The sequence below is a fragment of the Martes martes genome, assembly GCF_963455335.1.
Source record: "Martes martes genome assembly, chromosome: 3".
In the NCBI taxonomy this organism is placed as follows: Eukaryota; Metazoa; Chordata; class Mammalia; order Carnivora; family Mustelidae; genus Martes; species Martes martes.
Genome location: NC_137890.1, coordinates 137,549,091 through 137,674,385, shown reverse-complemented (window position 1 = coordinate 137,674,385; position 125,295 = coordinate 137,549,091). Strand labels below are relative to the sequence as shown.

At 37.5% G+C, this 125,295-nt stretch overlaps 2 protein-coding genes across 6 annotated transcripts; one reads left to right on the top strand and one right to left on the bottom strand.

Annotated features, from left to right (window-relative positions):
• Positions 1-19,089: 19,089 nt before the first annotated feature.
• Positions 19,090-74,931, bottom strand: IFIH1 (interferon induced with helicase C domain 1). 2 transcript variants are annotated; one of them, XM_080798154.1, is made up of 17 exons: positions 73,604-74,931; positions 66,042-66,210; positions 64,378-64,500; positions 61,498-61,644; positions 48,453-48,557; positions 42,898-43,118; positions 35,800-36,010; positions 34,549-34,766; positions 33,248-33,364; positions 31,002-31,125; positions 29,920-30,198; positions 29,292-29,551; positions 26,598-26,747; positions 23,567-23,728; positions 20,296-20,486; positions 19,688-19,781; positions 19,090-19,589 (listed from the first exon to the last, which is right to left on the bottom strand). In XM_080798154.1, exons 1-17 carry the CDS (start codon positions 74,054-74,056, stop codon positions 19,410-19,412), a joined length of 3,204 nt encoding a protein of 1,067 aa, XP_080654280.1. In that variant the 5' UTR covers positions 74,057-74,931; the 3' UTR covers positions 19,090-19,409. The 2 variants fall into 2 exon arrangements, with proteins under 2 accessions (XP_080654280.1, XP_080654281.1); XM_080798155.1 differs by lacking the exon at positions 64,378-64,500.
• On the top strand, positions 74,034-124,865 carry GCA (grancalcin). 4 transcript variants are annotated; one of them, XM_080798158.1, is made up of 9 exons: positions 74,730-74,834; positions 75,141-75,225; positions 100,390-100,554; positions 107,510-107,579; positions 112,893-112,936; positions 113,225-113,372; positions 115,659-115,772; positions 121,485-121,543; positions 122,362-124,865. In XM_080798158.1, the coding sequence occupies exons 3-9, from the start codon at positions 100,411-100,413 to the stop codon at positions 122,386-122,388; spliced, it is 606 nt and encodes a 201-aa protein (XP_080654284.1). In that variant the 5' UTR covers positions 74,730-74,834; positions 75,141-75,225; positions 100,390-100,410; the 3' UTR covers positions 122,389-124,865. The 4 variants fall into 4 exon arrangements, with proteins under 4 accessions (XP_080654285.1, XP_080654283.1, XP_080654284.1 ...); XM_080798159.1 differs by lacking the exons at positions 74,730-74,834; positions 75,141-75,225 and adding an exon at positions 74,034-74,129; XM_080798157.1 differs by lacking the exon at positions 75,141-75,225 and having other exon boundaries at positions 74,717-74,834.
• The last annotated feature ends 430 nt before the right edge of the window (positions 124,866-125,295 follow it).

Here is a 125,295-nt window from a genome sequence, read left to right as displayed (position 1 = left end):
ACATTCTAAATGTTTTACACAAGAGTTGAAGAAATTTCCAGTTCAAGACGGTAGACTGAACATATACATCAATTTATTTGCCTCTGAAACCCTGTTAGACTTATAATAAAGGCAGGAAAGGATAAGACATGCAACAATGGAGGAAATGGAGTGTGTCATCAGCAGATGAAGCAGGAAAGAAATAGTGATGGCCTGGAACACACCTAGAAAGGAACTTCCATGAAACAGTTCCAGAACTGAGATAGCATTCACTACTGATGGCAGGAGAGAGAAATGAGGTTGCAATGAAGGGAAATAATTAGTTGGACATCCATACATAGACTCCTTTACTTGTGGATGCAGAACAATTCTTCAGCTGAGCATTTATTCCAGGCAAAAAAAAATAGGAGATTTCATTTTAAGTCATATTAAACTCTTACTGGAGGGTACCGCAGGTGGCTAGCTGGAAGTCAGTGCAACAGAATCAATTCAGTCCTCCAGCTTATCGGCTTCCCGACCTCTTACCCTCAAACAAACCCGGCCTGCATAGTAGGGTCTCTCCATTCTTACCTCATTCTTATATCTGCCACAAAAACCAAGAAGTAGTAAACAGGAATAATATCTTAAAGAAGAAGAAGAAGGAGGAGGAGGAAGAGAAGGAGGAGGAGGAGGAGGAGGAGGAGGAGGAAGAGGAGGAAGAGAAGAAGAAGAATCAAAACCCTAAAACATGAAAGAAAAAGTGAAAACATTAAGAAGAATAAAAAGGGGGGAAAAAGTCAAGGAAAATAGAAAAAGTGACCATGGAGATAGTTCTGAGAACAGAAGATAACCTTTAAAGAAGATTGAATTCGGGGTGCCTGGGTGGCTCAGTGGGTTAAAGCCTCTGCCTTCGGGCTCTGGTCCTGGTCTCAGGCTCCTGGGCTTGAGCCCCGCATCATCAGGCCGCATCATCGGGCTCTCTGCTCAGCGGGGAGCCTGCTTCCCTCTCTCTCTCTGCCTGCCTCTCTGCATACTTGTGATCTGTGTCTGTCAAATAAGTAAACAAAATCTTAAAAAAAAGAAGAAGAAGAAGAAGAAGAAGAAGAAGATTGAATTCAGCAATTGCTCTTTTGGCTACATATCCAAAGGTAATGAACACAGGATATCAAAGAGATATCCGTGCCGCCCCCTGCCCCCGTGTTCATTGCAGCCTTATTCACAATAGCCAAGATATGGAAACAATCTAAGTGTTCATCCACGGACTAATGGTTAAGGAATTGTGACATATATGTACAGCGGAATATTATTCAACAATAAGAAAGAAAGAATCTTGCCATGTGCAAAAACATGGACCTGGAGGGGATTATGCTAAGTGAGACAAGCCATATAGAGAAGGACAGACACTGCATGTTATCACTTATATGTGGAAGCTAAAAGGAAAAAAAAAGAGGGAAAAAAGTCAAATTCCTAGAAACAGAGTAGAAAAGCAGTTGCTGGAGGAAATAGGGAGAGTTTCGTAAAGAATATAAACTTTCAGCTATAAGCTAAATAAGTTCTGAGGATCTATGTAAATCATAATGACTATAGTTGGTCACACTGTGTTGTATAATTGAAATTTGCTTAGAATAGAACTTAAATGTTCTCAAACACACACAAAAAGATAAATATATGAGGTGATGGATGTATTAATTAACTAGATAGGAGGAATCCTTCTACAATGTCTATGTATATCAAATTACCACTTTGTACACTTTGATAGTCTCACAATTTAACTTGTCAATTATGCCTCAATAAAGCTGAAATGAAAAACAAAAAAATTTAAAAAGCTTGAATTCATATCCTCGGTGAGATTCAACTGGATTCCAGTTTGTGAAAAAGTAGCATTCAAATAAACTCTTACATAATAAAAAATATGATCACCAAGTTAGAAAAAAACTCATTATAAGTTTTGGGAAATAAAATTGAGGAAATCTCTCTGAACAGAAATATTGAGGAAATCTCTCTGAACAGAAATACAAGATGAATAATATGATGAAGAGGATAAGAGACATAGAATATAAACCCAGCCAGTTCAGTATCCAATTAGTAGGAGTTTGAGGAAAAAGGTCAAAGAAAGCAGAGGAATAAGGGTTATACGGAATAAATACAAGAGAATTTCCCAATGCTGAAGAAGAAAACATGTCTTTAGGGCCCACAAAATGCCCAGCACAAAACATGAGAAAAGACTCACACCTAGACACATAATTGTGAAATTCCAGAATATTAATTTCAGAGAGAAAAGTCTGAATTCTTCCAGGGAGAAAAACAAGTCTTCTACAAAAGAAGCAAGAATTAGGCTGACAGCAAACATCTCCCAGCTAGATGCTGCAAAATGAAAGAGCACTGTTTTCAGAGTTCTGAAAGAAAATGTTCATCAATCTGGAATCTACTTAGGGAAGAAATGAGTCAAACATGAGGATAAAATAAATATATTTTCAGATGAGTGGGGACTCAGAAAGTTTACAGTCCAAATATTCTTTCTTAGAAAGAAGCTTGAGGGTATATTTCAGCAAAATGAGGGACTGAAGTATTACAATTACCATGCAGAGGAGAACGAAGCTGAACCAAGAAATGGAGAATCGGGTCTTTGGAAACCAGATGCTAATAGTGTATGAGCTCCTGTCTCTTGCCATTTCTTAAGTCAGATCTATTCTTTTGAGTAACTATTTTCTTTTTCTAAGTTGGAGTTGTTTTTCATGCCACTTATAAACAAGAGTCCCAATAGTCACATAACAGATGGAGGTGGTTGATGGAATGTAAAAGTAGAATCTTAAGAACATTCTCTACTGATCCACATAAAAAGTACTATAGGACTCACACAGGATGAAACGTAATCCTACCCAACTACTTAGCTCAAAAGCAGTACCTACATATTCACAATAACTTGAATGTTTTGGGTTTTAAATTTTTATAATTCACTATGGACAAATCATGAAAGCTTTTTTGTAGTGAGAAATTATTGATCAAAATTATTTATTATTGAACAGAATTGAATTTACATACACTAGAAGTTAGAAAGTGGAAGAGGGTGAAGAAACACAAAGAGAAGGGCAGGGAAACTTCCACCCTCATCTCACAAAGCAAGCAGTTGAGAGATCTCATCTTGGATGACCAGAATAAGAATTGTAGTACACATAACAGGTTTTGCCGTGTACCTCCAAATAGTATTGAGGACACATTGCAGGAGAGGAATATTTACAGTAGTAGAAATGTAGAGCCATATGATTTTTCATATAATTTCAGAAGTTTAAGAAATACGTCTGCGAATTCATAGGATCGATACTAGCAGGTCTACTCCACTAAATAGTCTGATATAGTGGGTGACATCTGTTCTCAGTATCTTCCCCCCCTTTTTTGGAACATTTGTTCCCTGGCATAATAGAAAAAAAATGGGTAAAGGGCAAAAATAGTTTATTCAGGCACATCTACAGATGATAAAAATGTAAAACAAATATTATTAGAAATTTATAAAGTAGGGGCTGCTGGTGACTCAATCGGTTAAGACTCCGACTTTTTTTTTTTTTTTAAGGCTTTTGGTGTCTTTATTTTCTTTGTTTTCCGATTTTTTTCTTTTTCTTTTTTCTTTTTTTATTCCTTTTCTTTTCGATATGTAAGGACTCCAACTCCTGATTTTGGCTTGGGTCATGATTTGGGGGTCCTGGGACTGAGCCCCATTCAGGCTCCATGCTCGGTGTGGAAGTCTGCTTGTCCCTCTCCCTCTGCTCCTCCTCACTCTCTCACATAAGTAAATAAACAAATAAAATCTTAAAAAAAAAGAAATTTATAAAGTAATATAAAATGTTACTAAACATCAAAGAAATGCAAAATAAAATACAAAAATGGGATATTTTTCATTTATTGGATTGGCAAGGATTTAAAAATGGCAGCACGGCCTCTCCCAATGGTCTGATAGTAGAAGAAATTTCATAAACTTTCTGGAGTGGAGTTGAGGAGTAAATATCAAAAATATGCATTCCCTTTGGGATAGTGATTCTATTTCTGGTAATGTACTTTAAAGAGGACATTAGATAAGTGTATGAAGTTGCAAATACAAGACTATTGCTGAAATTCAGTTTACAATATTGAGAACCTGAAAACGATCTAAAAACCTGTCCAAAGGGAATTAGACAAAGCCATATGGAACATATCAAGATGAATGATGTAGGTCTACATCTATTGACATGGAAAGCATCGACAATCCATTGTTTAATATATATGGTATAATCTCATTTTCATGAAGAAGAGGCAGGAAGAGTTTATGTAGGTTTATACATAATAGAAATTCTGGAAATACATGCTTCAGAACATTGGGTTCCCCAGTGGGGTGTGGTGAGCATAGTCTTTCCTGGAAACAGAAAAGGAGAGCATTATCTATAACATATTTACAAACAGTAATAAAAGCCACTAAAATCGGTCTGCTTTTTATTGCCACTGTGTCCAGTAATTCTAAACAATTTTAGTGATAAAATATTCCTTCATCCTGAAGCAGACCGCTGCACTTCCAGTATACCCCATACTTGGTATGCCATTCCATCACGAGACTGTGAGAGACCTGAGCTAAAATCAAGAGTAGGAGGTTTAACCTACTGAGTGCCCAGGCACCCCAGATTTTACAAACAGTGAAAGAACTGGAAGAGGATACAGCACTCTCAGTAACACACCTCATGTCACATCATTCAGGAATTTACCTACTGCTATCATGAGTAAGACCAGGTCTCTTAGGTTTTCAAGAGATAAATCCTATGTTATCATGAAAAAATCACTGGCTTTGACCTTGATCTATAAAGTCTTAAACCTACACATAAATTTTTTTTATGTGTCTAGTAGATGGTATCAGGAAGGATGATAGCAGTGATTTATGGATGAAAAAATAGGAAAGACATTACCAACAAGGACTGAAGTTCCCATTCAACTGTTTTCTTCTCAATGAGCGTGAATCACTCATTCAGAATTGACTCCCCTCAATCTCCAGGTGTTTTTTAGTTTACCTGTCTTTTTTCCCATAGATTTTTCTACTTTCCGACATCCTATAGCCTGGATATATGTGTGTATTATTTCTACTATTTATCCCTCTTTCACTCTCATATAGCTCCATTTTGGTTTATTTCACTAATTTATCTTAAGGATATAGGAGCCATTCTTCAGATAAAATAGTGCTTAATAATATTGCTGTCTGAATGAATGAATGAATGAATGGTAGATACAGATGATATGGAGCTCACCTACTGCTCACAGTGGGTCCAGGCTAGATAATGCTCAAGGAGAACACCTCCAGGTGTGACCAGTAAAGGGTCAAGCTCATTATTGCTAAACAATCAGATATTAACCATTGTTATCTAACAATGGTCATTTAATCCTTGTGCTACTGCTTAAGTGTGCCTTTCAGTTTTGGTCATTATAACATGGAGAATTAGTAATAGGAGACTTTACTGCAGCAATTCAGTCATTTTTTCCCGAGAACTGAGGAAAGATTACTGGCTCTTTATGAGAAGTATCTGTTTTATGGATTAGTAAAGTGGAAATTAGTACAATTCCATGTCTACTTCTTTTTGACATTCTAGTTAGTGAAATTTCAAAGAACATGTAATCTAATCAGCATTGTGTTCCACTCATAATTTTTCCAGTAACTTGTAGTTTAAAACACACACACACACACACACACACACCCATGCCAGAATTGTTGGCCTATTTTTTGACAAGTGATTTGCCATGCTCTTGGTGAATGGCTTGCCATCACAAAATTTGAATGGCAAAGCTAAACTGATGTAGGCAAGGAGTTGTACGGGTGCCTGTGGGCTCTGAAAAGCCTGCAGGGCTGTCTGGACCCTCAGATGTCTCCTCATCCAGGTTCACACTGATGAACCATCACAGACGGGGGAGCTGTAAAGAAGGACGAAGGGAGCAATGGGCAAGAGAAAGGAAGAGCACAAGAGAGTGGATTCTGTGGAAACCACAAAAGCTACTCAGGCATTAATTTATTGTCCCACAACATGAGGCCACAAAAACTGGTTACAGTGAGGCATGAGCTCAAACGCACAATTTCTCTCCTGATGAATACCAAAGGCTAAAGAAACTTCTGTGATACTGAGATAGGCCCTTTTATTCTTTGGTAACCTCATTCTTACTGTCGCAGGAAAAAGAAGCAACATTCCCTTCACCCATGTAAACCACCATCTCCTAATGGAAGGCAAAAGAAAAGCCCCTTTGCTGAATGCGGGGGGGTCATGCTTGAGTGCAAGGAGGCTTGACTGCAAGTAGGCTTGCTCTAGTTTTGCTTTTTAATTAACTAAGAGAAATAGCTGATGTGTATTATTATATACTCTCAAATGTATTTTCAGGGCCTGAAATACTACTTATACCAGAATCTTCTTACCACTGTGATCCACACAATTTGTCCTTCACTAAATGTGATGTCCCTTCTTTGAAAAACCCCTAGTCATTGACCTCTCGGTGCTGTGTATTGAGTATCACCATAGTGTCAAAACTAATATTTCACTGAAACACAGAAACTTCCATGGCTTTAGTATTTCTAACATAGATATATCTTAGTTATAGACACAATAAAAATACTCAAGAGAAAAACATATTTTCTAGGATACTTTAGGAGAATACCCATCTGTTCTATAATTCTTTCTACCACCCCTCTGAATTTTACCAAGACCAAAGAGGCAACATGATTTTTGAAGAAAAGAAATATTGCATACCTTTTGTAAGATTTTACCCAACCTTCTAACTTGAATGTACAGTAAAGTTTTTCTGGAAACAGTTTTTCTGGAACACAAAGCACTTTAATCATTATATTGCTACAGTCTGTGTAACAATTAAATAGTAGAATATTTCATTTATCAAACAAGTCACAAAAAAATTCATTAAGAGACCAAATGAGATGGAGAATCAATGTCTCCTAACTTTCAATTCACATCTAAGAACTTACGACCCCATCTTATTTATGGGACTTACAATGTAAGGGAAATAATGGGAATGACGGCTTCCTTCTTCCACATTCGTGGGATATAATGGTCTTACCTATAACAATAATCAACTCATTATGACTTTGTAAGGTCTAGAACAGAGCCATCAGCCATGCTGTACAGAATGATTTGTCATTAAACTAATGAATGAATAAGCATGTGTGTGTGTGAAAGACAGAGATGGGAAGTCATCGAAGAAGGCTGAAGCAGAAATAGTAAAAACCAACATCCCCCAGGAGAATAATCTTAGATACTTGAGAATCAAAGATCTGAAGGTGGCAGACAAGCCCAAATTTTAAGACGAGGGGGGATCTAGACTTTTCTCTTCAACAGGATTGATTTTCCCTTTCTTACGTTTCAACCCGAGGTTTAATCCCATTTTTTACCATACCTTTTACTCAGTTGTCAGTTTTCTCTCTGTGTAAGATGTGATATGGGAAAAGAAAAATAATGAGACTGAACAGACATGAAAGAGAGGGTCAGAGAGAGCTCTGGCCTTGTTCACACGTGGGGTGGTAGATTTATAACACACAGAAATGAACCACTGACTCCTGCTTTTCCCTCTTCTCCCTTCAAACGCTGTCTATAATTTTGCTTTTGTAGAAGAGAGGCTACGTTATATTCTTTCTTAATGGAAACAGGTCTTAAGGTGGAGAGATGCAAGCAGGATTTAGTTTGTGGATGGGATTGGGGGTAGAGAGAGGTTGCTCACAAGAGATAACAGCTGCAGGGAGGGGAAGAAGGCAGGATGGGGTGGATGGAGACGCTGACCTGTGGAACTATTGCAAGGGAAGCCCAGTCTACTCGGGAGTTGAGATGGCCCTTGAGAGTTGTTCCAAATGGAGTAAAGGGGAACAGGCTTGTGTTTCCTCATCAGTCTGTGATTTGGCTTCAGGCCACTGCCAAGAGGACATAATCCTCGGGAAGGCAGCTCCCATAGCTTAGGGTAATACCTAGGGAGGGAGGCAGCCATATTCCCAAGCCCAGGGGGATGAGTACCCTGGCCCTGAAGAGGGGATCTGGGCAGAGAACCATGTGTTTATTATGTATTTATTATGTATTCTCACAAGTAATTGTTTTCGTCAGATAGAAAGATAGGCATGGCTGCAGAGATAAGAAGACATTGGAGAATTAAGAGAAAATAAGAGAATTCAAATTTAGGTAGTAACTTGCAAGAAGAAATTGGAATTTCATGTTTAAATGGCATTTTCTTTACATCTGTCTTAAAAAATAATTAGAATTGCTCTATTCACTACGGTGCCTACTAACCACGTGTCTATTGAGCACTTGAAAACATGGCAAGTCCAAATTGAGATGTGCTAAAAGCATAAGATACACACCAAATTTTGGAGGCTTGATAGGAAAAAAGATATGAAATAATGAAATATCTTATCAACAATTTTTATGTTGGTAACATGTCAATGTAATATTTTAACTGTATTGGGTTAAGATATGTTGTTAAAATTAATTTCATCTGTTTCTTTTCAACTTTCTTAACATAACTATTGGCAAACTTTAAATTAGTTATGTGTTTCGCCTATCTTGTCATTGCACAGAGCTGGTCTAGACTAATCTTCAAGTCTGACAAAGGGGTCATTATCTCAGGCCACAGCCTAAGACAGAGTATTATTGGAAAGGGCCATAGAATGATGACTGCAGAAACCTCCCCATTCTCAGAAACTCACTTCCCTGGCCTTTCTAGAACGGCCAATGCCAAAGCACCTTCTTTAGTTCTTGAGAGGCCAAGATAACACCTGAGTCTATAACCAGGTCGTCCCCATTGGTAGAGTGAGAATCGATATAGGAAGCAGCCATCCTTCTTGAGAACCAGAGCCTCTGGGAAGTAAAAAGTGCTTGCTTTACTCACAAAGGGGAGATTCTGACTCATTTTAAACCCTTTCTTCAGGACAAGGGAATTGTATCCACCACAACTCAGTGATTAATGTGGGTGGATTAGAAAACAGCTGGAGCCCCGGAAGCCAGATCTTGGGCGCAGTAAAATAGTCCCTCCATTTGCCGGGAATATGACCCGCATGCGGCACTAGATGACGATCAAGCAGAAGCATGAGTCATAATGAAAGCAAAATGAAGGTAACATAAAGAAATTACTTGTAATTTGTTTCTTTCACCAACTGTGCTGTACTTTTGTATTTGTTCTGTTTATTGCCATCAGTTCCATACCAGCCACGATTTCTTCAGCTCGTGATTTTATTTCAACATCATCCAGCTTCGCTCATTGCTTCCACTCTCACTGCCAGTAACCAAGGCCAGATGTTCATCACCTCAGACTCAATGGCTCCAGCTTCCTCCCAGTTTTTCTCTCTTTAATATGATTTAGCATGGTAGCCCTTTGTAGATCGTCTCTTCTACAACATATTGCTCTACTGTTCAAAAATCTTGAATGACTTCATATTGGTTACCCAGTCAAGCCCAGAGTTACTTTGGTATTCCAATAGATGTGCAAAACATGTTCATTTTGCTTCTTCCTTCTTCTTTATTACCTTCACTTAAAATGAGATTCCTACTCTTCTTCCCTTTGAAATTATTTTGACAGCTGCCTGGGTGGCTCAGTTGGTAAACCTCTGCCTTTGGCTCAGGTCATAATCCTGGAGTCCTGGAATGGAGCCCTGCATGGGGCTCCCTGCTCACCTGAGAGCCTACTTCTTTCTCTCCCTCTGCCACTCCCCTGCTTGTTCTCTCCCTCTCTCTGTCAACTAAATAAATAACATCTTTTTAAAAATGGAGTTATTATGAAATATGAACATCAAATATATATAAGGCTTTATTCAAATTCCTTACTCACTCTAATTTAGAATTTTTTCTCCATTGATCCCTGACTTTTCTGAATTCTGTAATACCTGTAATTTGTATACCACATGATTATTGTATGCTCATATCTTTTTTTCTGATTACTTTGTGTCTATAATCATTGAACTCTCAACCAATTGGTTAGCTCCCCAAGATCACAGATTACATCTTATACTTCAAATCAGAAAAATAAATTAGTATTTACTGAATATTTTCTTTGTATCAGTCACTGTAAAATGTGTTTAACATTTGTTATCTGGAATTCTCTGTAGCCACTTTTCCTTGTGTGTGTGCTTTCCCTTTATTGTTTCCATGTTGCCCTGCCAGATTGCCCTGATGCCAAATACTCCAACCCAAGTAGGGAAGTAGCAGATTTACTGGTGCTTTGGGACAATGATGGTGGAATTTCCACTGGTAATTTCTACTTGGGCTGTAGCCTCCTGCCTTGCTCCTGGAATTCCCTCTCACTTTAAAATTTTCTTCCTTTCTCTCTAGCTCCTTCTGACTGATCTTGTTTTATGCAAAAACAGTTTAGCTGTTTCTTTGATTCATTTACAAATGGAGCTATAAGGAGGTCTCATTTTCAAAAATAACCACACACATTAGGGGGCTTCTAAAACAAAGATTGGTATCTTTCTCTGAGAGGTATTCTGAGAGTGTTAAGTCATTACAAAAATCTATTATACAGACATTTTCTCATTTAATCCTCTCAATAATCCATTACATAGTCTTTCATAAAAGATAGGAATTTGTGGTTCAGCTATTGGCATAATAAAACTGATTGTTTGGATTTAGGAAATGAAAGTATCTAGTTATGAAATATATTCTGTCTTGTTTCTAAGTTGTTTGGTTAGAGAATTGGTCAGATGCATTTGAGTCATTTCCTGTGTGACATACGATGTTTATACATAAGAGTAGCTTGATACTTGAAGATTATAACTTCTTGCAAACTAATTCTCATATTTCTTTAGATAGGATTCCATGAGTGAGTCCAGTCGGTGGAGAGACCACAGAGTAATTTGAACAGGTAAAACTTAATATAAATAATTATTAACTATAATGGGATTCGAGTAACAGAAGATAAACTAATAAATAAAAATAACTCTAAAGAATACAGAAATAGGGGCTCCTGGGTGGCTTAGATGGTTAAATATCTGCCTTCTGCTCAGGTCATGATTCTGGGGTCCTGGGATCAAGTCCTACATTGGGCTCCTTGCTCAGCAGGGGGTCTGCCTCTCCCTCTCCCTCTGCCTGCCACTCCCCCTGCTTGTGGTTCCCTCTCTGTCAAATAAATAAATCAAATCTTTAAAAAAAAAATAGCAGAGATATGAAGCAGCCACTTCCCTTGTGCCTGAGATAGACAACCCAAGGCTGAGATTCAGAAGTTATTAGAAAGAGCAGCCATAAGATATTGAAAGTTAAGAATTGCCAAGGTGCCACTGGAACTTGCTGGAAGTCTGATTTCTAGAGCTTGCTGGAAATGTGCCATCTGGGTCCCAGGGAAGGCTGTTCATGGGAGACATGAACACATGGAGACACTGTACACAAAGTCGAGGAGATGCAGTGGCTGGCCACTGAGTACGGCTGGCTGCCATACAAGGCCCTGGGGCTGGAGAGAGCTCCATGTGCCACCGGAACTGGATGCTGGAAAAGTCACCCACACTTGCAGAAGCTTGCCACGCACGCACACCAGAACCAGGAAGCAAAACCTTTCTTTCTGCATTGTTTCTCCAGCGTGCTCTACAGGCAAAGTTTAATGTCAAATGGCAAAGCAAAAATACTCCAAGGGTCCAGATGCATGTTTAGGGATCAGGTAAAAAAGTTGAATTTGGAGATGGCAGATAATAAATTGATAATAAAAAAATTACATTCACAAAAAATTCCCCACTTTCTAATGTATACTTCTAAGGCAGAAAACACCATTTGTGGTTCAGGCATTTATAAAGCCTAGGATAAATGAACAGAGCGAGGAAAAGAAATGAGCAAGTAAGATCATGTTGATTTACATTATACAAGGAAGAGTCTGAGGAAAGAGTAGGGGAAATTAAAAAAAAAAAAGAATACAGGAAGACTTCAAGAAAATAATTTTGAGATTTGAAGAGATGTTGATACTGGGTTTCTTCCAAATACAACCCTGTGTTGGGAGAAGTCACAAACAGGAACAGCTTTATTTGGGGAACCATAACATTTTAAAGCTTTTCGAGTCCTTCAGACTTTTAAACCTCCTGATTGTTTTTCTTTAACATATCGAAGGTGAAATACAGCAAAACTTGGTCTAATATCCTGCACGTAAGTGTTTACTAAATCTTTGGTGCTATATTTATTGTTTCTTAACCAGCCAGTCCTGATACTGCACGGTAAACCTCTTGCTTAGTTTCTAATTAGTCATCAAAGCATGTTGGAAATCCTGACTGCTTTCCTTAAGTTCTCATGTCCATCCTCAAATCTAAAGCCCGACTCAGCTGATAGTCTAGTGGCTGACGTTGGTAGAAAAACCTCACCAGCCTTCTACTTCTGTGCCTTTCCACTCCATCTTTTATTCATATTTATTTTTCCTGCTTCAACAGCAGCAGAAACATCTATCCTTCTGTCTAATCTTCATCCTTTCCTTTCCTCTTGATTTCATGCTCCTCCTTCTTCCTATGCCTTTTGTGGCAACAGTTATGCCCTCCTCTCTCTCTTTGAGTTTTGAATTTCTCCCTGTTTCTTGGCTCTTGCTCCTCAGTCTGTAAACAGGCTTAAAACTTTGGACTCCCTCTCAAAATTTTCTCATTTTTTTCTGTCTCTTTTTCACAGTACTCACTTAAAGATCTTCTATACTTACTGCATCCATTTCTTCACCTCCTCAAACTCACTCTTTGTTGAAGACTGTCTGCCAGGCCTGCTTGGTAGATGCTTCCCTTAGCTTAATCACATAGTGTAGTCAAACTGAGCACTCATTATAAAGCATATTTTAAACCTTTTTAAAAAGTACCCTAATCTCTGGATATGGTCAGTGAAGATGGGCATGATACCAACTATCCATCCGTCCATCTGTCCCAAACCAAACAATGATTTTCTAAGGATTCTTTTTCCTCAGATGGTTCCTCAGAGGATGACTGCTGGGCCAGTGCTAAGGCAAAGGTCTAGGAGAACGTTGGAAAAATAAGATTGAGTCTCAAGACATCTTTTGACCATCCATCTTGGATGTGACCAGAATACAGACATTCCACACTATCTCCCACCTCTGGCTCCACTTAGAAAAGTCTTAACCTCTCCTCATGACTGTTACAGCAGAAGTTGGCATCCCTTTTTTTCTTTTACAAAGATTTTATTTATTTATTTGTCAGAGAGAGAGAGAGAGAGAGAGTACAAGCAGTAGGAGCAGGAGGCAGAGGGAGAAGCAGCCTCCCTGCTGAGCAAGGAGCCCAATATGGGGCTCAACCCCAGGATCTTAGGATCATGATCTGAGCCAAAGGCAGACACTTAACCTACTGAGCCTCCCAGGCATCCTAGAAGCTGGAATTCCTTTTTCATTAGTTTATTTCTATCTCACACCCTTATAGTGGAGCTGAACCTTATTGAGACTAGTTAACTATTTTAAAATTTATTTGAGTAAATAAAGCTTAGTAATATTTTAAATCAGATGGCATGTTTATCTGTAAGATATCTCAAACTTATTATACACTTCAAATAAAAAGTGTTTTATTCTAAACAGAGTTAAAATTACTTTTCCTTTTCTAACCATATTTGATGATAAAATTCTCTTTTGTGGATTATCAGGTATTCTCCTTTTTCTTATCTCTAGGTATTATCCATCCTCAACTCTCCCACCCCTGAGATGAGAAAACTCTAAAAAGCACTTTGAAAAATCTCCTGGACATGACACCATCCAATGCAATCTTTTGTCTTCCATCTCTCTGGGGAGTAATTCTCTCCTTCCCTTCCCAGCCTCCCATACTGATATTTGTGAACATGGCTAACCCTGCAAGTGAATCCTAAAAGCAAGACCTTATTTTACTCATTACTGAGTAAAAGATCTTCACTATTAGGTAAAAAATCTCATGGGCAAGATCCTTATTTTACTCAATATAGTCTAAAATATAGTACCTTATAATTAGTAGGACTTAAAAATATTTATGAATAGAAAAATAATTGATCATTTATTAGATGAATGACTATCCCTCAGGTAAATTTGTTTTTCCTTCTTTATTTTTATTCTTTGCCTCTGTGCTATAGTGTGACTATCTCCTTAATCTCTTTGCTTCTATTTCATTTGGCTTCTATTTATTACTTTTTTACCTTCATTGTATCTTCTTTTTCCTCTCCTGCATGGAACACAACATTTTACATGAAATGACATGTTTTAGTTTGTTTCTTGCAGTTATTTGAGTTTTGCATTTTATCCCAAAATAAATGAGTGATAAAAATAAAACGCTGAACTAAGTTGCCTATTAAAAACTTTAGGGCCTAACTGATCTTTCTCCTGAGGTTAGTAGCTTTCAATAGGAAAAATCATATAGTCTAATTAAACCATATAGTTTAATTTTATATACACACACACACACACACACACACACACACACCATATAGTCTAATTAAACACAAGAAACATCATTCTTAGAGAAAGATTTGGGATATGCTTGTCAAATGAGATAAATCCTTGAAAGTTGCAATTTTGAACCCAACAGGTTGTCACAATTATTAGAATAAATTGTGTACAGTTATGAAATTATAAACCTGTGTAAAATGCTAAGAAAAAATATAAATTTAACAGTGGAAACATTGGTGTGGTACTGAATTGATATTGATCTCAGGTGGACAACCCTGTCCAAAATAACATAACACTGTATCAGTTGTTTTGGTCATGTTAGTACTATACAAATCCTTTCAGCTTGATGAATTATGATCATTTTATGGCCTGTTAAGGGATTCAAAATGAAAGAACTAACCATCCAGCAGTCCACCCATCCTATGTGTTTACAATAAAATGCAAACACATTAATAAGAGACAGCAGAAGACAGGGTTTGAAGGAAATATTTAAGTTGAAAAAAATGCTCATCTTTGGTTCAGTATTATTTTATATACATGACCAAATTAAACACCTACATTTCTTTTGTAAGTGTCAACATCAAAGCCATTTATGAAGTCAATATGTAAAAAAGATAATATACTTAGTCAAATATATTCAAATTAAATAGTGCCCCAAATATATTCTAACAACTGCATGGTTAAATATTACTTCCTATAAGCCTGTTTCTCTTCCCAAGACCCCACGCAGGATTTGGCCTTTAATTTGGATTTAAAATTTATGAACTAATAGGGCTCACAGCCAATTTCTTCTTCAAATGAGATGCTATGGGATGATTAATTTCATGTGAAGAGGAATTTGGTAATACTCCATGCGGAAAATATCTAAAAATTACCAAAAAAATGTCTGCAATGCTTTCCATCTGTATTTCCTATTTTCTAACCTATGACCTGAGTAAAAATTTTTACGATTTAGAAACAAATAAAAGACAATCACCATTTGTGTGAGACAAAAATTACTCTTGACATCCTACAACCCAATCTCTCTCCCTCTCTGTATATCTCTCTCACTCTTTTTCATGCAATTGTTGACCAGGTCAGTATAAAAACATTGTCACATTATTCTTTAAGGTAAAGACAGAATCTAAAATTATATCTACATAATAAACCTAGTTAAGTCCCATAGCCACTTAGTAAATACATGTTGATCTTTTTATTTACATTGATACCTATTTTTCTGCCCTGCCCATAGTTCTGGACATTAAATCTTCCTTCTATTGACACAGAATAGCATATTCATAGCCATCTTGAGTCATTACAGCCATCATTTCTTGGGATAAGCCCTCTAGGCTAAATGTATGTATCCTATTTAATATCAAACATAGGTCTAAAGTTGACTATTTTTATGCTATGCTTACAGCTGCTCTATTACAACTGCTGCTGCTTTTCTGGCCTAAACATTAATTCCTACTAATTGCCAAATGGTAGGTATGTTCCATGCAATATCCAAATTCTTATGGCAGTCCCTCAAGGCTGATATTAATTCCCTATAGTCTCAGAGAGATTAAGTGACTTGCCCAAGTCACAAAGCTACCAAGGACCCAAACTGTCTCAGTCCAGGCTCTCCCCATAAAAGCAAAGATGAAAAATTGTATATCTACTATGACAAATAAAGGAGAAATTCACAAACTGGAAGAGACTGAAGAAGTTTATAGTGATCTCAAATTAACTTCATAACTCTTCGAAGGAAATAATTTTCTTGTCTTTTTCTTTATTGCTTTGACTAATGTAATCATTTATCAGGTTTTGGAAATAAGCACTTTGTTATGCTCAGGGTGAGTGAAGTTACTTCCCCTGCATGTTCTCTCCATTCTAATTCTAAAAATGTGAACTGTGCTGGAATCTGGGAAGTGCCATACGGGTTTCATCTTTGAGGAACATAAAGGATGTCTGCTGGAAAGAAGGCAAAGAAGGGCTTCCAACCACGTGTAAAGATACACTGTTGAGAAAGGATCAGGTGCCCAGAAAAAGACTGTGGCAACATCATTGGGCAGGAAACATCAATAATACAGAGTTAATAGGGCACCTGGGTGGCTCAGTGGGTTAAGCCTCTGACTTCGGCTCGGGTCATGATCCCAGGGTACAGGGATCAGGCCTTGCATGCGCCTCTCTGCTCAGCGAGGAGCCCGTTTCCCTCTCTCTCTCTGCCTGCCTCTCTGCCTACTTGTGATATCCGTCAAATAAATCAAATCTTGAAAAAAAATACAGAGATACTATATAATATACAAAACAAATACCAATAAGCACTTTACTCGGGTTGAACCTTGCTATTATTTTCTCACTCTTTATCGTTCTTACCCATCAGCACGTAAGTGTGTTCTAGTTTTTCCCATCTGAAAAGAAACAATGATGGGAAACTTTCAATCCTCTTTGGCTTTATCTTCAACTGAGTTGAAAACACCATGAGAAGTCTTCTTTTCCCTCAGGTCTGATATATTAATTTACAGATGGAAAAATATTCACCTCTCTTACAATGTTTTATGCTTTCAACATCTGCTTCTGACATGCACTCACAGTCTTTTGGAAAACCACTTCTTACTCATTTAGATACTGCCTCAAAGCTTTACATGCAAGATGTCTGTATAACCTGTAAATTATTGTGTTTTAAGTTCATATGGCCTGCCATGACCTCAAACTCTTGGTATAAAACCTTTACAATCTCCCATCCCCAAGGTTGGCCAATGGTCTACTGGCCTGGAAATGTCTGTTGTTCTAAAATTTCCTGACACTTCCAGGCTTTTCAAACCTGCCTTGAAATGCATGACTCCAACCCTCATACCTGTCCTGGGAGACCCCCACAATGCTCTTTAGCAGATACGAGTTACCTTCGAATGTGTGATGTTCTTGACAGGTATTTAACCCATGGCTGATATTACCAGAAGTCATTAGACAAGGCCTTCAAATGAAAGCAGTCAGGGAGCCAGAAGCATGGACGAGGGTGATGCTGAAGTTGGAAGGGACTTTTGACACCACTTAATCCAACTGCTCATTTTCCAGGAGAAGAAACACAGGACCTGTGTGAGTTGAGTTGCCCAAAGTGTGCCAACCAACTGAAGGTTTTGTAGGGACTAAAACTAGACCTTACAACTCCAAGCTGATGTCAATATTTCATGAGCATATTCTGTAAATTATCCCCAAATATTAGAAGTATTAAATTGTTCAGTGACGCTCAATAAAAAATGCTGCAATTATTACCTGTACCACAGTTTGAGTTTTCAGGTATCATCACATGTTAAGTTTTATATTATTTGAAACATGTATTTTAAAACTTTGAGGTAGAAATAACACTTCTTTATTTAAAAAAAAATTACTGGAAAACACAGATGAAAAAACCTGATATTTGTTGACACCTCAAAAACAGTCTACATATGTTACAGTAGTACATTTAGCTATTTTATGCATTTGGTTTTCTGCATAGTTTCCAAAATGTTCTAGAAGACAGCAATACTTTAAATGGAGTCAGCTGGAGTTTTTAGAATTATTTTAAGAAAACCACAATCTTCTTTTGTCCTCTTGCATTCCCAAGAGCTCTGATTGGTTGATATTCATCTTTGCTTGGTTCTTATCAACAAAAGCTAATGTTAGACTGAATTTAACGAATCCATCAAAACCACAGAAAAATTTTCCTTTCACTCCCTCCAACATTTTGTTTCTCTTTAGGCGTAGGAGGTAACACTTTCCATGCGGCAGACCATCCGAATAAGTGTGGGTTAAAATGGTCAGTTGTGGCTCTGTGTCAATCATGGGGGTCTTCATGCTAAAAGAGGCCGCTTGTCTACTGGGAGAATGTTCTGAAGGCTGGGCCCTGTATCCCTCTCCAAATGGCCATAATTATTTGGGAAAAACTGAAAATATCACAGCATAGAGAGCTTACCCTTCTACCTGGGGTTGGGGACAAGTGGAGGTAGATGTTTTATCTTTATTCTCTAATAATATCTGCTCCTTGCTAAATCTTGGGTGAGCACTAGACATCTCCACTAACACAGGCAATCTTCCTCAAGCATAGTGTTATGTTCATGGAAAGAAAGCTGAAAAATAAACTTTAAGCTACCTGATGCTGCTGCTTCATAATACCTCCCCTTTTATGGTTCTTCACATTTTTCAAAGTGCTTTCGTATGTACACATATATCACTTACTCACAAAAGCTGGACAAGTGGTGTGTGAGGCAGAATGCTAAGATGGCCTCCAAGATTTCTGCCAGTTGATGTATATGCCCTCAAAATCCCCTCACTTTGAGTGTGGGCAGGACCTATAAATATGAGATAGTCACTCCTGTGATTACAGTTAAGATTTTATCTTAGCACACAGAAGAGAGGTTGTCCTGCCGACTTTGAAGAAGCAAGTAGTTGTGCTAGAAAAGGCCCTGTGAGCAGACCATATGGTAAGGGCAGCCCTAGTTGCTCAGTTATCCCCAATGGAGAGCTAAGAAGAAAACAGGAATCTTCATCTTCAGCTATAAGGAAATGACAGCCAACAGCCTGAGAGAGCTTGGAAGTGATTCTTCACCCAGTGTCCAGATGAAAACATTACATGCCCCACAACTTGATTTCAGCCTTCTGAGATCCTGTGCAAAAGACCCTGTCCAGGCCTCTGATCTACAGAACATGTGCAACAATAAAGGGCTGTTGTTTTAAGCCACTAAGTTTGTGGTAATTTGTTGTGTAGCAATAGAAAACTAATAAAAGCCAAGGTAAATAATAATATAACCATTTCACCAATAAAGACACTGGTTCAGAAAGATGAACTGATTTGGTTAATTTTATTTTGAATACCAATGACAGGACTGACAGCGATACTTTGGATCTTCATTTATGCTCCAGCATTCTTTCCACATACCATAATGCTCCACACTAATGAGTATTAGTGGTGGGTATTCTTTACCTTGCCCATCAACAAGATAGATACTTGAAAGTACATTATATTGTCTTTCTCTACACAGCTCAATGCAGAGTAAAGCAATGATTTTATTAATACTCATATCAGTTCTGGAGTAGTAAAATATTAATCAGTATCATATTAAATGTTAAGTTGATAATATTTTTAAAGGTTCTCAAATCAAACGTCAATCTTCATCACTAAACAAACAATATTGTGTATAGTCAAGATCAGGAAATGTGATAGGTAATTCTACCCACTTTTTGTACTGTTTCTTTGGCATATTATTTTTGAAAACCACTACAAAATTCTTTATTTTGAGACAAGGCAAATCTAAGCCTTTGTGCACCATCATCGTCCCCCAAGCCTGAAAAACAAAAGACAGTGAGAGGAAAAATTAAATGCACATTCAATTAAGAATTCCTTTAGGCCAAAATAAAAATAAATCCACAGCAATTTACTCACTTGGCCACATTTTTTGCAGATAATCTCGCCATTTGTTTGATAGTCTACAAATTTCTTTTGTAAGGCTTTGTTTCCTCTCACAGTGTAGAGTTCTCTAAAATTATCAAGAAGTTAAAAAAAAAACAAAACTCTGAGAATTCACAATGGACAAATATGCAGCCTATGGGTGCATGCTGTTGGACCTGAAGGTCATCCACAGGCATGCGTATCCCACGTTTTATTCCTTCTCTTCTTCTGCCCCTGCAGATCATCAGCATATGCCCCCTTTCACACACCCCTCTCAAGGGTCATGTTGCCTTTGGTGTCTTCTTCCAAGCTGGTCGATTATGCTAATGAAATTTAAGTTGTCCAAAATTGTGAGAACACATATGAGTATACGCCAAACTAATGTGCCTTGGATCAAAATGGCTTTGGGTCTTACACGTCTCCCTCCCCGCCCCAGTGCAATATTTGAAAAAAATGACTTTTTAAATAGGGATATAATGTGGGGGCTAATGGAGGGGAAGTTCTGAAAAATAATGAGTCTCATTTGTCCTATTTTTGAAGGACATTCACAATATAACCTACTTCACCTCTTACAGAGAAACCTGGCGTCTTCCTGGACTTACTTGAATACTGGTGTCATGTTGACGTGGTGCATTTTCTCTATGACGTGGATATCTTCTCCAGAGCAGGCTAGCTCGCCACAATTCTTGCAGAGGAAGTTTATTAAAGATGGGTTTTCCTTGTAGCACTTTGCAATACTTCTCTTGATTTTCATTTTCTTTTCCATTATACTTTGCATCTGTAATTCCAAAATCTGCATTGAGAAAAAAAAAAAGTGTTTCTTTTTTTTCACAGTTTGACTGAAGTAATTCTCCTGGAATTCAGAGATCTTAGATAGTTATGAAAATGTAGACTTGGCCATAGTCTAGAAATAAAAATAATGAGGTGATTTCCCCCAAAGAATTTCGCATATAATCCTTCCCTGCGATCAAGGAAATGTGGAACCCTCAAGTGTTCTGAAAACCACCTCTTCCATTTTAGACAAGTTCTATAATGAGAAAGTCCTTTCTTTGAAGAACAAACACTGCTATTACATTACCAATAGTCTTCTCTTACCTGTGATAAGCCTCCCAGTTTCTTTAAGCTTTTTTCACATATTATAATTTCTAGACCCTTCGCTATCTTAGTTAATCTCTTCTTTACACATTTGTGGCAGAAACTACTAGTTTCCCACCCAGTGTCCATTCTTCCTGGGAACAGAACTATAATTGCATCCTGGGTGGAAATATGCTAGCTAAATGACTACATTTCCAAGCCAGTAATCAACGAGACATAAGATGTTGAACAGATTTTCCAGAAAGGCTCCTTAAGTATCAGATAGCTGTCATTTCACTTTTTACCTTTTCCATCTTCTTCCTTCTTCCTGACTAAAATGAGCATATGACAGTTGAAATTCAAAAAACTATCTTTGACCTGGATGATGGAAACCAAATACTAAAAGGGCAGAGAAGAGAGAAAGAGAAGAGTCTTGCCTTCCTCATGACATCATGGAGCTATCATATGGATCTAAATAGTCCACATTTTTTTATGAGAATATGTCCTTAAACCCCTGTATTCAAGGCTGTGTGGTTAGTGGCACAATTTATTTCATAGCAGAAACAACATACAGACAGAAAACTTGAGATAGATACTGGCCAGTTCTCACACGTATACAAATTCACAGTAGGAAAATCTGGTTCTTAAGTAATTTACCTCCAAACTGAACCTCTCTCAAATTGTGGAGGAAGCCATTGTTTTCCTGAAGACTGAGAGGGAAGTTTTAGTAAACATAAACTATTAGTGGTGATGAACAAAGCTGAATGGTCCATGTCTGGCTCTCACCTCGTTTTAGGCTTTGATTCAAGATAGCCATATTTAGTACAAAAAAGAGAACTAAACCTTGTGAGCAACCCATGGGTCATATGATAATTTAATCAGACAAGTACAAAGACTAATGTCCTGTAAATGATAGCAATGTAAAAGATTGAAGTATTCTGTTTCCTAAAAGTTTAATTAGGTTGTTCTTGTAAGATATTTATAATTCGGTGGGCTGATAAAAGATGATTTGACATAGTACCACATACATGGAGGGCAATCAAGGAACACCTATAGGTTTGACAGGAAAGATAAAAATAAATCTAAGGTTAATATATGGGTACGCAACCAGGACACCAGGAACTAAAGGATTAGCTCCAAAATAGTAAAGAATATGAAAAATCAGAGGGGCAAAAAAATATTACAAAACTTAAGAAATATATAGGAGGCACAGAGGCAGTCAGTCAAAGTCTAAATAAAATGTAATGACATGGGAAAATTTGCTGAGTCATTGTTAGGGAAAATGCTTCAAGTCTTTACATTATTTCTAAAAGTCTGGTTTAGAGGCTTTTGGTTAGGTACAAATTCTGTAAATGACATTATCTTCTGTGTCAGTGCTCACCATTTATTAGCAGCAGCCTGAAAACTGTGTTGAGAATGATTCTTAACTCAGAAGAAGGATGTGCTGGGACCTAGTAGCAAAGTCTGCTGCAGCAATGTCTGCCTAGGGAGCCACACAGATTAGTAGTGGAATGTGCCCCTGCATCATTGCTGTCCCTGCTCTCAGTCTGTCAGCCTGGAGTTGCTTTTGGAGGGCAGGTCTCTGAGCCAAAGGAAACCTAAGAAGGTAGGTGATTTGGGGCCCCCAGTGAGATGTAGGCATAATCTGGAAAATTTTGACCCATAAACTCTGGAGATGGCCTAGAGTATATCCAAAACACCTGGTCTCAAAAGATCAATCTCTGAAAATATCCACTTGATTAACTTTCCAGCGACATTATTTGGCCACAGATGTTTGATTTGACATTACCAACTGTTTGGTTTGCCTTATATTTAAAGGGGTTTTAAAATATAAGTTTGTGTAGAAACCTGGCCAGGAAACCTTGGAGTTGGTTATAGCAATGCACACCAATTTAAAAGCATCCCTTTCGTGAAACTCTATTTAGGGTAGAGCCAATTCCAATGTTAAGAAACTAACATTCACACCCATATGCAAGGGTGTGAATTTTCTTCTAAATGGATTGTTTGCTATTATAGTAGTTACAGTCTTTAATTCAGTGGTATGGGGGATTTCCTGAAATATTGTAGAAATGCATTCTTCCCTCACTACATTCCTCTTGCAGCTCAAATGACTCTACATTAGTAAAGTGAGATGCAGCTGATGACATATTATGTATTTTCTTATCATTCAGATCTAGCCTCAATGTCTCTCCTTCTAAGAGACTTTCCCCAAATACCCACTCTATAGAGTATTTATCAAATAACTTGTTTCATATTGTCTTATTCTAATTCTGTAGCATTTATTCTTATGTGATGCATTTCCTGCTTCATTTTTGTTTCTTGTTTCTCCTCCTCAAATCTCATTATGTGTACTGTAGACTATAAGCCTCATGCAGCAAGGGTCTATATGTGTTATTTGTTACCATGTTCTCTCTCTAGAACATTGCCTGGCACACAGTAGGCACTTCATAAATATTTCTGGAATGAAAAACTTGTGCCTGTACAAACAGATTGAGTCAAACCAAAATTAACAGGTTGCCTTCAATGAGTGAGATGTACTAGTCTTTCTGATCAAGGGCAGACTAAATTTATATCATCAAAGTTTATGGTTGGTTTCACTGGAACAGCAGCCTGACAATTTCTGCCCATCATAGATCTTGATTTTTTGTATGTGAATCTGGACTAAGCACAGCTCGTCCCAACTGGAACTAAAATTCAGCATAATTTCTGTCTTGAGACTTAGCCACAAAGCTATCAATGGCAACAACGTGCAGCCACTTTAAAGTAAAAAATAAATTCAGAGAGGGCCAATAACAATACCTTACGAGCATACTCCTCTGGGTTCATATTTTGAACATGGTCTATAGCTTTATACATCATTTTCTCTCGGAAATCATTAACTATCTCACGTTCAATAACTCCTGAGTTACTGTGGGCAACCAGGACGTAGGTACTCTCATCAGCTCTGGCTCGACCACGGGCCTGAGAACATAAAGAAATCAAGTAAATGAAGGGTTATGCTTTTCTGTGAACGCTCTCATTTTTGGCCTGGAATGGTATTCATTGCCCCATGTCCCAGTCTGCAAGTAATTTCTCTATTCTCAGTAAAGTTAGTTATTATCCATTTTTTGTAAATCGTTTCTTTGAAATTCAAAATGCACTTTAATGAACAATGTTCTAGAACAATGATGGTTAGGTTACTACACCAACCCTCAAGACCTTCAATTATACAAGACCATCCTGACCACCCTTTTTGTTCCCGGGAACCTTCTTTCAATGTGGGCACCAGCATCATTGACTTGCAATAGGGACACACTCCTCCGGCCTGGTAGGAGGGATGGATATCTCTGACCTTGACACCATGGCTGTTGAGAATACAGTTCTGCTCCTGGTATCTACGCTGAATTTTGAGCACCTTTCCCCATGAAAACATGATCATCATAGTGATAAATTTCTATAGTCCCCTTTAGAAATTGATATTTAGGAACATTTTGAGTAACAGAAAATATTGTGGCTTGGCCCAGGAACCTAACTACCAACTATAATATTATCTGTATGAAAATGCATTCAGTGTAATAAACTGCTAACAAACTAACTCTTGAAATACAATTATTTCCTAATATGGTGGTTATCTGGTTATCTTAGTCTTCTATGACTTGTCTTCCATGCCAAAGTACAATTTAATGTATTTTAAAAAGAGACTTTAGGATAAAGGACCTCAACATGAGGCAGGAATCTATCAAAATGCTAGAGGAGAACACAGGCAGTAACCTCTTCGACACTGGCCACGGCAACTTCTTTCAAGACATGTCTCCAAAGGCAAAGGAAACAAAAGTGAAAATGAACTTTTGGGACTTCATCAAGATAAAAAGCTTCTCCACAGCAAAGGAAACAGTCAACAAAAGAAAGAGGGAACCCAGAGAATGGGAGAAGATATTCGCAAATGACACTACAGACAAAGGGCTGATATCCAAGATCTATAAGGAACTCCTCAAACTCAGCACCCAAAAAAACAGATAATCAAGTCAAAAAATGGGCAGAAGACATGAACAGACACTTCTCTAAAGAAGACATAAAAATGGCTAACAGACACATGAAAAAATGTTCATCATCATTAGCCATCAGGGAGATTCAAATCAAAACCACATTGAGATACCACCTTACACCAATTAGAATGGCCAAAATTAACAAGACAAGAAACAACAAGTGTTGGAGAGGATATGGCAAAAGGGGAACACTCTTACACTGTTGGTGGGAATGTGAGTTGGTACAGCCACTTTGGAAAACAGTGTGGTGATTCCTTAAGAAATTTAAAATAGAGCTACCCTGTGACCATACAATTGCATTACTGGGTATTTATCCCAAAGATACAGATGCAGTGAAAAGAAGGCCATCTGTACCCCAATGTTCATAGCAGCAATGGCCACTATCGCCAAACTGTGGAAAGAGCCAAGATGCCCTTCAACAGATGAATGGATAAAGAAGATATGGTCCATATAGACAATGAAATATTACGCCTCCATTAGAAAGGATGAATACCCAACTTTTGTATCAACATGGACGGGTCTGGAGGAAATTATGCTGAGTGAAATAAGTCAAGCAGAGAAAGTCAATTATCATATGGTTTCACTTACTTGTGGAGCATGAGGAATAACATGGAGGACATTAGGACAAGGAAAGGAAAAGTGAATTGGGGGAAATCAGAGGGGGAGACGAACCATGAGAGACTGTGGACTCTGAGAAACAAACTGAGGGTTTTGGAGGGGAAAGGGGTGGGGGGACGGGTGAGCCTGGTGGTGGGTATTAAGGAGGCAAGTATTGCATGGGGCGCTGGGTGTGGTGCATAAAAAATGAATCTTGTAACACTGAAAAAATAAAATTAAATTAAAAAAAAATAAAAAAGATTTTTAGTTAATGTTATAGGAAGAATATTATTTATATTAACCATTACAACTCCCATACATACTCAACAAAAGGTAACAATTATATGGTTAAGATAGTATGGGTTAAGATAGAGAAAAAGTGAAACTAAATGGAAATAAGGACATTTCACTTTTGTCTTGCATGTATAACTCTGCCTCTCCCAACATGTTATTATGAAAAATTCCAAACACACACAAAAAAATGCAAGAACAGGGAGGAAAATGCAGAAATAGTAGAGCTCCCTAAGGTTTGTGCATATTACTTGTCAGACACTTTAGGGACACTGCACTTCAAATTCCTGGTCCAGCTGGGAGCTCACAGACGTCCTAGGGATGAGGGGGCCTCTTTCAACTCTTACACACAGGCCAGTGTCCTGTTTCTAAAGAGTCTTGGGACACAGAAATAACCAAAGAGTTGTTTAGAAATACAACAGTTATCTGTTGTCATATAAATTAAAAGACACCATAAAAGGCAGTAGGAAGAAGCTCTTCAAAGTTTCTTTTTCTTTTAATTGAGGTATAATTGACATATAACATTATATTAGTTTCAGGTGTGCAATACAAAGATTTGATATTTGCATAAGGTGCAAAATGGTTTCTTTTTTAGAAGGAGAATAGATATATTTTATTTATTTATTTGTTTTTAAATATTTATTTATTTATTTGAAAGAGAGAGAGAGAGAGATCACAAGCAGGCAGAGAGGCAGGCAGAGGGGGAGCAGACTCCCCGCCAAGCAGAGAGCCCGATGCGGGGCTCGATCCCAGGACCCTGAGACCATGACCTGAGCCGAAGGCAGAGGCTTTAACCCACTGAGCCACCCAGGCGCCCCTGGAGAATAGATATATTTTAAAACTATTTGTGCTGTTTTGCTAAAAGAAAACACACACCACAAAATCCAAAATTAATGTATTAGAGGTATTAAATGTACCTGAACCATGGCTATTTCATTAGTGACGAGACCATAACGGATAACGATGTTACATTCTTTAATATCCAGACCTTCTTCTGCCACTGTGGTAGCGATAAGCAGATTTATTTTTCCTGTGCGGAATTTACTAATGACTTCTTTTTGTTCATTCTGTAGAAACAGTTTAATAAATTAAATTTTGTGATGCAAAACACATTAAAATCTTCTAATTAGCAGAAAAAATAATAAATTGCAACTGGTCAGTGCAAATCAAAGGATTAGATCATACACGGATTCACTGCCATCTGTTTTTGGCATTGAACAAAGACATGATGGTGAGACAACATTTGATTTCCAATCTGGGATTACCACACAATAACAAAAATATTTCCATCATCCAGTCTGGAAGTGGAAAGACCATCATTTATGCCAAGGAAATAAATTGATGGGTGACTTAGGAGGGAAGAAAAAGGAGACACTTTCAGTGGCGACGAGGATAAGGCAATGAGAGACTAGAATGGGCTTTGCTTTTTACTACATTAACTTCAGAATCTTTAATATTCAGAAAATAAGATTCAGTGACACTTTTAAAGATCACTGAATTTTGAGTCACAGATAAAATCACACATTCTATGCCACGTCTGGTCACTGTAGGAGTCACTCGAGCAGGAAACCTATGAAGGACATGTGAGAAACAGAAAATGTTGGCTGCCTCCAGGAAGGGAGCAAGAAGACTGGAGAACAGTGCCCTGAACCTTATTAATTCTGAAAGAGGTAAATATATTATGTGCCCAAAGAGAAGATTAAATAAAAATGAAATAATAAATTATTAAAAACATAATTTTAATAACTTATTAACTTTAAAAACTCTCAATTTTGAAACTTAATGTAAGTAAAGAAATAAAAGTACTCTGGCCCTTGCAGAGGAGAAGTGGGAAAGCATAAACCTAGCCCGATAGGGCCAGTGTGGTTTTGTTCTCAGACTCATCAAAGCTGTTGGTCCAGTCGGCCTCTGGTGCACATTCACGCTATCTTTTATCCCAAAACATTAAACATTAGACAAAAATAAATAGGTCAGACCAATAGTGTGTTCTCCCACCCTCTCCCCTTTCTTCTTAGAGGCAGTGTGTGTCCTTTTTGACTCCTAAAGGCTGAAGAATTGTGCAGAAAAGCCTCTCTCCAGTCTTCTCTGATAATTTCTCCCTCTCACACTCATGTACACTAATAAGAGTTTACAAGTCTTTGGATTTTGGCAGAAGATGTCTGCGCTATTCAAAAAAAGGAACTTTAGGGGTGCCTGGGCAGCTCAGTCAGTTAAGTGTCTGCCTTCAGCTCAGGTCAGGATCCCTGCTCAGCAGGGAGTCTGCTTCTCCTTCTCCGTCAGCTCTCACCCCTACTCCCCAACTCGTGCACACGCACTCTCTCTCTCTATCAAATAAATAAATAAAATCTTATAAAAAAGAGTAACTTTAACCATGAGAATTTCAGACAGAGTTAGTCCCTCAAATCATCTCAAGTAAATGCCGACTCCCTCTCCCAATGAGTAAGTCCAACTGTTCACAAGGGGAGGATGTGGGGTGTAAGGAAGGGGTGTGCTTTATTTTGACATGTAGCCCCCAACTCTGAAATGGCTAAAGAGCAAAAAGTCACTTGACAACATATTTTCCTTTTGTACCTCACCTCTTTTCAAAGAGGAGCTGAGGCCATATTTAACCAAAGTCATAATACTAAAGTTAATATGACAGAAACTTAAAAACAGGAGTGGAAGAATATAAGATGTACTATATGTAAGGAGTAACACAGAGGCAGTGAGACTGAACGTCAGTTTTGCCTGTGAGCTCCCTGAAAGCTAGGGCAAAAAGGAAACAAATTAAGTAAACTAGCTCTCATCAAAAGGAGGAAGTAATCTCCTCACCCAAGGAAAACGGTCCTTTCTTTCTCTGGCATAAATTTTCGAGGCAACTTTACCTGAGTACATGCAGAGAGTATATTGAGCATTATAGTGCAAATTTCAAAAAAAAATTTTCCCCAGCAAACATTAAAACAGATTTAATTTGTTCCAATGGACTGAATTTTGATGACCATGAGATAACTAGAGTGTCTCCTTGTCCAGCAAGACTCAAGGTCAATATGACTTTAAAAGAATGTTTTATTCTAACAAGCCATACTTGTAATGTCTACAAGGGCCTTTTTTTCTCCCATGGGTTTTACTGTGCACACGATAAGTAGTATAACGAAATGAAAACAAAACAAAACAAATCTTAAAAAGGAAAAGAAAATCACTCATAGTCCCAAATCTCTAACACATGAAATGTCTTCATTTTTCCAAGTTGCCTTACAGATCTCATCCTATGCAAACATATTCTACATTTTTCTAATTATAATGCACATATTTTTGTGGGGATTTGATTTTTCCACTTGATATTATATCATAACCATTTTTCCATTTTGTTACTAAGTTTAAATGTCAATCATTTTTGCAAAGGAAACTCAATTTCTAAAGTTCCTCCAAGTATGTGAAAAAAAGTGACTCCTGACAAAGCTTAGCTTATCAGACACCAGATTAGATTGCTACTCAACTCACATTTTATTTTAAGAACAAGCATTCTATAAAATTATTTGGGGGGGGCAAGAGAATTGATGGAAAAAAAGACTACAAGAATTTGGGAACAGTAATAACAGCATAACGAAAGAAATATAGAAGGATGTTTTCACCTGTGTCATGGGCTTGAACTCACTGCTGTGTCCAGCTCCAATCAGATGATGGGCTTTGACTCCTACTTCTGCAAATTTTTTATTTTCAGTAATCCACTGGGAAAGGGCATATGCACTCTGTCGTGTTTTTGTGAAAATTATTCCTCGGGCTGATTCCTCAGTCCTTGTATATTGTTCCATAATGGTGTTTCTTAATTTGGTCAGCTTTTCATTTTCATGTTTTGGGTTTTCAGCCAGCTTTTTCAACATTCTCCTGTTTTCTTTAAAGAAGAATTAGTTTGAATTATAAAACGTGAATAAATTACAGTGGGAGATTTTATGTGATGAGACACTGAGATGTAGTTGAGCTACCGTTAATCTTCTGCTATCTAATGATCAGGCTAGCTTAGTAAATAAATATATTGCAGTCTTGTTGACAATAAAACCAGATGACCAAGTGACTGATTGTGATTACACAATTATGGCTAATCTGAGCCCATGGGAAAGAGCCCCAGTATGAGTGGGATTTCCTCTTTCAAAATGAAAGATGATTTTAAGAGGGCCTTTCGGAGAGCTCTTGAGAAGCAGCAGGCTCACACCAAAAGGCAAATGCATCAGAGTATGCAATCAACATAACATTGATTCTTACCGAAAAATAAATCCATGAGAAATCTATCTGTCTTATCCAGGCTCAAAGGTTTCTTTTCATCATCTTCATCTTCATCACCACCACCATCTCCATCCTCACCACTCTCATCACTTTCATCTTCTTGGACTGCATACTTCTTTTCTTTCTCATCATTATAGAAAGCTTCAAGGTGATTATATGCATCAATTGTTCGAATTGTATCATTAATTTGTAGGGCCTCATTGTACTTCCTCAAATGCTCTGCACAAACCCGTTCTTTGCGATTTCCTTCTCGTGCAGCTATGAAAGAATATGTTTATAATATACAGTGAAATCATGGTAGAACACACTCTTTAAAATTGTAATGTGGACTGGAATATGTTTATGATACTGAGTCCAAAATTGGCTTCATGTTGGTTTTGAGATGGCCAAGGTAAGGCTCAAAATGCGCCTTGAGCTCCGAAAGTTTTCCAATCCCTAGACTGGCTACCTGAGTTCTGGATCAGCAAGAACACAGACCTGATCTGTGCCGACTCAGAAGAATGACATGAAAAACATTTCAGTTGAGTTTGCATTTGGAGACAGAAACAATATTTATCTTAATATGTTAAACATACAATAAGTGAAAGACTCTGGAAATAAAGAGAAAATGGATGGATTGGTGCTTCTTTCCTTAGATAAGGTATTAGAAACACGTATTAGAGGTATTAGAATTAGAAACATGTTCATCCTGGGGCACCTGGGTGGCTCAGTTGTTAAGCGTCTGCCTTCAGCTCTGGTCACGATCCCAGGGTCCTGAGATCAAGCCCTGCATCGAGCCCCGCATTGAGCCCCGCATTGGGCTCCCTGCTCAGTAGGAAGCCTGCTTCTCCCTCTCCCACTCCCCCTGCTTGTGTTCCTTCTCTCGCTGTGTGTCTATCAAATAAATAAATAAAACCTTAAAAAAAAAAAAAAGAACATGTTCATCCTTATACTGCTTCAAACACAGAAATTTCATTTGATATTCCATTTGCTCTCAGTTTGGTTGAGAATATATGACATATCATCTGAAATCTTGGCATAAACATGGAATAAACTAAGTGTTAGGTCAAAACCCAAATTACCTTTTTTTTCCATTTGAGTGGTCCATTGTTCATAGGGTTGAGTTCCAAAATCTGGCATTGGACTCATTTGGCAAAAACTTTGAATCTTGTTCATTATTTCTAAAAGTTTATCTTTAAATGGATCCTAAAAATAAATTATACTTATTTTTACATGCTTATATTGTTAAAGAAATAACATTATCTTTGTTAAAATAACTTCCATGTTATAATAAATTTGATTCAGAATCTTTGTCTGGACAAAGTAACAAGTTAATCTCTGACCACCTCTTTGTACATTTATTTTTAGTACATGTGCCGCTGAAGCGAGCACATTTTGTACATTTATTTTTTATCAGTAATCCACCCTTAAGCCACACACATACACCAACACTAGGCACTGCTACCAGAATTTCCATTTTAAAAGTTTCACAAAAATAAAGTTAATGGATAATGTGCACCTTGAATGCTAATAGTAATTTAAAAATATATGTATTAAAGCAATGCCCCCATATTTGGAAAGCCTGCAATGTAATTTAAGAAACATTCTCTTTGGACCAAGATGCCCTTCAACGGACAAATGGATAAGGAAGATGTGGTCCATATACACTATGGAGCATTATGCCTCCATCAGAAAGGATGAATATCCAACTTTTGTAGCAACATGGATGGGACTGGAAGAGATTATGCTGAGTGAAATAAGTCAAGTAGAGAGAGGCAATTATCATATGGTTTCACTTATTTGTGGAGCATAACAAATAACGTGGAGGACATGGGGAGATGGAGAGGAGAAGGGAGTTGAGGGAAATTGGAAAGGGAGGAGAACCATGAGAGAATACGGACACTGAAAAACAACCTGAGGGTTTTGAAGGGGTGGGGGGTGGGAGGTTGGGGGAACCAGGTGGTGGGTACTGGGGAGGGCACATATTGCATGGAGCACTGGGTGTGGTGCAAAAACAATGAATACTGTTACACTGAAAAGAAACTAAAAAAAAAAATTAAAAAAATTTTAAAAAATAAATTATAAGTAAATAAATAAATAAATAAATATTAAAAAAAAAAAAAAAGAAACATTCTCTTCAGAAGATTTGGTTTCAGTATTATTTTTACCAAAATAAAAAGTTAAGAGGCAGACTTGTAATGAGAATCAGGTGATGTATGCAAGTGTTGAATCACTATATTGTATACCTGTAACTAATATAACACTGTATGTTAATTAAGTGGAATTTTTTTTAAAAAGGTTAAGAGATAGAGTTTAAAAAAATAAAAGAAACCAGACACATAAGAGTGCATACTATATGATTTCACATATATAAAGTCCAGAGTCAGTCAAAACCCATCTTTGGTATTAGAAGTCAGGATAGTAGTTATCCTTGGGGGATGGGTGACTGGAAGGAGGCACGGGGGTTTTTAGGGTGCTGAAAAGGTTCTGTCTCTTAATCTGGATTTTGATTATACAGGTATATTCATTTTATAACATTTCAGCAATCTGTACACCTATGAAGTTGTACTTTTCCTCATGTCTGTTATACTTCAATAAAAAGTGTGTCAAAATAAGTCAGTTAAAAAGTAAGATGGCAACTTATTTTAAAAACGTATTCTGATGATTTTGTGGGGTTTTAAAAAATGACAGTATTGACATAATATACTGATCATAATGTCCAAACTAATACAGTTGATCTTTATAATCAGTGAAAATACTCATTGCAAAAGCACCATCAAAGTAAATATTTTACTTCTTTACCATGTCAGTATTGTCTTAAGAAAGTAAATATGCAAATTAGGTAGGATTCCCATTATCATTACCAACTGTAACCTGGTAGCAACAAAATGGCTCTGTGAAACGTCAGAAAACTAGTGCTGGAATTCACCCAGAAAGTAAAAAGAATAAAATGAACTACAGTAATTCCTCTAGTTTAGCTATACAACCCTCTCCATCCCACCCCCATGGCTCACATGTAGTCAAGCTTCTCTTCATATAAACTGAAAAACTAAAAGAGGGCTGGAAGATAGAATTTGCAGCAGTGTTTTGTTGCCTCATAACTAAAAAAAGAATAAAACTGTAACTTATTTTGCAAAAAATTTAAGATAATATTCTTCATATGGTTGGTATAAAAAAAATCTGTGCATCTTTCAGTTGAGTATGGTATTATAATGACTTGTTGAACACTACATCAAAAACTAATGATGTACTATATGTTGGCTAATTGAACATAATAAAAAAACAAAAGAACAAAAAATCTAATAAATATAAAATTTTAAGCACATACTTCTCTGGTGTCATCTGCAATTGCAAACTTTTTGCATGGCTCTTTAATTTGGTCTTTGAGTTGATGAATATTTTCTTTCACAGTTTTAATGGTACATGCATCGAGATTAGCACATATCTGGAAAAGAGATTTTTTTCAATATTCAAATATTTACTTTGCCTTTTCAACTGATTCAATGCAGAATTATTTTTATATAGCAAATAGTGACCGTGACTAACTAAATATAGCATTTTAGTATTGCTTTATTGTAGATCTGATTAACCAATACATTTATCTGAATGGACTAAAAAAAAAAAGCTTCTAAATCTTGGTGGATAATTCCAGAAAAAGAAGTGTATTTATTTTCATGCCTTAAATTCCATTTGCCAGCTGGAAAAACTGACATGGAAACAGTATAGCAAATTACAGAGATCAGTAGAAAATGGCTACAAGATAACCGCATTATATAAGACATTTTAAAGGTCATCTTGACATCCCTGGATTAGATTACCACCCTCTTCCACACATAAGGAGGACAATGTAAGTCTAGGATTAGCGAAAGCCTCGATGTGCCTGGATCTAGACTGGTGTTAGTCCTTAATCCCATAATAAATTATATCTTGGAACAAATAATTGTGCCTCTGTCTGTTTTACATGATTTTTACTGAATTCAACTTCAAGTAAAGGACTTAAAATATAAATGCAATTGCCTTAGTTACTCTGCCTTAGGTTACTCTGAATTCACTTAACACTTGAAATCAACAATAGTACTTGATGTGGTGTTACCATTTGGGGGCAGCTGACAAATAGTACAGCCTCAACTAGCGATTCTCATATCTCCGTTTCTCATTTAATTTGAATCACCCAGAATCTGAGAATCACATGGAACAAAAAAGGCACAGAAGAAAATACGCAATTTTGAAACTCATGGAGTATTATGAAAATTAGAAATTTTCATAGATTGTGCATATTTCTCTATCAAATGGATCATCAAGTTTAACGTAGATATTTAAAATAAGATATTTCATTTGTCTCAATTTTTCATGGATTCTATATGTACTCCATAATTTTTGTGGTATTTTTCTGTACCATAGTAATTTATTAGGGCATATTACTGTTTTGTAGAAGACTGAATATATTTACCTTAGCAAAAACATACTGATTTCACTTAACCAATGATCATAGAATACCTTCTTTTATGCACTCCATGGCACTTGGACTAATCTTACTCAAAAAGCCCAGGAAACACTGGCATTTGCTTTAGGGTGCTGTCGTCGTTGCTGTGGTTGGTGTTGTTGTATTACATAAAGTTAATGGCTTACTTTTAAAATATGATCCTTGGCTTCAGCTTGCCTTTTGGCTCCTCCAACACCTGGTGAAGCTGTTAGTCCTAGTATCTGAGGTAGGGGAATCACTGGTTTGCATTCTTTCTTGAGTTTATTGTTTTTCAACTTCTGTTTCAAGTAACGCCTCATGATGTTATTATAGACTGCTTCTTTGTTGGTGTGATGGCATTCATCAATGACAATGAGGGAAAAGTCTTAAAAGAAAATCCAAATGGTTCATTTGTCCATACCAGCAAGGAAGAGTGAAAAAAAGTACCTTAGAGGTAGTAAACTGAGCTGCCATGGGAATGTCTTTTCTTGAGCAGAATCCTAGTGCAGACCTCTCACTTTTTAAGAGGGCAATGTGACTGTGTTAGTCACCTTTACATCCAGAGGTCTATGTATATTAATTATGAAACTGTTCTTGTTAGTTATTATCCCGACTTAAAAGATTAGTTTCGGAAAGTTTATAAAGGTAAAAGTGTCATAGGATGGAATTCAATCCTTGCCTTATTCCCCCAAATTAATCAGGATTACACTTTCGTTCTTTAATGAAACATTTAAAGTTGAAGAGGGTTTTTTTTTTTAATGTAAAATGAGAACCATGTCATTTAAACAGAGATCATTTTGCCTTGTTTTAACATCGCATTTAATTATTACAATTATTATAATGATTATTTATACTTCTTTTCCTTTCTCTCACTTTCTCTTCCCTTCCCCAACAAAATAGAAAGGATTATATTTCATTCTATGGAAAAGATAGCATATCTAAGAGTTTCCATTAGCGTATGAAAATATCTTGTTGGTACCTAGAAATGAAAAGTAAATGGAAAGTCCAGTGAATGCTTGATTTAATACCATATTCATATATAAATAAAGCAATCTGATTAAAATGTATCATAATTTTTGTGTTTCCCCAAGAAAGTAGAAGAATTCATGAAAACTTAAGCAATGAAAGACAATCTAAATCAGAGATAATCTTTTTATTTTTACTTTTATTTTCTTTAAGTAAGCTCCACAGAAGGCATGGAGCCCAACACAGGGCTTGAACTCAGGACTCTGAGACCAAGACCTGAGCTGAGAACAAGAGTCAGACACTTAACCCACTGAGCCACCCAAGTGCCCCTAAATCAGAAATAATCATTTTAAATCAGCATTTTTAAAATTATTTAACTAATACACCCTGTTACCACCATCAATATTACTAATTCTTTTTTTTTTTTCCTAAAAATAAACACTTAAACCAACCTGAAAACTGGACACCATCATCTTCTCCTTTTTCTGAATTTGAAAGGGAGTTTTCAAGGATCTGAGCTGTACTGATGATAACGTCATAGGTTTTGACAACTTCTGGAAATGATATTTTCAATTGGGTATCACCACTTAATCCAATTGTATGATACCGTTTCTTCAAAAATGGTTCAAACTCTTTGCGGAAGAGCTGTTCAACTAGTGGCACCTTTAAAAATGACAAAATTAAAAAGAGAGAGAGCATGGTCAGGAAAAAGGAATTGATCAAAGGCCTATCATGTGGCAAACATTATCAGAGGTGTTTACATCAACAGTTAATTAAGCATAACAACCTATCCATCATTACATTCATTAATTTTCAATAAGCATTTACTAGATGCCTATTAGGTGTAGACATTGTATCTGAGACATAAAGATGTTTAAGATCTGGCTGACAACTTTGAGGAACTCAGTCTAGTTGAGCACATAGACTAAGACTAAACAACAAAAAAACAAATTATTAAAACAGAGTGTAATAATTCTCCCATAGAAATACACACAAAGTGACAGCAAAGAGGCCGAAGTAACTGAGTACTCAAAAGAAGGGTTTAGAAAGAATTTTAATCTAGTAAACCATGGGTGAGTGACAAGATAAATTAAAACTAAGGCCAAATAAAAAATAAATTCTGAATTCACAGCTCAGGGCCAGGCTATAAAGGGCTGTGAATACCATGCAGGATATTTTAAATTTAGTATAATAGTTCATAGGACCCTTGTGAGTTGTGTTTAGTGTTGATTTATTCCTGCTGTTTGTTTTGGGATAGGGCCAGAGGCAAAATGCCTAAAAAACTGAAGGGAGCAGAGAACCAAAAGTGAGGAGGTAAGACACTGCCTGGGAGAGCAAATGTGAGATGAAGGGGTCGACCACTAAAATAGCTTTGGTGGCTGAGAAAGAACAAAAGAGCAAACGGTTCGGCAAAATAAGTGGAAATATTTCAGAGGTGACTGGCATTACTGAGGGGAGTGTGTAGGCGTTGAGGTTACACAGTGTAATTGGCAATTCACAGTACCTTTGTCACTAGTAAGTCAAAATGCAGGTCTTCAGGAAGACCCTGACCTGCAAGACCATCATGTTGGAGATGGAGCCCACCGATACCATAGAGAATGTGAAGGCCAAGACCCAGGATAAAGAAGGCATCCCCCTGGCCAGCAGAGGCTCATCTTTGTAGGTAAGCAGCTGGAAGATGGCCACATTCTTTATGACTACAACATCCAGAAAGCGTCAACTCTGTAGTTGGTCCTCTGTCTAAAGGGTGGCTATTAATTCTTCAGTGTTGCATTTACAGTCCTCAGTGATGGCATTACTCTGAATTATGGCCATTTGCCCCAAATTAAGTTTAAAAATTAAATTACCACTTTCAGTACTAGCTGAACCTGTTGAAATTTTTAATCAAGATTTTGTTGCGTGGTAGCAAAAAAAAAAAAAAAAAAAAAAGTCCTTTCAGCTGGCTCTCGGTATGTCATAGTGTCTGCCGAAGGTGGTTGAGTTGACCCTTCAGTGCTACACATTACCAGTCTTTTTGAATACCTCCTAGATTAGGGAAAGGAATAACCAGGCCATCTTGAAGGTTATATCCTCGGAGAATTTTTCTCACGGGAGTCTAGGCATGTACAGTGTGGCAAATAGAGAGTGGGCAGGGAGAGTTTCAAGGGCCAGCATCAAAGAGTAAGCATTATACTCCTCATAATATAATTACCAGATAATGTGATCAATGGTTATCTTTCCACTGGTCTGCAGAACATGTGTAATTCATCTTTTTACCTGAAGTGAGCCCCACTTATGGGTAAAATGAGGGCTGGCTGATACTCCTGGCTGAAAACAGTGTACAAAGAACAATGCTTTGTATCACTGTCCAGTGTAAATAATGAAGCTAAAAGTGCATGTGGAGGGTAAAGGAGTAAAATGGAATCTATGAATTTAAAGGAAACAGTGCAGACCTAAAATCAACAACCAAGTCTGGTAAGTGGGAGAAAATAATACAAGGTGAGAAAAATAAGAAAAGAAACTTTCCATTAGTGTTTTCATTTTTTGTTTTATTTTTGTTTGTTTGTTGTCAATGTCAAGTCTCTGGTCCACCTGCCAAAAAATCATTTGAGAGATTTGGAAAATGCAGACTCCTGGGCCCCACCCAAGGGTCACTGAACCCAGGGACCATCTCTGGGGACACAATTCTGTGTGCAAAACCCACACACTTACATGAAACCTCTCATGTGACAGTGAGTCTTTAAAATGTGAGAACCGCAGCTCTTCTCTCTCTTACACAAAGTCATTTGTGACACAGTTTTCTAGAACTACTCTTTTCATTCTACTTGCATGAGACAAAGGAGCTAATCTGAAGAAGTAAGAAAGATTCTGAAGAAGAGAATGAAAATTAAACTTAGTGGGAAGAGATAGCAAGATCCAGAGGAGAGAAAGTCAGCCCTGAAAACTGCTCCAGCCACTTACTTATTATGTGACCTTGGACAAGTTACTGAATCAGGGCAATCCCTTCAATTTCTACATCAATAAAATGAGGATAATGTTAACCTATGGTAGCACTGTTGTGAAAATTAACCGAAATAGAGGCTGTCATTTTTCTGGTCCTCAGAAAACTTCCGTGATATTTTGCTGATCCTTTCCTTCCAGCAGTGTAGTGAAAAAAAGAAGGGCAGTTGGCTTCAGAAGATAAGGTTGACGTTTCAGCTCTGCAGCTTATTGGCAGGATGAGACCTGACAGACCAATTCAGAGCCCCAGTTTTCTGATGGGTAAAATGAGGATAAGTATGGTTACCTCATAAAGTAGCTGTGTGGACTTAATGAGATAGAATAAAATAATTAATATTACATCATGAAGTGCAATGCAATATTAATTATCTTATTATTAATACACATCTCTCACTTCTTGGAGGGCAGATTCCCGAGAACAGGATCTGCCTTTGATTTGTCTTTCAATCCCCCCCATGCTGCTGAATGATTGAAGAATCTCGATGCCAAGAGGTGACAATAGCAACCTGGGGTTCTGCCCATCAAGGATGAGTCAAGCCCTTCCAAAGAAACAGTATCTTCTGATCTACAGAACAAAAATAAGTTTTCACAGGAGGTAGCAGGTGTTGGAAATCCTGATACTCTCTCTGGGTGGCGTTGACTTCCTACTGAAGGACACAGAGAAAGCCAGATGCAAGTTTGACATGGCTAATTGGGAGGTGTGTGGTCCTCTTGGAGCCTTTTCCTGAGATGTGACAGAGTGTCTGCCAAGACTAATCAAACCCAACTGCTACCCACTTCTGCTGAATCATATGGGGCTGCATTATAGCATCTGAAGGAACCTGGGATTTATCTCTCGTGATGTTGAAGCCCTAGATAGGAAATAGAAAGTCTGGGAACACAGGTGGTGTTTTCATTTCTCCCTGCATTTGAAGGCGATAACTTTGGAAAGCATGGAGGCAGGGAGATGAAAGTAAACGATGTTAGTGGGGACAGGATTTCTCTTTTCGAGATCAAGGGTTACAGTACCGTCTATTAGGCCAAATACAGAAGTAAGGTGATGGGACATACAGGGCCAGGCTCAGCTGAAGAGAACTGAAGCTCAAGTTACTTTAAAATGGAAAGAAATGGGATGATAAAGTCAACAATTATGACATATATGGAAGAAGTAGTGGAGGGATTTCTAGTAATTCTTAGGGGAAAACAATAGAGGAGCAGACAATGAATTAGACTTATGTCCTTACGTGTCTGCACAACAGTGCAGTGAATACGAAAAATTAGTGAGGATAATTTAATATTTCAACATGGCTGCTCATGTGGATTTGTAAGAATCACCAGATCCAATGAAACGAAAGATTTGTGATGAGCTTACAGCACAAGAGGAGAAGCCATTATAAGAACAAAGTGCATGAGAGGCATACAAAAACCTGAGATCAATCAACATGCATGAGATGAAGAAATGAATGTAAGTATTTGGATTTAGAAATTAACTGCACAAAAATAACTTAAAGTAATTCTAGTTTAGCAGATTTTCAGACAAAAAAGAAACCGAGGCTTTTAGTTTATGGCAAACTCCAAATGAGTCTGTGGGTGCCAACACCGGTGAAAAAGGCAAACCTGGTCATAGGTTTAGAGTCACATCTCATCTCTCTTATAGTCTGCTTCGATACGACTGTATGAATAGTATTTTACCCAATTCTGGATGCTTTGGAAGCATTTGAAGAAGGTCTTACTTATTTATATTTGAAGAAGGTCTTAAATAAATGTCTCAAAAACTATGGGCACTCGGGATGATGAAAAATCTGGAAACCATGTTATATGAAAAATGAAGGAACTGGGAATATTTATCCCAGGGAACAAAGAAAAATGACTCAGGAGGCACACTGCTGCCCTCTCTATGTGAAGGGCCGTCAAGAGGGAAGAGAAGTAATCCTTACTCTGTATAACCACACTGGAAAGAACTCTAACCAATGAGTGTGGATTCCTGAGAAACAGGTTTTGGTAGGGCTTTGCATCAGTGCCAGTCATTCAAAGAATGGATCAAGCTATCTTATTAAAAGTGGGACTTCCTGGATATCCCAGCTTACTTAGCAGAGGCGAGAGACGAGATGAGAGCTGGATCTTGAAGCCCGCTTTCAGCTCAAAGGGTTTATAACCCTGTGGCCTGATAAGAGAAGGGAAGGAAGCAGATGCATTAAAAATATCTCCCAGGTGTTGGGGCGCCTGGGTGGCTCAGGGGTTTAAGCCTCTGCCTTCAGCTCTGGTCATGATCTCAGGGTCCTGGGATCGAGCCCCGCATCGGGCTCTCTGCTCAGCAGGAGCCTGCTTCCCCTTCTCTCTGTCTGCCTAGCTCTGATTTCTCTCTGTCAAATAAATAAAATCTTTAAAAAAAAAAAAAATATCTCCCAGGTGTTGAAGCTTCATCCTTTGGAGGAGGTGGTGTAACTAACAAGGAGACAGTTAAGGACGGAAGGAGAGCCTTTAGGGAGGGAGATGGTGAAGCCTCAGTTTGAGGAAACCGCAGAATATTCAAATGGTATCAAGAACTCCAGCTGAAGTATCTTCAAATCCAGTTAACTTTGTTCTTTTCTCTAAACCTGGCACTTAAGACCCTGTTCACTGGGTAAGGAGTTCCGTTTAATTAGTTATGGAGGTGAGGAAGAGGGAGTGGGAGAAAGAACTAAAACTTCCTGACTCATTCCCAGGCTTAAGATAGATTATCTAATTTAAATTTTAGAGCAACTGCACAGGGCAGTATTATTTTGTTCGTTTTACAGATGAGGAAACTAAAGCAAGGAGAAGTTAGGAATCTGTCCAAAGTCAAACTACTGGTGGGTAGAAGGTGTATTCAAAGCTAGATTCATTTTATTCCAAAAGATAATGTCCTTTATAAAGAGTGTATGTGAGGGGCACCTGGGTGGCTCAGTGGGTTAAATCCTCTGCCTTTGGCTCAGGTCATGATCCCAGGGTCCTGGGATCGAGCCCCGCATCGAGCTCTTTGCTCAGTAGGGAGCCTGCTTCTCCTCTCTCTCTCTCTGCCTGCCTCTCTGCCTACTTGTGATCTCTGTCTATCAAATAAATAAATAAAATATTAAAAAAAAAAGAGAGTATATGTGAAAGGCTAATCACAAATAGAATCTAATGTATCACTATTGTCACAAGAGAAATAAAACTGTTTTAATAGTAGGCATTCAAGTATAAAGAAGAGGTTTTTCAACTTAGCAGTTACATACAAAATGCATTTGGAAATACATGATAGAAATTATTCAGATCATAGGGCGCCTGGGTGACCAAGTCTGCCTTCAGCTCAGGTTGTGATCCCGGAGTCCTGGGATAGAGTCCTACCTCAGGCTCTCTGCTCAGCAGGGAGTCTGCTTCTCCCTCTGACCTTCATCCCACTTGAGCTCTCTCTCTCTCTCTCTCAAGTAAATAAATAAAATATTTTAAGAAAAGAAATTATTCAGATCATAGATTCTGAGTATGTATCTTTGGTACCAAAATGAAGGTTGCAACTAAAACCTTTGGCATAGTAGAAATCCAAGAATATAGAAAAGCCATATAATCCATTACTATATTTTTGGTAAAGGAAATGATGAAAATCTAGTTATGGCATAAGTAACAGAAAAAAGCCTATGTCTGACCATGGAAATGTATACTCAGTTTTACTTCACAAAGTAAAGTGTAATCTGCCCAATATCAGATTTACAAATTAGTAAATTCATTTATCTAAATAAAGCTCAAATAACTAGATTTTATTTTATAGTGAAGAAGACTTAAACCTGTTTATGAAGATTGTTCTTTAGATACCCCAATATATAAACTATTACAGGAAAACCTCAGTTGCATTTCAAGTAACATCTATATATAATTCTCGGAAGTTCGTTATCTATTTTCCTTTTTTAAAAAAAGATTTTATTTATTTATTTTTCAGACAGAGAGCAAGCACAAGCAGGGGGAGCAGAGGGCAGAGGGAGAAGCAGGCACCCTCCTGAGCAAGGAGCCTGATTCGGGACTTGATCCCAGACCTCTGGGATCATGACCTGAGCTGAAGACAGATGCTTAGCTGGCTGAGCCACCCAGGTGCCCCTCTATTTTCCTGTTTAACTTGATTTAGATTAGCCAAATAGTCACTTAATTTTCTTTTTGTCTTCAAACAAACGATAAATCTCTGGTAAAGAGGACTTACCACTTTTGACTAAGGGTCAGCAGTCAAAGAGATTCCAAAAGACAGTATTTGATCCTAGATTCCAGTAATATTTTGGGGTCATTCATGTCCATGTACCGATAACTTAAATTAGTGCCTGTTAACCTTAAGGAATATCTGGGTAAATGTATTATTCTTTACACATAAGTATTTATGTGTAAAGCTATTTGATTTATGCTCTCGTGTTATGAAAAACTTCATTTTAAAAGATAATAACTTGAATATTACATATATCTGTAAAAGCAAAGACTTAAAACAGATTACTTATTTCGACATTACTCTTAATTACATTAAGTCTGTGTGTCCATTGTTATATATGTCATTTTACAAATGCATCGGAAAAATAAAGTGAAAATAAGCACTGTTGCACTATGTGCTACTTGAATACCTTATTGACAAGGACTATAACTTTTCCAGGTTCGGATGCTTTTTTCTTCTTGTCCAAGTGCTCCTTGGCAATGTAAACAGCCACTCTGGTTTTCCCACTCCCTGTAGGGAGGCATATAATGATATTTTTCCCCTCCAAGGCTGGTTGGGCGACTTCCATTTGGTAAGGCCTGAGGTTCAATTCTGGCTCAGGAGATGCTCTTTCTGCCACATTCTCTTCATCTGAAGGAAATTAAAAGGTAGAAAAATAAGGGAACGGGCAATAAAATAACACATGCTAGGAAGTCTGAAACCCAGCATAGGCTTCTCGTGGCTTAAATCCTTTTTCATGTGTGGTCCAAACCAATCCGTTTTTCTGTTTTCTGTACCATATGGGTGTCAGCTCTCTGCCGGCATCTGCGGGGTCAACCCAGGCACCCCATTCTGGAAGTGGCCTGGGGGCGGAGGGGCAGAGGGAGGGAATTAACAGGATGGAGGACAGGAGGGGAGGTAACATGGGAGAGTCTTTTCACAGAGTGGGCAAAACCAGGCGAAATTGCAAGGAGGGCTGCTGTACAGGATTGGCAGGAATGATTCTTAATGCATCAGGCTTTCCGGTTCTTTGTTGAGCCCTTATGCCCTACTTGTTTCTCCATAGTCTTGCCACCTACGAATCAAGAGGAACTGAAAAAGAATGAGTCATTGTCATCACCACCCCTCCTTACTTCTTATTGCAAAGAAGATATTATAGCTGATTGTACTTTCCTTCACTTGAAAAACTTAATCTGACAACCGAATACCCAAAAGCCTGCCCATCTATCTATCTCAAACATCTACAATGGCAAAAATAATAATAATAATAAAATAAAAAATAAATCCTACTTTTGCCATGTGAAGTAGCTAGATTAAACATATTTAGGGAGGGGGGAAAAACTCCTCCCATGCAAGCCTTTAACTGATAGGTTTTCATTAAAAGATGAAAAACGATTTTGTTGGTTTAAACTGACTTGCAACTGATTTAGGCATTTAGTTTTAATTGTGATCTTTATCCTTTCCTTATATGTATTCTCCACGTGTTCATATTTTCCTGAAACTCAAAGTGCAATACAGTAAAAATATTTCCAATTAATACAGATTTCTAAATTTAAAATTCTCATAAAGTACTAACATATATTAAGTTTTTGAACATTAGAATAAAATTATTATAACATATCTTGGTTTAAACATACTTTGCTTAAAAGTGATCACATTTATCTATATTGGCCAGGGGAAAAAGATCTAAAAATGTATAATCTATCATGTGGAATGCAGTAAAATAAATATTATATCAATTTAAAAGCCCATCTTTTGCTTTATGTAATCATAAGAAAAAAATGAAATGACAGCACTTAGTACTTCATTACACATGAAGTGTTCCTTCTCTTATCAATGATTGCAATAAAACTAAACTAACAAAATCCCATTAACTTCACAAAAGTTGCTGATGATTCCATTTCAGCAACTGGATGATTCTCTTTAAATGGGTTTTAGCTTGTTGTGATAGTACTATCTGCACAGGTAGGAAAATTCACACCAAATATCATTTAGTAAGAGTCATCTACTAACCAGGCAGGAAATTTGCCTTCTCTGTGGATGAGTAAACAAAGAAGCAATACATTTAAGTTATCACTGGATCATCTGCTGATTCATTTAATAGGATTTTCAGGAAAAACCCATCTGAGATCACCAGCATTTAAAGATACACGTTTACAAGTTTGCTCTCCATGTTTGCTTTGAACTTTACAGCAATCATAATAAGTCAACTTCTATTATATTTATGTAAGTTTCAAATTTATTTAAGATTATCTTTACTTCTCTGCTAAGTGGCTTTTATAGAAGATCCTAATATTCTGCCTATATTCCCAGCATTGATTACCTAATTTTTCCAAAAGAGCAAGAACATTTGCAAAGGAAGATGGATGTACTTTAAATTGTGTTTAACCCCAAGATCCAGGAACTTACTTTTACTAAATTGATATTTAATTTAGGAAATTCCTTAAAAGAGATTAGTAAATTCCCTTTAATTTCACTCTAGGTCTATTTTTGTATGATACTAAAAACATAATAAAATTCTGCTTCCTTTGTAATAGTTGCAGGTACCTCTTTAAATAATCAGGTTCACTTTTTGTTTTTCATGCTTACTACTATATCCTTGGGTAACACAAATTAAAAAGAGAAACTCAGGGCAATTTCTTATCTCTTCCCCAAGTAATCTAACACTAAGTCAAATGAGTAAAACATCGATTCCACTTATGCATGCTAGATATTTATTGTACTAATAAATGTAAGCTGAGTGAAGATGTTAAAAGGGCTATCATGTTCAAAATTTGGTTCCGGAGCCAAACTCATGTTGTTTCACTGCTACTTAACTCATCACATCCCACTAACTAGTTCATTCTGCAGCAAATATTAACAGGGTGCCTATTACATGCCACACAGTCCCACGAATATGGTCCTTGTCTTCAAGGACTTCAAAGTCTAAAGTACTATACTGTAGCCAATAAAAATGTCTGGCTATTAGATAGATAGCTCAATTCGCATCTATAATTTTGAGTCGAGTCCGGGAAACTTGATAGGTAGCCCCAAGTTTAAAAGAGAAGCACAGAGTGAACATGGAAAAAAATGAGAGTTGGATTCATTGTGAGAACAGCATCCAAAGAAGAGCTGGGTGAGTGCTAAATATTCAGCCTGATTCTTGCCTTATCACATCCTCTGACATAGGGATGGAAGAATTTATCCACATAAGCAATGAAAAGAGAATTTTCTCTTCTCTGTCACCAGAAGGAGAGAACTGGGCTGGTGTCAATGAGCCAGGAGCCAATTTCCTTTATAAAAGAAATGTTTGGGTTTTTGTTTGTTTGTTTTTTTTGTTTCTTTTTGGCTTGCTTTGAAAAAGCAAAATCAATTAAATGCAATAATGAATGTGGTATTTAAAATATGCACAAGCTTTGAATAACATTGCACCCTCCCTCTACAACAAATATTGATTGAAGACCTTGAAATTATACTATACCATATAAATGGTCAAAAAATAAAATCAAATAGGACTTAAATAATAACATTTTATTGGAACTACACCATGTGGCACATTTCATTCTCACATTGATTTTGACAGCTGAGTTATTCTTGGAGAGAAAAGGTCTGTCACTGCATGTGTTTGAAATCGACAAAGTATTCCTTTACCTATAGTATGTAACTACGGAAAAACACGCCATTCCAGCTGGACAAATATTAATAGGTATTACCTCGAAATAGTAAGGAAACACTTTCTACATATCAGGCCAATGTGTATTGCCAAAAATATTGCCACTTTGTGAGATGCAGTATATCTCTCTAAAAATGAGAGACAGAAAAGCAAAAAAGCCTTCCATAGCATAATGAGAATATTTAAAGTTTAAGAGCATCATTAATCATGTTTTAGTATGATATAACACTTCCACAGAGGAGCAAAATGTTATGGTCTTGGGTCACATCCATGATCCTTATGTCCCATTATGTAATTGTTGAAGGCAGACAAAGGACATATGGGATAGAGTCTCTTCGATGTTAGCCTCAAAAGGTAAAATATTATCCCAAACATTGTAATGCTTTTCAGAAATTCAATATATGTTCACCAATTTGCAATTTATCTTATCCCTTTTTTGCATTGATTTCTACTTTGTTCTGTATCATGCACCTGAGGGAAAGGAATTTCATAATTTTATGAATTCAGAATTTTACTACCCACTATGCGAAGTAATTCTTTGTTTCTAAGCACGGACCCCATCTAGAACATCAATGGGTGCCCTCTGAAAATGTGTTTGTCTTCAAATGTATTTGCCTTTGAAAATGTATTTGCTTTTTAAAAGTAGGTTGCTTTCAGATTTATCACGTCTTTCATGCCACACTGAGGACTGAAAATCAGCAAATAGTTACATTCACTAACAGCACTAGATAGACAAAATGCCCAGCACATACAGGATGCCCATTAAATATTTATTGAATGAATGAATATTGTTGAAAAGCCCTTACTTAGACAAACAAAAATTAGGATGAGGTCCAAAAGCTTAAAACAACCATAAAGATGTTAAATATTAGCTAGAACATATTTTGAGTTCTAACTTCAATAACATTTAATAGAAATGTTAATTATTAAATCTAACAACTGTATAACAAGTATGGAAAAATCAAATACAACCCGCAGAAATAAGCACAGGGCAATAACTTAATAAACACTGAGTGCAGTGAACAGAAAATGAATTAACCCTTTAAAATCCTGGAAAGCTTTTAGGGCAGATGTAAATGATTTTATGTAAATGATCTTATCCCTTAACGACTCTTCTAGCTAAATTTCGGTAATTCTTCTCACAACCCAAGGGAGTCTGAGGTACACAATATTTTCCAAGTTTTTTCTACAACTCAATCACAGAACAAATGAATAATAAAGTAATTTGTGTTTCTTAATTTGCCAGTTTCCTACTGATTCTTAGCTGGCCACATTGCAAAGCATTTTTTATTTGTTTATAATTTGTTAATTTTAATTATGAAATAGTTCAAGCGTACAGACAAATATGGAAAGGTGTATAACAGATATCCAAGGTTCTATCAACTCTTCTTAGAAAATGTTAACATTTTAGTTCAGTTGTAATCATTGGAATTGCACATTCAAACAACAGAAAGAAGCAATATGAAATCGACCAGACTGACAGAATTTAGGCAATATGATAACAGGAAGTATTGCTGAAGTGTGGGACTGGGAAAAGGCACTCTCATTTTTTGTTGGTGTGATATCCAACTAAGAGAGCAATTTAGGAAACACCTAATAAAGTCCTCATTTGGTGACAAAAATATTTTTGGAAACTCTACTTCTATGCAAGAGCTATTTAGACAAATTGAAACTCTTTTAACCGCATGTGTAATTTGTAGTTTTTCATTTTAAAAGGATTCTTGTTAACTGGGTGTTGGGCATTAAGGAGGGCACGTGATGTAATGAGCACTGGGTGTTCTATGCAACTGATGAATCACTAAACTCTACCTCTGAAACTAGTAATACATTATATGCTAATTCATCGAATTTAAATAAAATAAAATTTAAAAAATAAAGGACTCTTGTTAACTGCAGTTAATCTAGAGTCACAATCCTCTTATTGACAGTATTTTTTTTTTTTTAATTTAAAATGTTGTTTAAAAAAAAGAAGGTAGGGTACAGGAACACATGTACCAAACTGAATACATGATTTAAACGCAGTCAACTTAACAGAAAGGGATAGCATGAATAAAATAGGTGACCTGACTCTATGGAATGTGGCATATGCATGTTCTTATCTACACCAAAAAGATAAATCCCGGATCCAAAATGAGAGAGCTTGATGCTAAGACTTTTGTAAGTTGTACTTTTAAAGAAAGTGAATGGCAAAGTTCCAAAAGAACTTCAACTGTAGAAAAGAATTGCTTTAATTGCATAAATCCATTAGGGAGGGTATGAACAGCCCCCATGCTTTCCACTATATGGCGTCTTATTTCACACTTTTTAAGGTTTACACAACAGTTAGGCAGTACCTGAATCACTTCCCATGGTGCCTGAATCACTGCCCATGTTGCTGTTATGTCCAAGACTTTCATCTAAGCAGCTGACACTTCCTTCTGCCAAACTTGTGTCTGATTCTGCAAAGGAAAACATTTTAAAATATTTTTAAAATATTTCTGAGAATAAACGTATTTTAACTGCACACCTCTACAGCACACAGTACATGCAGTTCAATGCAAGTGGAAAAGGCACACCCAGACGATTGTGAATAAAAGGTAAGAGTTTCTGGCAAGCAACGTTTAGAAACTCCACTATGGATGAGCAGCCGCGGGGTAGGGAATCAAACACGCACACCTACTTTACCTCACGCCCGGTGAGAGGAAACACAAACTTGTAAACAGTTAGGACGTTTGTCGTCCCCCCACATGGGAATTTTGTCCCAGAAAAGGAAATCTACACTTGATAATGGCATTGAAACACAAAGTATTGCATAGTGATCTCCTGAGTTATTTTAACACAATATGGTAGGAAATTAGTAAAGTATAAAAAATTAATAAAATACACGGTTCTGTTAATGGGTTATGAAAGTAACAGCTCAGTGATAAATGTAACTTTAAAAATCTCCAAAAGAATTTGCTCAAAAAGAATCTCATTAGAGCCTGGCATGGCAGTTGTACTAGAAGCTTATGTGAGGTTGGAAATCAATGTTTTGCTTTACTACAATTAAACCAAGCTTCCATCAAAAAGTTACAGTGAAGATGAACGGCAAGAGGTCTGCCTTAATTTGTAAATCCCAATGTTTGGTTTTCAGTACCCAGTATCAATTCTTTTTGAAAATCCGCCCCCCCAACCAGGGAAGACTTCCCTCTTTACAGTTTATTGCCAAAGACTTATGCAATCTCATCCACAAAGATCAGAACTATTGCTAAACTAGTAAAAGTAAATGAAAGATGGCAACAAACATCGGCTCTGGAATCAGGACTCGTGAAACTGGCTATTGAGGTTGCTCTGAGCCTGGCTTGCCATTAGTTAAAGCGGGCTAGTACAATTTGCCTCCTAGAATTTGATCGCCATTAAGTAATATTAGGTACAATCAGCTCTTAGCACTGTAGCTCAATTGCTGGTGATTGGAAAATGAAATAAAAATCAAGGAGTTGGCGTATTATTAGGGCACAAGTTCCATTAAATAGTGTTCTTCTTAAAATTAATAACATTTCATAATATTTATACTTGTTACATAATTATCATTTCATGCTAAAGCTCCCAAATGCACTAAATAAATTACATGAAAGTAGCCTTTAGCTACTTAGACTAGTCTGAGTGTCACACATTAGAGCTAGAAATAGAAGTGGCTGAAAAATGCACAAAGTATATTATCAATAAAACTTCTCTGGAAAGAGACAGGGTACATCTCTTCAAAACGACAAGTGTCTTCATTTTCCTTAACCAGTTATTTTTTTTAAGTTGGTGCATTGAGGTATAATTTATCTTTTTAACTATCTTTATAATCACTCTTTTTTAAAAGTTTGTTCTTTTAGGTAGGTTTAGTTTGATGAAACTGACAAATGTATACAGTTTTGCAACCACCATCACAAGCAAGATTTTTCTATCACCTCAGAAATCATCCCCTCCCAAAAAAAGAACTCCCCTCAGGCCCCTTTGTTGTCATTTCTCTCCTGCTGCCCCCTAGTAGTCCCTGATTTAGTTTCTGCCCCCTAGTAGTCCCTGATTTAGTTTCTGCCCCCTAGTAGTCCCTGATTTAGTTCCTAGAGTCTCGCCTTCTCCAGAATGTCTCATAAATGGATTCACACAGTATGTAACCTCTGTTTGACTTCTTGAACTTAGTGTAAGATGTTCAGGATGATTCCACGTTGTTTATATCAGTAATTTATTCCTTTTTATTGCTGACTAGTACTCCCTGAGCATCTGAGATGTCTGTGACATCTCCCTTCCAACTCCGATAAGCCTAGTCAGCATGAAACATAATGGAATTACAGCCGACCCCAATCAAATATATAAGACATCTTTTCTTAAAAGTTAAGAGCTGATAAGAAATTCTCAATGGACATACATACTGTTTAAGTATATTAGCACAACATAAATATACTAATGTGAAAATACTGTGCCTACCAGTTGTCGTAGATTAGCTCTCAAACTCAGATTTGAGGAATCCCTTATGATCACACGGGAAAACCTGTATATCTCACTGAGAGATTTTAAATATGGCACTTTGCAATTCCCAGAGGTATGCCTTGTTAGAAGCTTAGAGGCGAGTGTGGGATAGAACTGTCAAGCAGAAGAGAGTTTTGGGCAGATGTACTGATGAAAAGAGAATATGATTTGTAAGGAAAAGGCAAGGTGTAAAATGAGATGGGGAAAATGTCATTGCAAGGATAATTCTAGATCTAGAAGTATAGACTACGATTTCTGAAGCAAAAAAAGTAAATTTTGACATGCTTTTCATTTGTTGTTTTAAATATGGTGTGAGAACTGAAAATAATACCAAAAATACTAAAAAACACTAACAAGTATTATCTATAATCTAACCCTGTATCCTTAGATTTCCCACTAAATGTAATACAAATGGAAATTATACTTGATTTTCATTTCATTTTCTAATCACTGCAGTTAAACAACAATCTTAAAACTACTTTGTATATATGTAAAGTCTAGGTTTTTCCCCAAGCTTTGCTTTAACGTATATAAGTTTGGGAGAGCTGTTTAGTGCAAAGTGCATGATTAATTTGTAAGTATTAAAGAAAGTTGCTCCCAGAAATAGGGTATTATTAAGTGTATTTCATGGATTATTTTGACCTTACAAACAAATTTGCAATGTGTCAGGAAGACACTGAGTTCGGTGCCTTCACAGATGTAAATTACACTTTAAACCTCAACATCTTATGTGGTAGATATCCATCATCACCTTAGTTTTACAGACCATACACAGAGGCCCAGAGAAGTTAAATGATTTATCCTGTTCACACAGGTAGAATGGGGCTGAGAGAGAAGTCCCTATTTTCTGAATCCAAGCCTGGTATCCCAGTGTTTTTTGATGATTTGTGCAAAGCTTTATATATAAGCAAATAATCCTCTATCCAAATGTTAAGTGAAATGAAAGTTGGTTATTGCTGTTGTTGTTGCTATTGTTTTAAAGCATATAGACATTTTCATTGTAATGTCCAATTTTCTGACAATCTTGAAACAGTTTATCTTCCCAAGGGGGAAAAAGAGGAGAGGGATTGTTTTATTTTGCTAACATTTCTAATTTCATCGATAGACTTTCATTTACTTTATATTTAAACATCCACACAAATTTTGAAATTTACTTTTCTGCACACATATAAAAGAGGAACACTTCCATCCTTGTTAAACAAAATTAATTGGAATTATTCTGCTAGAGATAATTATGAAAATGAAAGTGAATATATAGAGGCCTATTTCTTTGTCATTTTGAGGATATATAAAATCTCCAGTTTCTCAACACAAAAATAATTTTGTTTCCTAGGCAGCGAATTCTTATGCACTTGATATATTTTTTTTAATTTCATAGAAAGAGAAGTACTAAAGGAAATAACTTTAATAATAAAAGAAAATATACTGACTCTCCCATAACATTAAGAATATCTTCCCCAGAGATTTTCTTCTTGCATTCACTTAAAGAAATCATGTTTTAAAAATCACACACACACACACACACACACACAAAGTCAGATCACTTGATTATGTGACACCAGAACTAAACCAGGCTATTGAGTTCATAAGCCAAGAATTCCTGCAACTGACTTATATAGGATTATTTTGTTTTATTCTTTGTACTTTTCACAGTATGTCAATCTGGACTTATGTCCTGATGAACAAAGTCATGTCTATGATTTTAAAATAGATCAGATAAAATAGAGTAGTCACTTGGAGGTAGGGTGTTGCCATGAAAAGAACATTGTGTTATGAAGTCAAGCAAATCGGTCTCCAGATCTGAACTCTGCAGCCACTGCTAACAAGTGACTTAACCTTTTTTTTCTTAATTTTTTTTAACATAGGTAGTAGTTTCTACTTTATTCTTTATACTTTATTCTCATTTATCTTAAGAATGATTCCCTTAGATAAAGGAAATGAATCATGAAGAGAAACAAATCTTAAATTCTCATGAAGTTGCTACTTAAACAGGCTTTGAATATTGGAGTTATATTATATAATAAGTTTAGTTAACTTTTATATAGGTGTCATTTCCTCTAGGGAAAATATCAAAGCTGGATACAAAACAGATTAGAAAATGTTGGTAATTTCTAACTGTTAAAAAAAAAAAAAGCAGTTATTTATATCAAACTCTCTTGGAATGAAAGAAAATGATACTCATCCAATTAAAAAATAGGATTTTCTGTAATAATTTTGTAAACAGCACAAAAAAAGAACAGCTCTGTGTACAATGATAGTGTCTAAGACCAGTCCATAAGCCACGGGAAAAAATGCCTCATTTTGCAATCACAACTTGAATATTTTAATAATAAGGCAGAAATATTAACTGGAATCTGAGAAATTTCACATTTAACATCTTCTAGACTTTAAATACTTTAAAATATTTTTAAACCATTTAGAAACCAAAAATATTGAAGTTAAAAAAATTCAAATGAAAAAAACCTCTTGGTTGAAGGCCTTTTAGATTCATTGCAATGTAAAGTATGCCCTCTGCTGGAAAACGCTATTATAACAATTAGTTGGTAAGTACATTGTTTATTCAACCTAAGGGCTAAGCTTCGTTAGGTAAGATACAAATTGGTTCTTACTTCTTTCTATCCCTGCCAGATACTGTACCCCCTTTTTTCAACCTTGATGTATTTTTCACTCTACAGAATATTTCTCCTTTTTCACCCTTTGCCTCGGGCTGTCATAAATTCTCTTTGCTGAAAAGTGGTTTTGCATTCGAGCAGGAAGCAGTGCAAAGGGCTGGGGCCTCTATGCACACTGAGAAAGACGAAGGGCACCTGCAGATCTCATTCACCTGAGAGGTAGTGCTTACAAAGTCTGCAAATAGTCTAATTTCACCTCTCACCGTCCTTTCATGTTTATTCTTGTTCTGACCTTGTGATGCATTTTAGCTTCACCTATTTAGCTATTCCCCTTTGCCTGGCTTCCTAATCCCCGCAGCCCAGAATGCTGAAGATCCGAACACACGTGCACTTATGGGCACTCCCACAGAGATTGCACGGGCTTCCTAAGTGTGCCTGCTTTCATACTACTAATAATACCCTTCCTCCCTTCCTTCCTTTCTTTTTTAGGGTCCTGTCTTTTTCAATAGCTCTTATTGATAACATAAAAATGAACAACAGTTGGGTATTGTCCATATGGAAAAAGCAGGCTTTTTGTGATGCGTACATTTGGGACTAAGGCACATCTTTATCACCCTCTTTCCTTTCCCCTCCTCCTCTAATGTCTCATTGAGATATACTAGCCAAGCTCTTCAAGACCACCAATAAAGTTATTCTGGACTGTGGGTTCCTTTGAATCTTTCTGTGCTTTTCTGTGGGCTCCTATAATTGGATCAGACACATTGCTAAGACCTCTTGTCTTTTTTTTTTTTTTTCTAAAATGCAAAGTATCCTAACACTCAAACACTCCTTTTCTTTTGAAATAACTTATCCTTAATCTTTTTTGAGAGGAAATAGATGACTTTTATTTTCAGCTCTATGTATATGGATTTGTGCGTGTGCGCGCGCACACACACACACGCTCACATTTTGGTCTGTCAGATTCTGCTCTCCGTGCCAGGGAACATGTGTTCCCGCAGAATGGAGAGAAGCCACCTCCACCCACCTTGCATATTCTCTCCTGGATCCAAGCTTCTAGGAAATGAGTTCCCCAAAGAGAAAAAACTCTCCTAGAGCCACAGGCCCACATGGCTATCCATGGAGCTCCTTGCTCCTGTTTATAGAATTTATATTGCTGAAATGTTTCAGTCAGAATTAAATTTGAATTGTGTGTAAGTAATAGTGTTGGCTTAAGTTGTATCATGTATACCCTTTAGCCTTTGGACTTGGATCTCCCTCTGTAAAGATGGTTATTGGAATACAAAGGGGCCAAAAGTCCCAGAGTGAATCAGCTATGAGGGAAAAGCCCAATGACCACTGGGAAGTGAGTCTTGGCAGTGACAAGGTTTAGGGACAGCAAGATAGAAGATGAATTGGAAACTTCTTTGGCTGGTAAGCACCCCCTCTGGAAGAGCTATTCAAGTTAAGCAGGCTTAAGCAAGTCTGAGGAGAGTATGGGGAAAGACACATTTAAGGGTGTTCTGGTAAATACTCAACGGTCAGCTCCTTGAGGTAGAACAAAACAAAACAAAACAAACAAACCATGATTTCAAAGTGTCTGCTAATGTCCACAGTGTAAATAGTCCTGCTAGGGCTGATTTCAAGCTACCAGTGTGACATCACAGAGTGGAGCTGGGAAGAGATGGGTGCGTCTGGCTCCGGCAAGCTAGTGGCAGCCGGCTGCAGCTGCCCAGGGCATGCAGTCCTCCCATGAAGGACTCTCCTAGGAACATCATCTGAAATGACCAGCGTGCACTGTGCTAGTATTTCAGAATTGTTAAGAGTATTTTTTCCCCTTTAGGGAAATCATTTGTAAAAGCCATAGAGAAGCCCATTAACTCTCATTGATCTGGGAAGTCTCTCCTACTACCTTCCCCTATCAATGCTCCCCTCTGATCAAACCGTTCCCCTGCACTTTTGTATAATTTTGCTGTGTTTACTACAGTTGGATTTTGATGTGTTTATTACTGTTGGGTCCATCTTGTATAGACTTTATTTTTCAGAGCAGTTTCAGGTTCACAGTAAAATTGAACAGAAGTACAGAGACTTTCCTTAAAAGCCCTGCTCCCACATATGCAGAGCCCCCCTCAATGACACCCCCCACCCTAAACGTATTTGGAATCTTCCTACACCTACACCCTTGCTCGTAGTGCCCATGTGGTCTGAAATGCTGCCTACCACCTCTGTGCACAGATCCAACACAGGACGGATGTATCCAATTCCTCCTTAGGGAGGCTGTCTTTATGTCTTCCTTCCCAAGTCTTCCCTCCTTAATCCTTTAACACGTTCTCCTTCACTCTGGATAGATAACTGTTTTCCTCTGGGGGCCTGGAACTTGTTTTCTGGAACTGGGTTCCAAACTCCTTGAGGGTGAGGACAACACGCTGGTACTTGGTTCTCTCAATAATAAGACCCAACCAACTCACTCTCTAGCTTCTAGTCCTCATTCACGTGCCAAAATAGAGAAGGTAAGTCCTAAGCATCAAATTAAAGTTAAAATTGTCGCCTTTGTTAAAATGGTGCTTTAAAAAAAAAAAAAAAAAAAAAGGAAAAAGAAAAACGCTTGACGTTTGTAGCCGTAAAAGGATGTCATGAAAATAAATCCAGCACTTCTTAACTGCACGCTGGGGAGATGCTTCCCATCAAAATACCTATGTCCTCCATCCTGAGAGATGAACAATAACCCTCATAGAACTAGTAAGCAATTGGGAGTCATATAACTACCCTAGATGACTCCGGGGAAATTTCAAATAAAATACAAACCGATATTAACCGTTAGCCGACACTGACATCAGCAGGGACAGCAGCTTATCTCTCTCTCACCGTCTCTCTCTCTTTCTCTTTTCTCAGCTCAAATTAATATTTTCCTTTTGGATTGCCTCAGTAGTATTTCTAGTTCCCAATAATTGATGTAACTAAATTTAGCAAAATACGGAAATAAAGGATAGCTACCTGTAGTGAAACCAATCCTGTAATAGTGTGGGTAATTCTGACACAGTCTTATATGCTGCTATATCAATTATCTTTTCCACTAAGGTCTCAAGTGCTATATGGTATTTTTTTTCTAGAGATTCTAAAAATCTCTAAATTTCTAGAGGCTGGTGCTATAAAACATTATTCTGGTCCTCAAGTGCAAGGATAAATTTTGTGGCATTTTTACAGAAATTAGTATAGACCAAATCTAAGATTGGACTTTGGTCTATAAAAAGGCAAAACAAAACAACAACAAAAAAAGTGCTATAACAGATTGGGCCAGGGAGAAGGAGGCTGTTTTATAAAGGTCAATTTTTAAACCCCTCCTACAGAACATGATCTATGCAAAATATATCCACAATATATTCCAAAGCATAATGTCACCGGATAAACCTAAGGAGTGGAACATATGGGGGAATATGAAAAAGAAGGTATTAAAGTCTGAAAACAAGCAGGTTGGTAAGCTCATTAGCTGGGGTGGAATTTTAAAATCTTCACGTGAACGAATATATAAATCAAAATATACACATGCATTCACAGTCATGCGCACTGTATATTCACACATGGCACACTCTACAGTTACATTATAATCTTCCACCCTGGACCAGTGAATTCCATTCTCTTTATAATGTAAAAGCGCCCTCTGCTGGCCAATCTCGGGTACTTGCACGGTCTCGTTTCATAACCGGAAGATCTAACATAGAACGATAAAAGAAGTCTGGGAGATTTTATTTGAAACTCTGCATCAAAGTAAGTTCATTGCAAATAAAAAATTTATCTTGTTTTGAATCTCATTTGCTTTGCTTTTATTTTATTACAGGACATTAATTCCTAAAATGGTGTAATGTAAAAGTCGATGTAAAATAACTACTTGTTTTTGAGAAAGCAAGAATAGCAGATTATTAAATATAAAATGATTGTACAATCAATTCTACTGTAAGCCTAGAGAATTAAAATGATCCAGATACCTTGTATTTGCTAAAATTAAAATATTTTTAGCAGCAGAAAATGAATGTGGCTTTTGTGTCCCTCTGATGTTTTCTAGGGTGGTGTGGTCTAGAGAAACAGCACAGATTTCCAATATTTTCTTGTTATAAGAGATGACCAGTGACTTTAGGAAGCAGAACTATAACATCCAGCATCAAAATTCTACTAACAGTCTGAAAACTATTCAAACATCCTTTAGAAATTATTGTGTTAATTTAGAAGAAGGCAAGTTTTAAAAATTGGTGTATCTTCCTTATTAACCACTTTTTAATGGGAAGTATTTGGAAGGAGGAAGGAAGAACATGCCAGTCCCCAGTGTGGAGGCATGACAAAAGCACTCTTCAGAGCCGCCTACTAGGGAATCCTGATATATCACCCCAAGGGTGAAGGAGAAATGGGATTAAAAGTGGTTTCAGGGCAGGCTACTGTTACTGGTGGTAGTATATCTTACCCACCAGGTGTGTTAAGGAGTCAAAGGGCAGAAAAACAATACATAAGGAATCTTTAATTGAAACTATAAATAATTACCATTTGTATGCACCAAGACTATTATGCACTGAAAAAAATATTTTAGAAACTGGTTCAGAAATAAAAATTAGAGGAGTCAATTTAAAATTAGAAATAATTCGAGTCACATTTTTTTCTTTCTGCATATGAAAATTCATATTTATAGAATGTGTGCAGCTTAAGAAATAAGTTTCTTTCAATGCTACTTTGGTAGCATTGGCTATATTTAAGCTGTATGTGAAATCTTAACCCTATATATTAAAATTAAAAATAAAGATTATATATTATCAATACCGGTAAGATATGCAAAACAAAAATTATGCAAATGCGTGTTACAGACTATGGGATATTTTCCCCTTTATTTTGACTGCTAATTCTATGAAAGGATGCCCGTAGAGGCAAAATCCTTCTACAGTAAATTTTGCAATAAAACCTTTAATCAAAAGGACACCAGTAACTTTCTTGGGCTAATGGTAATTTACAAGTTATTTATACCTGTAATTCTTAGTTCTGGAGAGCAATAGGAAAATAGACCAACACTTGCAATGATCCATAGCATCTATGAACTGTGGTGTCTAAGACCTAAGGCAAAGGAACTACATTTTCCTAAGTTATCCTTTGTTATTGTGCTGAAAAGGGCCAGAATGGATTGGACTATATGGCTCTCAAGTCCACAGGGAAGTCCAGACATCATGAGGATCCTATAGACCGGAAGGTCATTCAAGTCTGTGAATTGGGTGGGGTCCTCCTATCACTGGACAGTGTATTATATACCTCTGCATGTTCTCAGACTAGTATATGCTTTAGTAGCTGTACTTGCATTTACTGTATGACTGTTACTAGCACTTACTGTGACTATACAGTGAATACTGTTTGACTGACAGGCCCATCAGTTGAGAGCTCCAGGGGAGCAAGAAGTCACCTCTGTTATGTTCCCCCACTGTATTGGCAGAACTGAACACTGAACAGTACATGTCTGGCATGTAGGAGTTAAATAAATATTTGTTAAATGAAAGAATCGAAAGGAACAAAGGGCAAATGAGAGGGAGAGAGGGAACATAGCAAGAAAACAAAACAAAACCCTTTCTGTTCTCTAAGGCTATTATTAAGATCCAGATTTTCTTTTCACAATATGCGACTCTAAGTTTTACACTAACTAGTAAGAAAACAGAACATTTTTAAAGTTTTGCCTTTAATTTTGTTCACTTTGAGACTCAGAATCCTCGGTAGATACATAAGCTACAGGCTGACAAGATGCGTTGCTGGCAACCTTTGATGAAAAACCCTCATTCAAGATACAGGATCATTTGCCAGCCTTAGTCCTGTCTTCGATTCTTTCCAGTGTGGATTTAGAAAACAGCCAGTAACCCACAGGGATGTCAGGTATCCCATCAAGGAAGTTTATTAAAATGTGACAAATCCACATTCACAGAGTGATTTTGGCATTCCTATAAGATCATGATTTCTGAAAGAGAGTGCAGCTGCTCAAAAAAAAAATCCTCTGGAATTCAGGTTTTTGCTATTTTATATGTTAAGCCTCACTAACGTGTGGTCCAGGCCAGTGATACAGTGTCACCAGGGAGTGTGTGAGAAAGGCAGAATCTCAGGCTCAAAAGAGGACCTACAGAATAAGAGTGCATTTCAGTAAGACCCACTCCTCCCGATGATTCATTTACCCAGCAAAGCAGCAGAAGCATCGCATTTAAAAAAAAAAAAAAAAAAAAGTAAACGAGGCACAAGCTTGAATAGCGGGCAAACTGTAAAAGATATTGGTACTATTTATGACAAAGGATTGCTATCGTATACATTTAGATAGATTTGTGATCACACAAATCAGCAAAAAGAATATAAACACCCTAATAGGAAAAGAGAGAGGCAATTAGTAACAACAACAAAAAGAATAAACTTACAAAAAGGTTTTCCACTAGAAATCAAAAAATTCAAATTCAAGTAGCAAAATGCCAAATTGACAAGGTTTGAAAATAATGATATTTTGTAGAAATAACTGTTTTTGCGGAAGAGATTTCAAGGCAATAGGCACTCTCTTATACTATTAAAGGACACCTAAATTGGTACAAGTTCCTGGAGTGAAATTTGACATTAAGTCTCAAATGTCTTAAGATGGTAAACATCATTTGATCCAGAAGTTCCAATTATATAATAGGTTTTCAAGAATTACATTGAAACATAGATACGAAGGGAGTTATTCACAATGTAGAAAATTTTTAACATCTTAAATATTTAACAATTGACTTATTAATTATAAAGCATCCAATGGATGTAACTATTATGAAGCCATTAAAAACCATGCTATAGAAGAATATCTAACAAACACAGGAGAAATGCTATTATGTATAAACATCCACTTATGTAAAAGATCAGAAGGATAGATACCCAGATGTTAAAAGTAATATATCCACATTGTGGGAGGATGGGTGAATTTTTCTTTGTGTGTTTTCACGGTTTCCAAATTTCCCGCAACGCAGCTGCACTACTTTTCTGAGTAGGAAACAGGAAACTTTGGAAACACCTGATGGCTCGGTCAGTGGAGCATGCAACTCTTGATCTCAGGGCTGTGAGTTCAAGCCCCACATTGGAGGCAGAGATCACTTAAAAAAGAGAGAGAGAGAGAGAGAGAGAGGGAAGAAAGTAGTAAACTTTGCAGTGGTGTGATGGAGTCAGCTTATATTGGCTCACCAAAGCCAATCGTTAAATTTTCAGGAATTTGTGAGCAGGTTGTTAAGCACAGCCATTTTAAAAATTAAATTATATAGATTTACAGTTAAATAAATTATATGAAAGCAAAGGTAATGAATACTTAAACTCATCACTTCCTGATTGTGTTTCTGGATTTCCCTGTTCTCTATGGCATTGAAGATGTTGATGCCCACTTTATCTGCATAGCGGAAATGCTAACAGGATGGTGAGCTGGTGCTTCTCTCTTTCCAACCCGGGGACGTGAGGTTGGAGGTTTGACATCAGCTTCAGGGCGAGCATTTGCATCGTGAAGGTTGGCAAATACTACAGCTCAGGACTTCTCTTCTTTTCCCCGGAGAGTTACTTCTCAAACATTTACCATACAGCACAGATATTTTAAAAATTTTTCTTTTAAATGACTATTTCTTGTGAAAATAGAATGTGGCCCTTTGGTGGGAAGAGAGGAAGAGAGGATTTTTCTATCGTGAGCAAATTAGGGAGGGGAATGTAATTAAATTAGTTTGATCGTTCCAGAATATTTCATATCAAAAAAGGTGGTCATGGTGGTAAAGGGTTCTCTCACCAATTAGTTACTGCAAATCAAGCCAACCCCCGTTTAGCACCTGTCATCATCCTTTCTACAGCCTTGTGTTTGGTCTCTACAACCCAGCTGAACCTCTCTGAGACATCCCAATCTATAAAATAAAGAAAAGATAATGAATGGCCTTTTTAATTCTCGGAGGTTGGGATGAATCAAACTAATTCGTATATTTGAAAGTACTTTGAAAACTATGAAATATAGGGTATGATTATAATACCTATCACATCACAAAGACCATGGATAGCTTCTCCTACAGTAAAATTAGAACCAAGTGTGTTCCTATTCATAACATATTAATATTGCACTAGTTTTGAAACATTTTTAGCCACAAAGAATTCTTTTCATTTAAACGTTTCTAGAAATAGGATTTTAACACGAATGCTCACAAAACCCCAAGGCCCAAATTTTCTCCCTGTGTTTCACAGATCCCAACATCATCAACGCACCAACTGATTCTTCGGGAAGTGGTAATTAGCAAAATAATGGAAACGATGTGCAGGTTCCAAATACCTGAGACAACAGAAGAATCCACCAAAGATGATTCCAGTGAATCATTCTGCTCGTCCCAGCCCGCTCTCTCTTGACTTGGCTGACCTGTGGCTAAAAGAACTGCCTCTTGAATGTCAGGGCCACTTTCTTGTGATAAATTCTCAGTCTCTGTGAATGAAGCATCAGAAGGTAAACAGGAGTCAGTGCAAGCTCTCGTGGAGAGTCTGTCTGCTTCATGGCAATTGCTTTCTGAAAATGAAACAGGAGTTCCTAATAGACGTTTACCTGAGTATACTGAAATACTCTGAAATTCTCAACAGAATGTAAATCGTTTAATGTAATATAAAAAACTATTGTCATTTTGAAAACCAAGTGGAGGTTCCCAGTAGAAATTTGCCTGAAAATACTTTTGTACTTTGACATTTTGAAATGCTAGGAACGTATTTTTTGTTATGATACGGTATTTCTATTTTTAATATGGACACAGTGAGTAATTCTTTTGTAATGATTAAATTTTTATCTAAAAAGACATCATGAGAAGTATCATGGTAATCACTAAAACAGTCTGATGATTTCCTATCTGACCATTACTGGTAGGAAGTAAGACACTAATTTAGTGACACAAAGTTATATTTAAGGCAGAATTATGAAAATGCAAATTTGGCAGTGGTTTTTCTTTAGCTTGCGCTCTTGCCATTTTGTTCCCTTGCTGTGTGTTCTACATGAGATGTACATATGCTTTAATGTCAGCCTAAATTCATGTATTTTGAATATCTGGAGATTTTTTAGGGATTCAATAAAATATTCTGTATCCTTCCCTTCCCTTTCTCTCCATTTCTCCCATCAGCCTTCCTTCCTTCAACTAACATGTATTGAATGTTTTCTTAAGGGGCTATGTGAGTTACAAAGGAAAACAAGAGTTTCTGGCCTCCTGAAGCTGTAATCTATCAGAGAAGACTGATTCCATAAATAAAGTTTCTTAAAGTATCATTGTGGATGAACCCATCTTAAAGGATAAAGGGAAAGTATGTCCTGTGTATGGAGAATTTCCTGAAGAAAATTGTTGTGACTTCGGACTCTGTTGTTCGGTAAGACTACCTGACAGTGTTTGCAAGTACACATCAGGTAAGTTTGGGGTTTGTGATCCGAATCATCCATTTATTTTGTACTTATCATTTAAGTGCTATGGAAATGTTGAATCATTTAATCCTCCAAATAGCCCTAGGTAATAGGTAATATTATTTTCCCCACTTCACAGAGGAGTAAACTGAGGCACAGAGAAGGCAAATACCTGCTCCAAGCTACACATGCAGGGAAGTAAAAGAGCCAGGATTCAATAAGCATCAGGATCGGGAGCCCAGGCTTCTGTATCTGTCAGTTCAGGCCACAACAAAATAGCAGAGATGGAGTAACTCAAGCAAGAGAATTTTGTTTTCTCATAGTGCTGGAGATCGGAAGTTCCAGATCAAGGTGTCGGCAGGCTTGGTGTCTGGTAAGAGCTCTCTCCTAGGGTGCAGAAGGCCACCTTCTCACTGTGTCCTCACATGGTGAAGAGGGAGACAGAGATCTCTTTCTCTTCTTATAAGCCACAGTCTTATCAGATTAGGGCTTACCCTTCTGACCTCATTTCACCTTAATTACCTCACTGGAGGCCCTATCCCTCAGAAATAGTCACATTAGGGATTAGGGCTTCAACATATGAATTTAGGAGAAACACAATTTAGTCCATTGTAACTCCTAAGCACAAGAATAATCACAGTGAACTTTATTCTGGTCATTAAGACTTACCAGACCAGAAGAAATGTTTAGATTCCCATAAAAAGAGGCACAGTTCAGGAACAAAATTTAAACCCCAATCCCTCTGATTGGATTTTCTGAGGAAATGAAAAAATAAGCCCTACTTTTTGGAATGAGTGGGTCAGGAGCCACCTGCCTGCAGGTAGGGGTGGTGGGAAGTACACAGAAGCCACCTCAGCCAGGGGTTGGAGCTTTCCCTCCAATCCTCAGAGGAAGCTCAGAGACCACTTTCCACTCTGCTCCCTGCCGTCACAGAAGCCCTCATATCTGGGTCAATGTCCACCTTCACTCCCTTTGGTAGAAGGAGGGAGAAGTCCCAACCATGAGAGGCCCATGCTAAGGGACCAGAGAAGGGGGTGGATAATTGGTTTCCCCTTTGTTTCTTTCCACATGGCCTTTCCCCCTTTATAAAAGTGCTTGTCCTTGGCCAGATAGGGTATATGTGTGGGCTGGGAAAATGTGGATAAAGTAGTTCCTAAGCCATTCAGAAGCAGGCACATAAAGACCTAATAATAACACAAATTTATGGCATACATAAAGAAAGTGAAGAGGAAAGCATGAGAGAACTAGACATATGTGATGAGGTGAGTTATAATATAGGTATTACCTGGGATTTACTATGTTTCCTCTACCTACATTGCTCTTGTTCAAAGTATTATAATTCTTAAAATTGCATTAAACTTCTAGAGTCTCCTTCATGGCTCAGTCGGCTAAGTGTCCGACTCTCAAGTTTGGCGCAGGTCTTGATCTCAGGGTGCTGATTTGGAGCCCTCCAATGGACTCCATGCTGGGCATGGAGCTACTAAAACAAACAAACAAACAAAACTTCTAAAAAGCATCTTGTGAAGAGGAACTGAAAAATATTTTAGAAAGAGGGGCGCCTGGGGGCGTCTGGATGGCTCAGTAGGTTGAGCCTCTGCCCTCGGCTCAGGTCATGATCTCAGGGTCCTGGGATAGAGCTCTGCATCAGGCTCTCTGCTCAGCAGGAAACCTGCTTCCTCCTTTCTCTCTCCCTGCTTCTCTGTCTACTTGTGATCTCTGTCTGTCAAATAAATAAATAAAATCTTTAAAAAAAAAAAAAAAGAAAGAAAGAAAAAGGGGTACCTGGGTGGCTCAGTGGGTTGAGCTCCTCTCGGTTTCCACTCAGGTTCTGGGATCTGTGTTCACCCTGGAGTCTGCTTGTCCCTCTTCCCGATGCTCCTCCCCTGACTTGCTCTTTCTTTCTCTCTCAAATAAATGAATAAAAATCTTTAAAATATGTGTATTATAGAAAGAAATTTGGACAGACATGTTGTCTATGTCAGGAGACTCTAGAAGACACTTAGGAACAGATCTTCTAGACTCCATCCTAAACAAATATGCCACTGTACATAACTGTAAAATGGGTAGGTACCATCGAATTTGAGGGACATATATGACAAGGTCTTGTAACCTGAAAGGCCACCTTTCTAATATCCCTTGTTACACTGAGACCAAAATTTCCCAGGGAACAACAAAAAAAATCTAGACTGCAACCATTTTTTTCTTTGAAATGTAAGCCCTTAAATGTCTGTCATGGATGGATATGGTTCCATGAGGTCCTGAAAGGGAACGAACTCATTAAGAGTGTGTGTGTATATGTGTGTATGTGTGTGTGTCTGTCTGTCTCTGTGTATATGCAGATATAGATATAGATATATACATAGATGTGTGTGTGTGTGTGTGTGTGTGTGTGTGTGTATTTCTAACTACTGGGCAAAATTAACCTATTTCATAGATAATAGAAAATAAAAAGTAATAAAATAATAAAAAATAATAAAAATAATTATTAAATTATTTTAATAATTTAGTAACTTTTTACTTTGCACAAGCAACTCAGAAATGTGTTTACTGGTTGCCTTATTCCATTAGAAAGGCCCTATGTGGCCATAGGGACTTTGTGTGTCTCCTTTAAGCCCGTATCTGCAGTATTTGCAACAGTATGTGTGGCACTCATCACATGTTGCCCATTGAATGAATGACAGATGACTGGATGAAGAGGAGAAGTGGAGTAAGCGTAAAGTGATTGTAAAGTATTTAAATCATTTTATTACCAATTAACTTTCAATTTGTCTTACATAGGAGATTTTTGAAAACATAAGATACATACCTTGAAAAGAAAAAAAAATGGCAGTTTGTATTGATTTAGAAATATATGTGAAAGGGCTCTAGAATGTTACTTTTATTATTATAATTGAAGGACCAAAAAATAAAAAAAAAACCAAAAACCTCACAGGAAGTAATACTGAGATATGTTGGTAATCACAGATCTTTTATCAAATGTTTAATAAATTCCTTAAAATTTGATATAAATGACCAGAAGATTAGCAGCACAGTTATGATAACCACTAAAATATTTTCTTCCAACTTATTGGTTATCTAATCAGTATATAAATTATTTTGATAAAAATTTTAGGTAATCATCTTGTTTTCAATATAAGAGAAGTAGTGGAAAGAATGTTAGATTAGGGGTCAGCTGCCAATATAGCTGCCAATATATAAGTATATAGCTGGCAATAGCCTAGTTTACTGAGTTTTATGTATGACTTTGGTAAGTTCATCTTTCCCCATGCAGCATTTTCCTCATTTGTAAAGGGGAGAAAAAAAAATAGATGATTTCTCAAATCGCTTCCAATTTTGAAACTTTGATTCTAAATATCGTAGTGTTTGGCATTGTGTCTACAGGCTTCATTAAACTCTCAATCACTAAGGAAAAGGTACAAACTCTTTTATAGTAGAATTAGATATACCTGCATTGCTTTCAAAATCAGGGGTGCCCGTTAGCTCTTGGACAAGGGCATGGTTTTCCGTTTCACTCAGAGCAGCCAGAAATGTAGAAAACCAATTTTCTTTCTGCACGATCCTTTTCAGTAGCTCTCTTACACCTGATTCATTTCCATTGTTTTCTGCAGCAGAAATCTGTTTTAAGAGAAGAGCAGAATTAAAAAGATCATACGTCTTCTGAACAATTTTAAACAGGAACTAGCCTTTAAAAAAAAATAAGCAATTAAGTCTAAGTATTGGTAAAGGCTTATATCCAAACACTAAAGAAGAGAACAATGTCACTTATAACAATTCTGGATTGTAGCAGAGAGCAAATCTCTGGGCCAAGCCCTCTTTTAAATATGCACCATTTTTTAAAGCCACCAAGACATTCAAAACTGACACTTAGGAAGTCAATGTTCTGCCTTGGCCATTCTGAATAACAGGGGCAAGAGACTTTCATTTCTAGTTCTGTGATGTCTATTTGCCTCAATTGCTTTCCATATATCTGGACTTGCTATTTCTTTCAACCCATGGAGTCTATAAATAAGAAGCCGAATATTTCTTACTTGACTCCTCTTTCTTGACTGTCACTACTATGAAGTAATTACTATCACAGGATTTATAGTCTTGTTTACTTAGTATTTGCAATATGTATTAATGACTATAATATTTTCTTAAGTTTGTGGGGTTTTTTTTAAAGATTTTATTTATTTATTTGACAGAGATCACAAGTAGGCAGAGAGGCAGGCAGAGAGTGGGGTGGGGAAGGAGGCTCCCCACCAAGCAGAGAGCCCTATGCGGGGTTCAATCCCCGACCCTGGGATCCTGACCTGAGCAGAAGGCAGAGGCTTTAACCCACTGAGCCACCCAGGCGCCCTGTTAAATTTGTGTTTATTTAAGATTATGAGGCAAATTCATTTCTACATATATTCCTTACTTAAGGTATGGGGCAGAATTATTGCTATACTATTCATTACAACTTTTAGTCTTCCTTTGATTTCTCTTTTAGATTAAACTAGCAAATCATTTTAAATGTGGATCATTTGTGTAATCATTATCACAGTGAATTTCCCAGTACTTAATTCAGTACCAAACATTTGGAGAAAAAAATAATACAAGCCACATTTAGACCAGAAAGAAATTAGACAGGGTATCATCAACCTGCTGTGTCTTGAAGAAAGCCTTCATCCCTCTGGGCCTCAGCTTCTGCATGTGCAGAATGGGGCAAATGAAAAGAAATTTTGGGGCTCCCCCCCCCACCTGCACATTAGGCACATCTGGGAAGCTTTAAAAACACTGATGTCTGGGATCTACCCCCAAAGATTCTGACTTATTTTGTCTGTGTTAGGAACCCAGAATTTTTAAGGATCTCACGATTCTAATCAGCAGCTTAGATGAGAAATGCAGACTTACCTGCTCTCAAAGGTCCTTCCGAACATTTGTCCACCTTTTATATGTATAATCTGGGTTGACTAGCTAGATCAATTGTTTCCTATTAAATTTGTGTATTTTCTAGTCCCATAAATATATCCTATAACTTTTTAGTGTCAGGTATTTGTTTGCATTTTTGGAACAGTGCCTGACACAAATTTAGTGTTAGTTATTATTATGGATGACTGAAGAAAGCATCAACCTTTATGAACACTTCACCAGTGGACACTACTTAGTACAGAAGATGCAGCATGATTTCTACCCAGTGGGTACATTTGTCTTACTAGATAATACTTAATAATGTTATTATAAAGGCTTCACACCTATTAACCCAGAAACCCTGAAGAAGGAACCAATATTAACCCCCTTTTCAGACCAGAAATCTAACACACAGAGAATTCCAGTTACCTCCCTGAAGCCACAAAGCTAGTAAATGGCAGAGGTAGAATTTCATCCCAGGCAACTGACTTCAGAGGCCAAATACTGCCTTCCTGAGCTATAATTATAGCTACTAATTGTCTCCAATTTTAAGCATTTTCTGACAAGAAGTGGGTAAGATGACTACTGGACTTAATAAAATTTAGGTGATTTCAGTCCATCTCCCTCACAGCATTTTCTAAGCAGATTCTTGCTGATTTCTCATCTTTTGTCTAACTTCATTAATCTCCTAATGGAAACTTTTTGTCTTCTCTGGTGTTTGTAACATCTTTATTATTATCTGCTAACTTAAACCATAGTTGCTAAAGATGTTTTAGTAAGACTGGTTTGAGCACCTTCTTTTAACTCAACCATTCCTATTTTTAATTACCTCACTCTTTAATCACCTTTAAATCCATCTGACAGCAGTAATCAGAAAGCATTTCTCTAAAAAGAGTGGGACACTGTAATGAATACTCTCATTAAAAACCTAATTATATTATAGGCACTAAATCTTCTTCCACTATTAATTAGTTAAGTTGATTTTAACTGTAGAATTACATTTGTCAAGCTTGCTTTGTCCTTATTGAGTTCAGGCAGTTGAGGATCATTATGTCATTATTTCCTATGAATATTTTTATTATTTGAACAGTGGAACTACATGTAACACCTGTACAATTTTAGCAGCTCCATCGAGATTCTGAATTTTTAGTATATGTGCTGCTGAAGCGAGCACGAGATTCTGAATTTTTAAAGAAGTCTTCTGAGTTTGGGTGCTAGAAAGTAGCATCAGCTCCCTTTGAAACAGCCATATATATGTGTGTGTGTGTGTGTGTGTATATATGTAAATACATATATATACTTTTTACTTAATCTGTTCTTCTAAAACATACTAGAGACATTAGGTCCCAACATTAAACTTGATTATGGAAATTCTTGAGAGGTGAGTACTTAGACTTGAGACTTCAACAGGACATGTAATGATTCTCATGTTCCTCCTCCACTGAGCATTTTCTCTAAATATGCAGTTTAAAATATCTATGATACATTTTTAACTAATTTATAGGATATAAAATAAATATGAATTTGTTGGTAATACAATTACATGCTTTCACATTCTAAATTATTTGATCTATGTTTTTTCTTTACAACAGAAATCAATGATATTTCCACTAGGCACTGGCTTGCTGACAAAATTGTTTGATAAAAATGTTTTCTCTCCTTCATAGAAATCTTAGATAACAATTTAAATATAATGGTGATTTTTTTAACACAGCAGAGCTCAGCTCTCATACCAGTAAATCAGGAAGCAAAACTTATGTTAAAAACAAAGTATTTTTAAAAGCTGGTTCCTCAGGTGCCTGGGTGGCTCAGTCTTTAAGCATCTGCCTTTGGCTCAGGTCATGATCCCAGGCTACTGGGATCAAGCCCCGCATCAGGCTCCCTGCTTGGCAGGAGGCCTGCTTCTCCCTCTCCCACTCTCTCTGCTTGTATTCCCTCTCTTGCTGTCTCTCTCTCTGTCAAATAAAAAAAATAAAATCTTAATAAAATCTTTAATAAAATAAAATAAAAATTAGTTCCCCATAGGAAGAGGGGAAAAAATAAAACAAGGCAAAATCAGAGAGGGAGACCATAAGAGAAGACTGTAAATCATAAGAAATAAACTGAGGGTTGGTGGAGGGGAGGTGGGTTGTGGGATGGGATAATTGTATGATGGACATTAGGGAAGGCATGTGATGTAATGAGCACTGGGTGTCATATAAGACTGATGAATCACTGACCTCTACAACTGAAACCAATAATACATTATGTGTTAATTAATTGAATTTAAATTTAAAAAGAGATTTAAAAAAAAAACTAGTTCCCCATAAAAAGTTAATGTGCTGGAGGGAAGGGGGGTGAGAGGGATGGGGTGGCTGGGTGATGGACATTGGTGAGGGTATGTGCTATGGTGAGTGCTGTGAATTGTGTAAGACTGATGATTCACAGACCTGTACCCTTGAAACAAATAATACATTATATGTTAATAAAAAAAGAATTCTAGCTAATAAATGTAAAAGGAATAACATTAAAGAAAAGTTAATGTGTTTCTAAATGAATACATATCATCACATTGACATAACTATAACTAACTTCTTACTAGTACTTTTTCTTCCTAATAAAATTCTTACACATACTAATTTACCTGACAATATAATGAGCGGGGAGAGACTGACTCATGTTCTCGCTTCATATAAGGACCACTGGACTTGGTTTCCAGCTGGACTGAACAAAGTATCTCTGTTCTCCCATGTAAATATAAGGCATATGGGGTCTTCCTGGACTCTGGATGTTTAATGCTTTGAACTGGCCAGGATTGAAACATGAACCTCTCTTCATCTGCTCAGACTGATATTAAGACACTGGAAATGTCTATATGTTCACCTCTTTTCCAGAGTTCATGGATGTTTAAGTCAATGGATGTGCCAAGAGGTCACGAAGCAGCCTAAAATAAAAGCAGGTCAGTACAAGGGCAGCCCCTTTCTATTAAGGATCATTATATTATAACGATCTGTAAAGTGATTCTTGTATTTATTGTTGACTCTCCAATATTTACAGTAGTGCCTTGCATACACTAGACATTAACTATTTATTAGAAGAATGAATACTGATCAGCACTACAACATAAGCTCCATGACAGCACAGACAGTATTAGCATTATTATCTAGTCTTTTCACCACTGGCATGATATCTGCCACAAGATGTCACTCCATAAATTTAAACCAAGTGAATGAATAGTCAATCCATTAAATAAGTTTCTTTGGTTACTTGCTGGATACAAAACTAAATCTAGGATAATTTCCAGAGGCTCTGGTGTATGAAGGGCAGGGGTTGCAGGGATGGACATGAGAACCATAAACTAAAATGACAGACCAAGTAGAAAATGTCTGCTAGAAAACAGGAAAATAATTAAAATAAAATATTTTTTAGAAGTCCTGACTTCTTAGTCAAATATTACTTTAGGATATCCAAAAGCAAATTTGGAGATCTTATGTCCATCATCCATCCATTTCCAAATGCCTGGCAAGGCAATCCATGACATCATGTGTTCTTATCCCTTATCCCAGACAACTTGTGGGAAATAAATTCAATCAATCAGTTAATACTTATTAAGTACGAGTTCTATACCTAGTCCTGGCTAGGGTTCTAAAGATGAAAGACATAGTTTTTCCTTGGAATCCCAGTTTAATGCAGGGGCTTTAAGCAGATCTCAGTTTCAATGTGGTTGATTCGCCTAAATCTCTGAAACTTTAAATTCACAAGCAGTTGTAACCTAGTGAATGATGATAAAAGTCATCATCGTCATCATGTCAAAACAACTCTTTATTATTATTATTATTCATTAAAAAGCTTTTTCATAAACATGATTTCTCATTTGTACTCACTAAGGTACCATGAGTGAGAGGAGACATTATGTCCATTTTCACGGGTAAATTTAGGATCAAAGAACTTAAATAACTTGACCCAAAGTAACACACAGAGTAAGAAACAAACATAGATCTCAAATCCAGGTTTCCCATTCCAAATTCTCATGTTTTTCCCCAGTACACTTTGCTGTTTTGAGATAAATATTCATCAATGACCCCCAGATCAATACAGATTCTTCTAAACCTAGTGCTTCTTTCCCACTGTCTCCGATAGCTTATTTTTCCATTGTCTTTGATAGCTTTGATGATACATGTAAAATGACATGTAGACGTGATTCCAGAATGTCACAGAGACACTACTCCTCCTCAGAAAGCTTCAAATGCATAGCTCCTCCATCTTTCAGAGCCTCTTTTGAAATATGAATTTGAGGGAGAGTTTGGGTTGCTTTGACTTTAACTGCTACCCAGTACATAAATGTCCTTTTACTCTACATCTTCTTTGTGTCAAATCCCTTGCATTACTGCTAGCTGCCTCCAAGCTTGCCAGAATCAAGAACTTGGATAAAATCTAGCTGGCGGAAATTCAATCCAGGCAAGACAAAAGTGATGCTGATAGGCAGAAGTATTTAGAGTAAATAAGGAGAAGTGCTGTTTCGCTGGCAATCGGGACATCATACCCACCAAACATAAACAGCTTTGTGGTGTTACTGGACTCTGTTGCTTCTGGACTTCCTAACAGCTACTGTGGCTGGAAATGCCATCTTCCATCTCCAGCTGGCTTGAAGGCTGCATACTGTCTTCCAAATTAAGATTCTGCCACAGTGATGTACACATTTGTCATATCCAGCTGGACTACTATAATGCGTTCTAGCTGGTTCTCAATACACAAAACTACATAAACGTTACAGACAACAGTGTAAAGTAATTTACTTGTTGGGAAAGCCAGCCATCAAAATTAGATGCATGCTTGGGTCTTTGGACAGGCCCTATGGCTGTCAAGTCTACAAAGGACTATCAACTTTAGTTACTAAAGACAAAGTTACATCACAGGCTAACATGAGGCCAATGTCCAGAACTTTGTAATGAAGACACAAACAACTGATGAATCCAAAAGAAAGAAAGAATGAGAGAGAGAGAGGAAAGAAAAAGTCAGAATCATAGCATGTTAGACAAAGCCTTTGACTTTTACTCATGGGTTTGGTTATTTGCTTACATGCTTTTCAAAATAAGGTATTTATTTACTTACAACCCAGAATAAGTCATGTTCAACGTAGGTCAGCATTTCTATACTTCACATTACATCCTTGTTCATTGAAAAACAATGAACAAAGAAACATTACATTAAGTGTAAAGTGACCTGTAAAATTCACCCTGTCAAAATGCCTTTGCTAACATGAAAAATTGCAACTGGCAACATTTTTTTTCCAATAAATTATCTACGATTTTTAATTCCCAGAGAATGTCATAACTTTGATCAAAGAAAAAAAAAAGCATGTGTGTGATATAATTTCTCCATTTGGACCAAAATCAAATGGCATAATATATAATAATATAGGCCAAAGATTGGCAGTTTTTTTCTGTAAAGTTCAGATAATTAATACTGTAAGCTTTGTGGGCTGTATGGTCTCTGTTCAACTGCTCTTGAAGTGCAAAAGCAGTTGTAGTATGTAAATGAATGAGCATGGCTCTGGCCCAATAAAACTTTCTTTATGAGCACTGGAAATTTAAAAATGTGAAAACTATTCTTAGTGTTTGGGCCTGCAGAAACTTGTAATAGGCTAGACTTAGACCATGGGTCATGGATTGCTGATACCTGTTCTATCGAACTATATAAAGTGAGGGGTAAAATTGTAGACCACCAGAACCTAAATCCCTAAGTCTGCTACTGCTTTCCCGGGACACCTTGGGCAAGTTACACAACCTACCTCAGGTTTCCCATCTGTAAAACAACATTAATAACCTTAAAAATCGTAATGAATCATTGGGAGCATGAACTCTGATCATAAGTTTTGCAAATGATGCTAAGCGCCTATAGTAAGTGCTCAATAAATGTTATCTATTAGTACAAGTTACTATTTTGGAGTTAACACCTCTTTGGCTTCTTTTAGTGAAAGGATTAGAAAAAGAGCTTTCTTTGTACTCCAGTTCTCAAAATATGTTAAGTGCCTCCTTTTTTCTCAAGAAAGGAGGGAACCAAATTTACCCAGAGATATCAAAGAACATTTGGAGTGGGGCAAAGGAAGGAGCAACCCGGAGTTACAAACTCTGCCTCCATCTGAACTGACACCTACCCGATTACGGTCCTCATTTGTCAACAGTTTCTTCTCCACACACTTATCCAAGACATCTCTAACCAGAAGTCTGTCCACCAGGGTGGGCTGGAGGAGGTTCAGCAATTGGAGACACTCATCATGAGTGTTCTCAGAGGACGGAGAAGGCAGGTCAGTGAGCTCTGGGTTCAGGTAGCGGGCGGCTAAAACGCTGCCTGCTCTCTGAAGGGCCACCAGAAATTGTCTAGCCCAGCCGGGGGGCCAGCCTCCCTTCTCCAAAGCGTTCAGAAGTTCATCAGCCGCCTGCATGTTCCCAGCGTTGACCGCCGTCCTCTGGATCTGCTCCTTCACGTCATTGGGCAGAAAGTCCAGGTAGTCCAGCACCGGCTCCACCTGGATGTACGTTTTCACTCTGGCCCTGAAACATGAGATGAGATAGCAGAAACTCTTGTCTGCAGAACAGCCGTTCGACATCTTTCCTTCGCGCTCAGCAAAGGGAGAGGATTCTCCCAAACAGACGGACGACGTGCTGTTCTCTGCTCAACAGGTGAGCTGGACGCGGTCGGTTTGGAGCCGCAGGGTCCGCAGCGCTGTGCCTGACGAGCCAGTGGCCCGCAGGACCCCCAGGGCGGCGCGCGGGACAGGGGGTGCTCGGTCGGCCGCACCTGAGCAGGGGGCGGGTCTCAGGAACTCGGCGGCGCGAAGCTGCGGGCGGGCGCTACCCCTCCGACTCTCGGCTGTGCTCGCCCTGGCCGGGGACCCAGATGCCGCCGCCTCCAACTCCGGTGGGAGCTTTGAGCCCCGCTTTCCGCAAGGCAGTTCTTGTAGTTCGCCGGAGTTGGGTTTCTGTTTCGATTCTCCGCGTCTTCCTCGGGCCTTTCCAGACGTAATCCGCCGGGGCGGGGATGTGTTGGTTTCCCAGCGCAGGAGACGCCCTTCGGTCGGCGGTGGCAAGGACAGTGTTTTGGCGGCAGGCGCTCTGGGAAACGGAAAAGGAAAGCGAATTCGAAAGCAGCGGTTCAGCCACTTTGCGCCTGCAGGTATTTTGACTTTCGTGCAGGGTTCTGCCTCAAAACTCAGACTTCTTTCTCATAGCCGTCTTGCATTACCGCCCCCTCCCCCCAACCCCGTCAGCGAAAATGTGGAGGGCTTGGAAGCGCGTGATGCGGGACTTCCCGGTCCAGAAGTGAAGAGAAACAGCGCCGGACCCTGACGCCAGCAAGAAGGAGTTACCCTCGGCTGGTGCATACAGGTGGGTTCTGCGCCACCCTCCCACCCCACCCCTTCACCCCCCGGATCTGGAGATAAGATGGGCACACTGCAGGAAGCAGGTGGAGAAAATAAAGCTTACGAAGACATCTTTCCAGAGAGGCGTGAACTCAGAGCCCCAGGATGAATGAACTTTGCACTCGGTCTAGAGTAAACCTGACTTCCGTGGGTCCGCCCAAGCCAGCTCTTTCCTCTGAGAATTTGTGGGCATGAAAAAGAGGGAATAATGATAAACGGTTTATTTGGCTGCCTGATGTATAAACTGTAGTATTTGTTGGGCTTTGACCAGGGCCTGGTGACAGACGCAGAAGGACTCTAACCACCAACTCAGTTTAAGAGCAAGCCAAGAATGAAGGTTTTCTATCTCCCAGCCTGTAAGTTCCTCATATTCTTTAATATACAACTTTCCTTTAATAAAACAAAACAAAAATCCCCAACAACTTATTTTTGATATAGCTGCCATTCTTTTCTTGGATTCAATACAGAAAGTTTTGGCTGAAGCAGTGAGGAACTTAATTAGCAACTAATGTACCAACTTGTAGTAAACATCAACATTTGTCTATGTCATGAGGGAAAAAAAAGACACCCACACTGAAAAATGGCAGCTTCGGTTCAGTACAGAAGCCACATAAAAGTGAGTCCTTCAGGTTACTACTCACATTCTGCGGTCCTGGGGGCCTGTGGGTGGTAGTGTGTGTGCTTCACCATGAGAACCTTATGGTCTAGAATTATGTGTAGAAGGGAGGGGTCAGTTAAGCCATTAAAAAGATACATTTAGTAAAAGTAATCTCTTAGCTAAGCATATTCAATGAAGTTTAGATAGGACAGGGGAGCCTACTGCTGCTTTGGACTGAATAAGAGAAATACCGAGTCCTTGTTTTTCTCAGAGGCATACAAAATACTCAGTTGAGCTCTTTATAGCATGTCATCTTATTTTATGCTCTAATTAAATTATGTAGCTAAGCTATTTTTCTTCCCTGTAGGATTGTAAGCTGCTTGAAGAGAGGCCATGTGTGCACACTAACCAGTAGAATACAAACAGTAGGTCCTAACCAGTAGGTCCTTGCTGATTACCCTCAATGGGAATTTTATTTGCCTTGATCTTAGTGGCTGGTCTAATGTCAAACACATAGTGAAAGTTACTGAAGTGAAATAAACTTTGGCCTTGCAGGTGGACCTGCTTTATATTATTTTTTTCTGTTTCTTCATAAAATACCAGTATGTATTAATTTTGGGATTTGACCTTGTACCTAAAAAAAGAGAGAGATTAAGGGGTCAGTTGTTTAAGTGTCTGACTCTTGATTTCAGTTCAGGTCGTGATCTGATGGGTTTGTGAGATCAAGCCTCACGTCAGGGTCTGCACTCAGCGGGGAGTTGGCTTGAGATTGTCTCCTCTCCCTCTGCCCCTCTCCCCACTTGCTCACGCTCCCTCTCTCTCTCTCAAAGTAAATCTTTAAAAAAGAGATTAAATTATATATTTTTACAAAAGTATTCAAATTATCAGTTTTAGTTATTGGGTCTATGAAGATATCTTTTAGGACTATTCCAAGAAATTCCCTCCACCCCTGCCCTGGAGGTGCTGACAGTTTTCATTCTGTACATTAAAACCAAGCAATCAAAAACCATTCTGTCCCCTGATGCCCATTCTTCTGTTCTTGAATGTCAAACACTGGAGGATACAAAGGGATTGATGGCTAAATACGGGGAAATAATGTCATCATCCTAACACCGTCAAATTGCTATTTGGATGATCGAGGGTCAAAAGTAGAAGCTTACATGTTTGGTGTTCAGATTATGTCATTCATTCATGCAGTCACTTAAAAATATTTATTATAAGTACCTGCAATATGATCAGTGCTGCTCTTGTGTAGTTAATAAAACTGAGCAAATCTTCTAATTTCATGGAGCTTACATTCAGATGGAAGTGGGAAGACAGATACCAAATAATAGCTAGAAAATAAGCAATGTGCCACTTTGGAACAAATGCTATGAGATCTATAGTAAGATCCATTCCTAAGTATTTTGTTGTTTTTGATGTTATCATAAATGGAATTGTTTTCTTTATTTCTTTTTTACATAATTTGTTGTTAGTGTATAGAAATGCTACTGATTTTTCTACATTGATCTCATATCCTACAACTTTACTGAATTAGTTGATTAGAACTAACAGGTTTTTGTTGGAGTCCTTAGGATTTTCTCTGTATGAAATCATGTCATCTACAAATAGAGACAATTTTACTTCTTTTTGTCCAATTCTGATGCCTTTTATTTCTTTTTTCTGCCTGATTGCTCTGGCCAGGACCTCAGTACTATGTTGAATATGAGTGGTGAAAGTGGGCCTCTTGCCTTGTTCCTGATGTTAGTAAGACCTAGATAATAATGCACAGTACAGTTTTGCCAGCTGATTTTTCATATAGACACCCTCTAATTCTCACCACCAGCACTCCATAATATCTATCAATAACAATTCATATTTACTCTCAAGTAAGAGTCACTTTGAGAGATGAGAACTGAATGATTAAGACTGAGTGTGAGTAAGAACACCAGAAGGAAAGTTGAAAGGGAGCTCTTTTTTAGGAATCTTCCATAACCTTGATAGGACCCTTCTGGAGGGAGGAGATTGAGAGGGGAGAAAGCCAAGCCTCAGTCTCTCAAAATGTGTCTTTTTTCTTTATCTATAATTTTGCATTGTGATTTAGCTTATTTTTTGCTTTTTCTTTGAATAGATGTTTTTTTCTGTCAAGCTTCCTCTGATAACTTTCATTTTCATTCTCCTCTTTATTTTCTAAATGTAAGTTTCTATTTCCTTTCTCCTTTGGGGTAGGAAGTCTTGTCAATCTATGTCTTCTACTTTTCTCTAGACCTGCCTTTTCTTTTTAAACCCAAAAGAAGCATTTCAGTCCCCACCAATTTTTAAAAAGTCACCTGTAGCATTTTGTTCCCTAAACAGTAATTCAGGAAGATATGAGATAAATTCCTGCTGTTACCCAACCTTTCATCTGAGATTTCTACAGCTGAGAAATAGTAAAAATCATAGCTGCCACTTCTTTGACAAACTAGAACTACAATATAACAGCAGTATGCTTTTTTTCCCTCAATTAAATTACAATAAATCTAGTTCAATAAGGAAATGCTTCTAATATTGTTTTTTCTGTTCCTTCGGTTGTTACCAACTTGTACCAATAAAGTGCCGACTCTGTTTCATTTAAAGCTAGGTTTCCTTAACCTAGCAGTATGGTGCTCTGATTAAGCATGATGACCCTCACCACACCTCAGCGCTGTGTCTTAGTTGCTGTGTGGTCTTAGGAAAATCACCTAAAGTTTCTCACTTGTGAAACGAGGAAGATACCAGTACCAGGCCAGGCCATAACGTTGTTCAAGGGCTAGACTATAAAGCACTTAGCACCAGCCCTGGTATTTTAGGTGTCCAAGAAGTAACTATAAGCAATGAGTAAGAGATGGTGCTACCTCTCAAAGAATGCACAATTTATAGTGGAAACAAATTAGTTATGTACATAAGCCTATATAATAACTAGCCATATGATTGAGTTTTTAGATAGGATCACTTTTTTCAAGAAACAGAAGCTGATAGACTGATTTAGCAGAAAGTTTGTTGAAAGGGTACTGTCATAGCTTTATTTTTCAAAGACAGAAGTCCAAAACAGAAAAAGGAATTTTAGCTAAGTTTATTAGATCCTAATACCCATTTCTTAATTATTTCTACCATTTCAGTTATAAAATTCTGGTTTTAAGCATGCACATGTAAAAGTGTTTCTATATAACAAACAATGTTGGGGAAAAAAATCAGGAATCAGTGAAAAATTTTCCAAACATCTATTTTTCCAAATTCTTCCTCTATAGCTTAATCCTTTCAAAACAGTCACTTGGACATGTTTTTGTTAAAACAACACCTATACCTCAAAGGCATAGATTGGCCATTTTTTTTTACTTTATTTTAAAATTAATGGTTAAAAGCAACTACAGCCAAATATAATTAGAATGCCATTGTTTTTTCCTTGAAATTATGATTGATGGTTAACTGGTAAAAACACCTGGGGTTAGATGTCTAAGCCTGTGTTCATTCTGATTGACTGAGCGGTTACTATTCTAATCACTTAATATATACACCTCTACAATTAGTTAAATATCTTTATTTCACCTGCTCATATTATAACTGACAAAATTTTGAAGTAGAATGAGTTCCTGAAATCAAGCATTAAGATAAATTAAATCAATCTTTTTGATTTACTAAACAACAAAGGGTTAAACTAAGATTTTTCTAAAATAATAAAGCGAAGGTGCTTGGGCAGCTCAGTCATTAAGCTCAGGTCATGATCCCAGGGTCCTGGAATGGAGCCCCGCATTGCACTGGGCTCCCTGCTCAGCGGGAGGTCTGCTTCTCCCTCTCCCTCTCCCCTTGCTTGTGTTCCCTCTCTTGCTGTGTCTCTCTGTCAAATAAATACATAAGATCTTTGAAAAAATAAAATAATAAAGCATTATCAACTACAAAATGTATTTTATTATTAATGCACTGGTTTATATCAGTTACATTGAACAATCATTTCATCTTCATCTGATGCCTTACTATTTAATTTTTATTTCTATTTTATGATACATTATTATAGTTGTACATGTAAAGATTTTCTAAGTATATATACTTTTATTAGGGTCCATGTTCAGATATTTTTGCTGATAAGGAATCAGGAACAAAGTCAAAGTACTTGGAGACCACAGCTCTAGAGAGCCACCTAAGGGCTAGAAGTTGTGATGAATTTGAGGAGCAGGATTAATAAGAATAGAAGAAGAAGATGTATAGGGGAAGGGAGAGTGAACTCTGGGCAAAGAAGGGAAATTCAACATTTAGATCTTGAAAGTGGAACATTTCAAGTTACTAGCATTGCTTTGTGAAAAATGTCAGTATACTAAGTTAACACATGGAAACTGAATGTATTTCATATTCTATTGCCAGATATGCAATGGGATATAAAATATATTCTTGAGTTGAATATTTTTAATATTTTATTTATTTGAGAGAGAGAGGGAGCAGGCAGAGAGGCAGAGGGAGAAGGAGAAGGAGAAGCAGATTCCCCACTGAGCAAGGAGCCCAATGTGAGGCTCAATCCCAGGACCCCGTGATCATGACCTGAGCTGTAGGGAGATGCGTAACTGATTGAACCACCCAGCCTCCCCTTGATTTGAATATTTTAATAAAAGTATGTTCTATTTAAGAAATAGTTTTTGTTCACTGTAGAAATTTGGGGGGGGGGGATAATGCAATACTGAAGAAGATTATATTAGTTACTTGTAATCCTATCACCCAGAGATAGGCATTTTTAATATTTTAAGTGTATTTCCTACGAATACTTTATTGTGTAAATATGGGTATTTGCCTGTGTGCATTCAACATCTCTTCAACAGACAGTGAACTAAGATGGTCACAACTGTGAGGAAGAGATCTCCAAGGAAGAGATCTCCATTGGGAGATCATGTTGACATGCCATGGGGAGAAAGAGCCTGTGGCAGATTCCCTACAGCAGGAATGGCCAGGATATTTGGGCAGCAATGACTAATATTGAATAAAAAGTTCATTCCTTTGTCGTACTTGCTATACTGACCCTTCTTGGTCCCAGATCTTTCTTAAAAGTCTGCCACATATATCAGTTTTGTGTTGTGTGCTTTGGTTAATAAAGGAGAGCTGGTGGCCCCATGTAGTGGAGCAGAGCTGCATAGAAAGAAAGTGTAGCTGTTGGGAGTGAGACAGGGAACATGGATCAAGAATTCCATCCAAGGGGGCGCCTGGGTGGCTCAGTGGGTTAAAGCCTCTGCCTTTGGCTCAGGTCATGATCCCAGGATCCTGGGATCGAGCCTGCATTGGGCTCTCTGCTCAGCAGGGAGCCTGCTTCCCTTCCTCTCTCTCTGCCTGCCTCTCCGCCTACTTGTGATCTCTGTCTGTCAAATAAATAAAATCTTAAAAAAAAAAAAAAAGAATTCCATCCAAGGGTGACAACGAGAGCATAAGCCCTCTAGGAATCCTCAGAAATCTTAGGAATAACACCAGACTTACAATGCTCTCCAGGATGGGAAGGGCTATCTCAGTAGACATGCTTTCAGCTGTAAGATAAAAAATGCCTGAGTAATGAGGCCCAGTCAGAGGGATTGATTTTTCTCACATAACAAGAACAGTCAGTGCATTCGTTGTGTCAGAATTCAAGGATGTGTCCTGTGATTTTCTTGGTTTTTCTCTCATGATTTCAGAATGGCTACAATGGCTACAAACATTATTTCTTCCTACAACCTCAGTTAAAACATGTTGGGGGGGGGGGTTCTCCCATTTCTTTCTCCCAACAGTGAAGGAAGAAAAGATCCCAGGAGTTCTCTAGTAGAATTTCTCATCTATCTCATTGGCCAGAACTGGGCTGTGCCCTCCTCCCTAAAATAAAGTGAAATTTGCTCAAAATTTAAACAATTATGGTATTTAATAGTAAAGCATTGTCTGTCATAGAAGCTTAAACCATTTTATTTGAATATGAAAATACAAAGATGACCCAAGGAGGGCTAGAAAAGGCTGTTTTCAGGCAGCTTTCCCTGAGAGCACACGCATTGTCCTTGGAGAGTGCCCCCAATGAGAAGTTCCAAAGCTGCCATTCAGTTCCTGTGTCCCCAGAGTGAGCTTAGAAAGCTATTCTCAAGCCCAGCTAGCTGCGTATTAGACTCACATGGAAAGGTGTATACAGTTATACGTTGTATCCAAATCCATTGCATCCAAACCTCCACAACTGAAACTTTAGGGTCAGTTATTTTCCCTTTCAGTTCCACTTGTGATTCCACTCTCTGGCCAGAGGTGAGAACTAGAGGTTAGGGCCAGCTGAGAGGACAGCCGAGTCTCATTATTCATGGTGGTTATGTACTATAAAGTTGTACTGAATTAGTGAATGCTGACATGCTGTTCCTGGGGACATGTGCAATGAGGTCACACTCTGGTCACAACATTTCTAAAACTGATCAATATATAACCTTGTTTTGTGTGTATGTTTCCATTTAAAGTCACCTAAATTAATATATATTGTTGATTCATTAACATTGAACTCAAGAGTTAAAAGCACTATAACTCATACCTGATTGAAGCTTATCTAACACATATTTTTTCCGTGAGACACATCACAATTTTCCTGTGCTTAGAAACACCAGATAACACTTCAGAACTATGCTCGGAGGCATTTTAAACAGTGAAATCACTGACAAAAAGCACAAAAATGCCAAGAATTGGCACTAAATATACGACGAAAAGGACACTTGTTTACAGTTTGAGAGCTGAGACAAGAAGGCAGAGCTTAGCCTTGTTCGACCTCAGCAGGGAACATGTTCATTGGGCAATTCATATTTTTCACTGCTCTGCACAGGTCCACCAATCATCATGAAAGCATCAAAAGTAATGATTTAGGGATTACAAATAAGTTTTAGTGAGTAGGTAAATAGTTTCCTGGTCTAACCAAGGGAATCTGAAAATCTCAATCATGTTTTGTATACATATTTCTGAATCATTTGTATTCAGTTTAGCTAAAGCCATGATGTAAATGAACATATATTTTCATATATGTTTTCTGAGAGATATTGTAGCTTGTAATACTCATCTACCAAATCAATTGACCTGGACGTTGTCAGATATTTGCTTAGAATAAATGGAACCTATTATGCATCACAGAAAATATATACCTTCTTGGCAGTAGCACTGTGAACGCTTCAGAATGTCAATCTCCAGCAGATATTTGGAAAAAATGAATCATTTATTAATTCAGCTAAAAGGTCATCTTGGGCGCCTGGGTGGCACAGTTGGTTAAGCATCTGACTTTGGCTCAGGTCATGATCCCAGAGTCCTGGGATTGAGTCCTACCTTGGGCTCCCTGCTTAATGGGGGGCCTGCTTCTCCCTCTACTCCCCACTCATGCTTGCTCTCTCTCTTTTGCTATCTCTGTCTCTCCCAAATAAATAAATAAAATCTTTAAACAAATAAAAAAATAAAAAGGTCATCTAATGTCTGTAAACTTGAGAGAAGATAACAAGGGCGAAAAATCTGAATCTGAGTGACTTTAGAAGAATTTTTGCTTATCTTATACCTGTTACCCAGGCTTTTGGTAGTTCTCCAACCTGTTGGCTCTGCAAAGAGAACGAGGGACAAAGGTTGGAACCCTTCTATCATTTGAAAAAACTACCTTCCTTATGTTAAGCAACTGGAATTTCTTATACTTTTTGTTAGGCAGTTAGTTAGACATGAGCAAGGAGAGATAAAGCAGGTGCTGGCCATCCCTGAGAGCCACCCCCAAGGGTTAACAGTGATGCCATCAGAGCAACTTCTAAGGGCTAACAGAACGGGAAAGACCTAGCCACAGAGCTGGCTTAAAAACTACAAAGGGACGTCTAAGAGCTGAGCATGTACACAAGGGTCACAACTTGCCCTTAAGTACCTTCAAGATCAGAACAAAATTCATTACACATCCATAAATATGCAGTAGGTAAATAAATAGAATTATAACCAAAGCATCATGGGTAGATGCATGTGCAGAAGCCAAAATGTTAAATAACCACCAGCCGTCAATCAAAAATGTCAATCATTGCCAAATTCACATGTTCACAAAGCAGGCTTAAAAGGATGCAGCTAGAGCTTCTGGGGCATTGCCACTCTTACTCTGGCAGTGGCCCACTCTCACTCTTGAATCGAGTGTGCTGTACTTACCTGTTCGAGAAACTCTCCCCATTTTGGGGTCTCCAGTTCTTTGGTGATCTGGGACAAGAGAGAGCAACAGGGTTTTCCCACCATGAAGAGGGAAATTAGGAAGATTATCAGGAAATCAACGTTTCACACATAATAAAGCTCCATTGGGTGGCCACTTTTACTACAAGTCCGTCATACCCTTGGTGACCAATATTCAAACCATACTCTGAGGAAATTTAATATGACCTCCCCCTTAAAGGGGGATGGAAAGAGGTTCAGTGGGCTAGGCTCTGGGCCCCATCCCTAACTCAAAGAAAGCTGATCAACTTTTCTAAGTTTTATACTTTGGAATTGAGATGAGAGGAACTCTTAGAGAGGAAAAGCACCCTGGTGGTGGCAGGAAGTCTGGTGGTGATGCCTGGAAACAGTACCTGAAGATCTGCTTCTATCATCAACCACAGTAAGGACTTTCCTCTGGCCCAAGTTTCAGGAGAAGTGTTTTAAGATTTATTTAATTATTTATTTGAGACGGGTGGGGGGAGAGAGAGAGAGAACATGAAGGGAGGAGCAGAGAGAGGAGGACAAGCAGATTCTATGCTGAGTCTAGAGCCCAATACAGGGTTCCATCTCACAACCCTGAGTTTGTGACCTGAGCCAAAACCAAGAGCTGGACACTTAACTGAGCCACCCAGGCACCCCAGTAAAAGTATTCTAAATTGACATTACCTGAAGTCTTTCTGGCATCCCTGAGGCAATTCTTCTGAGGAAGACTAGGAAAGTTAAACTTTGCCCTGAATAAATGCATTATTTTGGATATGACAGTGGCTAATCTCTTATGACCCCAAGGCAAGGCCCTGACTAAATTAAAAAAACAATAAAATTGTCATGACAGAAAAGTCCATATTTTCCATATATTTGGAAAAGCATTTGAAAATGTTTGTGCTAAAATACCAGAACATGATGTATTAAGAATTCATTAAAAACAAACAAACAAACAAATATTGTACCAGAGCCTTCTTAAATGGTTTCCCAAGAAGTAAAAAATATGAGTTCAGGCTGGCAGCTGCCTTTACCCCATCAATTTTTCGTAGAACCAAATATTAGCAGGGTTGGGCAAGTTCTGGAAACAGTATACCATATTGTAGATAGAGGGAAACGGACTTCTACACTTGTTATAAATGAAAGAGTGCATGTGTAAAATCAGTAAATGAATGACTGATACACTATTTACTCAGGCTGCAAACTATACCACATTTTAAAGAGTTAAATGATACTAAAACTTATAATAATATCTATATTATTTATAATTATAATTAAATTGGTTATTAAAATATTTTTAAAATGCTTTTGTAAAATATTTCCTGATTACAGCTAAAGTAATTTAATCTTTTAAAGTAATTTAATCTTTTCTCCTCTAAATTCCTAATTAGAATGTGCATTTGCCTGTCTATAAGGGGGCTTACACAGCCCTTCCCAACCTTTAGAACTGGTACAAAATTGTAGAACTTCTTAGTGCAGTTGCTTTTAGTGGGATGATTCTTTCTCCCTCAAATGCAGTAAAAGCTTCAAAAGGGACATATTGTACTATGTGAGAATTGTTTTTTTAAATATGGAGTGGTCCAAATTATTTTATTACTACCAATGATCTATTTAAAAAATATTTCAAGATGAAGTATTTACTATTTCAGTAGATGGATAGAGGTAAATAAGGCTGCAGGCATGGGTTGAGAGTGATATTCTATTTAATACATTTTAGAAATCTGTCGTTTCTCAGGAATAGACTGGTTAGGTGCACATAAATGTGCCGTATGTTGATTAGGAATTAAGAATAGTATTAACATTTACTATTTGTGGACCACCACAATGAATTGTAGAGAAAACCTGAGCTTCTTCACAAAATGAATTCCAAACGCAGGCCCAGGTTCTCTGGTGGGGCCAAGAACTGCCTGTGGCTCATTATGTTCCCTGGAACTTTGATGACCAAGTGACTCCTCTGGGGTGCTCAGAAAGGGGAAGCTGTTGGGCTCCTTCCTCAGGCTGTGGTGTGCTACCTGCAGGTAATTGTGTTGCCTCTGCCGCCCTCTTGTGGGCCTTTTACTATCAAATACTAACTGTGTCGGAACTGATTTGGCTGGTGTCAAGGAAGTAAAATTTAACTATGAACAATATAGATTTTTGACAGATAACAGAAAAAGTAGGCCATCTGTATTTCCTAATGGGAAGATAAAACCATGACTATAATTTAGTCAAAACCTAAAGTACTATATTTTATAAAAGCAGAGAAAAACATAGAGGACTCCTTGACCTTCTAGTAGGGAATATCCCCATTTAACAAAGGTTCATAGAAATCGAGGTTCATAGAAGCTGTATTGCATTGCCCATGTCACACAGCCAACAGGTGAGCTTGGAGTCAATTATCAATCTCTATTATATTTATTGCATAGTTCCTTCAAGAGTTAGCATTGGCCATAATGACTAGAACCAATGGTTTTAATATGTACATTTTCTTATTTTTCCAGTATGGTGAGGCCAACGTATCAGAGATGATTACCATCGAAAAGATAGTTTATTACAATTTCTAAGAGGAGAAGGCACACCTTCCTATAGAGAAATACTAGAAAGCAGCAGGAAAAAGAGGAAAGCATGGGCAGAGCCCTTATTGCAGTTTCTATGGGTAAGGCAAAGCAAGATAGGGTAAGCAGAGTTAGAATGGACTAGTTTGAATAATTTTAGAGGACTCTGGGGCATAGAGGTTATCCCTCACTGCCCGGTGTCTGGCCCTGGGGAGACTAGTGCAGAAGAACACTGTCATTTGGGATTTAAGAGCCAGAGAGAGGAGGTAGTTTAGGGTAGGGGCTGTGGATTGGCTCGTTTACATATGAAAGGTGAGTCATTTGTTATCTCCAAGAATTGGCTAGTCCTGGGAGGGCCAGTCTCTGTAGTCAGAGAAGCTCGACGCCAGAGCATCAAGAATGGAGGAAATAAAATGGTAAAGTAAATACACCAATTAAATTCTCTTGAACTCAGAATCTGTGTGTGTGTGAATGAATGAAATCAGTAGTAATAAAGAGAAATCCTAACTCTGACATTGGTATTAATTTTTTATCTGTATGATGTGATTAGCTGATAGATTTGGACATAAATGTTACCAAATATCAATCAAGAAGAAATGTCAAAATTGATCTAAATATCAGCTGGGGATCTTTTTTTCTCTTTATTGAAAACTGTAACAGGGTCAGAGGCTTGCAGATAAATGTTTTCCTGAAAAGTGGAGATCATAATTACTTATTTCAAATTTATACTGAAAAAGATCTATTTTAGGCACATGCTATTCCAGCAGAAATGAGTTTTGTTTCCTTCTAAACAGTTTTTATTTTGTGTGCATATTTATTTAAGAAAATGTGCAGGAAGATATCTTATATCGGAATTTGAATTTAAAGAACCCTTTAGTGTTTTTTATCCATCTACCTAGTTATTTGCTCTCTGTGTCCCCATTCAGCCCTTTTGGTAACTTCTCTCCATTTAATTATGCTTTCTGATATCACTAACTACCATTTTCAACAATTTATGAGCAAACCATCGTGTAAAGATTCTGTTGCTAGGTTACATTCTCCTTTAGTGGAATCATGGTGGCTGAATAAAAACCTTGGTTCCTGTTCTCTCTCTCTCTAGCCCCCACCCTCCCTCTCAACACTTCTATATACCCTATTTGTTTAATCAGCTCTTTGGATTAATTCACCATTCAATATAATTATTCTATAAATATTTACCCTATGCAGTTTACCTGGATTTTTGCCATACCTTACAGAAAAATAAATGGGTTGAGTCTCTAATTGAAAAGTTTTGGGGGCACCTGGGTGGCTCAGTCGTTAAGCATCTGCCTTTGGCTCAGGACATGATCCCAGGGTCCTGGGATCGAACCCCATGTCGAGCCCCATGTCGGGCTCCCTGCTCAGCGGGTAGCCTGCTTCTCCCTCTCCCTTTGCCTCACCCCTGCTTGTGCTCTCTCTCTCTTTTCCAAATAAATAAATAAAAATCTTTTAAAAAGAAAAGAAAGGAAAGTTGTTAAGTTTTGGCAGGATTGTAAGTTGTAGAATTTCTTTCTCTTCAGTGTATATGATATTTTCCACTTGCTCCTGAAGATCCATGCTCTACCTTCTACTTTGCACTGTGGCCTGGGAGGCTGATGTTTATGGACTGCATCCACTTTCTTTCCCTCTGGCTTCTGATTGAGATCAGCCAGTGGAAGTACTGACAGGAGATCAGAGGCAGGGAAAAGACTGAGGTTGTAGTATTGGTCCGCTCAGCTCCTTTCTGCGCAGTTCATTGTGTACCCCTCTACTAAAGATCATGTGTCAGATGGCCCTCTCTATACAGCTACTGTCTTTAGGTTTCAACACTGCTTCTTTGTCTTGTCCTCTCATCCTAAGTGCAGTAACGGATCCTCGTTGAGGCTTGCATTGAGATGCTGTACCATTCATTACTGCTGCCTGTTAACTACGTTAACACCTTTGTAAGTGGTGACTTTTATTAGAGTTCCTCAATTACAATGTTTGAGTGTGCCATCTGCTGTTTTCTGATAGATATGGCAGCAGCTGAGTTTTTGGGTAGAGGTTGGAGGGCAAAGCAAGTGTCCTAGGCAGGTTAAATAGAGCAGATCTTGGATGCGGTATTAACTGTGCTCCTTACACTCACCCAGTTTGCGCCTGGCACCATCACCGATCATGGGTCCTCATTTATATTAGTATATATTATAATTCCAATCCTCAGGGACCGTACAAGGAGAGTACCAAACTGTTTTTTTTTTATTCAGTTCAGTTTTTAATTGAGGATAGCTGAAGCAATAATGTGTTATACAGCTTAACTCTTGCTTTAAGCAACTTCAAAATCTCTAAGCATGGGACTTCATCTATCCATTCACTCATTCAAAACTATGGGGGCATTGTCATTTTCCACAGATGAATTAATCAGTTCATGTTTTGTTTTTAAAATATTTTGCAACCGTTTTGATGTGTGTCTATCTCCACAATACAACTTATTACTATCTTAGTTCCCTCTTAAAATACAATTGGTGCTACTAATGTCACAAAATTTTGGGGAAACTCAAGTATGATAATGTGTGAAATAGCTCTGAAAAGCGTCATGTGCTATATAAATAAATAGGTTTTAATTTTTAAAATTTCTATTACCAGGTCTTATTCCTACCAATAGTTTTACACTGATGAGGGATGGGGGCAATCTTATCTTCATACATATGCAAAACACCTAAGGATTGGTATAGAAATGGGATGATCTCAGCTTTAGCCTGTCCATAATCTGCTTAAGCACTGTGCCACTTTTATTTTTATATTTTTTTAAAGTAGGTTTGTTAAGTGGAGTCCGTGGGTTTCATTCTGTGGTTCATTTATCTATTATTTTTTAGAGAGGGAGGTGGAGGGAAGGGCAGAGAAAGAGGGAGAGAGAGAATCTTAAGCAGGCTCCGTGCCTAGCGTGGAGCCAACACTGGGCTTGATCTCACAACCCAGGGATCATGACCTGAGCAGAAATCAAGAGTCCATGGTTTAACCAACTCAGCCCCCAGGTGCCCCCCATGTTTATTGTTTTGATTAAAGTATTTTTGGTTGTAACAGGACCATTCTAACTTAATTCACATTGTATGTGAGCAAAGGAATAAGCACCAAGTAAAGTAAGTATTCAATCAACATGACTTCATTTTTCACTTTCTAGAAAGTCAGTTTTGTGAGTATATGATCCCATGTTATTATTAATATGGAGTCCAGTTGATATTCACAAGCATGAAACCTGGATTTAACATTGTCTGAATAACAAATTATTTTATTTTATGAATAACAAATTTTTATTTATATATATATATATATTTATTTATTTATTTGACAAGTAGGGAGAGAGGAAGGCAGAGAGAAGGGGGAAAGCAGGCTCCTCGCTCAGCAGAGAGCCCAGTGCGGGGCTTGATCCCAGGACCCTGAGATCATGACCTGAGCCAAAGGCAGAGGCTTAACCCACTGGGGCACCCAGGTGCCCCACTGTTGCAGCTTTTATTGAGCATTTGTTTGTGAACACATATTATGGGTCAACTATATATATATATATATATATATATATATATTTATTTATTTATAAACAAGTTCGAGTTGAACCCAAATTGCTTGATAAGGCTTAATGATCCACATGAGGAAGCATATATTCAGAAACCACCATTCTTCACCTCTCTGAAGAGCCCTGTTGACCCTTTTTGTATATGCATTATTGTTTTCTAAATTGCTTTTTAGTTTGTGCTTCTGCCAAAAGAGTACTTAATATTACCAAAATTAGAAACAAACAAACAAAAAAACCTGTGTTGTTGAAAGCTTAGCTGAATAAGGTCAGTTTGTCAAGTGGCTGGTCTCAGTAATAAGTGGCAAATAATATTTACTTCTTTCTTATTTGTGAAGCTCATTATTTTTCTCGGTCCTCACTAGTGGGCATTAACCCTTAGGCAGTTGCAATAGTTTTAGACTTATAATAAAATTATTACTGGTTAGCTTCATTTTATACTGTCAAGTTTTTATGCCTTATACAAATAACACACATAGAGCCTTCATTATCCCATAAAAGACATTATTCCATAAAGACACAATAATTTCTGGAGGAAGTATGATAGTTATTGCATGCATATCAATTAAAACCATGGCATGAAATCTATATGAATACATTTTAGCTAAAATACATAAACAAACTCTAGAGCAGATCCAAGGTGACCGTACAACAGTGGATGTGATGACTAAGTGTCCCCTGTTCCTCATCTTACAGATTTTGTGTGCTATAGATTGAACTGTGTCCCCCTAAAAGTTATTTGTTGAAGCCCTAACCCCCAATATGATGGTATTTGGAGTTGGGAAGTCATTGGATGGTATTAGGTTTAGGTGAGGTTAGGAAGGTGTGACCCTCAGGATGGGATTAATGTCCCTATAAGTAGAGACAACAGAGAACTTGCTTCCTCAGTCTCTCTCCACCCACATACTAAGAGGGCACAGCAAGAATGAGGAGAGGCCATGTGTGGACAGGGCAAGAAGGCAGTCATCTGCAACCCAAGAAGAGAATTCTCACCACACACGGACACTGTTGACACCTTGATCTTGGACTTTCAGTCTCCAGAACTGTTAGAAATAAATGCCTGTTGTTTAAACCAGCCAGTCTATGGTGTTTTGTTACAGCAGCATCACCTAAGACGTTGTATGTATGTTGTTTCTCAAGCTACATGGATTTAAAGTTTGCCAGAATCATTTTGCATACGTAGTAAGCTATGCCTTTTATCTACTAGGTCAAAAAACTATTTATATTTTATATAATTTTTTATGGGAAATGATATAAGAGGCATGAATTTCTTGGGCTCCTTTTATTTCATTATTAGCATTAAATAATTAATTTTCACATTAGGGCCATTTTGGAGGAATCCTTCCCACCTTCCACACTAAGTTCTCCCTTATTTCCCAATAGTTGCTGCGTATGTAACATATGGAGAATAGGAAGGTTCATTAAGATGCAGAGCATCTTAATGGGTGGTTGGTAGCTGTCCACTCCATCCAGCCTTTCAGATCAATAACCTACTTGACACTACCACATAATTTCATAGACATCTCAAGTCTGACATGTACAGTATTGGTTTTTGATTTGGCCTTGCCAAACAACTCTTTCTCCAGTCTCTACCGCTGGCAAAGATATACAAAGCAGGACTCTAGTTAAAGTGGTAAGGATGATTTCAAACCATAATATACTATTTATACTATTAATAATAGGGAAATAATAATAATAATAGTAATAATAATAATAATGGGGAAAAGGTCCAGTATGAACTGAATTCAACTTTGATTTGGACAGAAGGGACTGGGCATTTGAAAGCGAGAATGAGGGGCACCTGGGTGGCTCAGTGGGTTAAGCATCTGCGTTTCGGCTCTGGTCATGATCCCAGGGTCCTGGGATTGAGCCTGCTTCTCCCTCTCCGTTTGCCCCTCCCCCTGCTTGTGCTCTCTCCCTCTCTATGTTAGATAAATAAATAAAATATTTAAGAATAAATAAATGAAAGGGAGAATGTGAGAATAGGGAAGGAGTAAATGGAGGCTCTATAGGATTGGGGAAATGGAAAGTTAGGAAAAGGAGTTTAGTCTATGTGAAATCCATCTGGGTTGGCTTAAGGGCACTTATCCAAGTTAGGCTTCTGCCCTCTCACAGAGACTAGGAGAATAGCCCTATCTTCAGATGCTGGCTGGAACAAACAGTAAATTCCTTAGGCAGCCTTGATTTCTCTCAGGTAAGTGCTTTAAAAGGGACTAGAGTCATCCTAGGGATGCAGCCTTGAGCTGTCAAAATATGTTAGTGTTTGTTCAATTCTTTATAGGCCAGGATTAAGGCCTAGTCAAGAAGGGGGCTCAGAAGAACCTGGCTAGAGTTTGGCCAGGGAGAGAGTATTTGTCACCACGTCACTGAAAGGCCAATCTGATGGCCATCAGTAAATCCTGAGGGCTATCCCTTAAAAACAGAAAACAATTTCACCGCTTCTTACCATCTCAGCTGTTGCACCCCCGGTGAACACCACCATCTCTAAATTACCAACAGATTGCTATCTGGTCTCCTTCCTTCTGTGCTAACCCCCCTTCAGGCTATTGACAACACAGATGAAAGAGAGCTCTTTTACAAACTAAGTCACATTATGTCCTGCTAAAGCTCCAAATCCTCAGTGGCTTCTAATCTCACCCAGAGTAAAAAGTCTTTACGATGGCCAATAAAGGCCCAGGGTGATCTGCCCCAGTGACCCCTGTAACTGCTCTCAGATTTTTGCTCTGGTTCAATCCATGCCAGACTTAGCAGCTTTCTTGATGTTCTCTAAATAGGTCAGGAGGCTTCTGCCTTCTACTTCTGCCTGGAACATTCTTTCTACAGGTAACTACATGTCTAACCTACTCATTCCAAGTCTTTGGTCAAACATCACCTTCTTCTTTGTTTTTGAGCAGCATACCCTCCCCTTCTTAATGAGGCTATCTTGAGCATCTCATTTCAAACTGCAACCTATTCTGTCACTGTTCCAGGCTTACAGGGTTCTTGGCTTGCAGAGTCAAAGAATGAAGCTCATGGACACAAAAGGGCACAGTGATAGTTTAATATGAGAATTATTATATTTATATATTATATACTATATTTTATATTTTATGTTTAACTTTATTACGTGAAAGAAATAAAACTCTCTAAAGGGAGAGGGATCCCCTTGTGGTCTCCCAATGCTGTAATTTTTGAATGTTGGTGAGGTCAGATCCAATGGCCAAAAAAGAATTCTTGAGATGTCTTTAGTGCAAAAAGGTGGTTTTATTAAAGCACGGGGACAGGACCTGTGGGCAGAAAGAGCTGCACTGGGGTCATGAGGAATGGCCCATTATATACTTTGAAGTTGGGAGGGGGTTAGGGATAACGTTAGCTTCTAAAGAATTTTGGAAACAAGGTTTCCAGGACCTTGAGGGGGTTAGCTGTTGTTGGGAAAAGATTATTTATTACTGTCTAACAAAACCTTAGTTATGAGACCCTCCAGATATATATTGGTGGGTCATGTGATTGGGGATGACTGCTAACATGTATCTTGGCGGGGGGGGGGGGGGTGGTTAGAGATAAGGGAGGTTTCCAAAGGAATTTTTATATGTTAAAGTAGACTTACAGGATCCCAGAGGTTGGGCTAAGATTGGTTTTTGCCCTTAGCAAGTGTGTCAACATCCAGGCAGCTGAGTCCCAGAGGAATGTCACTCTGCCTGTTTCAAGGACTTATCAATGGGCTGTAAGTAGTAAGGGAATTTAATAATTTTTCTTCTCTTTTTATTTCCCACATCATCACCTTACTCCCCCCTTCTCCGTTTTCATTTTCCTTTTGTTCTGTAGCATTTTTCATCTCCTAACATACCATCTACTTTATTTATTTTGTTTACTTATTGTTGTTTGTTCTCCTTGCTAGAATGTGAGGTCCAGAAAACCAAAAACTTTCCCCCAACCTTGGTGTATTTTTTCTTCTCATATAAACTAGTGCTACATTATAGATGTTCAATAAATTTTCTTTTAATTAATGAATCAGTCTAAGTGAAATTTCTTAATGATATAAAATAAGCTCCATGGAGCACCTGCGTGGGTCAGTGGGTTAAGCAACTACCTTTGGCCCAGGTCATGATTCCAGGGTCCTGGGATGGAGCCCCACATTGGGGCTCCCTGTTCAGCAGGGAGTCTGCCTCTCCATCTGGCTCTCCCCTAACTCATGCTCTCTCTCTCACACAATCTCTCAAATAAACAAATAAAATCTTTTTAAAAAATTGTAAAAAATAAAATAAGCTCCATTAATGTTGTTTTTCTTTTTCTTTTCTTTCTTTTTTTTTTTTTTGAAGATTTTATCTATTTATTTGACAGAGTGCGTGCACAAGCAGCAGGAGTGGCAGAGGGAGAGGGAGAAGCAGGCTCCACTAAGCAGAGAGCCTGATATACCAGGACCCTGGGGTCATGACCTGAGCTAAAGGCAGACTCTTAACTGACTGAGCCACCCAGGTGTCCCAGTGTTGTTTTTCATTAGCTGGTATGTCTTGTTTTAATATTTAGCATGTAAATAATTTCTTTGAGAGAAGTACCCTCCAGCTCTGGAACTGAAGTTTGCTGAGGAGCAGTAAAATTTTACTGACTCTCATGTCCTTGTCTCTCCCATTCCCCACACCCCCGAACCCCCTTTCTTTTCTTTTAACCACTTTTTTTTTTAAGATTTTATTTATTTATTTGACAGAGACAGATCACAAGTAGGCAGAGAGGCAGGCAGAGAGAGAGCACGGGAAGAAGGCTCCCTGCTGAGCAGAGAACCTGATGCGGGGCTCGATCCCAAGACCCTGACAGAGGCTTAACCCACTGAGCCACCCAGGTGCCTCCCTAACCCCCATTCTATAGAGGGGAAAGCAAATGAGGTAGCAACAGATAGGAAAGGAAAACCTAAATAACTCAGTGTTTATAGTGTACTAGAAAATGTACTGGTTAACTGAATATCTAAATTTATGGTAAGACCAAAGTTCACTCAGATTTGGAAGAAATACCATAGGTAGACATAATCATGAAAGTTTAACATGCATCAGAAAAAATGTATCCTGTGTAAGAGAAGTAATATAATTGGCTAATTTTAGTCAAAACAATGCATTTTCTTGTCTATTTGTCTAATTTTTGATGTGCCGTTTTTCTGTTCTTTAAACCATTTCCTTCTATAGTGTAAATAATTTTTACTATGTTTGGAAATGCTATGGTTGGGAGTTGGCAGGGAGGGGGAAATGCACTGTTAAAGAGACTGCATTTCGCAGCCAAGCTGCCTGGGTTCTAATCTCTGCTTTGCTACTAACTGCACAACTGGGGGTAAGTGATAACACAGTTCTCCACCTTACCTTTCACATGTGTGAAATGGTGATACTCAAGAGTATATACCCAATGAAGTTGTTGTGTTTTTTTTGTTTGTTTGTTTAAAGATTTTTATTTATTTATTTGACAGCTAGAGATCACAAGTAGGTAGAGAGAGAGAGAGGAGGAAGCAGGCTCCCCGCCGAGCAGAGAGCCCGATGCGGGGCTTGATCCCAGGATCCTGAGATCATGACCTGAGCCGAAGGCAGAGGCTTTAACCCACTGAGCCACCCAAGTGCCCCTGAAGTTGTTTTGAGGAATGCCCCCTCATAGCACACAGGGCCTGTCACACAGCGTTCACTCTATAAGTAGCTATTTTTGGGAAATAGTGGAGTGTTTTCTGAAATAAAAATGCATAATTTCAAATTGGTTTTTATACATTACATTTTCATAAAATGACACTGGTCATATAATACTAACTGAACCATGAGCCAAATTTTCATTACTATTACTTAAAAAAAAATCTGTGTGGGCTTAAGTGAATTTTTAAATTCCTATACTAGAACATTTATAATTTGAAATACGAAGTTTAGAGAAAGATGCTGCAGATGGGGCTGTCGAAAGACCTCTTTGGATCTTGTGGTACATCGTACATGGTACTTTCTAAGAGGTAAAGCAATTCTACCTTTACCTTTCTGAGTTTTTGGCTGAGACCCTTGTAATAAAAAATAGATTAACAAGAGAATAAACCCAGACGTTTATTGACATGTATCCTCATGTACACATGGGAAATACCCAGGGAATACTGAGTAACTTTCAGAGGTGATTCTAGCTTAGATACCATCTTCAGCTAAAAAGAAAAGGAAGAAGGGTGACGGGAGGCTAACTGTGGGGAGGTACCCGGAAAAGCTGTGTGAACAAGTGTAAGATTTTTTATGCAGATTTAAGTCTGCATCTTCTCCATTGATAAGGGTCTAAAGTTGTCTGGAGGAATCATCTTTGTCCTTCCTGGTAGGGAGGGAGGAGAAGGACACTTATAAATTTCTGTGGTGCTTTTAGGCAAATACAGGGAGAGCAGAGAGATTTTCTTTTATCTGCTTCTTCTCAATTGTTTTCAATTCAAAATAAGCCTTATGCCAAAGTGGCATATTTTGGAAATGAATACTGTCCGTCAGTAGGAGTTTCCCTAGGCAGCTCTTTTTCTAAGAAAGAGATACACTGCCAAGAACTGTGAAGGATCTGATATTTTATCCCACTTGTAAGCTAACAAGTAGTCTGCCACAGTTTCTTAGAAGTTGACAGATGCATGAGATTCCTCTGTCAGAGACAAAGGGTTTTATTACTCATAGCACCACAGGCAGCGTGAGCTTCAGACTCTCATAGATTCTTCTTGCTTCCAAGGCTGCCAGTGTGAACTGGAGCTGCAAGGCAGGCGCTGCACAAGCAGCCAGGGTTTGGATCAGAATAATGGACAAGTCCAAGTTTAGAAAAGTCATGCTAGCAAACCAACCTATACTTTGTTCTGGAGGAACAGATCATCTTTGTTATCCTGCAACAAATTTCTCTGCCCTTGAGGGAAATATTATCCCTATCTTTGAAACTACATGTGTAGAAATGCAAGAAACCCATGGCGACTTGACCCCAACATACACAAACACAATACAAACTAAGATTATTATGATGAAAAAAAATGCACAAAAATTCTAACCACAGATTTAGACTAACATTGTAAATGTAAAACACTCTATCCTTTCTGATCATTTCTTTGATTATGTAGTTAATCAATTAGAATAAAACTTGCAACAATTTGTTTTGCTCTGTAGTGAATTATCACTTGATGCTTTAACAGTCACATGTTTTTCCTCTTTCCAAGTATGATCTCCCTCCATGTAGTCCAATAATCAAAACTTACTGTCTAAATTATTTCTTATTGTGTTACAGGAACTAACACACTTTCTCAAGAGTGGCTTGCACATTAGCAATCTTCCTTTCTCTCTACCTCTTCCTGATAAAATTAAGTTTCACAAGGTTCCTTCTCAGTAGTGTAGCTGGGCAATTATTACTCAGCTTTGCAAGGTGGTTTTCCTCTGCTAATAGACAGCTAACGCTTTCCCCCTCCCCCACATCCTTATTTTAAAAAAAACAAAAAAACATTTTAGGGGTTGTCATATTCTTCGGAGATAATATCATCCTGGTCTTTTTCTTTGTTTTTAAGCTAAGCTACTAAAGCCGTTTGGTGGGTGTATACGTGCATCGTGTCCCTTTAAAGCCAGAGCTACAAAATTCATCTGAGTTCCAGAGAAAAGCAGAACTGTCAATTACTCTTACCGAATAAATTAAAGTAACTGTTTAACTTTTCACCAAGTGATAAAAACCAAGCTGTTCCCTTCGGTGGATATAATTACGAAGGACATCCTAAGAGTTTGCACAAAGGTTGAGTCATTGGTAGAGTTGTCAGAAAATATACAGTCTACCCTGTATATTAACATATAAACAGTGAATAATTTTTTACTGTAAGTGTATGTCTCATGTGATATTTGGGACATATGTACATAAAAAAATCATTGTTTATTTGAAAATGAAAATAACCGGACATCCTGTATTTTTATTTGCTAAATCTGGCAACTTTATTCGCCATTTATCCACCAAACAAACTGCAAATAACCTTTTGGTAAAATTTTGCATCAAGTGGGTTTTAGCTCAGAAGCACTCCCCTTGGGGCAGAGAGAAAGGTTTCAAAGTTTTGGTGATCTGACATCAACACGACGCAAAAATAAACGTGAGTAATTGAAAGTTTTGAAATTCACAGATGTAGTCTTGGAAGTCCAGCTCAAAAGAGTGGAGGAATAGACTAAAAGAAGTCATGGACTGGCGGGTTTGGGGGTTCTCGAGAGAAAAAAAACCACTTGAGCCTGGAGAACCTAGCCAAAAAGAGTGAAAGTTACTGGAGCAAAGACTTCTGCAGTTTAGTGAGGAGAAAGCGCGAGACCTGAGCGAGCCAATAGGAGCCGAACAGAAGGGGGCTGGGTGCGTGAAGCCAATCAGAGATGAGGTGGGTGGGATTAGATCCCGGGAAGGAGCGGGCTTCGGCCGCTTGGGCTCTGAACTCAACCAATCGGAACCGAGCAGGGCGGGGTTGGACACCGGAAAGGGGCGGTCTCAGGGAAGTAAACCGCACGGCCAGCGCGTCTTTCAGCTTCACCTGCTTCTGCGTCTGCCCTGCACCTGCAGCTTCGCCTTTCTCCCAGTAGGGCGGACGCTGACTCGAAGGGTGACGAGGCACGGTTGCTCGGCTCGTAATGGCCTACCCGGGATACGGAGGAGCGGTGAGTCTGGGCCGCTCCTCCGCCCCCTCCTCCCTCGCGGGGTGGGGCGCCCCTGCGGGCGGTGCCAGCCTACGGGGTCCGCCCCCTCCCTCCGCTTGGTTTGATGGGTCTCAGGTACTTCGCGGGGTTGAGACACCTCGCGGCATTGGAGCCTGGGGCCAGGGTAGAGCAGGGAGCCAAGGGTCTTCTGGTCCCTGGGGGACCCCTTAGTCGAGTCCTTGTGAGGCGGGGATGTGCTGTGGTTTTGGAAATTTTCTTCCTGGATTGGAGGAACTAAAGCGCCCTTTTCTTGTTGCAGTAATATTTTGTGGTCGACCTCCACCTTCCTCAGTTTTGCTGGACGTCCTCTTTCAGAATTTTTGGCCACTTCTTGTTTTCTGTCCTTTAAGTTGCTTATGAATAAATTAAGGTGTGACAGATGTCTCCCAGTTTTTACTCTTCTACCAAGGGCAATCTGTTCTAGACTTTTTTGGGAGGTAGGAAGCATTGGGTTACTTTCTTTCTTTCTTTCTTTTTATATTTTGTTTATTTTTTCGACAGAGAGATTACAAGAAGGCAGAGAGGCAGGCAGAGAGAGAGAGAGAGGAGGAAGCAGGCTCCCCACCAAGGAGAGAGCCCAGGACCCTGGGATCATGACCTGAGCCGAAGGCAGAGGCTTTAACCCTCTGAGCCACCCAGGCGCCCCTGGGTTACTCTTTCTTACATAACTTTTTATCCTTAGCCTCCTTTGAGAGTTGGAAGTTGTAATTTGTGGTTCTATACTTTTTTTTTTTTTTTTTAATTCCTGATATTGCTTTTTTGGGAGTATCTTTTAATGGTCTTTTTTCTTCTTTTAAAAGGAGCAACTTTTAAAAATTCTCACCTTTTTTTATTTGCTTGTTTTTAATCCATTATATTGTTTTAACGTTTGCTGTTTACTTGCACTTCATTGTTTCATAATCTAGTTGTGCATTTCATGGAGTTTGAAAGGCATTTTCTGGAGCTCCAGCACTTCCTTCATACATTTACCCTTACACATCCAGCTGCTCAGCTCTTCAAACTGCTGGTAGTATCCGATCTTTTGATTCCTTCCCTCCCCCCACTTTAGAATAATTTTTTCTTTCTTTTTGCCTTCTGACAATCTCTATTCATCTTTCAAGGATGCAGGTCAAGATTTTTGTTCAGTATGGAATAACAAACAGTCTTGATGCTTCTTTCTCTTCCAGACTCATAAAAATGCTCAGTAAAATGCCTAAGGTATTAAAATGTATACCAAGTTCCAAAGTTAAAAAAATAGAGAGAAGCCATAGCCATAGCAGGAAACAAACATCAGAATATTTACATTTGAACCATAGTCTCCTTCTTATTAGTTATTTGACCTTAACTGAATAAGGAAACCTCTTGAAGTTTCAGGTTCTCGATGACAAAAAGGACGTAGTTACTACCTCATAACATTTTTGGAAAATCAAAGCACATGGTGGAAAGTACTTAGTACCTGGGCTAGAAAAAAAAACCCTCAGTAAATATTAGCTGTGTATTATTTTTGTTGGTATTCTTATTGTTATTATTATTAGTTTTGAAGACTGTGGTTGGAATTAATCACTTTGTTGCTCTGTTTATTGGTGTCTTTTAAAAAAAAAAAAATGTTTTCTGGTGGAGACGGTGTTTGCATTCTATGCAGTTTCCCATGCCTAGTTCACAGTTTTGTTGTGTTTACCATGTATTCTTCTAAGTATGTGTCTGAAGTATACTATTATTTAGTTTGACTGCAGGTGAAATTTTTTTGTATTTTTTGCTTTTTATTTCAGTGATATTGATGGTAAATACTTAAAAAGTGTGCTTCATATTCATCTGTTAGATTAAGTTCTCAGAGGCTAGAGAGGTTTTTTTGTGTGTGTGTTACACTTCTTTTGTTGTTGGATAACGTGTTAATGAACTCAGTTACCTCCTAATGCAGGACATCTAGCATTTTGTAGCTAATAGTGTTTGTAATAGTGAATTCGGTTGCTTTTAGTAACTCTTTCTATTCTTGCTTTTCTGTGGACTCATCATAAATATTTTCTTTCACACCAACTTTAGTGGATAACAGGTAATGTTTGTATTAAAAACCTTATCCTTTTTCACTCTTATAGTTTGGAAATTTCAGTGGTCAGATGCCAGGAATGCAGATGCAGATGGGACAGCCAGTTCCAGGAACAGGGCCAGATCTGCTCCCTGGTGGATACCCAGCATATTCTGACAGTTATTCCTCAGCGGGAGACCCCATGTGGACATACTTCACTGCTGTTGCTGGACAGGTGAGGTGTTAAATACATGGCACAAATACCGGTTTTTGAAAGTGATTGCTATTTAAAAGAAATGTCAACTATTACTTAGTGTGTCATTTTAAATGCATATGAAATTTGTATTTTAAGCTTATCTAGACTGATTTTTATCTTAAGATCAGAGATGAGTATAGTCATAATTATTTTATTTTTAGAAGTCCATTGGTATGATGCCTGACACATTGTTCATTTCACTTAAGACTGGAAACAGTGTGGTGCATGGTGACTGAGCCAGAGAGGATTGGGGAAAATAGATCTACATGATCTACATGTTAATCTCCATGAGGAAGCTGGGACACAGTATCAAAAAGGAGACTTAAATTGTGAATGGTTCTGGGAGAGACTTGTTGGTAAAGCCAGTCAGGAAAGGGTAAAGAAAACACCAGAATAGAAGTTCAAATATCAGAGTAGTAAGAAGAGACAGATTCACACTTGAGTCTTAGTCACAGTCTGTATCTCTTCTTTTAGATTCACCAAGAAAGACTTACAGAGTAGTTAGAATTTCACAGGACTTTGATAACATTTTTCATTTACTCATTCACTTGAGCGTTCACTAGGTCCCATATGCTTGGCTATTTATGGAGGATATACACAGAAATATTATATATGGCGGACACTTTGTTTTGGTGACCCCAATTCCATTCACAACCTCTTTTTCCCTTCTGTGGTAGAAGTTGGAAAAGCCCTACTACCAGCCCAGATACCTTGAATCTAGTAAAGGTAACCGTGTGCTACAGGACTGGCCACTGAGACGTAGGTGCAATTTCTTTAGGATATTTTCCTTTTCTAAACGAGAAAAGCCTTCCTGGCAACTAGTAATGGCCCTTTTTGCTCCTTAATTCTTCCTGCCTGGAAAGGGAACTTGAGGTAGGGAAGTGCTACAGCCACCTTGGTACCTTGCATCAACAAGCTTGAGATAACAGCCTTTGGATGGGATATGTAGAAAAATGTAAAGAGATTGATGGCATTGTAAAGTTGCTGTATAGTCCTGTTCTGCCTAGCCTCAGACTTCTTGTATAAAACAATAAACCCTTAATATTCCATTAATATATATATACCACATCTTCTTTATCCATTCATCTCTCAATGGACTTCTGGGCTCTTCCCATAGTTTGGGTTTTGTGGATGTTGCTGCTATAAACTTTGGGGTAATATTATGCAGCAACCCCTCTCCCCACAAAAAGAAAGAAACCTTGCCATTTGCAACGATGTGGATGGAACTAGAGGGTGTTATGCTAAGCGAAATAAGTCAGCCAGAGAAAGACAAGTATCATACAATCTCACTGATATGTGGAATTTAAGAAACAAGACAGAGGATCATAGAGGAAGAGAGGAAAAAACAAAACAAGATGAAACCAGAGAGGGAGACAACCCATAAGAGACTCTTAATCTCGGGAAACAAACAGGGTTGCTGGAGGGGAGGGGGATGGGAGGGATGGGGAGGCTCGGCAATGGACATTGGGGAGGGGATGTGTTGTGGTGAGCGCTGTGTGTTGTGTAAGACTGATGAGTTAGAGACTTGTACCCCTGAAACAAACAATGCATTCTCTGTTAATAAGAAATAAAAAAATAAATAAACCATTATTGGTTTAAACCTCTTTGATAGTATTTTCTATTGTTTGCAGCTAAATGCAATGCTGACTGTTACATGATAACTCTTAAGTAGTGTAATGCTGGGAATAAGTCTGTTATCTGTAACTGACTATATAATAAATCTGTTTTATAAAATAACAAGTTAAAACATAGAAACTGGGCATAGATTTAGAGACTTTTATTTGACTTCTGAACTCTGAAAGAGTTACAGTTATGTTATGTTATGTTACAGTTGGGAACAATAATTTGCATGTTTGTACTATTTGATATTTGCATTAAATTTTTCACAGGGGCGTCTTGGTGGCTCAGTGGGTTAAAGCCTGTGCCTTTGGCTCAGGTCATGATCCCAGGGTCCTGGGATCGAGCCCCGCATCGGGCTCTTTGCTCAGTGGGGAGCCTGCTTCCTCCTCCTCTCTCTCTGCCTGCCTCTCTGCCTACTTGTGATCTCTGTCAAATAAATACATAAAATCTTAAAAAAAATTTTTTTTCACAGTTTTGTGCTTTTGAAGATTTATTTATTTTAGATGGGATGAGGGGCAGAGGGAGAAGGAGAGAGAGAGAATCTCAAGCAGTCTCTGTGCTAAGTGCAGAACCTGATTTTGGGAGGGGGTCGGTGCTTGATCTCACAACTGTGAAATTGTGACCTCAGCCAAAACCAAGTTGCCATGCTTACCTGATTGCACCACCCAGGCACCTCTAGTTTTGTGCTTTTGAATAGTAAAACTCCATGAGGACATGGCCCTTGACATTTTCTCCCTTAAGCACTAGGAATATATTAACCATTCAGTAAATGTATTGGACGGATGTATAAGCTATCTCATCTTCAGTGGTTAGTCTAAATATTTAAACAGTTATTTTATATGTTGAATTTTGCCCAGCTTTAAGGAATCAGGTAAGTTTACTGAACTCACCTCTGCATCTGTTTTTTGTTTGTTTGTTTGTTTGTTTGGATAGGTCTTGTAATTAATGATGTTCTATGAGAAATGTCCAACTAAAGGTTTCTACAGTGTTCCTTTTTATTGGATGACATTTTTTGAGCAGTAATGATTCAGTCATCAGCTATTTAGGTGAAATTCCGATTTGTACCTTTGCAAATACACATACACACATACACACATGAGGCATGAATGTCAGTAATACCAATAGCTTTAACTTGAATGTGCATATTGCTTTTCCTATTTCATACAGAGGTAGGCAGGATGGATATACCTTTTTATTATAAATGAAAAACTGGAGATTAAGGTTTAGTAACTGAACAAATAGGACTTGAACTTGGGTATCTTTTCAAAATCTTGCTGCCTATTAGTTAACCTAACCAATGGCAACTAATTTTTTGTTAATGATCTAACTAAAGGTCTTCTTCAATTAGAAAATGCAGTTTTCTACCACTAAGGCTCTTTTGTTAGGGTTTATAGAGTTGATCATTATCATTAGCTCACACTGCACTAAGGAGATCCCAAGAGATCACTTGGATTTTCTACATAGAATTTAGGAAGACATTACTTGTTAGTTAGTCAATTAAGGTAACATGTTTTCATAAAATGTATGAAATATGAGTATGAAGTAGTATACTAGGAGAATGCTTTCTGATGGTAATAACTTGTAGAAAAGCTAGTCAGGTTGTTTTTCAGACCCCGAAAATCCTGAAAAAACACATGTAAAATAAAATTTCACTCATTAATTAGATTTTAGATTTTTAAATTTAATTGACACTTGAAAGAGAAGTTGTAATATTTTCAACCTTTGGAAATAGGAAATGGACATGGCCACAAACTGTCAGAAATGACTATAGTTGAACCAAGAACCAATGATAATTGTCTTCATTTTACCAGACAACCAACCTGCCTTGTATTATGTCCGATGCTAGGGCTTGGGGTTGCAGAGATGAGTGAAACTCAGATCCTGACTTAGAAGATCTCTGCCAAGTCAGGGACATAGCCACCTAAGGAATGATAACGGTACAGGAAGGAAGTGCTAAAGATAAACAGGCAAAGATTATGGCAACACTGAGAGAGCATTCTCTTGTCTTTATGCTTGTTGTCTTTGCCTAGAATAGCACTGTCCAAAGTAAACAGAATAAAAGAGCCACAAACATAAGCCACATATGTAGTTTTGAAGCCTCTTACCAGAGGCTTTACATTTTAAAAAGTAAAAGAAAAGGTGAAATTAATTTTCATAATATATTTTATTTAACCCAATATATCAAAAATACTAATATATCAACATGTAATCAATATAAAAGTTATTAACAGTATTTTGCATTTTTGTTGTTACAAAGTCTTGGAAATTTGGCATGTATTTTACACTTACAGAACATCTCAGATGAGACTAGCCATGTTTCGGTGCACAGTGAACTATATGGCTAGTGGCCACTGTATTAGACAACTCAGGCCTAGAACACTCTTCCCTCAAATATCTGTGTATCTTGCTCCTTTCTTCCTTCAGATCTTGAAATTCACTTTTTTTTACCCTGTAAGTAAATCCACCTGTCAGTGATTCAGTTATAGGTGAATTCACTTTATCAGTCTTAGTGAGGCTTTCCTTAACTGTCTGTATAAGGTAGTGTTGGTCCACCGCATAGAGCCCATATACACACTCTGTATCACTTTTACTCTGCTGTATTTTTCCCCTTAGTACTTATTACCATCAAATATAATTTTTAGTTTATTGTCTCTCTTCCACCACTAAAAAGTAAGCTCTCTGAAAGCAAAGAGTTTCTTTTGGACACTGATACTAGTCCATTTAGCAGTGCTTGAACATAGTGGGGGGCTCAAGAAATACTTGTTAAGTGAATGATTCTTTCTAAAATGGAAGACATCTGTTCATTTATTTCTCTGCACTATCTTTTTTTTTTTAAAGATTTTATTTATTTATTTGTCAGAAAGAGAGAGGGAGAGAGAGTGAGTGAGCACAGGCAGAGGCAGAGGGAGAAACAGGCTCCCCGCCAAGCAAGGAGCCCGATGTGGGACTCGATCCCAGGACGCTGGGACCATGACCTGAGCCGAAGGCAGCTGCTTAACCAACTGAGCCACCCAGGCGTCCCTCTCTGCACTATCTTAACATACTTGTTTTCATGTCTACTTTGTAAGATTAATTTCATCTTGTATGAGCTTTTTGTTGGCTGTCTTTCTGAACAGTTGATTTGTTAAAGTATTTTGGGATTTTGGTTTCTAAACCTCTTTAACATGGATTTTTTGTTTATTTCCTCCCTCCCTTTTTTTGTTCTCTTTTGTGTCTCCTCTGTACTCATGTCAGTCTTCCTTATCTAGTGGTTTTGTGATTTTCCTCACCTCCATTGTGTCCAGAATCCAATTTCATGACAGCTCAGGGCTCCTCCCAGGTAATGGTATTGCAGATAGCGTAGCCCAGCATTTTAGTTCTGCTTTCCTAAGCCTTCCAAGTCTCAGAAGTGGTATCATCAGGAGATAGTCTGTAGTATAGTTTGTTTTGCCTCTTGTCCTGAGTAGAGCATCCCATCTCACTTCCTGCGTTCAGGTGCCACTCACAGTCCCCATGCCTTGTGAAGTCCTCAGAAGCAAGCCCCCTGCTCTGACTGCGCATATGTGTTTGACTGTACAGAATCCAGAGAAAGGTCCTCTGTGTGCTAAGTGGACTTTTCTCTGAAATGTTAGAGAAGAAACTTGTATTTAAACAGATTATCATCAGACCACATAGGCTTGATTTCCTTCATTTTAATTGAATTGGTCAAGGTTTTTAGTAAATTCAGATTGCTCTTTTCTAGAAAGTTTTAATTGTGAGCCTGTTGTTTGCACAAGGCATTATTTTTATAAACGAGGAAAAAATTGATGAAGCTTAGTAATTCTCATTAATTTTATTCTCAGGTGTAGTATCAGTTTTCCACTTAAGAAAAGTCAAAGAAAAAGGTAATTTATGACCACATTATCTTTAGTGTAGTAGAAGATAGGAGGCATTTTTAAATTAAAAATGAGAGAAAAGTCATTTCCTTCTTTCGCTTCTGTTTTACTAATTTGTAAAAGATTGTCTTTCAAAATTTAACCTGCAGTAATTGACAAGGATCTGCTGTCTTTGCCATCATTTCACTGAGATACTATGGACAGTGGCAGTGTGGACTTCATTGATTGTTTTGTTTGTTTGTTTTTTTACTGATGATTTCTTAGATCACGTTAGAAGTGTTTGTGTAGTGTTTCAAAGTCTTGAAATATAAAAATGATTTGATACAGTAGGAAGGTAGGTAATCGCTTAAATAAAGATTCCTTCTAAAGTCTTTATCATTGGAGGAAAAACTGGTAATGTACCTTTGATTCTAAACATATGGCTAATTTTTTAAAGTATAATTTTCTTAGTTCAGAATTTATTAAAGTTTTGTAAACAAAATCCCAGAACTATGCATGGCGGAGAAAGGAACACTTAGATACTCTGTGTAGGCATGTGCATGATCCATTGGAAAGAATGCTTCTTATATTTTTTAATTCTTGTTAGAACCACTGGAATTTTTGTTATAAGGAATTCCTTATTAAAGACTCATTAGAATATGAGGAGTTACAGTACTTGGAAGTTGGTTGTAAACATTTTCTTTATTTACTGGGTCTCTTACAAAACCAAACTCTTACAAAGTTCGTGTTTTAAATTTGTTTCCCTGATTCTTTCTCAGAGCTATTATTTTGCATTTGTGACAGTGTTTATGATGCTTTCAAGTAAATTACTGTGTATATTTTTGTAGAAAATAGGTAGAGGTACTGAAACATAATGGGAATATTCAACCTGTTTTACTTCCATTGTGATTTCTTGTTTGTGTTAAAAAAAAAAATTATTTCCCATAGTAAGTTCAAACAAGAATTTTTGGGAAATAATCAGAATAGCAACAGGATGCAGGATGACTTTAAAATTTTGCTGGGGGTAGCCGGGGAAGGCGGGGGAAGTTATTCTCTCCTTCCAGTTATAGCTTCATATCCCTTAGAAATAACACCCCATGAAAGGGGCCATTAGGGGAATGTTTTTGGATTTTTCTTTGGTCATTTTCCCATTTTAAGTAGAGATGTAATGATTCTCAGGTATTTTGACCTATTATAGGTCAGAATGATTATTATTTGTGTTTCTCAGAAGTAGAAAAAATAAATTATGCTTGAAGTTCTTAAATATTAATAGAATATAAGTTGATTGTGAAAAAATTATTTATTTTCTGTGCTGTTTTATAATATGCCTTTGCTGTCAGTAATTACCTCTATAATTTTATAGTTGATAATAATGTTTTAAAGAATGCATATTTATTGCATAGCCTAAAACAGCCAATTAGCATACTAATATGATTTGATATAATTGTGCATTAAATCAGATTATAATTATTTTTTGACAGGATGGTGAAGTGGATGCTGAGGAACTTCAGAAATGTTTGACACAGTCTGGAATTAATGGAGCTTATTCTCGTGAGATCTTCTCCCCACCCCTTATTTAAAATATTTTTTAAAATCTTGTTATTGAAGTTATATATGCACATAATTTAAAGAGTCAAATAGTTCTGCAAAGCTTATTGTGAAAATAACTGTTCCTTGTGCATAATTATCTCCCCAATGTTAACCACTCATATAGGAAATTTTATTCAGCTTTTGCAGCTGATCCTTTTGAAATTTGCTTCCAGATCTCAAAATAGCATGCTTTTATCACTATAGATTTTCAGTTTTAATGATTAACAGTTGATATCCTGCTATGGAAGATGAGAATTAACTCTCTTGGAACTTGAAACTCACTCTTGCCCTAGTACTTCACATTGGACTATTTCCCAGTCCTCCTCCCTCCAGTAGAGCTGTGTAGTAATTTCATTAGTACACATTAGTACTGATTTCATTAGTACACATCAGTAATCAGTATTTGTCTTATTGTTATTATCTAAATGTTCTTCCTCTGTCTTGTGATAATATGTGATTAATTTCCCCTTTTATATACTGTTTTACTTTTTCTGAAATTAATCATCATTTTGAAACTTTTTATTGTGACCTACTTTATTTTTTTTTATTAACATAAAATTTATTATTTGTTTCAGGGGTACAGGTCTGTGATTCATCAGTCTTTTTTTTTTTTTTGAAGATTTTATTTATTTATTTGACAGATCATAATTAGGCAGAGAGGCAGGCAGAGAGAGAGGAAGGGAAGCAGACTCCCTGCTGAGCTGGTGAGCAGAGAGCCCAATGCAGGGCTCTATCCCAGGACCCTGGGATCACGACCTGGGCCAAAGGCAGAGGCTTTAACTCACTGAACCACCCAGGCGCCCCTGTGATTCATCAGTCTTAACACAATTCACAGCACTCACCATAGCCCATACCCTTCCCAATGTCCATCATTCCTGTCATTCCTTCACTATCATTCCAGAACGGACTTTCCGTGCTCTTTGGAGTTGGATCTCCCTTTTTCATCTCTATTTCTCCATTTCTCTGTTCATCTCCCTATTTCATCTCTAGTCATTTTTTAAAAAATTTAATAAAATACAACATTAACCAGCTTCTCAATAAGAGAATGCATGGGAACAAAGTCTTTTTAGGCTTTATCTGAAAATGCTTTCATTTTGTCCACAGAATTCAGTGACCAGGTATGGAACTCTGCATTACAGATCATTTTCATTTAGAATTTTAAGGACATTGCTCCATCATTTCTAGCATCCACTGTTACTTTATCTTTCTGTTTTCTGCCAGTATGTCAGTTTTTCACTGTGGAGGCCGGTGAGATCTTCTTTTTGTGCCTGGTTTGGAATTTCACAGTGATGTGCCTGGGTTTGTTGTGTGGGAACTCAGTGGGCATTCTCAGACTGGGAATTCATTTACTTTAATTCTGAGACGTTTTCTTTAATGATGTTTTCTCAATTTTCTCCTTCTAGAATGCCTGTCATTTGGACTGGGTCACTTTTCTTAATATTTTTGTCTCCTATCTCTGGTTTTCCTTTGTGGGGAGATTTCCTCAACTTTATTTTCTGAATCTTCTATTGAGGTGGGGATTTTTTTTTTTTTTTTTTAAATATCTGCTATCATGTTCTTAAAGTGCAAGAGCTTCTCTTTTTTTTTCCACGTATGTGATGTGTTCCCTTATCTTTCTGAAACTGTATTTTTGTATTTGTTGTTAATGTATTTTTCTTGTTAATGTATTTTTCAGGGTTTTTTCTTCTTTCATCAACTGTGTTTCTTCCAGATTTTTTTTCCCAATTTATTTGTTTGGTTGTCTTTCATGTTAGATGCTTTTCTCAGGTGTCTGATGATCCTTGGTTGCACATAATGAACTAAAATGCAGGTGGGAAGCTCTGTGTTTGGTATTGACTGTAGACTTCATGTTTGGTGACTTGGTGGGGCGGTGTTATGGAGCAGTACGTTTAGGGATTTCCTTTCGGGCTGGTTGTCTGGTAGGAAAGAAGGAGGGAAGACTCGGCAGGTTTCTTGGTCTTTGATAAACTGTCACTTAAATGTTATTTTACTAGATAGGCTAGGGTTAGGGTTTGGGTATATGGCTGTTTGCAGACCTCCCCAGAGAATAAAACCCCAGGCTTCTGCTTGACATGGCAGCCATCTACCAATCTGAGGCAAGGAGGGGATGGGGGCTCTAAATACTCTTTAAACAGATATTCAGTTGGTCCTTCTGTTTATAACACTAACTTCACACTCATTTTCAGAAATACTGTCAATTCTTAAACGTTTGGGGTCTTTCCCAGGATAATTAGGCTGCTTCTCAGGTTTTCATCTCTTGTGTTCAGGAAGCTACCTTCTTAGATCTAGGCTTAGAGTTAAAGTTAGGGTTAGGATATGTGCCTGGTGCCTGCAATTCATGCATCTCTCCAGAGGGGTAAGGTTAGTGTTAGAGTTAGGGTTGTGGTTAGATTAGAAGTTAGGTGTTAGGGGTTGTATGTTAGTGATTAGGGTTAGTGTTAAGGTCAGGGGTAGAGTTAGTGTTCAGGTATGTTCCTGGTGTTTTGCGGTCCAGAAACTTCTGCAGAGGGTCCTTAGGGTAGGGTTTATGTTAGAGTTAGGGTTAGGGTTTGAGGTTAAGAGCTAAGGTTATGGGTTGGGGATAGAGGTTTGGGTATGTGCTTGGTATCCTACAGTCCCCAGACCTCTCCAGAGAATAAAACCCTAGGCTTCTGGTGGCTTGTGAATTGACATGGTAGCCATCTACCAATTAGAGGCAAGAAGAGTTAGGGCTCTGAATATTCTTTAAATAGATATTCGTTGGTTCTTTCATTTTTAATCTGTATCTTCACACTTGTTTTCTGAAAATACTGCCAATTTTTAAATGTTTGGGGTCTTCTCGAGGAGAAGTAGACTGGTTCTCAGCTTTTCTTATCGAGTGTTTAGGAAGCAAGTTTCTCAGATCTAGGGTTAAGATTAGGGAGGGAGCTAGGGTCATGGTTAGGGTTAGGGTATGTGCCTGGTATTCTACAGTTCAGAGACCTCTCCAGATGGTTAGAGTTAGGGTTAGTGTTAGAGCATGGGTTTGGGTTTGAGGTTAGGTGTTAGGGGGATTGGGTTTAGGGTTTTGGGTATGTCTCTAATGTCCTGCAGTTTAGAGACCTCTCCAAAGTATAAATTCCCAGAGTTTTGCTAAGGTTACAATAGATATTGCAGACATCTATGAATCTGAGGCAAAGAAGGGATTTGGTGCTCTAAATGCTCCCTAAGTAGATATTCAGTTGGTCTTTCTGTTTTTATCTCTACCTTCATACCCATTTTCAGAAATACTACCAATTCTTAAATATTTGGGGTCTTCTCACAGAGAAATGGGCTGCTTCTCAGCTTTCTGACCGTGTATTCAGAAGCCACTTTCTCAGATCTAGGGTTAGGATTAATGTAGGAGTCAGGATCAGTGTTAGTGTTAGGTTTAGGGGTTGTAGGTTGCCAGTTAGTGGTTAAGATTAGGGTTAGGGTTAGAACTAGTGTTAGGTTATGTTTCTGGTGTCCTGCAGTTCAGAGACCTCTCCAGGGAGTTAGTGTTAGGTAGGGTTAATGTTAGGGTGAATGTTAGTATCAGGATTTGAGCTTAGGAGGACTGGTTATTGGTTAGTAGTTAGGGCTTTGGATATGTGCCTGGTATCCTGAAGTTTGAAGAATTCTCCAGACAATAAGTCCCCAGACTTCTGCTGGTGTGAGAATAGACATGGCATCCATGGAGCTGAGGCAAGGAGGGAATTTGGGGCTCTAACTCCTCTTACATAGATATTCAATTGGTCCTTCTATTTTTCTCTCTACCTGCACACCCATTTTCACATAAAATACCAATTCTTAAATGTCGTCTTCTCCTGGAACTAGGCTTCTTTTCAGCTTTCCTTACTGGGTGTTCATCAAGCCACCTTCTCAGATCTAGGCTAGTTAACTTCCATCCATCCTACTACTTCTCTAAGTTACATAATTCTTTTCCTCTGTTTTCTCTCTCATCCCAAAGTCAAAGGTTTATGACTTTAGAAAACTTAATTTTTTGCCCATTCTAATGGGGTATTGGGGGAAGTGAAAATCTATTAACTTTCCTGAAAATTCTTCTCCATTCTTTGTCAAAAATATTTCATCTTATGTACATATATACTCAGTCCTATTTTGTGATTGAAGATATGCTTATTTGAAGACTCAGTGTTTGCCATTTGTTATCATATGTTCAGATTTTCCCATGGCCACCCAGGCGCCCCTGATATAATTAGTTTTGAGGTAAATTAGCTTACGAGTTCAGTGCAATTGTGATAAGGATTAGAAAAATTAAATTCTACCTAGTGAGTCTTTAGTTATGGTTCTGTAGATATGAAAGTATTAATATTTCTTTTTTTTAAATTTTTTTAAAGATTTTATTTATTTGACAGAGATCACAAGTAGGCAGAGAGGCAGGCAGAGAGAGAGGGGGAAGCAAGCTCCCTGCTGAGCAGAGAGCCCCATGCGGGGTCAATCCTAGGACGCTGGGATCAAGACCTGAGCCGAAGGCAGAGGCTTTAACCCACTGAGACACCCAGGCGCCCCAAAGTGTTAATATTTCTAGTAAGCCATGATTTTAATATAGTTTATATTTACTTTTTTCTTCCTGCCTTTATTCTCCCCCAAGGGAAAGAGTTGCTTCAGATCAGAAGCTCATTTTTTTTATTTGATAGATTGCAGTAAACTAGCAAATGATTTATCTATATCTAGGCTCATCTTACCTTAGTCTATAGTCTGTCCTACACTCTGTTCAATATAAGTGAATGTTTCTGGAATGGAAATTTTAGAATTGCCCCTCTGCTTCCTAAAATTCTTCAGTGACTTCCATTGGTCTAAATCTTTAAGGATGGCATTCAGGACTTTGATGATCTGGCCCTCATCTGCCTTTTGGATGTCATCAAAGGCCAGTCCTTCATCCCAAGCTTTAATCAAATCTCTAACTCCTTCAAGTTTTGTGATCTCAGTATATGTCAGACTTCTACTTAAAACCTACTTATCATTCGTGTTAGGAAGACTGAAGCTCTCCTTTCCCCCGTGATAGTAATTTTCAGTTATTTTATCATTGCTTATCTAAGTACCCAAATCCCTTGACTAGATGTGAGTAGTTTGAAGTTGTAGTGATTTTTATTTTTGAATTTTTTTTTTTTTTTTGCAACTATGGATGCCTTACATTTAAAGTGTGTTGATAAGGGGTGGATTGTTTATTTTTGGCAAATTTTAAACATTTTCTTTACTAAAATAGAAATTGTCATCATTTTATATAAATAAAATTGGGCAGACTCCAATTCAAATAATAAATATGTTTTATAGCCTTCAGCTTGGAAACCTGCAGAATTATGATCGCCATGTTGGATGTATCCTTGAATAAAAATAGAAAATACTAGAATATGGAATAATTGCTTTCTGAATATAACCAAGCAATTGTTGGCTATAAATGGCCATAGTAAATTGGAGACTTTAAAAATACTTTGTAAGATCCTGTTTGAATTCCATACTTTTCCATTTTTACGCAATCTATTCATATGCTAAATTTGGTGAACTTGCAGAAGCATACTAACAATGTTTTAGTCGACGATTTGCAGTTTTGGGCCAAGTAAATTCTCTTTGGTATCAAAACTTATTTTTATTAATAAAACTATCAGAGAGATTACACAGGAAAAATGGGATTTAATGAATTCAAGGAACTCTGGGCAGCTCTTAATGCTTGGAAGCAAAACTTCATAACTATTGATCAAGACCACAGTGGCACAGTGGAACATCATGAATTGAATCAAGCCATTGCTGCTATGGGTAAGAATATTAAAATTCTTTAGAATATATTCAGATCATCTTTGTTCTTTGATGAGATGAATCTTAATTGTTAAGATTTATTAAGTAATAAAGGAGTATATTATTTTGCCAGCTGTTGCCCAATTTGAAGACCTTTAACAAAACCATTTTATCTATGATTTTTCCAAAAGATGATCTTTTATACATGCTAGTTGATAAAATAATTTCTGAATTTCCTCTGTTAAGTATATTAAAATGTATTCCCCTAATTATTGGTATTTACCATTTATATTCTATCTTTTGTAACTTGGTAAGATCTCTAATACTTAGTTATTTAGTTATTTAGCTATTTATTTTTGCCACATTTTTTGAAATATAATTAATATGCAGTGTTATATTAGTCTCAGGTGTGCAACACTTCTATACATACCCATAGCAGGTGTGCAGCCATTCTGTACATTACTCAGTGCTTACCACAAGTATATTTACCATCTGTCATCATATAGTATATATCATGATCTTATTGATTGTATTCCTCATGCTGTATTTTTCATTTCTGGCTTAATTATTTTTTATTTTTTTAATTTCAATTTAAAAATTTTTTAAAAACTTTGTTCATTTATTTGAGAGAGAGAAAGACAGAGAGACAGAGAAAGAGAGAGCATGAGCCAGGTGGGGAGCAGCAGAGGCGAGGAGCAGGCTCACCACCAAACATGGAGCCCAACGTGGGACTTGATCCCAGGACCCTGAGATCATGACCTGAGCTGAAGGCAGATGCTTAACCAGATGCCCTGACTTAATTATCTTTTAACTAGAAGTTTGTACCTTTTCATCTCCCTTCGGGCAACCATCAGTTTGTTCTCTGCATTTAAGAGTGTTTCTTTGTTTGTTTGTCCCTTTTTTTCTTTGTTTATTTCTTCAATTCCATATATGAGTGAAATCATGTTTTTCTTTGACTTATTTCCCTTATCATAATACCCTATATAAGCACATCCATGTTGTTGCAAATAGCAAGATCTCATTTTTTTTATGGCTGAGTAATATTTCGTGTGTGTGTGTGTGTGTGTGTGTGTATATAATATCACATCTTTTTTTATCCATTTATCTGTTGATGGACACTTTGGTTGCTTCCATAATTTGACTGTCATAAATAGTGCTGCAATAAACATAGAATTGCATATATCTTTTTGAATTAGTGTCTTCCTTTTCTTTGGGTAGATATCCAGTAAAGGAATTACTGAATCATAGGGTAATTATATTTTTTAATTTTTTGAGGAACTCCATACTGTTTCCATAGTGGCTGTACCAGTTTACATTCCTGCCAACACAGCAGAGAAGTTTCTTTTTCTTCACTTCCTCACCAATGCTTGTTAGTCCTTGTCTTTTTGATTCTAGCCATCCTGACAGAAGTAAGGGGGTATCTCATTGTGGTTTTGATTTGAATTTCCCTGATGTTGAGTGATGTTGAGCATCATTTTGTGTGTCTGTTGGCCAACTGTCTTCTTTGGAAATATGTCTGTTTGGGTCCTCTGCCCATATTTAATTGGATTATTTAGTTTTTTGTGTTGACAATATTAACTAGACATTGTAGTAATAATTTTGCAATATATACAGTTATGGAATCATCATATTGTACATTTGAAACTAATTTTATATGCCAGTTATACTTCCATGAAAATTTTTTAAAAAAGGAAATACAGAATTTGAATGGTAGCAAAGATTTACTAACAGTCTTTGCTTTGATATTCTTTAAAGAACTATAAAATTACAGAATTGAAATACTGAAGCATTAAAATCTATAAAATACTCTAGATATTATTTAAAAATCAAAATATATTTTAAAAACACAAAAAAAATAATTATTTGTTTTCTTAGTGTTGTCTTCATTAGAAAGCTAGAATTGTGATATTTATATACCGCTTAACCAGTTTCTTACTTTATTAGTAATAAAACCTTTGGTAAATTTCAATGTGAATATATTTTGTTTCTAGAATATATTTTTATGGGGGCGCCTGGGTGGCTCAGTGAGTTAAAGCCTCTGCCTTCGGCTCAGGTCATGATCTCAGGGTCCTGGGATGGAGCCCCACATGGGGCTCTCTGCTCAGCAGGGAGCCTGCTTCCCTTCCTCTCTCTCTGCCTGCCTCTCTCCTTACTTGTGATCTCTGTCTGTCAAATAAATAAATTTTAGAATATATTTTTTGGATTGAATTTTGAAAATTTATGATTGTTTTTAAAGAAAACGCAATGTTGTGGTGGTCTTATGGTGCTTGATTTTAGAAGTTTTAATGTATAAATTCCTTTTTCTAGGTTATAGGTTGAGTCCTCAAACGCTAACTGCTATTGTCAGACGGTACAGCAAGAATGGCCGAATCTACTTTGATGATTATGTTGCTTGCTGTGTGAAGCTTCGAGCACTGACAGGTATTTTGATCATTTAAAAGTGGGTGCAATATTATGTAGCTATTTTTCTGAATAGTATCTCTCATTTTCTTCTGCAAGTTTGTAATATATGTATTTTTCACCTTTATTCACCGTTAAATCTAATCACTTTTAAGGTTTTAAAGATTTAGTAATATGAATAGTGAAAAATTGTTATGGCTCAGTTTTGGAAAGTTTTCTTCATGTCTCAGTTGCCCAGGGTATGAAATCACTTGATTTAATTGGGAATGAAAAGAGAGAGAGGGAAGCTGACAGTGCATTAGGAAAACCGTAGGTTTGTCTCTTCCCATAAACACAGCTAGGTAACTATCACATCATCCTAAATACCTCAGAAACTGACCTGAAGATTGACAGAACAAACTCCACAACAAAAGGGAGAGAACAGGTTCCATCAAAGAAGGTGGGAAGAGCAGAGATGTGGTTTAGGGGAGAAATGGATCACGAGTGTGCAGAGAGGAGTAAGCCATGGTCACGGAGAAGGGTGATAAGAGAAAGGAACATCCAGGAACACACAAGAACATTTCCCCAAAGACTTTTGTTTGGAAAATGGGAGGGGCTAAATTTTTTGAGTTCTTGCAATCAGTGGGGCTTAAAACCTGGACTTTTAAAGGTTAGCGTGCTTGGCTAGGATAGAGCCCAGAGGGCACTGCGCTGCTCTTGGAGAGTAGGCAGGCAAAGAACCAGGGGACAGATAATGTGGAAGGAATGATCTGAAGAATGCTTAGAGCACACCGAGGAAAGTATTCACTCTTCTTAGAGCATGTCCCTGCAAGGCAGGGTCCCTGGAGACACCTCTCCAGGAACAAAGGAGCTGGTTCATGTCGTTTCCCTCCCCTGCCCATTAGCCTAAACACAGAGCCATCTGCGGGAACCAGTGCAACACAGACACTGGCTCCCTAATTTGTTTATACCAAACCTCACACCCCTGCACTGTGGCAGGATTGCCCTTCTCAGTCAAGCTTGCCTCAGTCCCAGTGTGGTTGGCTTATCCCCCAGAAGACCAGCACAAGCCCCTGCCCATACCATGTCTCCCAACTAGAGTTCTGCAGGGTCTCAGTTCTGGTGCAGGTGGTGTTAGGTCTAATTTCATAAGCAGACCAGAGCATACCTAGTTAAAACTTGCTACATTCTGGCCAAGGACCAAACACTGCCCACAGCGGTGGCCTGAAGGATAGAGAACCCAAAACACAAGAGCAGAGCATATATTGCACACACTAGAGACATTCCATAAAGTGCCAGGCCCTAGACACTATATGACCTCTTCTTCATAAAGCCATTACTTTCAGGAGCAAGTGGCTTTTCTCACACATAGAAGAAGGTAGAGACTCGGACAAAATGCCAAGATGGAGGAATTTATCCCAAATGAAAGAACAGGATAAGGCCACGGCCAGAGATCCTGGCAAAACAGATATAGGTAACATGCTTGATGGAGAATTTAAAACAACAATCATAAGGGTACTCACTGGACTTGAGAAAAGAATAGAAGACATCAGTGAGACCCTTACCACAGAGGTAAAAGAGCTAAGAAAGAATCAGAGATGAAGAATGCAATAAATGAGATTGGAAACAGGCTTGATGCAATGAGCAGCTGGCTGGAAGAAGCAGAGGAATGAATTAGTGACCTAGAAGACAAAATAATGGAAAATAATGAAGCTGAATAAAAGAGAGAAAGAAAAATTACAGGATAAGAGAATAGACTTAGGGACCTCAGTGACTCCATCAAGCAATAACATTCGTGATACAGGAGTCTTAGAAGAAGACAGAGAAAAGGGGGCAGGAAATTTATTTGGGGGGAAAAATCTGAAAACTTGCCTAATCTGGAGAAGGAAACAAACATCCAGATCCAGGAGGTACAAAGAACTCCCTTCAAAATCAACAAAAGCAGGCCACACCAAGACATAGTGTAATTAAATTTGTAAAAATGTAAATGATAAATAAAAAAATCTTAAAAGCAGCAAAACCAAAGAAGTCCTTAACTTAGAAGACCCAAAGGTTAGCTGGATATTTCTCAGCAGAAACTTGGTAGGCCAGAAAGGAGCATGATTTTTTCAATGTACTGAATAGGGAAGTTCTGTAGCCAAGAATACTATATCCAGTAAGGCTGTCATTCAGAATAGAAGAAGTTCCCCAGACAAACAAAAACTGAAGGAGTTCATGACCACTAAACCAGCCCTGCAGGGATATTAAAGGGTACTCTTTGAGTGCAATGGAGAGACCAAAAGTGAAAAGGAAGATCAGAGAAAATCTCAAGAAACAGTGACAAAACAAGTAATAAAGTGGCACTAAATTTATATCTATCAATAATTATTTTGAATGTAAATGGACTAAATGCTCCAGTCAAAAGACAAAGGGTATCAGAATGGATAAAAAAAATAAGACCCATCTATATGCTGCTTATAAGAGACACCTGCAGATTAAAAGTAAGGGGATGGAGAAATACCACACAAATGGATGTCAGAAGAAAGGCAGAGTAGCAATACTTCTGTCAGGCAAACTAGACTTCAAAACAAAGACCGTAGCAAGAGATGAAGAAGGGCACTATATCATGATAAAAGGGACAATCCAATAAGAAGATCTGTCAATTCTAAATATTTATGCGTCCAACATGAGAGTACCCAAATATATAAAATAATAACAAACATAAAGGAACTAATTGATAATGATACAGTAATAGCAGGCGACTTTAACACCCCACTTACATTAATGGACAGCTCATCTAAAAAGAAAATAAACAAGGAAACGACGTCTTTGAATGACATACTGGACCAGATGACCTAACATAGGTTCAGAACATTGCATCCTAAAACAGCATAGTATGCATTCAGGTGCCTATGGAACATTCTCCAGAATAGATCACATATTAGGTCACAAATCAGGCCTCAAAAAGTACCAAAAGATTGAAATCTTACCATGCATCTTTTCTGACCACAACACTGTGAAACTAGAAGTCAACCACAATACAAAATTTGGAAAGACCATAACGACATGGAAGTTAAATAACATAGTACTAAACAATGAATGGGTAAATCAGGAAATCAAGAAATAAAAAAAACACAGGGACAGAAATGAAAATGTTGTAAACACAGTGGTCCAAAATCTTTGTGATGCAGCAGGGTGGTCCTAAACGGAAAGTATATGGCAAAACCAGCCTACCTCAGGAAGTAAGAAAAATCTCAAATAAACAACCTAATTTTACACCTAAAGGAGCTAGGAAAGAAACAAAAACAAAAGAAAATCAAAGCCAGGAGAAGGAAGGAAGTAATAAAGATTAGAGCAGAAATAAATGATAGAGAGACTAAAACATCAGTAGAACAGATCAAGGAAATCAGGAGTTCATTCTTTGAAAAAATTAATAAAATGGATAATTCTCTAGCCAGACTTACCAAAAAGAAAAGAGAAAGGACCCAAATAAATAAAATCACAAATGAGAGAGGAGAAATAACAACCAACACCACAAAAATACAATTATAAGAGAATGTTATGAAAAACTATGTCAGCAAATTAGACAACCTGGAAGAAATGGACAAATTCCTGGACACATATAAGCTACTAAAATTGAAACAGGAAGAAATAGAAAACTTGAATAGACTAATAGCCAGCAAAGAAATTAAATCTGTAATCAAAAAAAGTGCCAACCAACAAAAGTCTAGGGTCCAGTGGCTTCATAGGCGAATTCCACCAAACTTTAAAGAAGAGTTACCTATTCTTCTCAAACTATTCCAAAAAATAGAAAAGGAAAGAAAACTTCCAAACTTATTTTATGAGATCAGCAATACCCTAATACCAAAACCAGATAAAGACTTCCCTAAAAAAACAAAACAAACAAAAACTACAGGCAATATCTCTAATAAACATGGACACAAAAATTCTCAGTAAAATATTAGCAAATTTTATCCAGTAGCACATTAAAAGAATCATTCACTATGATCAATTAAGATTTATTCCTGGATTGCAAGGGTGGTTCATTATTTGCAAATCAATCATCGTGATGCACCACATTAATAAAAGAAAGGATAAGAACCATATGATCATTTCAAAAGATGCAGAAAAAACATTTGACAAAATACAACATCCTATGGTAAAAAACAAAAGCAAAAACAGAAAACCTCAACAAAGTAGGTTAGAGGGATCATACCTCAATATGATAAAGGCCATGTATGAAAAACCCACAGTTAATACCATCTTCAAAATGAGGGAAAACAGAGTTTTTCCTTTCTGGTCAGAAACAAGACAGGGCTGTCTATTCTCACCACTGTTATTTAACACAGTACTGGAAGTTCTAGCAAGCAGTCAGACAACAAAAAGTAATAGAAGGCTACCAAATCGGCAAGAAAAAGTCAAACATTCACTATTTGGAGATGACATGATACTTTATATAGAAAACCCGAAAGATTCCACCAAAAAATTGCTAGAACTGATACACAAATTCAGTGAGGTCATAGGATACAGAAATCAATGTACAGAAATCAGTTGCATTTCTATATACCTCAGATGAAGTAGCAGAAAGAGAAATTAAGGAATCAGTCCCATTTATAATTGCACCAAAACTAGTAAGATACCTAGGACTAAACCTAACCAAAGACGTAAAACACCTGTACTCTAAAAACTGTACAACACTGATGAAAGAAATTGGAAAGAAATGGAAAAACATTCCATGCTCATGGACTGAAAGACCAGATACTGTTAAAATGTCTATGCAAAGCATAGTCTATACATTAAATGCAATCAGTATCAAAATACCAACAATATTTTTCACAGAGTTGGAACAGACACATGAAAAGATGCCCAACATCACTGATCATCAGGGAAATACTACAATATGATAATCAAAACTACAATATGATAATCACCTCACACCTGTCAGAATGGCTAAAATCAACAACACAAGGAACAACAGGAGTTGGTGAAGATGTGGAGAAAGGGGAGCCCTCTTAACCTGTTGGTGGGAATGCAAACTGGTACAGCCACTGTGGAAAACAGTATAAAGCTTCCTCAAAAAGTTAAAAATAGAACTAGCCTCTAATCCAGCAATTACACTGCTAGGTATTTAGCCAAGTACAAAAATACTAACTCAAAGGGATATATGCACCCCAATGTTTATAACAGCATTATCTATAATGGCCAAATTATGGAAACAGCCGAAGTATCCATCGATTGATGAATGGATAAAGAAGATGCTGTATATATACAATGGAATATTACTTAGCCATGAAAAAGAATGAAGTCTTACCATTTGCAAAGACAAGGATAGAGCTAGAGAGTATTAAACTAAGTGAAGTACGATAGAGAAAGACAAATGCCGCATCATTTCACTCATGTGAAATTTAAGAAACGAAACAAATGTGCAAAGGGAAAAAGAGGGAAAGAAAGAGACAAAGCAAGAAACAGACTTTTTTAAGTATAGAGAACAAACTGATAGTTACCGGAGGGGAGATGGGTTGGAGGGATGGGGGATATAGGTGATGAGTATTAAGGAATGCACTTGTCATGATGAGCACGTTGTGATACAGAGTTGTTAAGTCATGATACTGTACGCCCAAAACTAATATTGCATTATATGTTAACTAACTGTAATTTAAATAAAAACTTAAAAAACCTTTCAATTAAGTATGAAATTAGTCATTTTTTGTGCTTAGGGACACCAAGTATTTGAAACTATATATTTAAAATTTTAATATTTTTGTATGTTTGAAGATTTCTTTAGGAGAAGAGACCACTTACAACAAGGAGTTGTGAATTTCATATATGATGATGTGAGTATTCTGATATTTACATTATGTTCTAGACGTGTTCAGTTGTTAAAAAATTTAAGTGAATCCTGGTATCAGTACTGGGAATAAGATGTTTTATAGACCATATTCTTTTTCTGTATTTTTCAGCTAAATGCAAATATGATTCAGTATTTTTATAAATACCAACTTGACTTTATATTAAACATAAAGATACTTCTAAATTTTATGACATGTTTTTGGTAAATCATTTTTTTTTAAGATTTTATTTATTTGTCAGAGAGAGGGGATAAGCAGGGGGAGCGGCATACAGAGGCAGAGGGAGAAGCAGGCTCCCCACTGAGCAAGGAAACCCATGTGGGACTCAATCCCAGGAGCCTTGAATCATACATGACCTGAGCCAGAGACAGATGCCTAACCACTGAGCCACCGAGGCGTCCCATCTTTCAAATCATTTTTAAGGGCAAAATTACCATTATTTTTAAAAAGAGTAGTTTACTTTTGTATGATACTAAGAAAGAGGAAATATTTATGTATGACAGATAATGACTGTTCATTTCTCATTTCAAGTGGTTGCAATTAGCATCCTCCCATTTTTTAAAATTGAAACTATAGGAAAATTATATTTCACATGTACATCAATGTTTCAGGGTTTTTGTTTTGTTCTTGTAATAGGGAAGTTATAGGGTCAGCATTTCCCTACTGGTGTATCCCGGTTTACATTACAAGCCTTGGAAGCATTTAAGACTTCCCCTCTTGTGAAAATGCTTTTACGGAGTATAATTAGTCAAAACCAAAAACCATTTTATTGTTACCAGCTGATGATTTTGCTTATATATTAGTTTTTGCAGGGTACTATGGCAATTTGAATGTCTAGAATTTGAAAGCTGAAGAAATACTGTGAATTTTTTTTACTTGGAAGAAATGAACTGGACTACTTTGAATTTGAAGCTTTGGGGCTTTTCTGTGTTTCTACCTATTTAATCTGTTCCCTTTCTATGTGTTTTTACTTTAGTGCACAGTTCAAAGCAATAAAAGAAATGTTTTTGTATTTGGAATATTAATTGCTTTTAGAAAAGTTATCACTTAACAGACATATGTATAATGTTTTTGTATTTGGAATATTAATTGCTTTTAGAAAAGTTATCACTTAACAGATATATGTATAATATTGTAAAATATTGGTATATGATGAATTGATATAAATACCTTTTAACCTTAATTTTTAACATTGTTAACCCAGAAGAATGTACTTACAAGAGAGTATATAAGAAGCCAAATAATTAAAGTTTAGATAAAGTTAATGTATACTTACCAGAAGGTTACAAATTATACTTTGAAATTTTGTTTGTAGTCATTTGTTATGTAGGTGAATAGAAGGAGAAGCCTGGATTTTGTGCCATTTTTGTAGAAGAGTTTATTCCTTGATCATGTAACTCAAGAACAGAAACTCACTAGTCTTTGTCTATGAAGAGAGAAAGTTCCTACCTTAAGTGCACCATAAATTAACCTATAGAAATAAGGCTACAGGAGGCATTTTTTTTTCTTTGTTTTTATCAGTGCATTTTTTTTTTTCCAGTATGCTTCTTTGTCTTCTGTGGAAAAAAAATTCTTAGTAAACATACCTTTTATGGCTGCACTTTTTTTGTTAGTGACAACATAGCCTAAAATGGCATCTTCCTTTTAAATCTAGACTTTCTGGATATGATATGTATTTTTAACAAAATGTCAACATTTCAATGTATTCCATGAAGCTAAATTGTTTTATATATATAATGCCAACTCTTTACAAAATTAAAAAATCAAGTAATCTACCACTTCGTTTAAATGTTCAGAAATTGTAAGTTTGACTTTCTCAACTTTGGCTGCGGGTTTATCATTAGCATTCATAAACTGGTAAGTTGTTGTGGTCTGTAATGTGGGGGGTACTGACCACAGTAGGCACCACGACCTGTTTCTGTGGCATTATTGTGGAAAGCTGCAGAGTGGTCATCATATCCTTAGCATTTAAGATCCTGGTGTCAACCATTGTCCAGCTGCTTTCCTGGCAAACATTCTAAGTCTTTCTTAGTGAATTAAAAAAGCATGTATTTTTCTTACACTTTAACTGAAGGTCTTCCAGCTTAAAATGTGAGTACAAATTGACATGATTTTAAGTGTGGCTGGTGACCAAATTAATTATGCTTTTTATAAAATTCTGTTTCTTAAAGGCTGGAAAGCGAGTAGCAGTGTCTTGGAAGAAAACTTTTTACAAACTCACAGAATTTTAAATCAACTTTTACTTTTAACAGTCCTGGAAAGGAAGTATCGGAGAGTCATTTTGACATTATAACTTTATATAATTAGCTGTTAGATTGATTTGGTCAGCAGTATAAAAATGTGTGATGAAATAATCCATATACTTTGTCCTCTGGCTGTTAAGTTTTTTTCCACGAACATATATTTGATAATGTGAGAGGGTGTTAACTGAGCCATTAAAAAAAAAAAAATAGAGGATTCGAATTAGAAGTCTTGTTGGAAAAAACTAATGTAAACACACTCATATCATTCATGTTGAATAAGGGTGATAATATGACTCAGCAGCCTGGGATCTTAACATCCAGCTTACAGGTAATCCAATCACTGTACTGTTCTGACCTCTGTTATAGTTTTTCTTACTTGGAGGCTAGTGGTTGAGGCAAAACTTTAAAAATGACGTGTGGTATTCCTCATACAGGTTTCTGCCAGGTGGCACTTTGTATTAGAACTCTCTATACCATTCTCTGACTCCTCTTCCAAAGGTGTTCCTATGAATTTTGGTCATAGATCTGTGAAGGAGGTTCAATGATCAAACATATTTAGGAAATTTTCACCCTTTTCAGGGAGCTTGATAAAGCCTAAGGTATATAAAATCCTGTTTGCTTTTATTTACCTAGTTTTTTTCCAAAACTTTTTTGACACAGAACCCTTTTCTCCAGCGAAACTGATTTTCCATGCCAGGCCAGTTTACTTGTCAGCCAGTTCTTTTACACTTTCCATTAAATAGGTAATCTTATCAAACATTAGCCATTGAGAATATTTCATTTGGTTTTGTGTACTGAAATACGATTCACTTTTTGATGCTCTCAAGATAACTGATGTAAACAGACATCCGTTACTAAAGTAAAAATTAAATAGTCTGATGTTGAACAATGACTGGAATCTGAATATAGCATCATAGTTTGTGCTGTTTAACTCACACCCAGTTTTCTTGTAATGATGTAAATTATTGAATAATGTACCACTCTTAACATCTAAGTGCTTTTATTTGTACAGTAAACGTGTTTCCATGTCATTTTGAGAATTTTTTAATAAACATTCAAATAGCTTGCTGTAAAGTTTTGTATTATACAAAATCTGTTACATATATATGAGATGCTCCAGTTCAAATAACAGTGCAGTAATTCACCTATGCCTATAAACACTGCCAAATGATTAAATGTCAGGTATTGCACTTCTATTTTGAGTGGCAGTTTACACATTTTAAATTACATCAAGGGGAAATCAGTACTGTTGGAGTCTTAATTTGGTCCACTTTCAGTGTAATTTCAAGGACTGTGCTCATGTGATCTATTTAAGCATGCATTCAGAAACAAAAAGTAATTTTAAAATGTCAAATGATATGTTTATTTTCAGAAAAGGTATTCACCCAGGAAGAAAGTAGAATTTATTAATGTAGTTTAAAGTCTGTGCAGTTTTAAGAAATGACCAAAAAATCAATTCGTGATTATTTAAGTAAAATATACAAATCAAGTTCA

Coding starts and splice junctions, on each gene's coding strand:
- IFIH1 (XM_080798154.1), bottom strand. CDS start 74,056: ATGTCGAACGGCTGTTCTGCAGACAAGAGTTTCTGCTATCTCATCTCA. Junction 26,748..29,291: donor AGTTCAAGCCCATGACACAG/GTGAAAACATCC, acceptor CTGTTTCTACAG/AATGAACAAAAAGAAGTCAT. Junction 19,782..20,295: donor AACATGACACCAGTATTCAA/GTAAGTCCAGGA, acceptor TGATAATTTTAG/AGAACTCTACACTGTGAGAG.
- GCA (XM_080798156.1), top strand. CDS start 98,252: ATGGCCTACCCGGGATACGGAGGAGCG. Junction 113,373..115,658: donor TCAAGCCATTGCTGCTATGG/GTAAGAATATTA, acceptor TCCTTTTTCTAG/GTTATAGGTTGAGTCCTCAA. Junction 115,773..121,484: donor GAAGCTTCGAGCACTGACAG/GTATTTTGATCA, acceptor GTATGTTTGAAG/ATTTCTTTAGGAGAAGAGAC.